This window comes from Eschrichtius robustus, chromosome 7 (genome assembly GCF_028021215.1).
Source record: "Eschrichtius robustus isolate mEscRob2 chromosome 7, mEscRob2.pri, whole genome shotgun sequence".
In the NCBI taxonomy this organism is placed as follows: domain Eukaryota; kingdom Metazoa; phylum Chordata; class Mammalia; order Artiodactyla; family Eschrichtiidae; genus Eschrichtius; species Eschrichtius robustus.
Window position 1 is genome coordinate 111,116,044 of NC_090830.1, and position 143,774 is coordinate 111,259,817.

The 143,774-nt window shown below is 43.7% G+C and overlaps 4 protein-coding genes across 14 annotated transcripts; 2 read left to right on the top strand and 2 right to left on the bottom strand.

Annotated features, from left to right (window-relative positions):
- The first annotated feature begins 14,112 nt into the window (after positions 1–14,112).
- Positions 14,113–59,932, top strand: WNT8B (Wnt family member 8B). Its single transcript, XM_068547905.1, has 6 exons — positions 14,113–14,174; positions 56,383–56,416; positions 57,176–57,314; positions 58,143–58,268; positions 59,033–59,175; positions 59,387–59,932. Exons 1-6 carry the CDS (start codon positions 14,113–14,115, stop codon positions 59,930–59,932), a joined length of 1,050 nt encoding a protein of 349 aa, XP_068404006.1.
- SEC31B (SEC31 homolog B, COPII coat complex component) lies at positions 58,773–95,874 on the bottom strand. 11 transcript variants are annotated; one of them, XR_011074521.1, is made up of 29 exons: positions 95,788–95,874; positions 92,567–92,653; positions 92,088–92,211; positions 85,980–86,175; positions 85,683–85,778; positions 84,580–84,723; positions 84,078–84,220; positions 83,121–83,220; positions 82,840–83,001; positions 82,161–82,295; positions 79,012–79,242; positions 76,998–77,072; positions 76,641–76,739; positions 74,655–74,754; positions 73,955–74,133; positions 73,558–73,684; positions 73,054–73,199; positions 72,196–72,369; positions 71,523–71,684; positions 67,620–67,797; positions 66,890–67,198; positions 66,603–66,661; positions 66,213–66,314; positions 65,753–65,869; positions 65,226–65,297; positions 64,224–64,380; positions 61,780–61,998; positions 58,973–59,497; positions 58,773–58,861 (listed from the first exon to the last, which is right to left on the bottom strand). XR_011074521.1 is itself a non-coding variant. In XM_068548371.1 (26 exons), exons 2-26 carry the CDS (start codon positions 92,643–92,645, stop codon positions 64,818–64,820), a joined length of 3,486 nt encoding a protein of 1,161 aa, XP_068404472.1. In that variant the 5' UTR covers positions 92,646–92,653; positions 95,788–95,874; the 3' UTR covers positions 63,873–64,817. The 11 variants fall into 11 exon arrangements, 8 of the variants coding, with proteins under 8 accessions (XP_068404472.1, XP_068404473.1, XP_068404474.1 ...); XR_011074522.1 differs by lacking the exon at positions 58,973–59,497 and having other exon boundaries at positions 58,804–58,861; XR_011074523.1 differs by lacking the exons at positions 58,773–58,861; positions 58,973–59,497; positions 61,780–61,998 and adding an exon at positions 62,006–62,950.
- A 3,437-nt stretch (positions 95,875–99,311) lies between these two features.
- Positions 99,312–104,486, bottom strand: NDUFB8 (NADH:ubiquinone oxidoreductase subunit B8). The gene is made up of 5 exons (XM_068548378.1): positions 104,344–104,486; positions 103,950–104,076; positions 102,381–102,480; positions 101,789–101,944; positions 99,312–99,495 (listed from the first exon to the last, which is right to left on the bottom strand). Exons 1-5 carry the CDS (start codon positions 104,426–104,428, stop codon positions 99,403–99,405), a joined length of 561 nt encoding a protein of 186 aa, XP_068404479.1. The 5' UTR covers positions 104,429–104,486; the 3' UTR covers positions 99,312–99,402.
- Positions 104,487–106,122: 1,636 nt separating this feature from the next.
- Positions 106,123–115,592, top strand: HIF1AN (hypoxia inducible factor 1 subunit alpha inhibitor). Its single transcript, XM_068548380.1, has 8 exons — positions 106,123–106,334; positions 106,625–106,875; positions 109,501–109,649; positions 112,382–112,527; positions 113,326–113,432; positions 113,856–113,919; positions 114,146–114,256; positions 115,108–115,592. The coding sequence occupies exons 1-8, from the start codon at positions 106,158–106,160 to the stop codon at positions 115,150–115,152; spliced, it is 1,050 nt and encodes a 349-aa protein (XP_068404481.1). The 5' UTR covers positions 106,123–106,157; the 3' UTR covers positions 115,153–115,592.
- Positions 115,593–143,774: the final 28,182 nt, after the last annotated feature.

The following is a 143,774-nucleotide window of genomic DNA, read 5'->3' on the forward strand; positions in this document are numbered from 1 at the left end:
TGGAACACGCACCTCACTGATGAGACTGAGTGTCAGAAAGGCTAGGCTGTCCTCCTCAATTCACTGTATCTAAGGAGCTAAAGCAAAACCAGAACTCTCTGAAATCTTAGTGGACACTTAAACTGACTCAATTCTACAGAAGAATAAAGCCAGATTTTAAAATGGTTTTGGGGACTTCCCTGGTGGTCCAGTGGTTATGACTTTGCCTTCCAGTGCAGGGGATGAGGGTTTGGTCGGGGAGCTAAGAGCCCACATGCCTCATGGCCAAAAAACCAAAACATGAAACAGAAGCAATATTGTAACAAATTCAATAAAGACTTTAAAAATGGTCCACATCAAATAAATAAATAAATAAATAAATAATAAATAATGGTTTTGTTCTTCAATATTTGATTGTAACATTCAGGAAGAATTTGAAGCCTGGCCTATTGTTTTAAATCTGTAGACTCATTCACCAATTGGGACTCATTCCAAAAATATACCTTTCTTTCACAGGATACCTTTTGTACCATTCATTTTGGTCTTCAGTCAGTGAAGAAATCTTATTTCTTCTTGTATGGACCATGAATATCTCCTCAGAAGTTATTATTGTCCACAATAGCATTTCCACTTTTTGAAAAAACTAGACTCTCTAATTTCCTCCCTTCATGTTGCCTTTGATTAGACCTTCTCTGCCGTGTTTTTCCTCTTCTTAACTGTACTTCCTTCCACTGGTCAGTTAAATCAGTCTTTTAGAAACATTATTTTTTATCTCTTTCTCTTTCCTGGCTCTCCTTTACACTTCACTCTTTTAAAACACCTTTCCTCATTATTCAGTCAGCCCAAACATTTGTATTGAGCAGGTAGTGCACAACCAACAGTGTGAGTGTCTGAGGGATAAAAGAGATCTAGGCTTGGAGCCTGCAGCCAAAGGGCTTACAGTCTAGTTAGGGAGACAGCAAACATATCAGAGCAAGTAAAACCACGAGGAAACCAGGACACTAAACCTTGTGATCCCGCTAACAGTGTAACTCTAAAGTTCAGAAAATCAAGCAGTTCGAAGTCTCAAAGCAGAGAAACAAAGCCCTGCCATCACCTGCCAGGAAATCTTACATAAATCTGCAGAAACGTGGGTCCTGCCCAGTTCTACCTCCCAACTTTGGAGCCTACATGCAGCTGTTAGAAAACAAGAAGAGAATGTAACCAGGTAGACTATGGATTTATGTAAACTTTCATACATCTTCTTTCCAGCTGTATTAAGTTAGCTGGATCACTAAAGATGATTAGGCCATTGAAAAAGGTGTCCAGGGACAAATATCAGAAAAATGGGAGTGCATGTGTGAGAGAGAGACAGAGAGAGACTTCACCAGGTAGGATTCGATCAAAAGATGCATAATTCGAACAACACTGTGGTACCCCAACCTGCTCCACCAAAATAAACCAATGTGTCCTTGGGGAGAAATATCACTGTATAAGGGGCCTGATCTATTAATTAATGCCTGACTTATGTGTACCATATAAAAAATAAATCTTTCCAAGACATATCTTACACCAGGTACTACCCGAGATAGACATTTTTAAAGTAAAGTCACATATTGACTGGGGAATGGGGACCACCCATAGTCTCACCCTGACCAAGACTGTCACAGAGACTGGCATTTAACTTAGCAGAAGGCTTGTGCATGCCTACGTACTTAGTCATCCCAGTTTATTCTAGTTTCACAGCGGGGAGGTTTTTGGTTTCTGATCTAGCGCGATGTTCCACCCCGTGCCTTGTTATAGGGGATGTTTACTGAGATCACCCACGTGGGTAAGGAAAAGAAATTTCCTCAGCTAAGAAAACGTAAGGAAGTTGTGCCCTCTGCAGGACAAAATGGCAACTGCAGCCCCAGTAATCCATGAGGACTGCGTCCTGTGCTTTTTGTAGCACTATACTGTTTCTCTCCACAATGCGGCACTGCTGTTCTAAACTCGTTTTTCAGCCAGCTTTGGGTGGGAAAGACAGGGTGACAGCGGGGAGAAGGTATAGGGTGGGAAGTACAAGGGAATTACGAGGAGTTAGAGGCTAAAGAAGAAAGCTGGCTCTTTCTGCCAGAGAGGGCTTGCCTGGCAACTCAAATCAGACCCATTTCAATTAGGAAACGTATCCCCTAGCCCAAGTAATTCATTTTGGATAATTTAATCCAATAGTTCCCAAACCTGCCTGACCAACAGAATCACCAGGGAAGCTTTTTTAAAGGTGCAGATCCCCAGATTCTAGTCCAAGAAACTCTGATTCATAACTTTGGGGAGGGGACCAGTCACCTGTCTTTTTTTTTTTTTTTTTAATAAATTTATTTATTTATTCATTTTTGGCTGTATTGGGTCTTGTGTGCAGGCTTCTCATTGCAGTGGCTTCTCTTGTTGCACAGCAGGGCTCTAGGCCACGTGGGCTTCAGCAGTTGTGCTTCATGGGCTCTAGAGCACAGGCTCAGCAGTTGTGGTGCACGGATTTAGTTGCTCCGCAGCATGTGGGATCTTCCCAGACCAGGGCTCGAACCTGTGTGCACTGCATTGGCAGGCGGATTCTTAACCACCTCGCCACCAGGGAAGTCCCCACCTGCCTTTTTAAAAAGCTCTCCCAAAGATCATTTATGCAAGATTTGGAAAGGAAAACAATATTTTTAGAGGAATCAGTCCTTGCAGCAAGCACAGCTTTCATTTCTCAGTTCAATAACAATGAACGTGGGGACTTCCCTGGTGGCGCAGTGGCTAAGAATCTGCCTGCCAATGCAGGGGACACAGGCTCAAGCCCTGGTCCAGGAAGATCCTACATGCCGCAGAGCAACTAAGCCTGTGCGCCACAACTACTGAGCCCACACGCCACAACTACTGAAGCCCGCGTGCCTAGAGCCCGTGCTCCACAAGAGAAGCCACCGCAATGAGAAGCCGGCGCACCACAACGAAGAGTAGCCCCCTTGGACGCAGACAGAGAAAGCTGGCATGGATCAATGAAGACCCAATGCAGCCAAAAACAAACAAACAAACAAAAAAAACAATGAATGTAGTGAGAATCTATTCTGTGGCAGTGAGTTCTCTAGGAAATAAGAACACAACTGACTGACTAAGCCCATCTATCTCCTTGAGGAGTTTACTAAACAGAGCTCTATTCGGTGTTTCCTCCCGCCCATTATGGGCAAAGACTTGATGACCCAACAGATTTATAATTCCGTAGTAAGAGACTGCATTGTCTCCCTTCCATGTACTTACTGATCACCCCAGTTAGGGAACAGGGGTGATCTGGCTAACTTTGATCATTCAGAACTGAGTTCGAATCTAAGCAACAACTCATCAACTATGGGACATTAAAAAAATTACCTAACCTTTCTGAACCTTTATTTATAACAGGAGATAGTCATACCTGCCTCTGAAGGCTATAGAAGACTCAAATGAGGTGATTTAATGTCCTTACACCCTGCCTGGCACATAATGATTAATAAATAGTATTTATTAATAGTAGTAGTAGTAGCCCACTACCTTGATCTCTAGAGCACCTGCGTAATCTAAGGACTCTTTACATGATTTTTTTCATGTCCTAATGCCCTGTTTTGAGGAAAACTGCTCATCCTTGCCTCCAATAACCAGTTAAAAAAGTAAATAAGGAAAGCGTCCTTCCTGCCTCTGAATCATAGCAGGTAGATAAATAAATATATTTAGCAGTCCTTAATCCCCCCCATCATTAATGTTAGAATGATACAGTTGGAACTTACCTTAGCAGGAGTTTTCAAGTTTGGTAAGCGAGTGAATCCTCTGGAGCACATATTAAAAGCACAGTTTCCTAGGCTACTTCTCACGATTCTGATTAAGTAAACCTGGTGTGGAGCCCAGGAATCTTCACTTTAACAAACCCTTAGATCACACTTTGAAAAACATGGCCTTAGAAATAACTTAGTCCCAGGTGATGAATATTAACTAAACTTACTGTGGTAATCCTTTTGTGATATATACGTGTATCAAATCATCATGTTGTACACCTTAAACTTATACAATGTTATATGTCAATTATAACTCAATAAAACTGGGGGAACAATTACCCAATCCCAGGGTATCAAACTCAAAAGCTTTCAGAAGCCAAGCAGATCATGCACATATAAGAAGGGACAGGGTGTCGGATAAAAATGGTGTGATGCTTACAAAATGGAACTGGAAAGTGCATGCCCTACCTATCTTCTTTTCTTTTTTATAATTAAGTTCCAAAGCATTTGGAACCAATTTGCTAGGCAAATGAAATTTGTCTGAGAATTCTCTGAGCACAGAAAGGTGAAATGACTTCCTCATTATCGCTCGAGTAGTGGTGGAGCTGGGCCCAGAGCCTCACTTTGTGAACATCCTTTTTACTGTGCCATGTTACAGCCTCATGAGTGGAACTCAGCAGTCTCCTTCTTCTTTGCCTGAGACTAAATCTCATACCCAGTTGGAGAAAAGGAAAGACAGTATTGAGAGAGCCCAGCTCAGAGGGTGACTCTAGCCTAGACTATTCCCCCGAAGAGAATTTTCTTAGAGCAAAACGGCCTAGAGTTAACGGAGGAGGTCTTCACCCAGTGGTCCTGAGTGCCAAGACCTCTCAAACTGCAGACAAATACCTGCCATCAGTTATTTTTTGATGGACTTTAACACTACTTAAATGTTTATTTTCAAAGCAAGCAGAAGCAGTTTGTCTCCTTCCTGAGAGAACTATCCACCTGGTAATGGTGATCAACAGAGCCAGGGAAAGAGAAGGTCAGATCAAGTGGGGGAAGGGAACAATGTCAGGAAGTTGCAGAAAGCAAGACACCATATTTTTAAACACTACACACCTATCCTGTAAAAATTCAGGAAAACCAACATCCCATAAAAATAAGTAACAGAAAAGTATCAAGATTAAATCCAGTAGGGCTTCCCTGGTGGTGCAGTGGTTAAGAATCCACCTGCCAATGCAGGGGATACAGGTTCAAGCCCTGGTGCGGGAAGATACCACATGCTGTGGAGCAACTAAGCCTGTGCGCCACAACTACTGAGCCTGCGCTCTAGAGCCCACGTGCCACAGCTACTGAGCCTGAGTGCCACAACTACTGAAGCCCCCACGCCTAGAGCCCGTGCTCCACAACGAGAGAAGCCACCGCAATGAGAAGCCCACGCACCGCAATGAAGAGTAGCTCCCACTCACTGCAACTAGAAAAAGCCCAGGCACTGCAACAAAGACCCAACACAGACAAAAATAAATAAATAAATTAATTAATTAAAAAAAAAGATAAAGCGTTTAGGGCAATGTCTGGCATATATTGAATAGAAAGCACTCAATAAAGGTGATTTATTATTATAAAAAAAGTTTTTTAAAAGATTAAATCCAATAAAAGTTATTATAAGGAAAAGGAGAATGAGATAACATTTTTACAGACAATGAAAATGAAAGCACACCAGAACACATTAAAGCTATTATATTCTGCTTCAAAACAAACCAAAAAAATTTTTAAATGATACAAGACATAAAAGAATAGTAGAAATCAGAAACAGAAATACTCAGAAATAAAGTGACAGAACTCATGAAAGAATTAGAAATAAAAGAAAAAAATTCAGAAACAAAGACTGAACAACCAGGAACACCAGAGTGAACAAACACAACAGATAACACCTTAAGAGAAATAGAAGGTGAAAAAGAGGGAAATTTTAAAAACCAAAAAGAAATTTAAAATATCAAAGAGAAAGTGACAAATATATATATTTTTGGCCGCCTGGCGCAGCTTGTGGGACTTTAGTTCCCCAACCAGGGATCGAACCCGGCCACTTGGCAGTGAGAATGCAGAGTCCTAACCACTAGACCACCAGGGAATTCCCAGAAAGTGACAAATATTAAAGACAAACTAAGAACCTCCAACATACAGATGATAGCTTTATATTGTCATAGTTGGGAGAGATCCCAACTATACTGGGAATATAAATGTTTAAAAATTTTAAACTTTTTTAGTTTATCTTAAACTAAAAAGGATTACAAGTTCATTCAATGATCTTGAAGTTTTTCACTGATTAGAACCTAAGTCCCCCTTTCCCAGGAAAGGTATGGTTTAGCTAGTTTCAAAAAAGAACACTCAGGATAAAGGATCCCATCCCCTATATCTTGGACTGATCTAGATTTTCTGTGTCCTATAGCTTATACAATTTGGGGAGCCATCTAAGAAAAAGAATACAAAAATGTCTTATTTTTATAAATTTTACAAAAACATTTGGCAGTTCAAGGGGCTCTAATTTAGTCTTATGGGAAATCCACCTCTGCCCATATCTACTTCTAATACAAGAATAGGCTGTCTTCTAACTTTTTGTAAATGATTTTTTAAAATATTTTTTTAAGAGCAGGTTTATGTTCACAACAAAATTACAAGGAAAGTACAGAGATTTCCCATACACCCCTGTCCCCACATATGCATAGCCTCTCCTATTATCAACATCTCCCATCAGATCGGAGATGAATCTACATAAATGAATCTACATTGACACATCGTAATCACCCAAAGTCCATAGTTTCCATTAGGGTTCACTCCAGGGTTTCTATGGGTTTGGATAAATGTATAATGATATGTATCCATCATTATAGTATCATACAGAGTAATTTCACTGCCCTAAAAATCCTCTGTGTTCCACCTATTCATCTCTCCCTTCCGATCCCTGGCAACCACTGAGTTTAGTCTCCATAGTTTTGCCTTTTCCAGAATGTCATATAGCTGGAAGCATACAGCATGTAACCTTTTCAGATTGGCTTCTTTTACTTAGTAATATGCATTTACGGTTCCTCCATGCCTTTTTATGGCTTGATTGTGCATTGCTTTTTAAAGCTGAATAATATTCCATTGTCTGGATGTAACACAGTTATTTACCCATTCACCTATTGAAGGACATCTTGGTTGCTTCCAAGTTTTGGCAGTTATGAATAAAGCTGCTATAAACATCTGTATGCAGGTTTTTGTGTGGACATAGTTTTCAGTTCCTTTGGGTTGCTGGATCATATGGTAAGAGTATGTTTAGTTTTGTAAGAAACTGCCAATTTGTCTTTCAATGTAACTGTACCATTTTGCATCCCTACTAGTAATGAATGAGAGTTCCTACTGCTCTACACCTTCACCAGCATTTGGTGTTGTCAGTGTCCCCAGGTAGCTGGAAGAAATGTAAAATGGTCACTGCTGGTAGAAATGTAAGATGATATAACCACTTTGGAAAAGTTTGTCAGTTTCTTAAAATGTTAAGCTGCACCTACCATGTGAACCAGTCATTCCATTTCTAAGTATTTACCCCAAATAAATGAAAGTACATGTGCACACAAAGACTTGTATTAAATGTTAATAGCAGCTTTCTTTGTAAAAACTAAGAACTGGAAAGAATCCTTATGACCATCTACAGGTAAATGGGTAAACAAAATGTGGTATATTCATACAATGGAATACTACTCAGCAAAAAAAAAAAGAAATGAACTGTTGACTAATGAACAACTTGGAAGAACCTCAAAAACATTATACTGAATAAAATAACACAGACAGAAAGAGTACGTCCTGTATATGATTCCATCTATATAAAATTCTAGAAAATGAAAACTAATCTATAGTGATGGAAAGATCAGTGGTTGCTTATAAAATGTGATAGGAAGCTGGGGAGGGGTAGAAGTCGATAACACTGCATTGTATAATTGAAATTTGCTAAGAGAGTAGAACTTAAGTGTACTCCCACACACAAAAAAGATGACTATGTGAGGTGATGGATGTGTTAATTAACTAATTCGAGGAAGCCTTTCATATGTATGTCAAATCAAGATGTACATTTTAAATATCTTACAATTTTATTTGTCAGTTATATCTCAATATGGCTGAATTACAAAAAAAAAGAGAGAGAGAGAGAGAGAGAGACTAGGGAATGACAGATAAGGAAGGGATAACCATGACTAGTGAGAAACACACCAAAAAAATACCCTCACAGGGAGCCATCCAGGCTGGTGCTCAAAAAACCTGGGTAGCTAAACAATACAGGCAATGGCTAGGCAAGAAGCCATTTAAAGCCATAGGTGAGGTGTCATTTCATCACTCTTCCTCTAGCACATTGGCAGAGGTATGATCACTTGGGTGAGGACAGCTTTGTGTATTGCTTGGTGCTTATTTTTTAAAAATATGAAACATATTTCTTCAGAAGTCCAGAGCAAAATAAAACCCCAGAGGGTTTCTTGGAGGGCTGGCTCTTGGACAGGCTGATATGGTCATTAGATACCATGTTTCACTCTTGCAGGACTTAAGCTGAATAATCACCATCGGTCGCCTTGACTTGCCCTATAATGCACCAAATTAAGGCATTCTTTTCTCTCTCTCCAGCCTGTCCTTTGGCAGATTGCTGTTGCTGATACAGAATAGCTTGCCTTTATTACTCTTTCCTTTATTCGGTTTCCTCTTTTTTCATAAAAATTGTGGTAAAAAATACATAACATAAAATTTATCATCTTAACCATTTTAAGTGTACAGTTCAGAAATGTTAAGTATAATTCTCATCATTGTGAATTATTATTTCTTCTTGCCCCAAACCATCTCTTTTTCTGTACTCCACTTTCTCTTAACAGCGTCCTAGTCATCCGATTCAAAATCTCAGAAACAACCTTTGCCTACTTCTCCTCCACTTACTAATTCCAATCAGTTCCATCTGTAAGTTGTGTTGAAGGCTGTAAGTCAGCCACCAAAATGTTTCTCATCTCATCAGTTCCTTCCTCTCCCACTTCTATCTCTACCTTAGTCTAAAGTAAAGCCTTATTACTTCTTTTTCTTTTTTTTGACTTATTTATTTATTTATTTATTTATTTATTTATTTATTTATTTATTTATTTATTTATGGCTGCGTTGGGTTTTGGTTGCTGCGTAGTTGCGGTGAGCGGGGGCTACTCTTCATTGCAGTGCGCGGGCTTCTCATTGCGGTGGCTTCTCTTGCTGCGGAGCATGGGCTCTAGGTGCGTGGGCTTCAGTAGTGTGGCACACGGGCTCAGTAGCTGTGGCACACGGGCTCAGTAGCTGTGGCTCGTGAGCTCAGTAGTTGTGGCTCACAGGCTCTAGAGCGCAGGCTCAGTAGCTGTGGCGCTCGGGCTTAGTTGCTCCGCAGCATGTGGGATCTTCCTGGACCAGGGCTCGAACCCGTGTCCCCTGCATTGGCAGGCAGATTCTTAAGCACCGTGCCACCAGGGAAGCCCAAGCCTTATTACTTCTTTCCTGGATAACTGCAAGAGTTTTATAAGTGATTCTCTTATCTCCAGGATCTCTCCCCTTTGATCCATTATTTACCAAATTAACATTTTTAATAAAAGTTTTTAATCATAAGTATTCCTCTGTTCAGAAAAATCTTCCATGACTCCCCCTACAAAATAAAATATGGTGTCCTTAGCCTACATACAAGGTTCTGCAGGATGTGCCATAAATTATCTTACTAGTCTTATCATTAATAAGCATGCTATGACTTCAGAGGACTGAGAAGAAGAAAAGAGTCTTTGTCAATGTACAAAGCAGAGAATGCATCTCCATCGAGACCATTCCATAACACCAGTATGACCCTGATTTCATCAGTGCTCTCGTTTTAAAGAATGCCTTTCCCATCCGCAAACAATGTTAAGTGTACAAGCCATTGTGAAATCATAGGCACTGAAAGTTAAATGTTCGTGTTTCTTGCATGCCTACATTATTTTTCATTTTGAAATAAAAAATTAATTTCCTCTGAAAATCATAGAACCAATGTATTGGAAAAAATCTTTGGATCTGTCTACTTTTCTTTACATCTGCTGCTACCATCATTGGCCAGGCCACCATCATCTTCCACCTGGTCTCCATTTAGGAGACCTCCACAGCAGTCTCCTAAATGGTTTTCCCTGCTTCTATTCTATCATTCTTCTAATGCATTCTTCACACAACAACCAGAATACATTTTTCAATAATATAAACCATATCACAATACTCCCCTGCTTAAAACCTTCCTACGGCTTCCCACTTCTCTTAGAATCAAATCCAAATATCTTGAAGGTTCTTCCTGATTTAGTTTATTCTACCTCTTTGACCTTATCTCCAACTATTCTCCCCATCTTTGCTTACTATGCTTCAGCCTTACAGGTCTTCTTTTCATTCCATAAACCTGCCCAACTTGTTCCTACCTCTGGACCTTTGCATCTACTATTCCATTCACTGGACTGCTCCTCCGTGGATCCATGCGAGATGCCTCTTTCCTGTCTTTCATGTCTCATTTCATACATCCCCTCTTCAGAAATGCCTTCCATCACCACCTGATCTAAAGTAGGTCTCTAGTCATTTCTTATTAATTATCTTGCTTTATAGCACGTATCATATGAAATTGCTTTGTCATTTATTCATTATCCATCTCCCCCACCATCACCACCTCTGTAATGTAAGTTCTATGACAAAGAGTTCATTCCTACTTTTTGAGAGCTGTATCCCTTGTGCATAGAATAGCATCTAGAACAACACAGCCACTCATTATATATGTGTTGAATGAATGAATGAACCACCTTCAAGCAGTTTGAAAGGAGAGCAGATTGTACTCTCTTTAAATATCTCCAGAGAAGATCTCACCATTTTTCTGAAAATGAATTCCAGCATCCAATAACTTTTAGTTGTCAGAAAGGTCTTCCTAATATCCAGACGAAATCCTTTCTAAAGCAATTGCTGTCTTTTCCCATTTGGTCCTCAATGGAATCATTAAATTGTCTTTTTATAGTCAGGAATAAATTTGTTATTAGGCTCTCTTAACACTAGTTTTACTCTTCACATTTTCTAACATTGTTGTTCTCTTTTGTCCTTGTCAAATTCTCTGTCTCAAGCTTCATCTGTGAGCCCAATATTGGACACAAACACTACTGCTTGAAATAATGCCTACATAAGAAAACCTCAACTTATAAGTACCTACCTTAAAAAGAGCAGTCCTCATGTCACCCCCACCTCTTTCTTAATCTCTTTTCTGATAGGTTCTACATGTGCTTTTATAAGAGACTTTTGTGAAAATCCTTGGACTTTTCAAGAATCTGTAAGTTCAAATGAGAAGTGAAATAGCTAAAGGACACAGATCCTAGAAAAGCTCCTAAACTTGACTGGTCCATCTGTGGTTTAGCTTAAACTCTACACAAAGCATGTTACAGGCACAAGGTCTAGGATTCCAACAACCCAGAAGAAGGTTGAATGGATTACAGTGAAAGCACACTTTAGTGAGAAGTTATTAAGACTAAAAGTGAGCTTTGGGGGTAAAGCTCTTCAAAGCTGAGTAGGGGAAAAAGTAAACAGAACTGAGGAACCTTTAAACTAGATGATATTCAAGAATGTGGCATAATTATTTACAGTAGCCAAGACATGGAAGCAAGCTAAATGTCCATCGACAGATAAATGGATAAAGAAGATGTAGTGTATATATATATATACACACACACACACACACACACACACACACACACAATAGAGCACTACTCAGCCATAAGAAAGAATGAAATAATGCCATTTGTGGAATCTAAAATATGACACAAATGAACTTATCTGCGAAACAGAAACAGACTCACAGACATAGAGAACAGATGTGTGGTTGCCAAGGGAGGGGGAGGAGAGTGATGGATTGAGAGTCTGGGATTAGCAGATGCAAACTATTATATAGAGAATGGATAAATGACAAGGTCCTACTCTATAGCACAGGGAACTATATTCAATATCCTGTGATAAACCATAATGTAAAAGCATATGAAAAATAATGCATAAATATGTATAACTAAATCACTTTGCTGTATATGTCAATAAAATAAATTTTTTACAAAAGAAACCCACCTTTGGGAATTCCCTGGTGGTCCAGTGGTCAGGACTCTGCACTTTCACTGTTGATCCCTGGTCATGGAACTAAGATTCTGCAAGTAGCGTGGCCAAAAAAAAAAAAAGAGAAAAGAAACCCACCTTTAGAAACAGCATAGTGTAGCTGCAGAACACCCAAGACAAAAAGACTGTCTTAAAAGCAGACAGAAAGTCACTACTTTCAAAAGAAAGATTATTAGATTTACAGCTGACATTTCAGAAGGAACAATGGAAGCCAGAAAACAATAATATATTTATATGCTCAAATAAAATAATTATAAACCTAGAATGTATATTTAGTAAAGCTATCTTTCAAAAACAAGAATGAAATTAAAATATTTCAAACAAAAACTGAGTTTTCGAACACACTACAGGAATTCTAAAGGTTGTAATGCAAGTAGAAGGAAAATGATCTGTTTTTTAAGACCACAGATAAAATAATTAGCAAAGAAAGTGGTAAATACGTGGGTGACTCTAAAAAAGCAATAACTAGATTAAATAATAATGACAATGTCTTATGGGGTTTAAATAAAACAAGATAGAATTAAAGTGCATGAAAATAATAGCATATAAATTGGAAGGAAGATAATTGGAGTCAAAGTTTTCTACAGTCTTTTAGTGTCAGGTGTGGTTTACACTGATTACCTTGGGACTTTGAAAAGTTGAATATGGATAATAAAATTTCAAGGGTAAACACTAAAAGAATAGAGAAAGTGTATGATTTCTAAGTTACTACAGGGAAATAAGGAATGAAAAAATATTCAATCCCTTTAAAAGAGGCAAGAAAAGATACAAAAAGATACATGTGGGGAAGGTGGAACAGATAAAAATCACATAGAAGGAAATTCAAATATATCGGTAATCACAGTAAACAGATTAAACAGTCCCATTTAAAGCAAAAATAGATTGATTAAAGGTAAATTTATCTTTATGAGGTTTTACACGAGAGACATAAATCATAAGGACACAAAGTTTTGAAGTAAAAAGATGGAAAAAAAAATACCAGGCCAACACTAACAACAACTATATTAATATCTGACAAATAAACTTTAAAGCAAGAAAGCATTACTTGAGATAAAGAAGATCAATTCATCAAGAAGTTTTAACAATTCTGAACAACATAATTCACAATTTAATCTAATGCACATACTTAGAAGATACCCAACATTACAAAGTATATATTCTCTAGAATTCAAAAATATGTAGAACTGAGTGACGTAAATACACCACACATGTGACACAGCTAAAGCAGTACCTGAAAGGAAATTTATAATATTAAATGATTTTGAAAAGAAGATGATCACAATAGGGCTGTTGAGTGTGCCCCCAGCAGGGCAGTTGGCTTCCCCCAGAGCAAGTGATCCAAGAATGAGAACAAAATGTCATACAACTTAAGAAGTTAGAGACCTTCATGATGGCAGAGGAGTAAGACGTGGAGATTACCTTCCTCCCCACAAATGCATCAGAAATACATCTACATGTGGAACAACTCCTACAGAACGCCTACTGAACACTGGCAGAAGACCTCAGACCTCCCAAAAGGCAAAAAACTCCCCACGTACCTGGGTAGGGCAAAAGAAAAAAGGAAAAACAGAGACAAAAGATTAGGGACAGGACCTGCACCTCTGGGAGGGAGCTGTGAAGGAGGAAAAGTTTCCACACACTAGGAAGCCCCTTCGCGGGCGGAGACTGCAGGTGGCGGAGGGGGGAAGCTTCGGAGCCACGGAGGAGAACGCAGCCACAGGGGTGCGGAGGGCAAAGCAGAGAGACTCCCGCACAGAGGATCGGTGCCGACCAGCACTCACCAGCCCGAGAGGCTTGTCTGCTCACCCGCCGGGGCGGGCGGGGGCTGGGAGCTGAGGCTCGGGCTTCGGTCGGATCCCAGGGAGAGGACTAGGGTTGGCGGCGTGAACACAGCCTGAAGGGGGCTAGTGCGCCACAGCTAGCCGGGAGGGAGTCCAGGAAAAAGTCTGGAGCTGCCGAAGAGACAAGAGACCACTGTTTCCGGGTGCGTGAGGAGAGGGGATTCAGAGCGCCACCTAAACGAGCTCCAGAGACGGGCACGAGCCGCGGCTATCACCGCGGACCCCAGAGACGGGCATGAGACGCTAAGGCTGCTGCTGCCGCCACCAAGAAGCCTGTGTGAAAGCACAGGTCACTCTCCACACCTCCCCTCCCGGGAGCCTGTGCAGCCCGCCACTGCCAGGGTCCCGTGATCCAGGGACAACTTCCCCGGGAGAACACACGGCGCGCCTCAGGCTGTTGCAACGTCATGGCGGCCTCAGCTGCCGGAGGCTCGCCCCGCATTCCGTACCCCTCCCTCCCCCGGCCCGAGTGAGCCAGAGCCCCCTAATCAGCTGCTCCTTTAACCCTGTCCTGTCTGAGCAAAGAACAGACGCCCTCAGGTGACCTACACGCAGAGGCAGGGCCAAATCCAAAGCTGAACCCCAGGAGCTGTGCGAACAAAGAAGAGAAAGGGAAATTTCTCCCATCAGCCTCAGGGGCAGTGGATTAAATCTCCGCAATCAACTTGATGTACCCTGCATCTCTGGAATACCTGAATAGACAGCGAATCATCCCAAAATTGAGATGGTGGACTTTGGGAGCAACTGTAGATTTGGGGTTTGCTTTCTGCATCTAATTTGTTCCTGGCTTTAGGTTTATCTTCGTTTAGTATTTAGAGTTTATTATCATTGGTAGATTTGTTTATTGATTTGGTTGCTCTCTTCCTCCTTGTTTTTAATATATGTATACATATATATTTTTTTCCTTTTTCTCTTTTTGTGAGTGTGTATGTGTATGCTTCTTTGTGTGATTTTGTCTGTATAGCTTTGCTTTTACCATTTGTCCTAGGGTTCTGTCTGTCGGTTTTTTTGGGGGTTTTTTTTTTTAGTATACTTTTTAGCACTTGTTATCATTGGTGGATTTGTTTTTTGGTTTTGTTGCTCTCTTCTTTCTTTCTTTCTTCTTTTGTCTTTTTTTATTACTTTTTAATTTTTCTATTTCTAATAATTATTTTTTATTTTAGTAACTTTATTTTCTTTCTTTCCTCCTTCCTTCCTTCCTTCCTTCCTTCCTTCCTTCCTTCCTTCCTTCCTTCCTTTCTTTCTCTCTCTCTCTCTCTCTCTCTCTTTCTCTCTTTCTTTCTTTCTCCCTTTTCTTCTGAGCCATGTGGCTGACAGGGTCTTAGTGCTCCAGCCAGGTGTCAGGCCTGTGCCTCTGAGGTGGGAGAGCCGAGTTCAGGACATTGGTCCACCAGAGAACTCCCAGCTCCACATAATACCAAATGGCGAAAGCTCTCCCAGAGATCTCCATCTCAACGCTAAGACCCAGCTTCACTCAAAGACCAGCAAGCTACAGTGCTGGACACCCTATGCCAAACAACTGGCAAGATAGGAACACAACCCCACCCACTAGCAGAGAGGCTGCCTAAAATCATAATAAGCTCACAGACACCCCAAAACACACCACTAGACGCGGTCCTGCCCACCAGAAAGACAAGATCCAGCCTCATCCACCAGAACACAGGCACCAGTCCCCTCCACCAGGAAGCCTACACAACCCACTGAACCAACCTTAGCCACTGGGGGCAGACACCATAAACAATGGGAACTCCAAACCTGCAGCCTGCAAAAAGGAGACCCCAAACACAGTAAGTGAAACAAAATGAGAAGACAGAAAAACACACAGCAGATGAAGGAGCAAGGTAAAAACCCACCAGACCAAACAAATGAAGAGGAAATAGGCAGTCTACCTGAAAAAGAATTTAGAATAATGATAGTAAAGATGATCCAAAATCTTGGAAATAGAATGGAGAAAATACATGAAACGTTTAACAAGGACCTAGAAGAACTAAAGAGCAAACAAACAATGATGAACAACACAATAAATGAAATTAAAAATTCTCTAGAAGGAATCAATAGCAGAATAACTGAGGCAGAAGAATGGATAAGTGACCAGGAAGATAAAATAGTGGAAATAACTACTGCAGAGCAGAATAAAGAAAAAAGAATGAAGAAAATTGGGGACAGTCTTAGAGACCTATGGGACAACATTAAACGCACCAACATTCGAATTATAGGGGTCCCAGAAGAAGAAGAGAAAAAGAAAGGGACTGAGAAAATATTTGAAGAGATTATAGTTGAAAACTTCCCTAATATGGGAAAGGAAGTAGTCAATCAAGTCCAGGAAGCACAGAGTCCCATATAGGATAAATTCAAGGAGAAACATGCCAAGACACATATTAATCAAACTATCAAAAATTAAATACAAAGAAGAAATATTAAAAGCAGCAAGGGAAACACAACAAATAACATACAAGGGAATCACCACAAGGTTAACAGCTGATCTTTCAGCAGAAACTCTGCAAGCCAGAAGGGAGTGGCAGGACATATTTAAAGTGATGAAAGGGAAAAACCTACAACCAAGATTACTCTACCCAGCAAGGATCTCATTCAGACTCGACAGAGAAATTAAAACCTTTGCAGACAAGCAAAAGCTAACAGAATTCAGCACCACCAAACCAGCTTTACAACAAATGCTAAAGGAACTTCTCTAGGCAGGAAACACAAGAGAAGGAAAAGACCTACAATAACAAACCCAAAACAATCAAGAAAACGGTAATAGGAACATACATATTGATAACTACTTTAAATGTAAATGGATTAAATGCTCCAACCAAAAGACATAGACTGGTTGAATGGATACAAAAACAAGACCCATATATATGCTTTCTACAAGAGACCCACTTCAGACCTAGGGACACATACAGACTGAAAGTGAGGGGATGGAAAAAGATATTCCATGCAAATGGAAATCAAAAGAAAGCTGGACTAGCAATTCTCATATCACACAAAGTAGACTTTAAAATAAAGACTATTACAAGAGACAAAGAAGGACACTACATAATGATCAAGGGATCAATCCAAGAAGAAGATATAACAATTGTAAATATTTATGCACCCAACATAGGAGCACCACAATACATAAGGCAAATGCTAACAGCCATAAAAGGAGAAATTGACAGTAACACATTCATAGTAGGGGACTTTAACACCCCACTTTCACCAATGGACAGATCATCCAAAATGAAAATAAATAAGGAAACGCAAGCTTTAAATGATACATTAAACAAGATGGACTTAATTGATATTTATAGGACATTCCATCCAAAAACAACAGAATACACTTTCTTCTCAAGTGCTCATGGAACATCCTCCAGGATAGATCATATCTTGGGTCACAAATCAACCCTTGGTAAATTTAAGAAAATTGAAATCATATCAAGTATCTTTTCCGACCACAACGGTATGAGACTAGATATCAATTACAGGGAAAAAATCTGTAAAAAATACAAACACATGGAGGCTAAACAATACACTACTTAATAACCAAGAGATCACTGAAGAAATCAAAGAGGAAATCAAAAAATCCCCAGAAACAAATGACAATGAAAACATGATGACCCAAAACCTGTGAGATGCAGCAAAAGCACTTCTAAGAGGGAAGTTTATAGCAATACAATCCTACCTCAAGAAACAAGAACCACCTCAAATAAACAACCTAACCTTACACCTAAAGCAATTAGAGAAAGAAGAACAAAAAACCCCCAAAGTTAGCAGAAGGAAAGAAATCATAAAGATCAGATCAGAAATAAATGAAAAAGAAATGAAGGAAACAATAGCAAAGATCAATAAAACTAAAAGCTGGTTCTTTGAGAAGATAAACAAAATTGATAAACTATTAGCAAGACTCATCAAGAAAAAAAGGGAGAAGACTCAAATCAATAGAATTAGAAATGAAAAAGGAGAAGTAACAATTGACAGTTCAGAAATACAAAGGATCAGGAGAGATTACTACAAGCAACTATATGCCAATAAAATGGACAACCTGGAAGAAATGGACAAATTCCTAAAAAGCACAATGTTCTGAGACTGAACCAGGAAGAAATAGAATATATAAACAGACTAATCACAAGCACTGAAATTGAGACTGGGATTAAAAATCTTCCAACAAACAAAAGCCCAGGACCAGATGGCTTCACAGGAGAATTCTATCAAACATTTAGAGAAGAGCTAACACCTATACTTCTCAAACTCTTCCAAAATATAGCAGAAGGAGGAACACTCCCAAACTCATTCTACGAGGGCACCATCACTCTGATACCAAAACCAGACAAAGATGTCACAAAGAAAGAAAACTACAGGCCAATAACACTGATGAACATAGATGCAAAAATCCTCAACAAAATACTAGCAAAGAGAATCCAACAAGGAAAGGATCATACAACATGATCCACACACATTAAAAGGATCATACAACATGATCAAGTGAGGTTTATCCCAGGAATGCAAGGATTCTTCAATATATGCAAAGAAATCAATGTGATAAACCATATTAACAAACTGAAGGAGAAAAACCATATGATCATCTCAATAGATGCAGAAAAAGCGTTCAACAAAATTCAACACCCATTTATGATAAAAACCCTCCAGAAAGTAGGCATAGAGGGAACCTACCTCAACATAATAAAGGCAATATATGACAAACCCACAGCCAACATCGTTCTCAGTGGTGAAAAACTGAAACCATTTCCTCTAAGATCAGGAACAAGACAAGGTTGTCCACTCTCACCACTATTATTCAACATAGTTTTGGAAGTTTTAGCCACAGCAATCAGAGAAGAAAAAGAAATAAAAGGAATCCAAATCGGAAAAGAAGAAGTAAAGCTGTCACTGTTTGCAGATGACATGATACTATACATAGAGAACCCTAAAGATGCTACCAGAAAACTACTAGAGCTAATCAACGAATTTGGTAAAGTAGCAGGATACAAAATTAATGCACAGAAATCTCTTGCATTCCTATACACTAATGATGAAAAATCTGAAAGTGAAATTAAGGAAACACTCCCATTTACCATTGCAACAAAAATAATAAAATACTAGGAATAAACCTACCTAAGGAGACAAAAGCCCTGTATGCAGAAAACTATAAGACACTGATGAAAGAAATTAAAGATGATACAAACAGACGGAGAGATATACCATGTCTTGGATTGGAAGAATCAACATTGTGAAAATGACTATACTACCCAAATTAAACCACAGATTCAATGCAATCCTTATCAAACTACCAATGGCATTTTTCACAGAACTAGAACAAAATATTTCACAATCTGTATGGAAACACAAAAGACCCCGAATAGCCAAAGCAATCTTTTTTTTTTTTTAATTTTTTATTTTTTTAATGCTATTTTTGTCTGCTTACATTCTTTTTATTTATGTATGTATGTATGTATGGCTGTGTTGGGTCTTCGTTTCTGTGCGAGGGCTTTCTCTAGTTGTGGCAAGTGGGGGCCACTCTCCATCGCGGTGCGTAGGCCTCTCACTATCGCGGCCTCTCGTTGCTGAGCACAGGCTCCAGATGCGCAGGCTCAGTAATTGTGGCTCACGGGCCAAGTTGCTCCGCGGCATGCGGGATCTTCCCAGACCAGGGCTCGAACCCGCGTCCCCTGCATTGGCAGGCCGATTCTCAACCACTGCGCCACCAGGGAAGCCCCAAAGCAATCTTGAGAAAGAAATACAGAGCTGGAGGAATCAGGCTCCTGGACTTCAGACTATACTACAAAGCTACAGTAATCAAGGTAGTATGGTACTGGCACAAAAACAGAAATACAGATCAATGGAACAGGATAGAAAGCCCAGAGATAAACCAATGCACATATGGTCACTTTATTTTTGATAAAGGAGGCAAGAATATACAATGGAGAAAAGACAGCCTCTTCAATAAATGGTGCTGGGAAAACTGGACAGCTACATGTAAAAGAATGAACTTCCAACACTCCCTAACACCATACACAAAAATAAACTCAAAATGGATTAAAGACCTAAATGTAAGGCCAGACACTATAAAACTCTTAAAGGAAAACATAGGCAGAACACTCTATGACATAAATCACAGCAAGATCCTTTTTGACTCACCTCCTAGAGAAATGGAAATAAAAACAAAAATAAACAAGTGGGACCTAATGAAACTTAAAAGCTTTTGCACAGCAAAGGAAACCATAAACAAGACCAAAAGACAACCCTCAGAATGGGAGAGAATATTTGCAAATGAAGCAACTGACAAAGGATTAATTTCCAAAATTTACAAGCAGCTCATGCAGTTCAATATCAAAAAACAAACAACCCAATCCAAAAGTGGACAGAAGATCTAAGTGGACATTTCTCCAAAGAAGATATACAGATTGCCAACAAACACATAAAAGAATGCTCAACATCACTAATCATTAGAGAAATGCAAATCAAAACTACAATGAGATATCACCTCACACCGGTCAGAATGGCCATCATCAAAAAATCTACAAACAATAAATGCTGGAGAGGGTGTGGAGAAAAGGGAACCCTCTTGCATTGTTGGTGGGAATGTAAATTGATACAGCCACTATGGAGAACAGTATGGAGGTTCCTTAAAAAACTAAAAATAGAACTACCATACGACCCAGCAATCCCACTACTCGACATATACCCTGAGAACACCGTAATTCAAAAAGAGTTATGTACCACAATGTTCATTGCAGCTCTATTTACAATAGCCAGGACATGGAAGCAACCTAAGTGTCCATCATCGGATGAATGGATAAAGAAGATGTGGCACATATATACAATGGAATATTACTCAGCCATAAAACGAAACGAAATTGAGTTATTTGTAGTGAGGTGGATGGACCTAGAGTCTGTCATACAGAGTGAAGTAAGTCAGAAAGAGAAAAACAAATACCATATGCTAACACATATATGTGGAATCTAAAAAAAAAAAAAAAATGGTTGTGAAGAACCTAGGGGCAGGACAGGAATAAAGACGCAGACATAGAGAATGGACTTGAGGACATGGGGAGGGGTAAGGGTAAGCTGGGACGAAGTGAGAGTGTGGCATGGACTTATAAATACTACCAAATGTAAAATAGATAGCTAGTGGGAAGCAGCCGCATAGCACAGGGAGATCAGCTCGGTGCTTTGTGACCACGTAGAGTGGTGGGATAGGGAGGGTGGGAGGGAGATGCAAGAGGGAGGAGATATGGGGATATATGTGTATGTATAGCTGATTCACTTTGTTATAAAGCAGAAACTAACACACCATTGTAAAGCAATTATACTCCAATAAAGATGTTAAAAAAACTTAAGAAGCAATGAAGACCCAACGCAGCCAAAAATAAATAATTTTTAAAAATCTTATTTTATGGTGAAGCATTCAAAGTATTCCCTCCAATTTTATGAACAAGACTAAGGTTGCCACGATCATCACTTCTATTCGATATGGAACTAGAGGTCTTAGCTGACACAGAAAAATAAGAAAAAGAAACGGAAGGAAGAAACAGTCACTATTTTCAGATCATATGATGTGTTAACATAGAAAAGGCAAAAGAATATACCACAAAATATTAGAATTAAGATGAATAATATTATATTTCTGGATACAAAGCCAATGTACAAAAATCAGTTGAATTTTTACACGTCAGCAACAATGTTAAAAAATGATCTCACAGTAGCATGAAAAATATGAAGTACTTAGGAATAAATTTAGCAAAATACATCTAAGACCTTGGAGGAGAATATTATTAAACTTCACTGAGTAACATTATAGAATAACTGAATAAATGGAGGGCTGTATCATAGTCATGGATGGAAGACTCAGTGCTGTGAAGATGCCAGTTCTCCCCAAATTAATCTGTAGATCTGATAAATTCCAATCAAAATCCTAAAAGTGTTTTGGAAGGAGGGGGAAATTGACAAGGTGATTCTGAAGAACTAGATGGGAGGACTTGCCATACAAAATATAAATAATTATTATAAATCCCTAATAATTAAAATGTATCTTACTAACATAGAGATAAAAAATGTAGCCAATGAAATAAAATAGCCCAGAAACAGACCCATGAATAAATGAAAACTTGACTTACGATAGAGCTGGTAAAAAGGAGCAGTGAAAAAAGGATAGATAGCTTTTTCTGATAAATGGTACTTTGTTATCCACATGAAAAGTAACTAAATTGGACCCCTACCTTACAAAAATCAGTTCTTAGTGAATTCAGAGTCTAAATATAAAGGGCAAACTATAATATTTTTAGAACACAATATCAGAGATTATCTTTTTTTAATGATTAAAAAAATTTTTTTTTTAATTTTTTTTTGGCTGTGTTGGGTCTTCGTTGCGGTGCGCAGGCTTTCTCTAGTTGTGGCGAACAGGGGCTAACCTTTGTTGCTGTGCGCGGGCTTCTCACTGTGGTGGCTTCTTTTGTTGCGGAGCATGGGCTCTAGAGCATGTGGGCTTCAGTAGATGCGGGACGTGGGCTCAGTAGTTGTGGCTCACAGGCTTAGTTGCTCCGCGGCATGTGGGATCTTCCCGGATCAGGGATTGAACCCGCATCCCCTGCATCGGCAGGCAGATTCTTAACCACTGTGCCACCAGGGAAGTCCCAGAGATTATCTTTATAACCTATGGGTAGGAAAGATTCCTTAAACAAGACATAAAAGGTACAAGTTATTAATAATAATAACAACAACAACACTAAATTTCAGAGAATCTCAGATGCCAACAATTCTATGATGCACCACTACCTTAAGACAGGAAAAACACGTCAATTAAACTATAGGACAATGTTTTCTTACTAATTAGGGTTTTTAATCTTATACTATTATAAACTTACTTAAACATAGATTTCATGTTCATGCATAAGAAAGAAAATTTGAGAGAAATAAGCTGATTAAAATATTCCTAAAATGTTTTCATATTGAGAGCCTGAATCTTACAAAGAGTTTTTGGCTTCATCCTTGACATCCATCCCTATTGTCCGCACAGTAGCACCCTCTGCCATCAGGAACATTGGTGATCAAAGCATTTCTTAAAGGGTACTCCATGTTATCAGCACATCTCCCAAGCCACTGGCATCCATTTTGCAAATTTTGATGTTAACATTTCCTTGATTTATAAGAAAGGGTCAACAGAATATTTCAGACAATAACCAGGATTTATAGCCATTTTCCATATAGTTCTTAAATAGTCTGTTGTTGGAAATGTCAAAGGATTGCAGCTGTCCAGTAATGAGATCAGGAATAACAACCAAGACCCTGTATTCAAAGGTAATAACTATATCATGACTTGTGGCCTGGCTGGCAGGGATTATAAAATCTGTCAATTACAAGGCTGTATTAATTTCCTATGGCTGCTGTAACAAATTACCACAAACATGGTGCTTAAAACAACACGCACTTACCCTCTTACATTTCTGGACGCTAGAAGTCTGAAATCAGTTTCAATGGGCCAAAACCAAAGCGTGGTCAGGTCCATGTTCCCTCCAGAGGTTCTAGGGGAGAACACATTTCCTTGCCTTTTCCATCTTCTAGAGCTGTATTCCTTAGCTCGTGGCCTTTTCCTTCATCTTCAAAGCCAGCAGCATAGCATTTTCAAATTTCTCTCTACTTCCATTGTCACATTGCCTTCTCCCTTCTGTCACTGCAGTCAAACCTCCCTCTGCCTCTCTCTTATAAAGACACTTGCTAATTTAGGGCCCACCCAAATAACCCAGGGTAATCTCACCATCTCAAAATCCTTAATTTAATCACATTTGCAAAGTAACCTTAGTTCCAGGTTAGGACCTGTGTATTTTTGCGGGGGTGTGGGGGGAGCACTATTCAGCCTACCACAGATGCGAAAATGTGAAAAATGTGCATCTAACAATTGACAAAATAAGATAAAATTGATAATATTAATATAGCTAATTTATGGAACACTTTAATATGACAGGTACTGTTGTATGAGCTTCACATATATTTACTTATTTGTTAAATTCAACACATATAAAAGACTATCTTTACCACCTAGGGTTAGGGAAGAAATTCTTAAATAAGATATAAAAGGCACAAAACATTAGTGATGATGATAATAGTAATATGAATAAATTACTATCAGTAATAATACTAAGTTATATTTTATTAATTGTATTATAATTAAGAATTTCTATTAATCAAAAGATACTATAAAGAAAGAGAAATAAACATACCACAAACTTGGAGAAGGTATTGCTATGCATATAACTGAAAAAAGTTTAAAGTCCAATATATATAAAGAATTTATATATTTCATTAAAAGAGGAAAGACAAATAATCCAACAGAAAAAATAGGTGAAGGCTTGAAAGTACACATCATAAAGTGCCCAGTAGAGTATAAAATGCTAGTTGGAGTGTAAATTATTATAATTGTTTTGGAAAACAATTTAACATCATCTTGGAAAGTGAAAGCTGCACTAACCCTATGATCATGGAATTCCACTTTAGGTATATATTCTAAAGAAACCGCTGTGCACGTGTACCAAAAGACATGTATAAGAACATTCACAGCACCACTGTTATGGGCTAGCAAAAGATCTGACACAATCCAAATACTATCAACAGTAACATGGATAAATTGTAAACTATTTATACAATTAAATACTCTATCACAGTGAAAATAAATTCATTGCAGCTATGCATAGCTGCATGGATAATCTCAGGAATGCAATGTTAAGTGAAAAGAAAGCAAACTGCAGAAGAATATATACAGTATGATTTCACTAGTATAAGTTCAAAAACACAAAACCAACATTGTTTAGGAATAAAACATGTGAACGGCAAAAGCATGCTAAAGAAAAAAATTCAAGATATTTATTTCTGAAGGGGGAGTAAAGGAGATGAGATTGGTATGAGGTATAAAGTGTATTTCAAACATAATAGAATTATTCTATTACTTGTATTAAGCTACATAGGTGTTCAGTGTATCTTGTTTCTTTATTTTTAATTTATATTTATAAAATTTATTTTCAAATTAATTAATATCTAAAAGCAATTTTAAAAAGCTAGATATAATAGTACATGTAAGACTTATACCTACTTTTCAAACACAAATGAAACAGTCATATATATTGAAAGAAAATCCCAAGGAGTTTCAAAAAGTAATGATTTTTCCTAATCACAATGCAATAAAATTAAAGACTAACAATTTTTTTTAAATAACTTTATTTATTTATTTTTGGCTGCGTTGGGTCTTCATTGTTGCGCGGGGGCTTTCTCTAGTTGCAGAGAGCGGAGGCTACTATTCGTTGTGGTGCGCCGGCTTCTCATTGCGGTGGCTTCTCTGTTGCAGAGCACGGACTCTAGAGCACAGGCTTCAGTAGTTGTGGCTCAGGGGCTCTAGAGCGCAGGATCAGTAGTTGTGGCGCACGGGCTTAGTTGCCCCACGGCATGTGTGATCTTCCCAGACCAGAGCTTGAACTTGTGTCCCCTGCATTGGCAGGCAGATTCTTAACCACTGCGCCACCAGGGAAGTCCAGAGACTAATAATTTTTAAAATATTTATCCGTTTACAAAATTTTAAATGCCTTGATAAATAACTCAGATTAGAGCTGAAATCAAAACGGAAAATTTAAAATGTGGGATGGGGCTAAAACAGTTTTCAGGAAAATATTTAAATGTATATATTGGAAATTAACAATGATTGAAAATAAATAAAGTGTATAATGCAAGAAACTCTAAAAAATAAAATAGGAGCTTCCCTGGTGGCACAGTGGTTAAGAATCCGCCTGACAATGCAGGGCACATGGGTTCGAGCCCTGGTCCAGGAAGATCCTACATGCCGTGGAGCAGCTAAGCCCGTGCGCCGCAACTACTGAGCCTGCACTCTAGAGCCCGCAAGCCACAACTACTGAGCCCGTGTGCCACAACTACTGAAGCCCGCGTGCCTAGAGTCTGTGCTCCACAACAAGAGAAGCCACTGCAACGAGAAGCCCGCGCACCGCACCGAAGAGCAGCCCCCGCTTGCCGCAACTAGAGAAAGCCTATGCACAGCAACAAAGACCCAACACTGCCAAAAATAATTAATTAATTAAAAAATTAATTAATTAATTAATTAATTAAATCCAATTAAAGTAGATGAAATCAGTAAAGATACAAGCCAAAATGAAATAGAAAATAAATGGTGGGAAGAAGCAACTCATAGAATAACAATCTGAATAACAATCTGAATAACTGGTGATCAATAAAATGCAAATTAAAATGAGATACCATTTCACATTCACTAGATTGAAAAAATTAAAAATATGAAAATAACCTTTATAGAATCTAAAGAATCTTCCATTCAATAAAAAGAAGAAAAAAATGTGAAAATACCAAATGTGGATAAAGATGTGAAGAAATAAGAAACTTCATATTGCTTAAGGGAATATAAATTTGTATAAATATTGTGGAAAAATTTTTGGCAGAATCTGGCGAAGCTGAAGAGCACTTTTTTTGGGGACCAACAATTACATTTATAGTTACATATTTTATAGAAACTCTGATACAGGAGTTCAGGAGACATGAATATCTGTGCCAGGAGTTCCAGGAGACATGAATATCTGTGTAAAAAATTCTTACATATTCACCAAGAAAGAATGGATAAAAAAAATTTAGTACATTCATGAAAGATATGTTACACGGTGGTTTAAATGAAGAAACTAGGTTAAAACTAAAGAAGAGGAAAACAAGGAAGATACAGAACAATACATAGCATATAATTGTATTTGTATAAATTTGAAAACTTTCAAAACAATGCTATATGTTATTTAAGAATACATATGTATGTAAAGTATAAAACATGCATGGGAATTATAAGCACCAAATCAGAATAACGATATGTGTGGGGAGAGAATGAAAGGAATAGAATTGGGAGGAAGAATGTTAGGGATTTCAAGTACATCTCTAATCCTTTATTTCTTTTTAAGAAATTAAGCAAGTAAAACAAAGGTTTGGATTTGATGGAGGTAGGATGGATACATATATTTGTTATGTTTTAGTTCTGAATGATATATTTTATAATATTTTAAATACTTTTAAATGACTCAAGAATATGTAGAAAACCTGAAGAGACTGATATTTACAATAGAAATGGAAAAGTTCTACTCCTCAAAACAACAGCATCTGATTCAGATAATTTTATCTGAGTCCTAACAAATCTTAAAGAAATGATCATTTTTATGCTATATAATTTGTATCAGGGCTTAGAAAAGGACGAAAGTCCTCCAGTTTTTTCCAAAAATCTAGCATAATCCTGCTACCAACACCAAACTAGGATGGCATTTGGTATCTAAAAAAAGTGGGAAGGGTAGGCCAAATTTACTTATGCTCACAGATGAAATATCTGAAATGACATGTTAGCAAATTAATCCAGCAATGCAGTAAAATAGTAATACATCTTGAGCAAGAAACGTTCATCCCAGGAACCCATGAATGATTTTGAATTAGGAACTACGTTAATACAATTCACTACATTAACATATTGAAGGAAGAAGCTCCATCAGCTCAACAGATACCACCAAGATAACTGAATAAGATCAAAACCCATCACAGATTTTTTAAAACTCAGCAGAAATATTAAGAAAATTTCTCAGTCTCATGAGACTTTCTCTAGTTGCGGCAAGCGGGGGCCACTCTTCATCGCGGTGCGCGGGCCTTTCACTATCGCGGCCTCTCTTGTTGCGGAGCACAGGCTCCAGACGCGCAGGCTCAGTAATTGTGGCTCACGGGCCCAGTTGCTCCGCGGCATGTAGGATCTTCCCAGATCAGGGCTCGAACCCGTGTCCCCTGCATTGGCAGGCAGATTCTCACCCACTGCGCCACCAGGGAAGCCCCAGAGTTCAAGGTTTGTTGGAGTCATGTGTTATAGGCTCAACTGTGATCCCTAAAAGATATTTTGAAGTCATAACCCCCAGTACCTCAGAATGTGACCTTATTTGGAAATAAGGTCATTGCTGATGTAGTTCGTTAAGATGAGGTCATACTGGGGTAGAGTGGGCTCTTAATCTAATGGCTGGTGTCCTTATAAGAAGAGGAAAAGAGACACAGACACACAGGGAGGGCACCATAGGAGGACAGAGGCAGAGATTGGAGTGATGCTTCTACAAGCTATTACTGTATAGATTCCCTAAGTCATCTACTTTAGAAAGCATTTTGCTATCCCATGCTTCTCCTTTCTGTTCTCAGCATTCTTCTCCTTTTGAAAAAAGAATACATGGACTATTCAGGAGACACTGAGAAGTTCAGCTTGACAGAGGTACTATTTCCTCTCTGTCATTCTCTCTGTCGTCTAAATTCCCAGGGAAGGAAACCTGACTGGCTCAGCTGGGGTGAGTACCAACTTAGTTATGACCACTGTGGTGGGGGTGGAGGAAGGCTGCCACATGGTACAAAATCACTGCTGGAGGCCCCTCCGTTGGAAGTAAGACAATCCATGAAATCAGTCACTATGAGCTAGGTAGACAGTCCAACAGTTTTCTACTAAAACTATTATTTATGATAATTCAATAAATATCCTTGTAGATATATCCTGATAAACATTATCTGATTACTCCCTTGTGATAAATTCCTAAAGGTGGAATTATTGGGTCAAGTGTATTAATATGATTAAAGTTTTAAATTCATGCTATCAAATTGCTTTCCAAAGCATTGGATTAATTCACACTCCTACCAGCAGTATATAAATGACCATTTGATAAAACACAATTCCTTTGTCAATACTAGGTCTCATTTTTTTTAACCTTTGACAATGTGATAAATGAAGTTGATGTCTCGTTTTTATCTGTCTTTTCTCTTATAATCAAGAAAGCTCAATATTTTAATCTGCTTTTTGGATATTTTTACTTCTGTGTTTTTGAAGAGTCTAATCATATGAATTAGCCAATTTTAAATAGGGCTATTTTTTTTCATCCTAATGGCTCATCATAGCTCTTTATATATGTAAGAAACTTACTTTTTAAGATCTATGTTGAAAATATTTCTATTTCTATTAGTATTTTTATTTTGCTTACAGAGTGGTTTTTTTTTTTTTTTTTGGATGCCTGGTTAAGTCTAAAAAGATGCTTTTACCTAAATATGAATTGTCTACAGATCAACTTTAATAATAGATTTTTTAAAAATACTATGGAGAACAATAGGTTAAATATTAACAAATGAATCTTGAATACTTAATGAGTATGAAGTGCCAAGCAAATATGCAATCATAGCAGCCTCTGTTATATTAATAGCGATATAATTCCATCTTCTTTTATTCACTACAATAGTTCAGCCCTTGTCTCTTCTCACCTGGATTTCTGTAACTGGCCCTAAATTGTCTCTGCCTCTAGTCTCATTAAAGCCATCTTTCATCACTGCCCCAAAATAATCCCTCTGATATACACATTTTATATCACACATCCGCTTAACCCCCTTTGATTCATTCCAATTGCCTTCATGATAAAATCCAAACTCTTAGTACAAGGTCCTTCTTCACCTGTGTCCTACCGAATTTCTCTGGCCTTCCTTCTGTCTTCATGTCACATTCAATCCAGCCACAATGGATTAATTACAGTTCTCCAAATGTACCCTCTTGCTTCACAGATCCGTAATACCTTCTGTTATTCCGTCTACATTGAACCCCCTTCCTCTCGGTCACTATTGATTAACTCTTATTCACTGTTTTAAGACTCAACCGAGTCTTTGTATACTCTAGGAAGCCTTCCTGCCTCTCTCCCGTTCCTTTAGGTAGACGGCCTCTATGCTTCCACAGCATTCCATGCCTATGTCTCCCTTAAGCACTTTTGAGCGTTTGCTAGTCTGTTTCTCCCGGAAGACTATAAATGTGGTGACAGCCTCCTCTCTCACCATAATGCAGGGTCTTACCCAAAGCAAACGTGCCACTGTTAAAGTCTTAAACAGGGATTAAACAATATAGCAGAATGTCAGGACATTAATAGCAATCATTTTTAAAGGTGGTATCATTTAGAATATTCAGTACATTGCTTTGCTGCCCTGTGCCTTAATTTCCACATTTGTAGGTCTAAAAGAATACTATCAAGCAAACATCTTCAGAAGATAAACTAGGATAGAAGAAGATTAAGAAATCTGGTTATAAAATGCTTTGATATATTAGATGCTGGTATAAAATTCCAGGAAACCTAAGAGCATCTTATTTTCAAATATCTATAATATTGAAAGTTATTGAATAATGTAATATAGTTCATTTTTAGAGGAATAATGTAAATGTAGTTCATTTTTACATGGGACCCTTGATTTGAGGACACTAAAAGGAAACTCCCGACCTAGGATTTGGAGAAGATGGGAGGAGATTAAGAAGGTTATATAAACTTCAAAGTTGCTAAAAGACCAAGATCTGTTCTCACAATAAAAAATAAATGATAATTATGTGACATGATAAAAGTGTTAACTAACACTACAATGGCAACCATATTGCAATGTATCAAATCAACACATTGTATACCTTATACTTACACAATGTTGTATGGCAATAATATTTCAATTAAAAAAAGATTATCAATAATTTAAGAACAAACACAAAAGTACTGTGGAACTCATAACTTTTATGTATAATCCTTTGTACCTCAGACATTGAGATAACTTTATTCTCCAGTAACAAAGTGATTAAAACAGCAATACTTAACTCTAAATTGAAATAAATTTAAAAGTTTCCAATTCCTTTGCTAGACTGAAAACAACCCAAATATTCAGCAAAGTGCTGACAATTTATACACCTGATAATTTATACTATCACGCTCTTAAAAGAAGAGAGAGATCTTTAGGCCCTAACATAGGAAGCAGTATAACATATTATTAAATGAGAAAAGCAACTTTCAAAATATAATCTATATAGTCTCATTTTTGTGAAAAATGTTAATATACATATTTGTATTCATATAGGTAGAGTTAAAAACCCAAAAGACCATCCAAAATTTAGTTGTTATCCTGGAGTGGGGAGAAGGAGGTGGGTCATCAAGGGGATGTGAGCTCTCTACTTCATATATTTCTGTCATGTTTAAGTTTTCACAATGAGAAGGCATTAACCTTATACAAAACAATGAGGGTATTAAATCTTTCCTTTGTGGGAAAAAATTCTGAGGGCATGGGAAAGTGCATCAAGAAACTTGTTTTAAATTAGCTCTCCCTTTTCACAGAAAGATCACCGAAGTCCGTTCTACCTCCTACAAGTTTTCCATCCCCTCAGAATTCCCTAGTCAAGTAAATGGAGAGAACCCTGTCCTCATCTCAGGGAAGAAGTCAAGATTGAAATTCATGAGTCATCATGCCTTGCTTTCCTAGGACTTGACTCTGGGTCTTAAATAGACTCTGCAGCTCTCTTTCTGAATGGCAAAAGAGAGAAGGACCTGCAAAGGGTACAAAGTTTCAGTTATAAGATGAACAAATTCTAATGTACAGCATGTTGACTGTAATTAACAATACTGTATTGGACACTTGAAATTTGCTAAGAGAGTAGATCTCAGGTGTTCTCACCATACACACACACACACACCCCGTTACCATGTGAGGTGATGAATGTATGAATTAACTTGATTGTGGTAATCATTTCACAATAGAGACATATCAAACCGTCACATTGGACACCTTAAATATATACAATTTTCATTTGTTAATTACACCTCAAAGCTGAGGAGAAACAAAGAGTGAGTAAAGGACCTAAAGTTGTTTGTATGGGGGTCAAAACTGACTGAGCTCATCTCACACTAAGGAATCTCAAATAAAGATCTGGAAGATTCAAAATGGACATAAGGTTAACGGTCAAAATTCAAGTCAAGAGCCCTAAATCTTCTGGCCTGAATAATCCAGTAATGAATTAATCTAATAATTCTTTGTTTTCCAGTTCCCTTTGCCAGTGTAGATCTGGCCAGAGAGGGTTCTGAAGCAAGAGAAATAAAGGGAAGGAAACGAAGACAGACCATTGTCTCTGGGGAGCCCTGAGGAAAGGTGATGCAGATGCTAAAGCAGATGTGACCATGTGGAAATATGTTGGGGGCCCTTTGGGTTCCTGCATTGTGACTCCGGTGACCCTTCCTTCTTAGTAGAACAGAAGGGACAGCAGCTCCGAGATGTGAGAGCAAGAAACTTGGGCACCCTCCTGGCTTCACTGTAGGGAGGTGGCTGCCTATTGAAATTTCATCCCTTCTTCAAAGCTCAAATTCTACCTTCTTCAGAAAACCTTCCTCAAATAAGCCTATATGATTTATAGTCAGTTTGTAGCGACTTAATACCTTACTAAATTACATTCTTGTATTATCACCTTACTAGGTTGTAAATGTCTCTAGGGCAGAAATCCTGTTTTGGTTTTAAAAAACGTCCACAATGTCTAGTGTAGGGTTGAGAATGTAATAGGTGTTCAACAAGTAAGCGTTCAATGGAAAAGCTGAAAGGAAGAAACCATCAGGCTCCCTAAAGTTTCCTAAGCTTCTTTCTAACTTAAAGAATACCGGAGACGGTTGGGTCATATCCCTGCATTCTCAAATTAGAGGGCTGAGGTTCACCCAGTACATGGTATATTTTTCTCTGAAGAAAGCTACCCTGAATGCAAATTAAGCCTCAAAGCCCTACAAAGGACAACCGGGAAAGCACAGTCCCTTCTAAATCCCCTTGGGGACCAGGCTTCCCTCTCGGTGTGTCTGTGTCTGTGGTGAGTGTGCATGGGTGAGGGAGGCTGGGGGGTGGGGGTGGGAGGGCAGAGGCGGGAGGGAGGAGAGAGACTCCATGCAGTGATTATGTGGAGGGGATTTGCTATGTCCCTTTCTTCCTCCCCCCACCTTCTTTCTTTGTCCTCTTTCTCCGTGTTCCTCTCTTTGTCCCCTTTTCCTCGTCCCCTTCTTCTGCATTTGTCTGGGAGGATCCTGGAGTGTTCTTTTGATCGACTCAATCTTTCTCTGGCACTTGAGTTCTGATTGGCTGAAGGACTTAGAGGGGGGAAAAAAACTTTAATTAAGTAGATAATCTCTTCTTTGGAAGTTTGGCAGCTCCATTTCACCTCCCCTTAACTCTGTTTGGGATCGCTTACACACCAAGGAAGTTGGGGTTTGAGGAGAATTCCACCCCACTACCACTGAGGAGAATACTTCCCCATCTTACCTCTCTGTCTCCCAAGTTTTTAGAATTTTCTATCCTTGTCACTCCAGAGGATTATGTTGCTTATGAAGCCTTCTGTGTGCATCTTTGTTTTCACCTGTGTCCTCCAACTCAGCCACACCTGGTAAGTAACCTGGACTCTTACCTGGAACTGGGAATAGGTAAATGTATGTAATCTATTGGAGAGAGCTTATTTTCATTTCCAGAACTGTTGGAAGCCTTGGGATCTCTCCTAGGAAAAAAATTGTTCCGTGGAGTAGGGCTCTTCCTAAATTTATGGCTGGTTTTAGTAAATCTTTAGGACCCCAGGTAATAAAGGAATGGATGATCAGATGGGGGGAGGGGTTCTTACTTTTATAAGTTGCTGGACCACAAATATTCTAAGTCTTTTTGGGGGAAATGGACAGTACCCCTTTTTACCAAATCCTGATGTCCGCATTGTGGAGAAGAAGAAGGTGGTTCAAAGCAGGTTCTACCGTCGGCTGAATCTGATCTTTGAGGTGAAGGCTGGAGACAAAATTCAATGGGATCTTATTTTGCGTTTTCTGACTTAATTTTTTTCAGAATATTCTAAGTAACTGCCCATATTGACACTTCCTAGAGGCTAAAAATTAGCTCGAGCTACCGAGTTGCTAGTGGGTTAATAAACGTGTTTGAAATAAACTGCTTTAGAAATCTAAACTTCTCTACAAACGTATTTAATTTATTCCATTTACACAAATTTCTAAATTGCTGAGAAAATGTGTGTGAAAGTGCTTTGTAAGCTATAAACCATTGCACAAATGATAGATGATATTGTCATCATTTTCATTTAGCTCTTGGAAACCATATAAGGATCTATATATGGAAATGTTAATAAGCAAGTATGCAATAACATACAGAAGTAAGACCTGGGAGATGCATGTTGCTAAGGTGTTTCGAATTTCTCTCCAATTAAGATATAAACTCAGTTTCTCTATCAGTTCTAATTTTGCCCATCTGTGTAACCAAGATATAAATCCAATTGCTACATTACCTATTGAGAAAACAAGAATAGGAATTTCTTTGCTGAAATCAGCTTCCTATGCTAGTTGAGAGTGTATTCTTATCTTTAGTGAGTATAGCCATCTTTATTAGAGAGTCGATCAGAAGTATGCCAAATTAATACAGTTTGCAAGTTAACGCAATAATTTGCAACATCGCCGATTATAAACTGAACCACCGAATAACTGGTCGATTTTTAATTGGCATTTTAATTAAATATTTCATGTTAAAAAAAAAATCTGTCTTCTCTCTCCTTCATGAGAACAAAAAGACAAAAGGGAGAGCAGACTATTTCAGAGCATTTCTACTGACGTTCATGGTATTCTTCAGCTGATTCAGTATCAGCAAAAGAGAAACACGAGATTCCTTTCCCCAGTCACCAGGGCAGTGTGAAGAATTGTTCTATAAAAAATACCTTTACTGTGTGTTCCTTCCCTGCTGGAGGGGGTCATGTTCATTTCATTCCGATACTGACACAGCCACACTGAAAGGTGGCTGGGTTGCTTGTCTGTCCAAATTCAAGTGTCTGGATTCAAAAGGAGACAAGAAAAAAAGAGATGTGAAAGAAAGTTCTAATTTAAAAACAGGGTTTAAGAACCCCTTCTCTCCTTGCCTGACTTTGAGGAGAAAATGTACAAATCTCCTGTATAATGCAATTAGATTTTAATTGCTTTTCCCCTATAAGCCCCAATTTGAATGAAACATTTCTACTTTGCCAAGAGTCTGGTTTGGGTAGCATTTGAAAGTGATTTTTAAACTTCACATTAAATCTTGGTTATTCTTATAATGGAACTATCAGGGTTTTGCATAAGGTCATCCTCCCCTTTGTGCCATGCAGAGAAATTTGACCAACCGCAGCCTTTCAGAGTTTCTCTTAATACTTCATTATCAACCTTTTATGTGAGGACCTCAAAAGCATTTAACAAATATAGAACCACAATTTCTGCTTGGCTGTTCAATTGTAGGCTTTCCTGAAATTACTGTCTAAAAGAGTCCATCAGCAGAAATTCCTGGGCTTTAAAAGGAGAGAATAAAGATGACATTCACCTACAACATGCAGTTTTACTAGGTATCTCAGTGCAAGATAATTGGGTGGGAGTTGGTGGGGGGGAAGCATTCTCCACAGTTTCTTCTTGTTGGGACACTTCTGAGGATAATTTCCTTTAGTAACTTGAGAAAAATCTTTACTTTGAATTTGTTTTTCTTAATCCTAATGGCTCCAACAAACAAACAAAACAAAAAACAACAACAACAAAAAAAACAGAGAGAGAGAATGGGAACGCATGAATGCATGATACAGCCAAGCAGATGGAGACAGTTGTAATGGTGGCCAGAGATAAACCAATTTGACTTTTCACTTCCAATATACTTACTTATCTGGCATGAACAGGCCTAGAACATGTTTTTCCTTAACTCTTACCTTCATTTTACTCCCAATGATGTCTCATAATGATACTGGGTCTTGCTCAGTTCTATCCATTTCTCTCTCTCTCTCTCTCTCTCTCTCTGCTCCACTCAATCACCAAATCAGAAAGATGCACTGGGACATAGAGGTTAACGCTGGCTCTGCCCTCATTCTTTAACAGAGATCACTGCCTCTCCTTCTTTCCAAAGGAGTTAAATAGGGTCATTCTCTTTTCTGCAGTAGAGCAAGAATTTATCTGAAATCTCTGGGTTTTAAGGCAGCTTTTGACATACATAATTCCTTGGTTCTCTCCAGGTAGATTTTTAGGGTAACCTTTCTATGGCTCTTGAAATTTCATCTGATAATGACATGCAGAACCCCTGATTAGCAAGCGCTTCAATTACCGTGTGTGTGTGGCGGGGGTGGGGGTTGAGTCCATGTTCTCACCAAGCATCATCTATAGTTTATTATTGTCCGCATATATGTGAAACTATTTTTCATATATATTATGAACAATAAAATACACACTCATTTAAAAATAATTGAATTCATGGTACTTTGTTGTTATATTTTTTGTTGAGTTCTTCCCACTGACAGATAAAAAAAGAACAGGTGAGAATCCACTAAACTTTGTCAGATTAAAAAGGGATTCTCATCCTCACAGAGGCTGGGAATCTGCAAAGTTGGGGAAATAAAAAGTAAGGTGTGTGAAATTGTTTTGAAATTAGGAAAATAATATGCCAATATAAAAGATTCACATACCTAATAGCTTCCCTTCTCAATAAAAAAAAGTTTATAGTCCATAAAAAAAGGCTTGGTATTCGTGGAGTAACTCGGAGGTGGATCAGGTTGGCAGCTGCACTGTAGGAAGTCCTTCTAAGGGCTTGAGACATGATCACTGAAATTTAATTCCCATTTTGTCATTGATTTCTCAATAGTGAAGCCCTGCGTTTTTTCCTTTCAGTGTCTCTATATCTCCTGCCATAGATAATAATATTAATATAATAATAATTATTATCATTTACAAAGGCTGTGAGGTCTGGGAGGAGACACTTCATTACAGCTTTTCTTACAAAGCCAGTTTGTATAAACGATGAGGAGGATGCTCCGTGGTGCATCTTCAGTTTTGTGTGTGTAGATGATAATATGACACAAAGAAAGATCTCCTTGCTGTGATATTATATAGAGAAAAATGGGGGTATTTTTAAAAAGGCTAGAAGAAAAGGAGTTTCATTCCAAACCCTCTCTCTTCCATGGAAAGAATTTACTTTTTTTTTTTTTTCTTTTTCCCAGCTGGGACAATTGGTTTAATGCTGCTCTATATTGGGTAATGCTAATTCTCTCTGGGACTATTAATAAAATCCCTTTTTCCTGGGCTCCATTTATTCTTTTCTTTTTTTATCCAACTGATATGATCAAATTCTCTTAATCTGCTGGCTGATTTTATTATTATTATTATTATTATAAATCAGGACATTTGCAAAGGATTTTATTTGCTCACATTTGGGTGAAATGGTTTTTTGGCTAAGAGAGTCCAAAGATTCCACCAGAACTTTGCCATCTACTCATCCTTAAAGACTTGGTTCAGGTAGTCCCTCCTCCAGGAAGTCTTCCCAGGTTAAATTAGCTACCTCTGTTCTCTGCTCCCCTTTTTCACATTTTGTAGTTTAAAAGTAGAAAGTTGCCTGGTTTGCTGAAGTTCTTACTGCTATATAGCTATAGACTCCTGAGAAAGGGTAACTTATGATTAGCTTTGGCTCCGCCCCATATCCTGGGACACAATCTATACTCAGGAATAATAATATTGTGAACCAACATTTAGTGAGCGTTCACTATGTAACTTGGCCAAAGACACACAGCTTGTCAGTAGTGAGACAGGAATTTGACTCTACACCACTTGCTCTTCTGAGCCACTAAACTATCCTGTGTCAGACAAGACTCTGGTTTGTTTCCTCTGCCCATGATTTGTAGCTCAGTAGCCAGAATACTGGACCATGCTCCTTCATTCTGTGGCCGGACTTCTTTCTCTGTCTGGCACTCCAATTCTTCTGGGAATTTTTAATGATATTAACAGTTTAGTCTGACAAAGATGCAGAAGTCTGGCATTGAGAAACAAAAGCTTGTACCTGGTTAGTATTTTTATTTTTTAATGTATTTCTTCTGTTAGCTTATTTAAATTGTCTCTTACATTTATTTACCCATAGAATTTATTTTTATTTCACTCCTTTCATCCCACCAAAAACTATCTGCAGTCTCTTTGATTTGGATTAGATGTGTGAAGTACTGGATTTTGCCCTAAACCTCAAATTACTTGTTCTTTTCAACACAGTGGGTTTGTGTTTGTTTGGAGATCAGTTCAAAAACTTCTGTACTATCTGTACTGCCTCTGAAGTTAAAAGTTTATGTATAGCATAAGGAAGCTAGCTCTGACTATATTTTCCTAAGAATAAAGACCTATATTTGCAGCATCTGTTAGGATTTCCAGGAGTTCAAGAATTATTGCGGGTGTCCTTCATTTCATCATTTTTCATTTCATTTCATTTCATAACAGCTTTTAAATAAACACTTGGAATCTTTAGAGCTCTTTCGTCTTTTGATTATTAAAGTAACTAGCCAATGGTAAAAACAAATTTCCCAATATCCCTAATTCAAGCACATGATGGGGAGATGTGTAGAATAAATGTATAGTGTTGATCTTCAAAAATAAGAACCCCAGCCAAAACTAAAATCAATAAAATTTAAAAAAAATAAAAATAAAAAAACCCCAAACAGAAAAAAAACCTCTTTCCTATTTCCATCTGAAAGGCAGAGGAGAATTCATAGGGCTTAGAGAGAGAGGTCAGTACAATTTTTCTTAGGATAAACCCTCATTTTTCAGAAAGCAGATTTTTCTTCCTAGGTAAAAGATCATGCTGGGTTAACAGTTGGGGGAACTCTGAGCTTGGTTCACATAAATAACATTTCCCACTGCCTCCCATTTGAAATATACCTACACTCAGAGGGCCTCTTGAAAGAAACTACCATCCACTTTGGACAGACTCTCTAGCCTCATTATAAGCCAAACTTTTATGGTTTGTTTTTCTCAATCTTTATTGTCGGCTCTTGTTATTGATCATATCATTTCACTGTATGCTTCTAAGATCAGAGTTTTCTCCAGGCCAAGAGAAATCAGAACATAGGGGTATCATTTAAACTTACCATTATCTGACCAGTTCAAACTCACTCTTCTTAATAGGATGTTTTCCCAAATTCAGCCTCCTGCAGTACCAGCACAGTACGAGGCTATGTGCCAGTAGTCTCAATAAGACCCTGTAAGTGAGCCAATAGTTCAATCTTTCTATGCAACTCCATAGATGAAATTCTTATGTTTACTAGGTCAAGCTTAAACCATCCTGCATGAGGAAAAATTCCCCTTCATTCAAAACTGTAATTCTCTTTTGCTACCATAAATCACAGTCCTTTTGCTTTACTCAGGCTCTCCATATCAGACTTTGAAGGTTTCTTTCCATACTACCCAAGATAATAAATAGTGATAGTGAACCATTTTATCGTGTCTGGCATTTCTTCATGTTAATCCAAGGCATCTGGTAGAGCCTAGACTGCATAGATGATTGGTTCTGTTTGGATTATTCACTCTGTTGTTTAATTTTATATTGTGAACATTTTCATTTTCTTACAAAGATAGCAAGAACAGCATATATAATGAACCCCCATAGCTCAGTTTCAACAGTTATCAACTGCAAGCTCCTCTTGCTTCATCTATACTTTCTTGTAACATTGTCAACTGCATATATTTCTCTTTGTTTAAATCTTGCAAATACTACCATGGTTCAAAATAGGAAAAAGAATGATAGGAAAAGGAATCTTGTGTCTGAGAGATCTTGAGCCAGTAATTAGAGTGAATCTTGGGGAACATCATACAGATATGACTGCCCTTGGGGGAAAAATCAAGAATACAAATGAGTAAAAAGAGAAAATTTGTTCAAAAAAATATTTGAATTTATTTCTATTTGAGCTGTGGCTGGTTAGCAAAAGCAACAGAAATTGATAACTGGGTCAGATTGAGGAAAGAAAATTTTACCATCCATTTGGATTTTGTTCCATTAAGTAATGAAAATGGTACCAAAGTGCCAACGCCTGTCAATTTTCCTGCCTTGAACTGGTCACCTAGTTGTGTTGTAGGATAATTTTTATGGTTACCATGCATACCTCCCTTCTTGATCCTGATATAAACTGACTGATCCATCAATGCAACTGAGAACATGAATATTTTCTAAAGTCTGCGCTACAGGGACCAACGTTACAAGATCATAAAACAAAACAAAATTCTTTGCCTTCATAACAATCCTGGAAGAGGTTCCTGCAATCCCAGGCTTTCTGGGAACAGTGGTTTGAGCTGTACCTTAGCAGTTTTCGCTTAGAGACCACAGAATGGAGAATGAGTACAGCTTATTCCCAGCTACAGTCCTCATTTACATGCTGAATGCTGAAGTGCTTTTCTGTAGCTCAGTGTTTCTCAGCAGAGTTTGCTACAATACATAAAGAAGGAAGGAAATGAGGACAAGGAAAGAGAACCTATCACTCTATAAAATATCCTGAAATACAAATGACTTTTCAGTTTCAAGGGAAAAGATTATCCCTTGAAAATCTGTGATTTGCTTGGGAAGGAACCTGAGATTGTTTTGCAGAGATCCATGATACACAGTTGTCTGTAGGCTATTATCTTTGTCAGTACTTACTTGGCAAGGGCTAGATCTGAGATAATGTGGGATTTTAATATAAATATTAAGGACAACTGCTAAAACTGAGGCATCTGTTTAACTTTTCTTTCTTCCTTTCTTCCTTCCTTTTCCTCCCTCCCTTCCTTCCTTCCTTTCTTTTTCTTTCTTTCTTCCTTCCTTCCTTCTTTCCTTCCTTCCTTCCTTCCTTTCCTTCCTTCCTTCCTTCCTTCTTTCCTTCCTTCCTTCCTTTCCTTCCTTCCTTCTTTCCTTTCTTCCTTTCTTCCTTTCTTCCTTTCTTCCTTTCTTCCTTTCTTTCTTTCTTTCTTTCTTTCTTTCCTCCTTGCCAAGTGGCTTACAAGATTTTTTCCCCTAATATTTTAGGGCACTGCATTATAATATAGAAAATTCACATTTATATAAAACAGTTTGAGAATTATTTATAGGGCTGAATTCCCTTTGAAGAAAGAGAGGGAGTTTAAATCCATGAAATAGATATGGGGATATCACCAAAACTACACATTTGTTAATTTTTCCTTTTATACATATCTTGAAAAAAACCTTCACTTGGCCCCAATCTTCACTGCAATCATTTCTTTCTCTCTTTCCTTTCATATCTGTACTCCTTCAATGAATCTATACTAGCTACTTTCATTTCATAACTGTTTACTCACTGTAATCTGGCCTCTGTTCTATTTAATCTACTGAAACACAAATGTTCAAGTAGGAGGAAACTTGCCTTTGAAATTCTGAATCCTCCTCTTCCCTTCAAGACTTCAGCTATCTTGTGCCTTCTACTTCCTAATCCCTCCCCATAACTAAATAGGAAAGAGCCTGATTTCAATTATTTCTACTTTACAGTGGATAAGAATTAGTCATGCTGGTCACTCTTAGAAAAAGCTGCGTTTTAAACTTAACTCTAATTGTACAGTGAATTATTTCTAGCTTAAATATCCTCAGGTATTGTCAGCAAAGGTAGTGAAAGTGTTTGGACCAATGAGATATTATGTCGCAGTCACTAGTAAGGCTCACCTTCTATGTACGTAATTGTGTGTGTATGTACGGTTCTGTGTGTGTGCTGGTGCGTGTGTGCTCTGTGGGACTGATGTTGTAGAGGCTAGAGTCACGATGAAGTTTGCTCAGAAAGAGCTGTCCCTGGGCTTTCCCTGGCCCAGTGCATCTCATGAGCTCTATGAGATGAAAAACCTGGCCTTCAGACATTCATTCTAAGAGAAAGTTGTTTCACTGGGGCATCTTCTAGCAGCTCCCCTACACTGGACCCTCCCCTTAACCTTTCCCCTGTACTCTCTCTGTGCCAAATCACCAGATGGAGATCTGTATCTACATTCATTTACAACCACTTCTTCTTTTCCCTGGGCCATCACCCAAAGTTATTATAAACCGATGGCTTCTCCTGAAGTAGGCCAACTAGAGCTTCATGACCCAAAGACTTTCTATGGACCTCAAAGGGCAGGGAGAAACCAAACGTGTTATTCAAGGACTTGTGGGGAAAGTGAAAGGAGACAGAAGAAAGGAGGGGATGAGAGGGCATTGAGTTGAAAGTCCTTGGCATTGAGAGGAAAGCACCAAATTCTGGAGAATTATATTTAGAACCTTTGCTTTTTAAAAACATGTGTGCAGAAGGGAAAAAGGGACTCCTAACTTAAATCAAAGCCATATCAACCACTGGGATTCAAATGTATCTGGGCACACTTGGGAAGCTAGTGAGGCTGGCCTGCAAGGCTTTCTGCATGAGACTGAGTTCTTTCCTGGGAGGGAACTCTCATACTGAGGGGAGAGGGAATCATGCGCACAAACTTAGCCCAGTAACAAGGTCCTGGTCAGGCAAAGGGAGAAGCAAGTCTGCAGATAGCATAGTGCTGGGTGCTCCTGGTCCTGTGCCATGGAGCTATACAGAAGCAGGCATGTGTCCTCACCAGGGCGGCTGCACCACTCACGGTACAAGGTGATGTGCTACAGACTGCCTCATGGGCTACCCTAGTTTGGAGAAAGCCCGCAAATAGGGAGAAATGGGTACAGCTAATTGGATAATGGCTGCAACCGCTTGTCCATAATGAGACATAGCTAACAGAGAATGGGAACTTGTAATTTTCTAGAACTTCCCAAGGGGGTAAAATAAAGTAAAATTTCTTCAAATGGTATCAGGTGAAGAGAGCTTTAAAAATTTGAGTGTACGGATCTATGGATGACAAATGTTAGGTAAGAAAAGACAAACAAAAGAAACTTGGAGACTTGCCAAGAGCTAAAAGAGAAGCTGTGGCATTTGTATTTGGGTTCATCTAAAGTCCCTCCCCTCCTGTCCCAGATCCCTGGGAAAATTTTTTGCTGGTGATCAGGTTGATTATGGAATAGGCAATTCAGGAGGCCATATAGGCCACAAGAAAAGATATGTAATGTTGAAAGGTGTGGGTGTTTGTGCCCTAGATCAAAGAATTTTGAATTGTGGTTAGATTATGGCCAGATTACAGCCACTGAGGTGCTGCAAGTTTAGAAGGTCCCTAGAGCAGAGAAGCAATGGGGAAATGATAGAAAATCCACAGGGCTCTGCTTTAGCAGTTACCCACAACCTCAAAACTACTAATGCATCTGCATCTGTGGATGGCTGCTTAACAAATGTTGAAAAGATACTTAGTAATGAAGAGAATAGCAAGGACTTAAACTCACGTTAAAAGGAAGGGGAAGGAACTTGTTAATGTTGATGTTAGAGAAGTCGTGGCAAAAGGTAGTAAAGACAGGCAAAAGGACACAATTTGGCCAACCAGCCCAGATGGGAGTGAGTATCAGCAGAGGTTACTTTGAGTGAAACATTACTGTGAGAGCTCAGGATGACTGATGGAAAAAGAGAAAGAGAGAGAGAGATCTGATTGCTCTCTCAAATTCTTACTGTTGGTAAATCAACTTGGGAGAAGAATGAAATAGCATTAGAAGCTTGTAGGAAAAAGCATAGGCCAAAAAATGAGTTAAAGACTCACTTCAAGGTTGATGACAAGAGTGCGGAGGTCGTCTAAGAATATAAAATCATAGTCATGGCATTAAAGACTTCCGTGAGTAAAAGTAGTTAGCTTGTTTCCTAGAGGACAGAGGGCCCCTAGATAAAGATTCAGAATCCTTGTGGGCATATTCCATTCCCCCCAGATATTTTAGCCTTGGAATGCGGAAGGTGGGCATAAACAGGGCAGCTGTAATCACCAGGAAAACACCGATACCAAGAAAAAACTGCAGGGAAGGAATGAGATCCACGGTTTTAACACTCAGTGCAATCAGAGACTCAGCGCCTCAAGGCAGTGACCAGTGAGAGCTTTGGGAACTACCGAAACCAGAAGGTGCTCCATCCAGACACAACAGAAGAGAATGTCCACCTATCTGTTACTGTTGCAGTTGGAGCAGCCATTTTCCAGAAGATTGAGGCAAAAATTTGGGTCTCCCAGGCCCTCAAATTATACCTAGGTATCAGATGCTTGTAGGCACCTCCCTGTTCTCCCACCGACCAGTGCTTCTCAAAGCAGACTCTCAGGATCATCTGCAATACAACCGTCTTGGGAACGTGTACATGCAGATTCCGACCCACTCTCCCATCACCACTGCCCAACAAGAGTCTCTGGAGCTGGGGGCCTTCATGTTTAATAAACCCCAGAAGATTCTCATGCACTCTACAAATAATACATCTGGATTGTTTTTCACATGACTGTAATGAAGTCCATTCTCCAAATCTCTGGCACTCCAGATTATGTATACACATATGTACGTTACATTCTTATTTTTACATAATTGTAGATTTGCAGAAGGTTGAGAAGAAACATACAGGGAAGTCCTATGCACCCTTTCCCCAGCCTCCCCGTGTAAACATCTTACAACTGTAGTACAATATCCATAAAGCTCATTCAGACTTCACCAGTTTTACATACTCCAAGTCTGCACTTCACTGTCCTAGACTAATGGAACACCTCTAAAAGAATGCCAAAGCAAGACAGATGGTAGGAGACAGGAGGCAGAGAAAGAATCCAGCCCTGTCCAGGCCAGGCACTATGGCCACCTGACAGTTAAAGGGGATTGGTGGAGTGTGGTTGTTGCTTACACCCTCCTCCACTGGGGAGATGCTGACACCAAAGTAACCCTCTTCAGGCATCTGGGGACAGGGGCAGGGCTAGAGCTTCAGTCAGAGTCTTACTGAGAAATTATCCTGCTTATCTGGCCAGACCCTAGTCTCCACGTGTTTGCTTTTGAGCCATTGGAAACTGTCAGCTTCCAAGGTAATAAAGAGTCTTCCGTAAAATCAGAAAGTTCACTGGTGCTTATTCTTCAGAGTCATTATAGGAGTGGAAGAGGTCCAGGGTGGGTGAATCAATAATGTCCAGGGTGTCAAGACTAAGCACACTGCTCTTGGGTGGGCAAAGGCACTTTTTGCATGAGGTCCCTGAAAGCCGATCCCAAGAAAGGTATGAACAGAACACTACAGAGTCTCTAGTTAATACTTTTTAAAATTGCTCATTTCCTTGCAAGGATGGCACCCTTTGAAAGGGCCACCTTTTGAAGGGGCTCCAGGCTGGGTCCACCACTTGGATTCAGCATATATAGGCAGATCAGGAAAACTGGTAAGGCTCAGGCCCCAGAAGTTTATCTAAATGAGTGACTATGGAGTCTTCCCAGGAGAGGATTCTCTCTAAAGGAAGGGAATTGAGAAGATCCAGCTATAAAGCTTGTCACTGGAATTTGTTAGCAAGCCCCTCAGTTTCAGTTCAGTGAAGGAGGTTGGAGGGTGACTAGGAGTCTCTTTCCCAGGGGTTGTTATAAGCAAAAATAAAAGAACTATTTTGCTAAAACCCTGTAAGAACTTGTACACAAATGGCAGTTTTGATACCCAAGTGGAAAAGTTAAACTAAAAGGGGTTAAAAGACATTTGCCCCTACATTAAAAAAAAATAGACTTTTTAAAGGAGAAGTTTTAGGTTTATAGAAAACTAGAACAGAAAGTACAGAGTTCCCATATATCTCCTCCACTTCTCCCCTGCACAGATTCCCCCCATTATTAACATCTTGCATTAGTGTGGTACATTTGTTTTTCCCTACTTTTTTATGCATTGAACCCAATGTAAGCAGCAATAGTACCCCCAAAATGTGCCCAGGGGATGTGGTGGTAGATAAAGCAGAGCCTGGCAGATATGGGTGCCTGGTAGGCATGAAGCAGAAGGAAGAGCTGGAGCAATGGAATAATAGAAAAGCAGCAGAGACAATGTGATAGTTAACTGAGCTTTTTATGACTGTGTGCAAAACATCCCTGAGACCTCCAGGAAATACGTATCAAGAACTTTTTGGGATCAGGAGTCCTGGCTTAGTATGTGAGAATAAGAGCAAGAGAAATATGGGTTACAGATAAGCACAGCAGTAAGGGAGTACATGCTCCAGAACCAGACTGACTAGGTTCCAACCCTGTCTTTACCATTTAACTAGCTGTGTGACGCTGGTTAACCACTCTATGTTTCAGTTTCTGTGTCTGTAAAATGGAAGACATACTAGTTTCTACCTTGTATAATTGTTGTAATAATTATGTGAGCTTAAAACATGTAAAGCAATAAAAATAGTATCTTGTGTTCACAGAATAAACACTCAGTAAGTAGTCCAGTACCTACCTCATGGGGTTGTTATAAAAATTGAAAATGATGTTATAGGTAAAGCACTCAGAGAGTTACTTACATACTCGATAAACATTAACTATTATTTGTGTGATAGAAATTAAATTTTATATGTTATCAGTATATACACTGGAAAACTAACCAAAGGAGAGGAAACAATTATAAAATTTTTATTTGGCAGTGTAAAAGCAAAACTAACTACAGTTATTTATGTAAATTGCTTACTACTTATGCCTAATTACTATGAAGCACAATAACAATTATATATAGCATTAAGTGTGTCAGATTGACTTTGCTAAAAGTTTTGATTATAACATCAACCTCTGTATACATCTGCTCAGTGTTCATTGTCTGTTGCTCTTGTGGAATAATCTTCTGCTAATGTAGTACGCTCATCTACTCACAATGCTAGAGAATTAGTGGGAACACAGGCTTGCCACAAACTTCCTTCTCATAGTCCCCCAAATCCTTTTTCAGTCCCTTTAATCCTAGAATTTTCTGTTGATTCTGATGACCCTCCGATTATTTTTTCAAAACCCTTTAATTTGCTTTTATAGAGTACTTGCTATGTTCAAGGAACTATATTAGGAGCTGGAAGGGATACAATGATAATTAAGGCAGGCTCCACTTATAGTTGATTATAAGGGAATAAAGGAAAACCTTTACATGAGGCAGAAAAAAGATGCTGTGGGTCTTCAAAAATTCTGGCTGTGGCTTTGGAGCTAGTTACTAATTTAAGAATAAGTAAGATGTTTAAATAACATATTTATTGAGATATAATTCATATATTATAAAATTTACCCTCTTAAAGTGTACAAATCAATGGGTTTTAGTATATTCACAAATTTGTGCAACCCTCACCACAATCAATTTTAGAACATTTTCATCACCCTAAAAAGAAACCCCTTATCCATTAGCAGTCACGTCCCATTCTTCCATCCCTCAGTCCCTGGCAACTGCTAATCTACTTGCAGTTTCTATGGAATTGCTTGTTCTGGACACTTTGTATAAATGGAATCATATAATTTATGGCATTTTGTGTCTGGCTTCTTTCACTTAGAATGATATTTTCAAGGTTCATCCATGTTGTAGCATTTGTCAGTACTTCATTACTTTTTACAGCTGAATAATATTCCATTGTATGAATAGACCACAATTTATTCATCCATTCATCACTTGATAGACATTTGGGTTGTTTTTACTTTTTGGCTATCATGAATAATGCTGCTATGAACACTCATGTACAAGTTTTTGTTGGACACATGTTTTTAATTCTCTTGAGTAAATACCTAGGAGTGGAATTGCTGGGTCATATGGTAACTCCTTGTTTAACCGTTTGAGGAATTGCCAGACTATTCTCCAAGTAGCTGCACCATTTTTTAATCCCACCAGCAATGTATGAAGGTTCTGATTTCTCCACATCCTTGACAACACTTGTTATAGTCTTTTTAATTTTAGTTTAGTGGGTGAGAATTCTTGTTGTGTTTTTTATTTGTATTTCCATGATGACTAACAATGTTGAGCATCTTATCATGTACTTAGTGGCCATTTGTATATCTTCTTTGGAGAAATGTCTATCCAGATCCTTTGTCTGTTTTCAAATTGGGTTATTTGCCTTTTTACTCTTTAGTTGTAAGTGCTCTTTATATGTTCTGGATACAAGTGTCTAACCAGATATATGACTTGTAAACATTTTCTCCCGTTCTGTGGGTTGACATTTTACTTTCTTGACTGTGTCTTTTGAAGCATAAAAGTTTTTAATTTTGATTCAGTCCAATTTATCTGTTTTCTTTGGTTATGTGTGCTTTTGGTATATCTAAAAAACCATTGCCTGACTCCAGGTCATGAAAAATTACACCTGTATTTTCTTCTAAGAGTTTTATAGTTTTAGCTCTTACATTTAGGTCTATGATCCATTTTTAGTTAATTTTTATATGGTGTGAGGTAGAGATCCAATCTCATTCTTTTGTATGTGGATATCCAGTTGTCTCAGCACTATTGGTTGAATACTAAGAATAGGTAAGATTTAACAGAACAGCATGAGCAAAGGTATAGAGGCATGAATGCATGGACTTCCACGAATAGCAACTGGTTCAGCTTGACTAGAGGATTGGACAAGTAGGAATATTTAATGGGAAATGAGGTTGGAAAGGTATGTAGGGTCAGATTATGGAGGGCCTTGAGTGCCCAGAGTTGGAGAACTACAAAAGATTCTTGAGTAGGATGACATCGGAATCAGGCTTTCAGAAGACTGATCTAGCTGCAGACTCTACACTGAATTGAATGGGATAAAAAATGTTATGTAGAGAAGTCTATTAGTGGAGCTTCTACAGTGGTCTAGGTCAGAGGCCACAACTAAGGCTGTGACAATGAGAGTCACCGAGGTAGCAAGAAAGAAAAGAGGGAACTGGTATGTAAAAAATATTATAAAGGTAAAATACGCACAGGTCGTAATAACTGATTGTATGCTGAGAATGGATTGAGAGACACTGGGGGAAAAAAAAACTAGTAAAGTCAGGAGAAGTGGCTAATTTGGCAGGGAAGATGAGTTAACTTTTAAACATACTCTCCTCCATTGTTTACTGGCCATTTTTATTTCTTTTGGGATTTGTTGTTTGTGTCCTTTATTTTTTTTTAAAGTTCTGTGTTTGTTTTGTTCTTATTAATATGTAAGAGCTCTTCATGTGTCATATATTGTAAGAATTTCCCCCAGTTTGTCATTTGTCCTATACAAGTATTATCTCATCTGATTCTCTCAACAACCCCCTGAGATTGCCACACCATCCCCACATTAGTTATGGTTGAGGTAACTGAGCACAGACTAGTCTCTTCCCAGTGTCAAATAGCTAGTAGTGGCAGAACTGGGACACCGACTCGCTGGCTCTAGAACTTCCTCTCTCAGGTTTTCTGCCTCATAATAAGGCAAATTTAGTAATAGTTTCCTAGAAAAGCATCTGTAGTTTTAAAAATTTTTAAAGAAAATAGAAGGATATATTGAAATCTTTTTTTTTTTTAATAAATTTATTTATTTATTTTTGGCTGCATTGGGTCTTCATTGCTGCATGCGGGCTTTCTCTAGTTGCGGCGAGCGGGAGCTACTCTTCGTTACAGTGCACGGGCTTCTCATTGCGGTGGCTTCTCTTGCTGTGGAGTATGGGCTCTAGGCATGCAGGCTTCAGTAGTTGTGGCTTGCAGGGTCTAGAGCACAGGCTCAGTAGCTGTGGCGCACGGGCTTAGCTGCTCTGTGGCATGTGGGATCTTCCCAGACCAGGGCTCGAACCTGTGTCCCCTGCACCGGCAGGCAGATTCTTAACCACTGCACCACCAGGGAAGTCCCTTGAAACCTTTTATAGTATTTTCTTTACATGAATCAACTTAATTGTATGTATTTGTGTTTCTCTTTTTCTTGGTGACTCTAGCTAGAGATTTGCTGTTTCATTATCTTTCAAAGACAGCTCTATAAAACTACTGTTTTTCTGTCTTCTAATTCTTTAACTTTTGCTTTTATCTTTTTGATTACATTACCTATTTTTCTTAGGTTCACTTTGCTGATTTCAAAAGAACACATAGTAAATTTTTTTTTAATTCTTAAAGGGAGAGTTTTTCTCTCAATATAACAGTGATTTTCAACCAGCATGAGAGTGGGGATGGAGGCTAATTATAATCTCCAGGAAGACTTTTTCACAGATAATCTACTATTTTCTTGTCTCTTGCACCAACTGACCACCCCACCCCAACCTTTGAGGATTATACTGTTATTGAGAGTGCTTTCTAATAGCTGTGTGCTTCCCTTGTAAGAAAAAACTCAAGTTTTAACCATCTCCCATAAGAGTTCGTATGACATTCTCATTGTTAATATTTTGGAATAGGCATTGGAGTTATTTGAAAAGTGTGTGTTTTAATATTAAATAGTTAAAATTAAAAAAAAATAAACATACTGTCCTCACAATTTGATACATTCCCAGGAGAGAAGTCTAGCATTCATTTGGAAATGCAGCTCTGGATCTCAAGATGGAAGTCAGGGTTGGAGGTAAAGATTTGGGAGATATTGCATAATCATGGTGGTAAGACCTTGGGCATGAATGAAGGATTCTCTCCTTTCCCCCATCTCTCTAGATTGCTGTTCCTTCTGAGTTTCCTCAGATGATACTTCTTCCTGCTCCCACCCCTAAATGTGAGTTCCTTTGTTCTTTCATTCAACAAATACTTATTAAATGCTTACTATCCTCAGGCACTGTTCAAGGCACTGATAATACTTGGTGAACAAAACAGACCAAAAAAAAAAAAACTGCCTAATGAAGCTTACAGTCTAGTGGAAGGAGAATATACAAATAAAGATGTAAAACCTAGTGTTCAGATGATGAAAAGTGCTGTGGAGAAAAATGGAGCAGAGAAGGGTGGGGGAAGTTTCAATTTTTAAATAGATGATCCAGGAAAACCTCAGGGAGAATGACACATTTGATTAAAAGGCCAGTGCAGGTGAAGCAACAAGCTGTGTGGCTATCTGAGTAAAAAGCATTCCAGGCAGAAAAGACAGCAAGTGCAATGGCCCAGAGGCTGGAGAGTGCCCGGTGTGTTGGAGGAACAACAAGGGGACCAGTGTGGCTGGAGCAGAGTAAGTGAGGGGAGAGTAGTAGGAGATTAGGCCAGAGGCCTAACTGGGTGTCAGATTGTATAGGCTTTTATAAACCACAATAAGAATTTGGCTATCATTCTATGTGAGATAAAAAACCACTAGAGGATTTTGAGCAGAGAGTGGCAAAATTTGATTTATATTTTAAATGGATCAGTTTTTAAAGGGGTCAATCATTTTGAGCATAGATTATGGGAGAAAAAGGGTGGAAGCAAGGGGATCAGTTTGCAGGCCTTAATGATAATCTAGGCATGAGATAATGACAGCTTGGACCAGGGTGACAGCAGTGAAGGTATTGGGAACCGGTTAGAGTCTGGATATAATTTGAGCTGGAGCTGGCCGGAGTTGATGACAGACTGAATACAGGATGTGAGAGAAAGAAAGGTCAAAGACGACTCCAAGATTTTTGTCCGGCCAATGGAAGAAAGAACTGTCCATTCCTTAGATAGGGAAGACAATGGGAGGAGCAGGTTTTAAATGGTGGCAGCGAAGATAAAGAGTTCAGTTTTGGACGTGTTAAGTTTGACCTGCCTATTAAAGGTTGAAGTGGAGATGTCAAGAATATAGTTGGGGGAATTCCCTGGTGGTCCAGTGGTTAGGACTCCATGCTTCCACTGCAGGGGGCCCTGGTTCAGTCCCTGCTCAGGGAACTGAGATCCTGCAAGCTGTGTGGTGCAGCATGGCCAAAAAAAAAAAAAAAAAAAAAAAAAATTAGGACTCAAACCCTAGTTCTTTAAAAAAAAAGAATATAGTTGGATATGCAAGTCTGGAGTTTAACAAAAGGTCTGAGAAGAGTTGGGAGGGTCCAGAAAGACACAAACCCTTTGACTGACACCCAACCTGGGTAGTGTCATCAGCAATTGTACGTATAGGGAATGGGAAGCTTGCACATTCGTCTAGTAGTATGCTGCTTGGACCACGTTCTGTAGAGCTGTCTCCATCTTCCTGTTTGTTAGCATCTTTCCTTTAATCATATTACTGTCCCTAGGTGGCACCCATACAAACACTTAAATTCTTTCCTCTTTTGCTCTCCTCACATTACACACTCACTATGCTTTCTGTAATCCATATTCTATTTTACTCCTCAAAAGGACACCTTGACATCATCTCATTAATCAAGAACAAGAACAAGCACCCTCCTCCTTTGGTGCTCAGCGCAAGGACATACTGGAGTCTTTTCTTCATACTGGATACAAGTAACCCCTGCCATGTGGTTCAAATATATCTGCAAATACCTCGGGGGTTAACAACCCAAGTCAACTTATGGGAATATTGTCCAAATAAGGCCTACAGTTGTGTCATATGGCAAGTCCTCAATTACATCTCATTGATTAATCAACTAGGCTATACCAGCATATCATACAAATCTTTACATACTGTAGGATCTTCGTGGAAAGAAGAATCTTCTAGCATCTCTGCTCATCACTCTCTGTGACTTCAACTCAGTGTCCTCTCAAAGGAAGTCTCTTGACCCAGGCTCACCGCTAAGCTTTCTCCTTTGGCTGCCACCCAGTTTTCATTTTGTTGCTTTGTTTTCTTTCCTGATACTGTCTGTCTGTCTTGTGGAATGGGAACTAGCCTCTGTCTGGCCTGGTAATGTACAAAAGTCTTCAAAAGTTATCCCTCACATAAAGATTGCCCTTCTGAGACACAGCAAGCTCAGGCTTCTTTATCTGAGGCACAGGAACTGGCTGACTTGTCTGACACTAGTCTTTAAGGATCAGAAATTTATCTCCAAACCCATAATGGCTTTGGCAATTATGAGTTCATTCACATCATTTTGAATTTATTTTTATGCTTTGCTGGTACTACTGCCCCCAGGAGAGTACTGCTTCTTTTTATTTACTGCTTCTTTAATTTTGCTTGCCAAGCATTAAAAAGTAGGCCTTGGTTTTGCTAGACTCTGTAGTCTTTTATGATTTTCTAAAATTCTGCTACATTTCTTTCTGAACCTTTTCCATCTTCTCTCATATGGCAGCATCTCAGTTTATTGATACTGTTTGTCAAAAACTACCCGTATTTTAGGTGTTGTGTGTGTTCTGTATGATGCCAGTCAAGCTATTTTGGCCTCTGATGAGAAACTGAACTTTCTTAGCCTTTTTCATTTCCAACCCACTTTCTATGATGGCCTGCATCTTACTGGCCTTTGGAAATGCAGGTTACACCAACTTTCATGGAATAATACATGACGATTCCCATGTTACTTTCTCCCATTATAATGGAAAAAGAAAGATAATAGGTAATATGTTTGGATTAATTTTCAAATGCCTATACTGAAGTCCATTTGCCAAATCTCTGGCACTCTAGATTATGTATGTATATTTTTAATTTTTGTATAATTATAGATTTGCAGAAGGTTGCAAAGAAACATGCAGGGAAGTCCCAGACACCCTTTCCCCAGCCTCCCCCAGTGTTAACATCTTACAGCTATAGTACAATATCCATGAAGCTTATTCAGACTTCAACCAGTTTTACATACATTTCTTTGTGTGTGTGTATGTATATATGTATGTATGTGTATAGCTCGATGCAATTTTGCCACATGTATAGCTTTGCAAAACCATACCACAATCAAGATACTTTACCATAACCGCAAGACTGTCTGGTGTTATCACTTTATAGTGGTATCCATCCCCTATCCCTAACCCCTGGTAACCATTAATCTAGTCTTTAGCTCCATAATTATATATTTAACCATTGCTACATAAATGAAATCATGCAGTATGTATCCTTTTGAGATTGGCTTTGATCACTCAGTATAATTTCCTTGAGGTTCATCCAGGTTTTTGTGTGTATCAACAGTTCATACCTTTTTGTTGCTGAGTAGCACTCCATGGTATGGATGTACCACAATTTTTTTAAACAGTCACCCTTTGAAGGACATCTGGGTAGTTTCCAATTTTTGGTTATTCTGAATAAAGTTGCTATGAGCATCTGAATCCAAGTTCCTGAGTAAAAATAAGTCTTCATTTCTCTGGGATAAATGCCCAACAGTGGAACTGCTAAGTAGTGTGGCAAGTCCATTTTTAGTTTTGAAAGGAACAGCCAAACTATTTTCCAGAGTCAGATTATTTATTTTTGGAATTTAACTATGACTCAATCCCTAGAAAGTTATTCCACTGTTTACCTCTTTCTGATTAGAGAACTATCCTTCTCAGAGTCCTGTGGAGTCAGATGGACCTGGATTCAGATCTTGCTTCAATCACTAATTAACTGGGTGAGCTTGAACAATATATTTAACTTTTTTGAGTCTCAGATTCCCTATTTGAAAACTAGGGATAACAATGCCCAAGATAGTAAGGATTTAACAACATCAACATGTAAAATACTGAGAGTAGAGTGTTTGGTAGACAGTAGCAAGTTAATGCTAGCTCTCTTCCCACTCCACGGCAAAATAACGATCAAACATTACTCCCAACATTTTTGGTATTTGAAATTTTAAAAATCCAAGCAAAGCATAATACTAGCTCCTTTTGTACATGTTCTTTTTTTTTTTTAACTAAATTAAGTAGATTCCTTATGCAAAATTTTTCCTTGGAAAAACCATTTTCCCTTTCTTCCTCTCAATTATAGACTTGCTTTATTGTGCTTCACAGATCTTGTATTTTTTACAAATTGAAGGTTTATGACAATCCTGGATTGAGCAAATCTATTTGTCCCATTTTTCCAACTGCAGTTGCTCACTTAGTGTTTCTGTGTCACATTTTGGTAATTCTTGCAATATTTCAAACTTTTTCATTACTTTTATATTTGTCATGGTGATCTTTGATGTGGGAATTCCCTAGCAGTCCAGTGATTAGGACTCATCGCTTTCAATGCCATGGGCCTGGGTTCAATCCCTGGTTGGGGACCTAAGATCTTGCAAGCTGCGCAGCGTGGCCAAAAAAAAAAAAAAAAAATTGATGTTACTATTGTAATTATTTGGGGGCACCACAAACAATGCCCATATAAGATGGCAAACTTAATAAATGTGTGGGTTCTGACTGCTCCACCTACCAGCCATTCCCATCTCTCTCCCTCTCCTTGGGCCTCTCTATTCTCTGAGACACAACAATATTGGAATTAGGCCAATTAATAACCCCACCATGATCTCTAAGTGTTCAAATGAAAACAAGAGTCACCTACGTTCAATCAAAAGCAAGAAATTATTAAGCTTAGTGAGGAAAGCATGTCGAAAACCAAGATAGGCCGGAAGCTAGGCTTCTTCCCCAAACAGTTAGCTGCATTGTGAATGCAAAGGAAAAGTTCTTGGAGGAAATTTAAAGTGCTACTCCAGCGAACACAAGAATGATAAGTGAAACAGCCTTATTGCTGATACGGAGAAAGTTTTAGTGGTCTGGATAGAAGATCAAACCAACCACAACGTTCCCTTAAGCCAAAGCCTAACCCAGAGCAAGGCCCTAACTCTCTTTAATTCTATGAAGCCTGAGAGAGGTGAGAAAGCTGCAGAAGGAAAGTTTGAAGCTAGCAGAGGTTGGTTCATGAGGCTTAAGGAAAGAAGCCATCTCCATAACATAAAAATGCAAGGGGAAACAGCAAATGCTGATATGAAAGCTGCAGCAAGTTATCCAGATTCCAGATCTAGCCAAGATAATTAATGAAGGAGGCGAAACTAAACAACAGATTTTCAATGTAGATGAAACAGCCTTCTACTGGAAGAAGATGACATCTAGGACTTTCATACCTAGAGAGGAGAAGTCAATGCCTGGCTTCAAAGCTTCAAAGGACAGGCTGACTCTCTTTTAGGGACAAAGTCAGCTAGTGACTTTAGATTGGAGCAAATGTTCATTTACCATTTTGAAAATCCTAGGGCCCTTAAGAATTATGCTAAATCTCCTCTGCCTGTGCTCTATAAATGGAATAACAAAGCCCGGATGACAGCACATCTGTTTACAACATGGTTTACTGAATATTTTAAGCCCACTGTTGAGACCTACTGCTCAGAAAAAAAAAAGATTCCTTTCAAAATATGACTGCTCATTGACAATGCACCTGGTTACCTGAGAGCTCCGATGGAGATGTACAGTGAGATTAATGTTGTTTTCATGTCTGCTAACACATCCATTCTGCAGCCCATAAATCAAGGAGTAATTTTCACTTTCAAGTCTTATTTAAGAAATACATCTTATAAGGCTATAGTTGCCATAGATAGATTCCTCTGATGGATCTGTGCAAAGTTAATTGAGAACCTTCGGAAAAGGACTCACCATTCTAGATAATTAAGAACATTCATGATTCATGGGAAGAGGTCAAAATATCAACATTAACAGTGGTTTGGAAGAAGTTGATTCCAATCTTCATGGATGACTTTGTAGAGTTCAAGACTTCAGTGGAGGAAGTAACTGCAGATGTGGTGGAAAGAGCAAGAGAACTAGCATTAGAAGTGGAGCCTGAAGATGTGACTGAATTGCTGCAATCTCATGATAAAACTTGAACGGATGAGAAGTTGCTTCTTATGGATGAGCAAAGAAAGTGGTTTCTTGAGATGAAATCTACCCATAGTAAAGAGGCTGTAAATATTGTTGATATGACAACAAAGGACTTAAGACTATTACATAAATTAGTTGATAAAGCAATGGCACTGTTTGAGAGGATCGGCTCCAGTTTTGAAGGAAGTTCTACTGTGGGCAAAATGCTATCAAACAGCATTGCATACTACAGAGGAATCATTCATGAAAGGAAGAGCCAATCAATTCGGCAAAATTTACTCTTAGTTTAAGAAATCGCCACAGCCACCCCAACCTTCAGCAACCACCTCCCTGATCAGTCAGCAGCATAACATCGATGCAAAACCCTCTGCCAGCAAAAAGATTACGACTCGCTGAAGGCTCAGGTGATGGTTAGCACTTTTAATAATAAAGTATTTTTTAATTAAGGCACTCACATTGTATTTTTTTAGACATGATGCTATTGCATACTTAACAGACTACAGTATAGTGTAAACATAACTTTTATATGCACTGGGAAACCAAAAAATTCGCGTGACTGGCTTTATTGTGATATTCACTTTACTGCAGTGGTCTGAAACCAAACCAGTAATATCTCTGAGGTGTGCCTGCACATTTGCTGAAGTAATTCTCACAACTCTTGGCAGCAGAAATGAATTGGTGTATCTCTATTATGTTCTGTGGTTTTTCTCTCTTCCAGGTCAGTGAACAATTTCCTGATGACTGGTCCAAAGGTAAGAAAAAAAATTCCTTTGATTTATTTGGATTTCACTCAGCTTCTTGACTGAAGACTACACATGTCAATATCTTTTATTATATCTTTTATTATGCTGTATATATTATAGGCAGAAAAACTGTGGCATAGAAAGGGTTAGGGACACACCCGAAACCCCACAGCAAACTAGTGTCAGAGCCAGGACAAGAACTCAGGAATATTGACTCTGAATTTATGGCCAGAATTTCCAGAGCCAGAAAAGTTTTCTTTCACAGTGTCAGGCTACAGTCACCCATCCTTCTCAGTGCAGGGTGGGAGGCTGTCTTCCATCTTTAAAGTGCTGGCATTGTACTACATGATCTCTAAGGACATTTTCAGCTTACAAAATGTTCTCTTCTAAGCTAGTAGTAGGATGAAAACAGCTGAAAAATCATGAATTACGTAATTGAGGCTCATTTTGGAGTGACAGAATAGTATAATGAATAGAGGCAGTGAGGTCTAGAGTCTAATGAAACTGATTTTCATTCCTACTTCAAACATTTGCTAGTGGTGGGACTTTGGGCCAACTGTTTTACATCACCTCTCTGAGCCTTAGGTTGCTACCTAAGTTTATTTGTGATGTTATTTGTGATGTTAAAAGCATATTTAAAGTGCTTACTCTGTCATTATTTTGGAGGGACGGGAGTGCACAGGAAAAGAGGTGCTTGGCCACTTTAGGGCAAATGCCTCCCAAGTTCAGTTGCTGTGAGTCTGAAGTTTGACCCCTGTGTCCCTGCAGGCTTACTTGATCTACTCCAGCAGCGTGGCAGCTGGTGCCCAGAGTGGTATTGAAGAATGCAAATACCAGTTTGCCTGGGACCGCTGGAACTGCCCTGAGAGAGCCCTGCAGCTGTCCAGCCATGGTGGCCTTCGCAGTGGTAAGGAAAGCCTCGGCCACAGCTCCCTGGACCCCCTGGCCACAGGTTAGAGCCCCACTCTCCAGGGATGGCCCCCTGCCTCCTCTACACCCTTGTTCCTCAGCTGGTCTCTGCTCTCAGGTCATCTCCCTCTCCAGGATCTTCTCTGTTCCTTCTCCAGCTCCTCTTTCCTACCTATAGAGCTTTTTTCTTTCTTCCCCAACACCCTCACTGCTCAACAAATGGACCTTGCCTCACCCCCAATCCTATACCACCCTCAGTCTCCCGGCTGGCTAAAGGGTTCCTCAAAATATAAATAAGGTAGCTAGGGGTCGTAAATCTTCATGCCTCTTAGCGCCTTCCTTCAGCAGGCTTAGCAGAGAGGTACAGGGCAAGTGGGAACTGACTTGGAGCCCGGATTCCCATGGAGAAGATAAAAAGCGGCCATGGAAGGAAATGAAAGAGCTGCCAATCAGTGGTTCTTTTCAAGACTAGCTAGCACCTGCCTCTCAGACTTCAATGTTCCAGGAGGAAGTGGGGATGGTTTCTTTACAACCTGACCTTCAGATTCTCCCCCATTTCTTTCTTGGGCTCTTTCCCACCTAAATCTCACCCATATCAACAATAATCTAGCCACTCAGTCATAAAATGTGTGACCCGAAAAGATGGGAAGGAAGAAGAGCAGGGCTGAGACCAGGGCTGGAGCAGACCCTGGAAGAGAGTAAGGTACATTATAAAGGTGGGGAAATAGAATGGAGCAGGGAGAGGAGGGTATAATGATGGTATTAAAGGTATGTCTTTGGGCTGTAACTCCTCCCTCTAACTCACTCAATTTTTGGTTCCTGTCAGCTAATCGGGAGACAGCATTTGTACATGCCATCAGTTCTGCCGGGGTTATGTACACTCTGACTAGAAACTGCAGCCTTGGGGATTTTGACAACTGTGGCTGTGATGACTCCCGCAATGGGCAACTGGGTGAGTAGTGATCTTGGGGGTGGGTAGGACAGCCCAATAAAGTTCACGTAAGTAATGAAAAGCTTGGTGGGTACTTGGTGGGGTGAAGAAGAGTTGTATTCTTCTAAATCTGAGGAAAATCAGGGCGAACCAGTTTGAGCCCAAACCCTACAGTGACAAACCAGGCTAAATGTAGGTGGGGACCCTTCTCTGACTGGGTGGTTTCCTTAATTTAAACACAATAACGATAAAGGAAGAACCCTCCCTGCAGAATCACTCCTATTACTGTCTCAAACATAGGGGGAACGCCCTTCCATGCTGCCTATCCCTGTCTCCTTTCCACTGTTTACCTCCACTATCCTTTCCAACCCTCTGCCCTGCAGCTCAACTGCCAACTGCTGTTCCATATTATCTCAATTGCCCTTCTCTCTCCCCCTCAATGCTGTGCTTTCCTCACCTTTTTTGCACCATCATGTCCCTTCCAGAGGTCAGTCGCTAGCGGAGGTCTGCACACTCTGACCAAAGGCCAGAAACATAGTAACGGGTTGAGCAGGCACCTGCCTCACTTGGCAGCTACTTAAGTCCTGGAGTCCTGGGCACGGGATTGGCTGAAGCTGGAAGTAGGAGCACAAAGGTGGCAAAAACAAATCTAGGGTGAAACTAATTTGGAGACAGGGCACTCGCCCCACCTGAACCCTTCCCCACCTCAGATCCCCCAAACCCACTTAGAACCAGCAGCCCAGGAGGCTCCGGGCCGTCCTTTCTTCCCACTGCATTTTTTCTAGGGGGCCAAGGCTGGCTGTGGGGAGGCTGCAGCGACAACGTGGGCTTCGGAGAGGCAATATCCAAGCAGTTTGTCGATGCCCTGGAGACAGGACAGGATGCTCGGGCAGCCATGAACCTGCACAACAACGAGGCTGGCCGCAAGGTGAGTCCTGCAGCCCCTGGGGTCAGGCAGCTGGCTCCATCCACTGCCAGCCCTAGGTGCGGACGGCTCTTCAATTCATTCATCAGATTGGGGAAATGCGGCATCGAGGCGGCTGGCCACGTAGACTAGCTAGAATCCTCGCAACCCGCCAGAAGGTGACACTCCCCAGGCGCTTAATCCCTGGCCCGCTCACTCCTAGCTCTCTTCCCAGGCGGTGAAGGGCACCATGAAACGCACGTGTAAGTGCCACGGCGTGTCTGGCAGCTGCACCACGCAGACCTGCTGGCTGCAGCTGCCTGAGTTCCGAGAGGTGGGCGCGCACCTGAAAGAGAAGTACCACGCAGCTCTCAAGGTGGACCTGCTGCAGGGTGCTGGCAACAGCGCGGCGGGCCGCGGCGCCATCGCAGACACCTTTCGCTCCATCTCCACGAGGGAGCTGGTGCACCTGGAGGACTCCCCAGACTACTGCCTGGAGAACAAAACGCTAGGACTGCTGGGCACCGAAGGCAGAGAGTGCCTGCGGCGCGGCCGGGCCCTGGGCCGCTGGGAGCGCCGTAGCTGCCGTCGGCTCTGCGGGGACTGTGGGCTGGCGGTGGAGGAGCGCCGCGCCGAGACCGTATCCAGCTGCAACTGCAAGTTCCACTGGTGCTGCGCGGTCCGCTGCGAGCAGTGCCGCCGCCGGGTCACCAAGTACTTCTGCAGTCGCGCGGACCGGCCGCGGGGGGGCGCGGCGCACAAACCCGGGACAAAACCCTAAGTGTCCCCTTCCCCACTCTCCTTTCCCAATTTGTCCTTGGCTTCTTTTAGAGACCCCAGTAGTAGAGGAATCTAGGGAATAGGGACCCCACACTACCAAGGCCAGGGATCCCGAGAGGGAGAGAGACGCTGCAATCTCTCCTGTGCTTGCCACTTTCCAACCTGTTTCCACAATTCCTCTGCTCTCTCCTCGCGCTGTCTGCATCATCTGCTCACCACACTTAGGTCTGAGAACCCTCTGTTCTGAGATTCTGAGCTATTGATCTTCCTTGGAGTAGGAAGAGAATAGGCGTTCCTCCTCCCGGTCCCAGCTGCCCTAACGCCTGGCCTAGCCCGTGGAGAGCTTAGGAACTGGAAGAACCCTTCCGAGAGATGTGCAGGGCCCAGGGAAAACATGGCTTTTTTCTTTTACCCGTCTTCCCCGCTCCCCCCATCCCCTCCCCCTCATTTTTCTGCTGCCAGCTCTCTGCCATAGCCACACCTTCCTTCTGCAGAGGCCCTCCTGTGCTTCTGATTCCCTAACTGCTGGCATAGACTCCCAGGAATCTCTGCTTTCTCTCCCCCGTTTCCTTCCTTCCTTCCCTGAAGGGATACTGAGGAAACTGACCCAGGAAAAAGCATGTCTTTGGAGGTTGGTTCCTAGAGGTAGGGGTTGAAGATGGAGGAAATGGGAACCCTAGAATGCTGACTTGCTGAAAACCAAGGGTGCCACTCATCCTTGTGATACCATGTCTCTAATGGACTTTGCCAGTGGGGCAATGACCTTCCTAGACAATCACCCAAGGTGCTCCAGACACATACCCACAACATCTAAGAATGATGTAAGGGCAGACTGCCAGTCATTTCCTACTCTTTAACCTCCTCCCTGCTCCTAACCTATAGCCTCCTAGCAACCAACTTTATTTCTTCTCTTTCCCCAAAGGATCTTATTCCCCTGAGCCAAGACTGAGATAAATAAAGCTAATTTCCCATTCAGACCCTGGTTTGCACCTCTGAAGACAGGTCATGAGGAAGGAGAAGCTGGGACCCTTCCTTTTCACTAACCTGGTTCTCAAACAGGCAGGATTCAGGCATTGGATACTTTCCTTCAATACATAAACTTCCCGCAATGAAACTGTTAATAATAGGAAGTTCAGCACCTTGAACCTTAATTTATTGCAGTCACTGTGACATGTGCCTTTTTTTCAGGTATTGAACTTATTCTTGGGGATATGGGGAAGAGCGTGTGTAAGATATAACCTCTAGGTCCTCTCCTCCCTCCCACCTTGCCAGGATACTATCCTCCTGTGAGCCTCACTTCCCTGATGGCCTAAGTAGTTATCCTGGCCTGACAGAGGTTAATCTGCCAAGGATTAGTAAATCATCCCCATAAATCTTCCACCAATACATTCACTCAGTAGCTAAGACCTTGCTGCTGGTTGTGCTTGAGTCTTCTGGTTCTCTTCTCAGAAAGCAGCAGTACAGCAGGGACTTGGTGAAATAGGGCTCTGGGGAGGGAAGAACTAATCCCTGACAGACCCTCTGCAGCCCAAGGAGCTTGCCGGTCATCTCCCTTCCCCTAGGCTGGTCCTGGGTCATAGGCACCAAGTAGCCCCGCAGCCCTTCCGGAGCAGAACTGGTCAAATGCTAGACAACTTCATCCCATCTCTTGTAGAGGAGGAGAAAGCACAGAGGAGTGGCTCCAAGTGGGTAAAATGGGTGGAGGCTCTAAAGGCTGACCAGTGACAGTGGAAAGGCTCTCATATTCCAAATTGACACAATGCCCAGGTCAGACCTCAAATCCCTGGCCTCATCCCTACACATCTTCTGGTCCCACTAACACTTACTGAGGAGAGAGGTTCCCCTTACCTCCTTACAGGGGACATGCTTCCTTTCAGGGTCTCCTAGTGCTTCATTTCCAGTTCCATCAGCAAAAGGCCTTTTGCTCCTTCCCTCAGCTTTGATCTGGGCCTCTTGAATCTCCCAACTTGCCCTTTGTCCCTAATCAAGCAGCAGCATGTACTAACTTGGCTGTCTCACTTGGCAGAATTACTTGATAGTGTACAGTAAGAAAATCTGGCAAGGCAGCTAGAAAATATAAAAGTACAATGTTATAAAGGAAAGCTACATTCTCCAGGAGGTCTCTCAGCATACAAGTAGGAGAACTATTGTGCTCCACATTTGATAACTCCAGGTCAGTACTTGAAACATGTCATGCTGCCAGAAAGTTCTTTCATACGTTATTGTTTTGTATTCCCAAATGGATATGATTGATACCACATTCATTTGCATCTATAAAGAAAACAATACTGAGCTACCTTAGATCTGGATTGCTTTTTTCCCCCCTCTTGCGTTATCTATTCATTCATTTATTCATTCAATGAACACCAGAGTGGAAATACAGTGGTGAACAACACACTGACCTCCTGCATTCATGGAGTGTAGGTTCTCTCTTATAATCAATCACCAGTGCTGTGTCCCCCTTTATAAATGTGGACAACCAGACCGGTTGCATGGGAAGACACCTTCGAGGTCAGCTAGTGAAACCTTCTGTTTTACAGATTTAAACTGATGCTGAGAAAGACGTCTGGCTTGCTCCACCAACTAGTAAGGTACCGTGGGGTTAGTCCTGGAACCCAGGCCCCTTCCCTCCTCTTGTGTGCTCTTTAGGAGTCCATCTGTCTCAGCCAGGGGACAGAAGCAGAGGGAGGTCCTGAGACGTGACAAGGACGCTGGGTGGAGGGGACAAAACACTGTCTCCTTCCTGTCCCTAGCCTGTGAGCCTACACACAGGCAGGGCTTTCTTTTCTTGAAAAGAATCGCAGCCTCAACTGGCCTTAGCAGCAGGTTAGGGCAAAGACAGAGACAGGGTCGTGCTCAGCTCTGGCGTTGCTGGTGGTGGTGGGAGGGAAGGGCAGGCCAGGGCACTCGCCTATTGTGGGTCTGGATTGGATGCTTCCACTCATTCATTTCCTTTTAATTAACCCGCATTCCTGGAGGAGAAATATTTATGTTGGCTCCCATAGAGGCAATCCGCAGACTGGAAAGAAGGGGGAAGAAAGCCTGCCTTAGCAAAACAATATCTCTAAAGAGCTCAAGAAGAGAAAATAAGAGAACAAAATGCCATTAAAATAGCCTTCTACCCCCACCGGAGTCAATGAAAACTTCATTTCACATGCTAATCCCCCACTCCGCCCCCTTCTCTTCTCATAACACCTTTCCCGAAAAGTGTTTGGGAAAAGTCTTCGCAGTCAGTACACAGCTCCCCGCAGCTCAGACTTCTCCTTGTGTTAGTTCAGGGCCCCAAGTGAGGCTCTCGCTCCAGCAGCGGCTTTTTTCTCCCCACCTTTAATTTAAACAAAGACTTCGGAGTTCATCAACCTCCCACTGAAATTCACAGCTGCTGAACAAACTAATCCCCTCTCCCGGCCTTTCTTCCCTTCAATGGGCTCTTGGCTTCAAAGACACTTTGGGAAAGGACTTTGCTGGGGCTCACACTGCTTCATCAATAGAAGTTAGTGCAAGTATTATCTGAAGAGCAAGTGGCTTTACAAACAAATACTGCCTAACAATCCCTTCCTCCCAAACACACACATCTAGCCTGCAGACATGATGCGATCTACAACAGGATTAGAGATCGTACCCCTGGCTTCACACCCAGCCCCTTTTGTGTAGCTGAGCTCAGCCCTGAAGTGGTGTGGGGAAAACCCTGGAGCTGAATGTCAGGCACGGATAGAGACACACACACACACACACACACACACACAGCAGAGTGACCATAAACGCTGCAAGGAGAGCCTAATTCAGTGCCACCTCCTTTCTTCAACTCTCCTGACTTCCTATCTGTCCCCAAGCCTCTCCCCTGCCTTATTAGGGTATAGGGAACAAGAACAAAGAGGACTGGGAAGACAGATAAGAGCAAACTAGGACCTAGAGGAGATAATAATTGGGAGATGACAGAGGAAACCAAACTAAAGCAGCTTTATTGTACATAAAGTACATCAGTGCTTCAAATGCAGAGTCCAACCATGAAAGCGCAGCCAGAGAAGACAGCCCTGAGATGTGTGGGGCTGGGGGAAGAGGGCCTCCAAGCCTTGAAGAACAGTGCTAGAAGACTCTTTCATTAATATGGCTCCTATTCCAGAACCTGGCTTCTAATCACAGAATGAGTGGTCGAGGCCTTGGGCCAGGGATCAGGCAGGCTGAGTCCGGGGCCACTCCCCACAGGTAGTGGTCCCTCTGCTCCTATCCCATAGCCTAAGACAGCTCTCAGCAAGAGGCATCCCATCCACCCTCCACTTCACCTGGCTCACCCTTAACAATGCTGGCAGTTGAGAGGTCCCTTCTTAAAAGGGTCTGAGTTCCTTCTCTTCGTTGTGCTCAGCACCCATCCCTCATGTGTATGACTTGTTCAAAGGGTGAACAGCAGTCAACTCTACCCCAGCCTCTGCGGCTCAGAGAAGTATGAACCTGGAAATATGAAGTCAGAGGCAAGGAAAAGGTAAAGTCAGGCTCATAACCCACAGAAGGGGAAAGACAAAAGACCCACAAGATGGGTACAGTCGAGGTAGACTTGGAAGTAACAATCCTGCTCACCCTCTCAGAAGCCACTTAGAATATCCCTGGGGGAGGAGACACACTGCGCCAGGCCCTGGTGGAGTACAGTTTTAGGGAAAGTGAAGAAGAACAGGCTGAGAGAGCCCTGAGCAGATCCCAGAGAGCCACGCATAAAGGGGTGGAGAGCAGGCACTCTGCTGGTTTGGAGCCAAGCCTACAGCATCATATACCTGGCAGCAAGGGAAGAGGGCTAGGAAAAACAAACGGAATCTGTTCCGAAATTCCCCTTTCCTGCAGGAAGGAGTTAAGTAACAGTAGAAGTGGCCTCCTGGCAAGAGCAGCTGCCTGGTCTAGATGTGTAGCTTATGAGCGATGGTGAGGACGGACTTCAGGACAGGCATGAAGCTGGAGACCTCGCTGAAGCTGCTGCAGCTCACCACCTGAGCATGCACGGCGAGGCCCCGCTCAAAGCTTCCTGCGTCCACGCATCGGGCAACCTCGTGGAGCCCAGCCAGAACAGGAGGCGAGAGCTGTGGAAGGATTAGCCCGCGGTTAGTAAGCCCAACCCCGCCCCTACCCTGGAGGCATGGAGGGGAGAAGAGAGGACTTAAGTTCTAGAGCCCAGTCCAGGCAAGATGTCTATATTCTGTAAGGAACCCAGGGTCGGTGAGTCCTATAGGAAGGGACACTGGGCACCCTTTGGCCATGGGTGAAGGTGGAAGAGCAGGAGGCAGAGGAGCACCACTGACTGTACTTACTGTCCCTTCGCAGAGCTTCTCATATAGACACTCTAGACGTTGGGCTGCTTCATCCAGCTTCCGTTTTGTCTTCTGCAGGGAGGGAAATGGATTCTGATTCCAGCTACCATGCCTAACACTACACAGAACCATAAAGAATCACGGTACCTTAGAGCTAGAATGGCTTAATGCTCTTTCATTTCACGGAGGACAAAAAGGAGACCTGAAGAGGCTAAGTGACTCACTCAAGCTGACGCAGCCAGGAATGAATGGCAGGTCTCCTCACTCCTGGTCTCACCCTCCTTGCAGTCCTCCCTGCTGCCTTTCCAAGAGCTAAGTCTCAGTACTGTTTGGTCTTGCTACCAAGGAGATAACCTCCAGACCAGACAAGTCCTCCCCAACTCCACATGGACATCAAATAAGTATAAGATACAGGAAGCATGTCCAGGGACAGTAAGAAGAGTCACACAAGGAACTGGTCTACAGCTAAGGGATCCTGGGACCAGCTAGGGTAGGAGGGGAGCATCATGGGGAAGGTTCAGACTCACTACGTCAGTGGCAGACAGGGAGCAGCGCTGCAGAAGCGCCTCAAGGCTGATCTTCAAGGACTGATGTTCAGGGGGCAGCTCCTTCCTGTCCATCTTCTCAGGTGGCCGCTGCAGTTGCTGAGGAGGGAGCAGGGACACAGGAGAGAGAGGCAAGCTGTCCTGCTCACGGCTCCCCTCAGGACTAGGCCTCAGTGACTTGGGGGTCACACTGCTCCCACTAGAGCAGAGCAGAGCTGAGGAGGGGCATCCTCCCTTGTCTGCAGTAGGGACAATTGGTATCTGCCCCCCACCCCATCTCCTTCAGCCCAGAGTCTGCCTCCAACTTGAGGAATGAAGCCATCTACCGTGCTCCCTGCTTTTCTATACCCAAGAAAAGAAGGTTTCCAAGAGGAGGGAAACACATCATTCCTGTCACCTACAGGCTAAGTTCTCCTGGGGCTCCAGGGGGAGAATGACTCACACTGGGGACAGCAGGCTGTGAGGAAAGGACCCCTCGTGGCTCAGGGGTGAGGCACATAACTGGAGCAGTAATTGGTGCTGGGGGCATAAATGTCTCTGGCAACTAAAGAGAGAGAAAAGAAAGGCACGTGAGTCTAAGCTGAAAGACTCCTTCGGCCCTGCTTTGAGGGAGTGGCAGAAATTATGAATGAACGAGGGCACAGAATAGTTTGTGGGGAACCTGTAAGTGAGAAGATGGTGAATGTGTATAAGAAGGAAAGAGGAGGGAGCTGAGGGGAGAAGAGTGAGTGGGGAAAGCAGAATGGGAAGGACCAGGCTGCTTTCTGTACGGAACTAGAGTGTGGGTCGTCGGTGAATGTATAAAGGGTTGAGTTGCGGGAGATGTGTTGACCTCTTTCCTCTGGAGGTTTCCCCTGGGCACTGGAGCATTTTCCAAAGAATCTTGAGGTCCTGAATAGTATAAATATAGAGGTATTTTAGGGGCATGATCAAAAACACTGGAATTTTTGGTCTGAAGACCAGGAAAATTATTTTAGTTGGAGTCTGCCACACCTCCCTCCACAGATCAGCCACACTCTGAGTTGACATTCTCCAACCCCAGTTCATTGGCTTGAGGAAAGAGACTCCCAACGTGGTAGTGGGGAGGGGAGGAGAGGGAGGCCATGGGAGAAGAGTGACCTGGTTGAGGAGTCAAGATGCCAGTGGTCGGGAAGGCATCGGCGCATGGAGCACCTGGCCCTCCTGGAGGGTGTGCTGCAGAGAAGGTGACAGGAGGGGCTGGCGGCTGGGAGCTCATAGGGTTGAAGCCTGGTGCTCTCACAGGAAGCAGAGGGAGCCGTCGAGGAGTCTCAGGCAGGGAGGCAGAACCAGCCTGCATAATGTCTGGGGGTGCCGTGGGTGGACCAGGAAGAGGCCATGTTCCAGGGAATCCCACGGGGTTAGGAGCTTGCACCCTTTGCCCTCCTGATAGCTGCGGCTGAGATAAAGCTGAAATGGGATAGAAACAGGTCATTTGCCACCAAATTTCAATTTGGGAGAGACTCAGAGCACATCAGGGAGGAATAAGGCAGCAATAAAAAAAAACTATAATAATAATAAATAACTAATACATGTGTATGGAGATCTACCATTTACAAAGTACTTTTAACTATATTCTTTATTTGACCCTCAGAACAATCCTGTGGGGTTGAAATGACCAATAACAACCACTCTCAATTTTCAAAAGAAACAAAGTGGCTAGGTATATTGCCCACAGGTACAAAGCCAGTAACTGACAGTACTGAGAATTCAGACTTCAAACTCTAAGCTCCTCTCACTAGATAGACATACTGCCTCCCAAATCCATTCTGGCCATGCCGGATGTTTTCCTGTGTGCTCCGCCTAGACAGGTCTCCACTCAGTCACTCACCAGGCCTTAGCCCAGGGACCACAGGCAAAGACTGGGCTTCCTGGAACCCAGATGGCCTGTAGTCACTTGTATTCTGCATTCTGGAGCCCTGATAAGGACTAGGACGGGAAGGTGTCAAGGGCATCACAAGTGATGACGGAGGTGTAAAAATCCTTGGCCTTGGAGATGGAGCTGGAACCTGATGGAAGAGAAAAAAGGGTCAGCACTTGGAAAGGAAAAGAAAGGTAAGTAACCGAAAACAGAAAAACAACAAAGAAAATGAAACAAAATACTAATTCTTAAGAAAAACCAACAAAACTGATAAACCTTTATAAAGACTGACAAAGACAAAGAGAGAAGTCACAATTCATCAAGATCAAGGATGAAGCAGGGAACATTACAACAGACCCTGCAGCCATTAAAGAGATAACAAGGAATACTACAAATAACTTTACATTCATAAACTTGACAACTTAGAAAAAACGGACCAATTCCTCAAGAACCACTAACTACCAAAACACAGCCAAAATTAAATAGAAAACCTGAATATTTCTTGGAATATTAAATTAAATTAATTAAATTTGTAATTAAAGGAACTAAATTTGTAATTAAAAAGCTCCCCCCCCCAAAAAAAATCTCTAGGCCTAGGTAGTTTCACTGGAGAATTTCACCAAACATTCAGAGAATTAACACAAAGTTTACATAATCTCTTTCAGAATATAGAAGAAGGAACATTTCCTAACTCACTTCATGAGGTCAGTACTACCCTGATACCAACACTACAAAATAAAACTACAGACCAAAATTTCTCATAAACTTAGACACAAAAACACTCAGCAAAATTTTAGCAAATCAAATCCAACAATGTATATAAAAATAATATACCACAACCAAATGAGATTTACTCCAGGTCATGCAATGTATATCATGATATATTTAAAAATCAATCAACGTAATCCACCATATCAACAGGTTAAAGAAGGAAAATCATTTGATCATATAAAATGATGCAGAAAAAAACATCTGACAAAGTTCAACACTGATTCATGATTCAGTACCCCAGGAATAGATGGAAAAACTTCCTTAGCCTCATAAAGAGCATCTACAAAAAACCTAGAGCTACCATCATACTCAGTGGTGAAAGACTGAATGTTTTCCCTCTAAGACTGGAAACAAGGTTAGGGTGTTCACACTCACCATTCTTATTTTAGTACTACAATAAGGCAAGAGAAATTAAAGGCATACAATTTGGAAAAAAAGAAATAAAACTGTCTCTATTCGCAGATGACATAACTATCTACATAGAAATTCCCAAGGAATCCACAAAACACTCCTAAAGCAAATAAATGAGTTCAGGAATCTCATTTATGAGCATTGAAAAGTCACGTGATACAAGATTAACACATAAAAACCAATTACATTTCTATACACTGACAATAAACAAGTGGAAACCAAAATTAAAAATGCAATACCATTTGATTTCAAATTGCTCAAGAGAAAATTAAATACTTATGTTTGAAATGAATAAAACATGTCAGGAGCTGTATGATGAAAATTATAAAGTGCTGATGGAGACAGTACTGGAAAGACATACCATGTTCATGTATGGGAAGACTCAATATAGTAAAGATGTCAACTATCCCTACATTAATCTATAGTTTTAATGCAATTCCTGTCCATTTCTGCAAGTTTCTTTTTAGATATAGGCAAACTTACTCTAAAATTTATGTGAAAAGAACACGGTCCTAGAATATCCAAAGCAATTTTGAAACAGAAAAATAAAGTAGGAGGAATTACTATTCCCCATGTCAAGACTTACTGATATAGAGGTAGTAATCAAGACAGAGTGGTGCTGGCAGAAGGACAGACACATAGATCAGTGGAACAGAACAGGGGACTGAGAAATAAGCCCATATGAATATGTCTAATTTTTGACAAAGGAGCAAAATCAATTCAATGCAAGAGGAACAGCCTTTTCAATAAATGATTCTGGATATCCATTGGCAAAAAAAAATGAAACCTGACCCAAACTTCACACTTGCACAAAAATTAACTCAAAGTGGAACATGGACTTAAATGTAAAACATAAAACTATGAAACTTCTAGAAAAAACACAGTAGTAAATTTGGGGGACCTTGGACTAGGCTAAGAGCTCTTAGACTTGACATGAAAAGCATGATCCATAGAAGGAAAACTTCATAAACTGGCACTTATAAAATTAAATTTTTTTGCTCTGTGAAGGACTCTGTTAAAAAGATGAAAAGTAAAATTCTTACATGGTTACACACACCACACATACACACACACAAATGAGTACATGTAAAACCAGTGAAATCTGAATCTGTGGATTATACTAATGTCAATATCTCAGCCTTGATATTGTATTGTGGTTGTGTGGGACACTGGCATGGGATGTGGTGGGCTTGGGATGCATGAGACTTCCCAATACATTTCATTGTATCTTCCTGTGAATCTGTAATTATTTCAAGATAGAAAAGAGAGAGTGAGAGGAAAGGGGGAGGGGAGGGAGGGAGAGAGAGCCAGCAAGTAGGGAAGGAGAAGGAGGAGGAGGGAGGGAAGAAAATTAGGGTGGGAATTAAAGGTGGGACAGGATGAATCATCAGAACTTTTCTACCTGATACCTTTATCTACAATCTCCCTGGATTTTATTCCCCTCTAGTAGGCTCCTGGTCTCATAAATTAACAGCATCCTATCCATCTGGGCACTGTGGTCAGTCCCCCCATTTAGCACACTCCTCTTAACCATCACCAGTTAATTTCTGTCAATTCTACCTACTAAATATCTCAAATCCAACCTCACTCTCTTGTTTAAGGTCTTTCATTCCCTCATCATCTCTTGCTATAGCTTCCTAACCACCTCTAGCCTTGCCCTTCCTAGACACATAGCTAGTCCTTCCCCTGCATAAGACCATTCAATAGCTCCTGCCTGCCTTCAGGGTCAAGTCTAAACTCTTTTTAAAATTAATTAATTAATTTATGGCTGTGTCAGGTCTTCGTTGCTGCATGCCGGCTTTCTCTAGTTGCGGAGAGCAGGGGGTTACTCTTCATTGCAGTGCATGGGCTTCTCACTGCAGTGGCTTCTCTTGTTGTGGAGCACGCGCTCTAGGTGCGTGGGCTTCAGCAGTTGTGGCACGTGGGCTCAGTAGTTGTGGCACACAGGCTTAGTTGCTCTGTGGCACGTAGGATCTTCCCGGACCAGGGCTCGAACCCGTGTCGCCTGCATTGGCAGGAGGATTCTTAACCACTGCGCCACCAGGGAAGTCCCTCAAGTCTAAACTCTTGAACACAGAATGCCAGGTCTCTACTGATCTAACTACCACTTGTTACCCCAGCTTCATCTAACTCACTCCACTGCCACAAACACCTGTTTTGGAGCCCCATTAAAATGTTAGTCATTCCTCAAATGGGCTCTGCTTACTTTCCCTTCACTGCCTTTGTAGATGCCATTCCCTCTGCCTGAAATAGCCTTCCTTACCTCTTCCTTTGCCTGAATAACTTTCAACCTTCAAGACTCAGATCAAACATCATACTTGTTCTGAAACATTCCCTGAACTTCCCCCGTCCCCCAGTAAATTGCTTTCTTCTGTGTGATCTCATGGCTCTTTAATCATATCCCAATCATGGCATTTATGAATTTTACTGCAGTTAATTTTTACCTATCTTTCCTAGACTAGACTATGAGATAATTGAGGGCAAGGATCATGGTTTGTGTACCTTTCTGTTCTAAGTGCCCAGTAGTTGTTCAATAAACAGTTATTAGAAAAATAACTGAATCTATACTTTATGAAGACAGGAATTTTCATCATTTTTTTCACTAATACATTCCAAGTGCCTAGAATCATGCCTGGCACTTGGTAGACACCTAACAGGTATTTTTGAATGAATGAACAAGCAAGATCTTACCTGGTGAGAAGACTGGAATCCCAGTCTGGGAGATGATGTCTCTTGAGAGTGGGGAGCAGCTCCCACAATAACCCGGGGAAAGGGGAAAGGGGGAGACTGCTGGCCCAAGACACCAGAACCCTGGGCATGAAAAAGCCGATCTCTCAGCTGCTGAATTGGTGGCTATAAAAGTTATAATCATGAAGAACTGTGTTAAGTAAAGTTAAAACAAGCAAACATCCTCTCTTACAAGCCTGGCCCACATAGCATTCAAACTTCAGCCGACCCTCTACATTTCAGCCACCTTAGAGGACTCAAAAGGTCTCTGATTCCTGCCAAACCTTCCTTCTTGCTGTTCTTTCTGCCTAGAATGCCTGACATCTTCTGGTAAGCTCTTTCTCTTTGAAGGTCCAGCTCAAATGTTTTAACCACTGGGAAGCCTTCTTTGACTTCTCCAGACAAAGCCAGCCCCTTGCCTGTGAAGTCCCACAGTGCTTAGTATAATCTTCTGTTATGGCAGGATAAATTATTGACATCTGATTTTCCCCCAAGAGATTGTGAACCTCCTGAGGGACTAGATCATATTTATCCTGGGAGCTTCAGCATTTAGCATAGTGCCTGGAACATGGAAGTGCTCAGCCAGTGTTAGATGACTGAATGAAATGGTTTGCTCTCTCCACATGCTCCCACTCACCTGAGTACAGTCACTGGGTAGGTAGCTCATGGCAGTGAACAGGCTGCCCTGGGCTGCCAGGAGGTTGGCATACTGAGCGATTCTGTAGGTTGTGGCAGGGCCTGGGCTCACCCCATCAGGACCCCGCAGTAGCTTCAAGCTCTTGTTAAGGACCATCGCCTTCTCCATCAGGTCCTACAGGGACAAGGATAAGGGCAGTCAGCCCTCTTCACAGCACATCCTGCTCTCCAAGCCCAGGCAGCTCAACCAAGGACTTCTCTGCTATGGGTATGAGGGCACCTGGCCATAGCCAGGTGCAGGTAGCAGGTGATGATATATGATATATAAGAGACATGACAGTCAGAGAAGGGCCACTTGGCTTCACTTGCCAAGCCGTTTGGGTCTTACACTCTTGTATCTTTTATGCTAATACATCATCAACTTCAGATTCTGTTATACTCTTATTTCATGTGTGACTTTGTCTCCGCATGAGTCTGTGACCCCCCACCTTCTCTGGGTACCCACAGAGTATCTGGTACAATTCAGATACAGGACTTTTCACAGAAGCTAATAGAAGGCCCAAGCTCACAATTACTCAAATATAGAGTAAACTTATATACCCAAACCTGAAGTGGGAAAAAATTACGAAGGTTAATATCTAAGCAGCTGCTGCTCAGTCTCCCTTGACTGAGAAAGAAGGAAGATGATAGCTTATCCATGGAAAAGGTCCCAGACTTTAGGGGCCCTAATCTCTTCCCTAATACCCTGATTCCAGCCTGGTTACCCAGAAGACTCACCTCTGATGTCCCTGCAATCTCCACTGCTAGCCCCTCCTAAAGGCCTGGGGTGGGGGACCAGGGCCCTGCAGAGACGGGGTACCTGTAGAGCCATGGGGGATGAAGCCCGGGGGCATCTTTCCCAGCACTCCACCAGCCGCTCCACACTTCCTGAGCACACGTAACAGAGTCTGGCTTCAGAGGTTAGTGCCCTGCCACCCTCCTGCTCCATGCGAGTTCCCAGCATGTCTGCAGAGAGACAGAAACTTCCTAAATGGCACAGCTTCCCTGTGCTCCTCCTCCTCCTGTTTGAAAACAGGTGGGGGACCATTAGTTATGGGACAAGTAGCCTCAGTGGCTTTAAGACAACAGTGAGGCTAATCCTGCTCTGCAGTGAAGGGCAAAGCTCTTGCACTGAGATGTGACATGAAAAAGTAAAAGAGGACCGTAAATGCCCTCTACTAAACGTAGAGGGATGCACTCTAGTCCCTGACAACATGGCTTGACCTCCCAGAGTTCAGGCCGCTCCTCTGTCTCCTCCCTCAGTGTGTCCACTGACTCCATGCTAGAGTCATACCACTCCATCCTGGAGCTGAGGGCGACCTACCACAGAGCTCGGGGAATTTCTCTGGCCCTGAGTATGTCAGTAGCAAGGCCAGAGCCTCTCTCCAGTTCTTCAGGCTACAGGCACACACCATATCTTTCCAATTCTTCTGTATAACACAGGCTAGCAGCTGTAATGGGCAGAGAGGGAAGGAGGCCATCAGCCGTCCATCCAGCATAGGCAGCAGGAGTCACACACACAGATGTGCTGAGAAAAGCCCCTCATAAGCAGCCTTCCTGTTAGACCACTGACTAGGGGCTAGTGGTAAGGTAGGGGTGGTTAAGAGTAGGGAGAGAGAGAGATAGGCAGATCGTCTAAACACCAGTCCCAAAGTGTGGACATCCACTTGACAAGGCCCAAGTAATCCCCTCCCCTCCTCTCCTGCATGGTGGGCAGTTACCGGGGCAATTCTGGTCTTCTTCTTGGCCAAGTAGTGCTTCTGTGTTTGCTTCAGCAGATCTGCGCCCCCAGCCTGGGCCAGGATGATGGCATCAGCAAAGCACTCTTCCTTCAGACACAGCTCCACAGCGGGGCCCAGTTCTCCAAGCAGGAGAGCCTGGCTCAGGAGTCCGTCTGTGTCTGTAGGTACAGGCATCCCCTCTGCATCAGCCTGCCCTCAGACCCTAGCTTCCTGTCCCCAGCAGGGCCCACAGCCCACCTCCTATACTCTGCATCCCTCAGTCTCGCTTGCCCCAAACTCCCAAAATTCATTCTCTCACAACAAAGTGTAGTGGGGTGTACTGGGGTGCCCAGGTCCAATGGTAACTCTCTAAGGACAGGACCCAAGACAAGGCAGGGACTCAGGTGGCAGCATCATAGGTGTGATGTGTGCTTGCTCAACAAGAAGAGGGTCACAGTTCTTTGAGCAAAAAGACAGAAGGATAGAAAAAATACCTTAGTAGAAGGCCTTCCATACAAAGGACCCATCCATGAAAATCTTCAGCCAAAGAGAGCTCTAACTGGTACAGAACCACCCAGCATTTGTGATCACGGGGGGGAAGCAGGAGGCCGGGGACAAGAAGGGAATGTCCTCAAGTCCCGAGAACTCTAAGCTCACCCACTCCCACACAGAGGGTTCCTCTCCCTCAGGGTCAGGGTACCTTCTGTGATGGGGATCTCCCACGGAGTCATGTCCTGAGGGACCAGCTCATCAAAGAAGGTTGAGCAGGCAGAGGCTTCCTTGGTGGTATGTTTGGAGGTCTGTACAAAGAAGGACAGAGGTGGCTTCTTGGGAAATGAGCCCAGGAACAGAGAGCTGGCTTAGTAGCTCTCTCTGGGAGTGCTATTAAGAGTTGGCCCTTCAATAGAAATAAAAGCAAAAATAAACAAGTGGGACCTAATTAAACTTGCAAGCTTTTGCATAGCAAAGGAAAAAACATAAACAAAACAAAACGACAATGCATGGAATGGGAGAAAATATTTGCAAACGATGCGACCGGAAAGGGCTTAATTTCCAAAATATACAAACAGCTCATACAACTCAACAACAAAAAAACAACCCAATCGAAAAATGGGCAGAAGACCTAAACAGACATTTCTCCAAAGATGACATACAAATGGCCAACACGCACATGAAAAGATGCTCAACGTTGCTAATTATTAGAGAAATGCAAATCAAAATTACAATGAGATACCACCTCACACCGGTCAGAATGGCCATCATTAAAAAGTCTACAGGGACTTCTCTGGTGACACACGGTTAAGAATCTGCCTGCCAATGCAGAGGACACAGGTTCAAGCCCTGGTCCGGGAAGATCCCACATGCTGAGCAGCAACTAATCCCGTGCGCCACAACTACTGAGCTTGCGCTCTAGAGCCTACAAGCCACAACTACTGAGCCCACGTGCCACAACTACTGAAGCCCGCGCGCCTAGAGCCCGTGCTCCACAACGAGAAGCCACCGCAATGAGAAGCCCGCGCACCACAACGAAGAGTAGCCCCCACTCACTGCAACTAGAGAAAGCCCGCGTGCCACAACAAAGACCCAATGCAGCCACAGATAAATAAATAAAATAAATAAATTTATTTTAAAAAAAAAAAGTCTACAAATAACAAATGCTGGAGAGGGTGTGGAGAAAAGGGAACCCTCCTACACTGTTGGTGGGAATGTAAGCTGGTGCAGCCACTGTGGAAAACAGTATGGAGGTTCCTCAAAAAACTAAAAATAGAGTTGCCATATGATCCAGCAATCCCACTCCTGGGCATATATCCAGACAAAACTATAATTCAAAAAGATACATGCACCCCTATGTTCACAGCAGCACTACTCACAATAGCCAAGACATGGAAACAACCTAAATGTCCACCCACAGATGAATGGATAAAGAAGCTGTGGTACATAAATACAATGGAATACTACTCAGCCATAAAAAAAAATGAAATAATGCCATTTGCAGCAACATGGATGGACCTAGAGATGATCATACTAAGTGAAGTAAGTCAGAAAGAGAAAGACAAATACCATATGATATCATTTATATGTGGAATCTAAACTATGACTCAAATGAACTTATCTATCAATACAAAACAGAAACAGACTCACAGACATAGAGAACAGACTTGTGGTTGCCAAGGAGGAGGGGTTGGGGGAGGGATGGAGTGGGAGTTTGGGATTAGCTGATGCAAACTAGTACATATAGAATGGATAAACAACAAGGTCCTACTGTATAGCACAGGGAACTATATTCAGTATCCTGTAATAAACCATAATGGGAAAGAATATAAAAAAGAATGTATGTATATCTGAATCACTTTGCTATACAGCAGAAATTAACACAACACTGTAAATCAACTATATTTCAATTAAAAAAAAAAAGAAGAGTTGGCTCTTAATGGGTAAAGCTAAAAGAATAACCAGGTATGGTTTGGGAAGTGCTCTACTTCATGGTTAAAACACAACTCTACTCCTAGCCTAAAAGCTTAGGTCTCTGTGTCTCAATCTGGTTTTAAATGAGTGAGGAGTTTGAAGACTTCCATAGAAGCTGAGCACTTACTGAGAGCAAAGCTTAGGGCTAGGAAGGGGAAGATACCCTAAAGGCATATCTTCTATGCTACCCTAGGTTAGGCTGGCTGGGCTCCTACCGCACCTGGATGCAAAAGGCCTGTTGTCTGTTACTGTTGAGGTCAACTCCCTTGGGCTGAGGGCTCTCACCCAGCCCCAAATCACTCTTCAACCATGTGGCCACCTGCAGGGAGAGACTTATGAGCACCACTCTTCCCAGCACGAGGTCAAGTAAGCATTATGCTTTCTTCCCACCTCCATACCCCACCAACTGGACTCGCTAGGATCCTTGACGTATTTTCCTGGGAAAGAGACTACCTTCAGGAGGTAAAATGCTCGTATATGTATTAATGGAGCCCAGGAAGAGGTATTCTGACATGGTTTCCACTGGCAGGATTCTCTTTTCTGCATCAAGCATGTTTCTGATGTGAAAGCAGCTTACCTTCTTCTGAAGTTCATCTTTATTGTATCCTAATAGTTTTAGGAATTTCATTCTGGAGTCCTTCTCTAAGGTCACCTAAGGAACAACAGAACATAGAAGTCTCCATTAAATGAATGTGAAAGACGCTCTCCTGCACCAGCCGGACATCTGTGCCAGTGTACCCTCAAATGTAGTTCTTTGTACTACCAGAAGTGCCCACTGAGGCCAACACCATCTCTCCCTATTTCTCCCCAGACTTGATTCCTGTTGGGGTGTGGGCAGATGTGTTAACAAACCCTTTCCCCCTTCTGCAATGAGAACCGGACCTTCAGCTGACTTCCTAGATCTATTGCCCTGGTAACCTGATAAAAGTAAAATGTCAGCTATGTTTCTAGGCAACACAGCTTGTGACTGGTAAATTGCATCTGGACTGGAACTATGTAAACTATAAATAATTGATGTGGACACCATGCCATGGGCTTTCCTGATAGCAAGGACTCTTGTACTAAACAGATCCCTTGCAGGGACCCTAGAAGCTATGCTTTTGTAGTTTGTACAAGAGATATTGGCTCTTGTGGGCCTGGGGCTTCCAAGCCAGGGCAGCTAGCACACCAGCCTGATGTATATCTCATCTTCTTGCACCTGGGGAGCTGAAGAAGAGAACTCTAAGCTGCCTCATGGACTGTAACAAGGACTCCCACAGAAGAGAACCACCTGATGCTCCCTGATGCTGCCCTGCTGACAAGCTGTGGTTCCCGTCCCCTGTCCTTCTGAGGAGACTGATGCCAAGTTAGCCTTCAGTAGTCTTATGAGTCTAAACGGCTAGGTGAGAAGACTCCTAAGTGGAAGTTGCATGGATATAGTAAACGAAGTCAGCTTACCCACTCAGTGTTCCAGATACTAAGGGCCAAGGCTTCCTGAAGCCCTACCCTAATGGGTTAGCTGGCCTGGGCCCTTCATTTATCCCACACTGAACCATGAATTCTTACTATGATCTTTCTCATAGTCTCTCAGGGCCCCCTTCTTCTTCTATCCTCTTCTCCTGGAAATGTTCATCCATACTCAGCTTCAGGACCATCATGGACAGCTCTTGCGTAGCTTTTACATCAGACTCCCCTCTGTCCTGTGGGCACCAATGTCTCCTTTGTTCAGCAGAGTAAAGGCTGAACTCCCGATTATTCCCTCTACTCTTTCTCACCCCACCATTCCTGGAGCTACTACCTGTATCCTGCTTATAACAATAGCATTATTTCTTACTATTTTCTTCCCACATCTTTTTCTAGCTTCATTCTACGGTTGATGATCTTCCTCAGATCCTTTTCTCCTTCTCAGATTCCTGGTATCGACCTTCATAAAGTTCTAGTATATCTGAAGCACAGACTCCAAGTCCTTCTCAGACCCTCCAGGACAGGCCCTGTCCTTCTTTTTGCATTCTACTCTATAATCCCAAAGATATGACTAATCCTCTCACTGCCTGTCCAGTTATTTCTTTCTTCAGCTCTCTCCTCTCACATGCTCACTTCCTTTGACACGTAAAGCACTCAGCGTGGTGCCATAAGCAACCTGAAATTAAACTGACGCTGCAACTGAAGCCATGCCTCCAGAGTAGAGTGGGACTTGAGCCCTGAGTCCCACCACAATGACTTGCCTTGGGTTACCTGAAACAACTCAAAGCCTTCCAGCTGATCTTCTTCCCTTCCTTTCCCTTTCTTTCTTCTCCATTCCCATCACCTTAACTGCCCTGTGGCATGGCACTGTGAAAGCCTTCACCTTGGCTCTGGTAAAGTATGCAGGACAACAGCAACAGCAGAAAAAAGGCAAATGCTACTTGTACTCCTCAGTTTCCCTAGCCATAAATGGTCTCTGAGCCTCGGGTAAAGGGTGAAGATTTTGTGCCCGGGGTGGGTGCCATGTAGGAAAAATCCTAGCGGGGTTAGGGCCTCTGTAATCTGGGCCACGTGGTGGTTGTTGACAGAGGCTGGGGTGCCCAGCTTTGGAGAAACACTTCTGAGCAGCCAGCCTTCAGGCTTCCTACCTTCAGGAACTGCCAGAGCATCTTTTCGCTTTGCGGTGATGCTTGCTGGATCTTGTTCTGACAGTAATCCAGGAGATTTCCTGATCCCAGGCCCTCCTGCAGCTCAGCTGACCGCATGAGGAATTCAGGTTCTGTGGTGACCTGACTGATGAAGACTAGGCGGAGGCAAGGCTGTGGCACCTGATGGGCAGGGGTGCTGGGGAGGCCAAAGGTAACCAGCTTCCCCCCAAACTGGTGAGGAAAAACAAGAAAGGTTAAGGCAAAAATTAACACCAAGTCAGGATCACAGGGAAGGCTATCTATTGGTCAACCCTAGGATAGGAAAGCAATAATAAGAGAAGTCCTGGGGGTAGAATAGGATCAGGAATTCAGCAGTGAATGTGCCCCCATCCCAAAACCACTCCTGCACTTTCAGCACCATCAACTTAAAACTTCAGTACGTGGTACTCATCTTTTCCTCACTTGTCCTGGTACCACCTTTCTCCCAGTCACCTGGACTAACCTCCTTGGCATTATCACAGTCTTTTTACCCACAATAGCTGAGCAACAACAAAGTCTTCCCTCTTCTTGTTCAATGTCTCCCATGCCCAGTGCTAGCACAGGTCTTTTCCTCCTCCATTCCAAGCCTTAGACTACAACCCTATCCCTGCTGCCATTCAGGAGCCTGTACTGGTTTCACAAGGCCCTGGAGAGAGCTTAAGCTCCTCTGCCTAGAGTGCACAAAATCTTTCAAAATCAGGGCCAGACCTGCTTCTCCAGCACCTCTCTCTCTGTTCATTCATGTGATCACTCCGCATCTCCAAAGTGCCCAGTTCATTCCTGCTTCTGTGCCTTCACCCACCACAACCCCACCTGAGCATCCTTCTCACCAAATGAGGCACTTTATATAAAGCACCTGGCACAAAAGCAGAGCCCAGGAAAGTTCCTTTACTCCAGCAGTTCTTCACCTGGGCTGCACATTAAAACCACCTGGGGAGCTGTCCAAAGTCACCAGGCTGTACCCCAGACAAAAAAATCAGAAGCTCTGGGGGTAGTACTGGGCATCAGTATTTTTTTAAGATCTTCAGGTTATTCCAACTGCAGCCATGCTTGACAACTACTGCTCTAGTCCCCAACCATTCACTACTACCCCCTCCTTAATGAATGTTCCCAGCCAGAATTCTTCTCCACTCTTACAGCACAAAATCTACATTACAGATTGTGCTAAACAGAACAATCTTAACTTTTGATTTGTATAATACTCGATAGTTTTACAAAGTGCTTACATATATTCTTATTTGAGTTTCATGTCAATTCACAAATACAAGCTCAGGAGGTACTACTATCCCTGTTTTACAGATAAGAACACTGAAGTCCTGAGTTAAGTGACTTGCCCAAGGTTACCCAGCTGGTAAGAGACAGAGCTATGATAAGAATTCAGGCCCCTTGACCTCAGAGTTCTTCACCTCTCATGGGGTTAAAGACGGGCATCATGGAGGCGGGTGGTATTTAAGCAAGCGACCTTGAAAGGCTGCAGTAGGATTCAATGTTCAGGAGAGAAGCTGAAGGGTAAGGTACAGGTGGAGGCAGCAGAGTTGAGTTATTCATAGAACAGAAAGTAGACACATGTAACTGGCGCAGAGCGAACACATGAGAATAAGGTGGGAATAAAAACTGGAGTAGGACTTGGCCATTTCGGGGGAAGTGGAAGTTGGACAACATCGCCTGTTTTAGTGCCTTTTTTTTTTTTTTTAGTTCAGCAGAGAATTTTCCAGGGCAGGCAACTTTGTGCTGGATCGAGATGAGCTGGTGCAGGCCCAAACACTCACATAAGATGTGGTGCTCTGCCTCAGCCTCAACAGGTGGGTGCGTCTCAGCTGGAGAGACGAGGGGCTGAAGTGCGTGTTTTGCCAGATCTACTGGCACCTACATCCTAGGGGCATCCTGCTCCTGGAGCCCCAGCCTTGGTCATCCTACAGCAAGAGAAAGACTCTCATGGAAGCAATCTACAAGTACTATCATCGAATTCAGCTGAAGCCAGAGCAGTTCACTTCCTACCTGACATCCCCAGAGGTGGGCTCCTCCAGCTAGAAGCTTGTGGCCACACCCCACAACACCTTCAAAGACTTCCGTGTCCCGTGTAACTGTTCCACAAGGCCCATCCTCCCAGCCACTAAGTGGCTTCCTGAACAGACAGTGTGAAGAAGCTGCCCGCTGCTCCAAAGGACCTGGGGGAAGAGGAAAGTATCCCAAGGTCTTTTCTTTCTGGCTCCAAAGATAGTCTCCTCCCTTGGATCTGCAGAAAAAGCCTTTCCTGTGTTGCTGCCCCAGCCTCTTCCCTACACCGCTGGCACCTAAGCAGCAAGCCCGGCTGTGCTGGAGTCACCATTGTCTTCCTCTCCCCCACTCCACTGGGCTGGATGGCATGGACGGTTTGCTAACCTCTGTTCTCCTAGGGCATGGGAGGTGGTAGGTATCAAGTTCTCTAGCCTCTTCCTCCTGTTGTCCCAAGGAGAGATTCCCATTTCTCCTCGTCCCTTGTCCTAGCTGTGTCTCAGTGGACCACGGATAGATGGACTGAGGGTTAAGAGGGGAACGTTGATGGGGAGGCCTGCAGGTACTGTGAAAATCCTTCCCTCTGCTGTCCCCCACTGGGGGGGGAGTTGGGTTTGGAATGTGAGAATGGCACAATAAACTTGATGTTTAGGGCAGTGCTCCCACCCCCCCAAAAAACTGGAGGTAAATGGGGCTCTGTGTACATTTGGCCTTGAGTCTATAAGGCAATGGCGGGGGGGTCAAAGTTTCGAGCAGAGGAGTGAGAGGATGAAATCTACATTTTTTCTTCTTTCCTGCTTTGTATTCATCCTGTTCTTTTTGTGTTCTAACCATGCCTGGACTCACTACCAGTCCAGGTATGTAGATGTGGAGAAAAATCAGATGGAATCTCAGGCAGTTCTCCATAAATGAGAGTTCTAAAGCAATCAATTCCATTTAGACAGGACTGGCACAGCAAGCAGGGTGAAGGGGTAGAGAGGGAAGCTACAGCAACTCTCTGCTTGAGCAGTAAAGTGGGACCTGATCTGAGACACAGGCAGTGAGAATAAACCTCTTACAGAACACAGCTCCATGCTGGGCACACAGTAGGCTTCACACACACACACTACACTTACAGCAAATGAAACACCTGCTGGCTTTCTCATCCATTTGGGGGGTTTTTTCAGGGGAGGTACCAATGATGCTTGGGCCACTTGCTCTGACACCTGCAACGGTGGGAGACGCTGGACTTTGCTAAAGGAAGAAGAGATCTGAGGGCAAAAGGACACCTGCATCACCAGTATGGAGTGGTGGCTTAGCCAGGAACTCTACCTACAAACTCCATTTTGGGAGGGATCCTTGAGATACCCAATTTGGCCCACAAAGGCAGGACTCTCATATTCCAGGGGACTGGTAGTGAGGATGGGACTCCCATGCAATAAGGCTCTTGGAAACCCTACTGCATTCAATGTCTACAGTGGAGTGTGGCACAAAATGGATCTATAGAAGGCAGGGAGGAAAGACGGTTCATACTTCCAAAATAGTGAAGGGTCCTAGCATGGAGGTCCAATTTCCCCAAAATACCGCTGGGAACATCCAAGAGCAAGAGTCAAGGTAAAGGCCTCCTTTGTATTGGGCAGGAACTGACATCCTTCCGGGAAGATGGGCACTGGAGCAAAGGTTCAGCCTTCCCAAACCCAGGGCTCTGGTCTCCCAAGTCTCCAACAGTCCCCACTTCTTTCCAGGCTTATGTCCTTCCCTCTCCCGCCAAACAGAGTCCCTTCCCGCTAGCATTCCCCACCAAGCCCTTCAAACCTTGTCAGCCTGTCTCATCTGCTGGACTTCCCAGCTCCTACCCATCACAGAGTATAAACTGATCCAGCCGTCGAAGGAGGCAGCAGAGAACACTGGAGGGTCCCGAGGGCACCACTGCACGTCAAAGCACCAGCTGCTCAGTGTGGGTAGCTTATACACCACCTAATATGAGGGAACACAACCATTAAGGAAACCTTGACTTAGGTAAGGAAACCCAGAACACATAGGTGCAGCCGGGACTCCCCTACCATCCCAGCATGCCCACAGAAGGGCCAGCCTACCTCACTGCTCCCCAGGTTCCAGCACAAGATCTGGTTGTCCTTGGCACTACTGAGCAGTAGCTCAGCATCAGCCTGACTCCATGACACTGACAGGATCCCCCTAAAAAGGAAAGGAAAGAGGAACTAACATTTGCTGAATGCCTACTGTGAGTAGGGTGCCTTATGTATCTTGGATAATCTCATCCCCCCAAAATGAGCAGTCTGACTTCATTTTACAAATGAGGAAAATGAGGCTTTGGAGGAAATCAAGGAACTTTCAGCAGTCAAGCAGCCAGAACCCAAGTCAAATCCCAGAGCCTGTGCACTGTGCACTATACCACTCTGCCTCCTACAGGTCACTGAAGGATGGCCTGCTTCTCTTCCCTGATTGTAGGGTAGGAATTATGAATCAACATGAATCAGGCAAGCACCCATCCCTATGGGTGCCTTTAGCCCAGGAGGGTAGTGAGGACCTAACGCTCAGAAGTCCCCAAGGGGCATGGCCCTTGAGTTAGAAAGAACAGACTATGGGGCTGCTTTCTCTGCTGTAGGCCCAAGAGCTACAGCTTCAGAGGCAGGCCTGTTCACAGAAAAGACAGGAGCCAAGGTTCTCTTATTAAGAACTCTTGAAGAAGGCAACCTAATCACCTAAAGAAATGAGTACTGTCCTCAGATCAGAGCTTGGGGACTCTCCCAGGGGGACTAAACATTGGCTCCAGTATATTTCTCATGACCCTATCCCCACTCCCATCTCTGGAAGTTAGATGGAAACTCAGGCTCTTTTCCATAACCTCTGGGTCTAAAGGAACTCCTCTTGATTGGAGCTGGAACTAGACCTGGGTAACTATGTGTTCACTGGGATAGCTTTGAAGCCAGGGAGAATGTCTGGTAGCCAAAGTGAGGCATGCATTGCCTTCTACCCAGGTCATTTACGCCCCCGCCCTCCAACAAGGATGTGGATGGGGTTTGAGATGCTACCTGCTGTGACTCTCCAGCACCTTCAGGGGTGAGGAGGCAAAGCGCAAGTCCCACAGATGAATTACTGGAAGACGATCATCTTCTGAACATAGCACCAACTGGGTGGCTATGTCTGGGTGCCAGGCCAGGCCTGAGCAGTGCATCTGTGAACAAAGCAGACCCCAATGGGCAATGTAACCTGACTCTTCTGGTTATGAACCTTTTTTGTCCAGCTGAAATGGGACCTCTCTGAGGGCAGGTTTTATGTCTCTCCTATGTGACTGGGAACACCACAGCCATTGGGGAATAAGTGATGACCATAACCAAGGAGCACCAGAAGCCTCCAGATCAGCTCAGTTTAGCTTCCCTAAGCTTTCACTCTCAAATGGAAATCTGCTATGAAGCTGAATCCACAGGTGTAACAGGTGAAAGCAGAACCCTGGCCTGGGGGAGAGCAGCTCCAACACGAGGCCTGAGAGAGACAGCAGAGCCCGAGCCTATATTCTGCCTGTATTCAACTCACCCTGTTGCTGTGATCACTGACTTTGATGATAGGTTCATTCTTCCTGAGATCCCACACGACTGCCTTGCCGCTGGGGTGAGCAGAAGACAGAATGTGTTGAACTTGACGGTTCCAAGAGAGTGCCTTGATGTCTTCTGGGGGCTGCTGAGGCAGGATGTGTGGGGGGCAGGTTGAGGACAACCTGTCACCCCTGGACCAAGAGACAGCTGCTCTTCCACTGCTCCCAACCACCCACAGAAAGGCCAAGAGTAGACATGGGGCTATCCAAACCAAGCCAGTCTCGGGAAGCTGGGACGGGAGTTTTCCAGAGAGGATGCTTTAGGAAACTGGTGTAGAAGCTGAGAGAAGGACAGATGCACTTGGGTTTTACTCCTATCCCAAAGTGCTCCTGAGAGGATAGAGTCAAGATTTTAAAACAGCCCTCTCGTCTCTGACAAGAGAGAGAAGGAGAGGGAAGAGGTGAGGGAGGGAGGGAAATATAGACACCCAAGACCCCCCGAGAGAATGAGGCAGAGAGAAAAGCCATTGATACTTTTAGGGCACAAGGTGTTATCAAATTCATACTGAACTTACCTCACGATACTGTAAGCATAAGAAACAAAAGCGAGGAAGAAAAAGATGGGCCCAGTTACAGACTGACAAGATAGGTACACTCAGAGACAGAGACACACGAGTCCCCCAACCGCATGGGGGAACCAGATACAAAGACAACACTGATCCTCCCACAAAAAGGACAAGGGTGGATCTGGGTGTCCTACTCTTGCCCCTGGTCAGCTAAGCTCAGGGCCCAAGCTTGCCTAAGCTATACTACGACAAACAGTACGCTCACGCCTTCTCTCAATGTCTTTTACTCCCCTCACCCTTCTTCATTTGCCTTCCAGAAACCCCTAGGTCAGTTAATGACCACAAGCCATCCCCAACCCGTCCCCACCCGACTCCAGCTCTATTATCTGGCTGGTAGGCAGCACGTTAGTCTGTGGAGCTTTAGTGCCCTCCAGTGGTGAAGACGGAAATCTCCTGTGCTCTGGCTGCCTCCAGAATTCAACGCTCCCCGGGAAAATCAGCTGCACACTCTTAAGCAGCAGCACCAGAAGGCTCCTCACCTGTGACTTGGATCCTGGGGTCATTGGCACACTCAGGTTATTCAAATCCCAAATGAAGATTTCAGAATCATTGGCCCCTGAGGCCAGGAGATTGCCCTGTATGAAGGAACAGGCCTTTGGAGACACGCCTCCCAGGAAGAGATGAGAGCAGAAAAGGGGGAAGGAGACCCACATGTGGGGCTTCCACAGCCACCCCCACAACAACCCGGGAAGGGCTCAGAGTTAGAGACCACAGGTCACAAGCAAACGCTTCCCTTCAGATCTGTCGGCCGTGTCTGATTAACTGAAATGCAGTACCTGGAAAGGATTAAAGTCAAGGGCTCTGACAGCCCCCGTGTGCTTCTGTATCTGGGTAATCACAGGCTCCTTTCCCGAAGACAGGATGTGGGTCACATTGTATAGAGTAAGCATGCCATCGTCCCCGCCGCCTGCAATAACCCCGGAGCCTTCCAGAACCCCGTTGCCAAAGCTCCCCCAGATCAGCTTGTGAAACCTACAAAGAGGAGGAACTGGCATCAGCACCAACTCAGGTCCACGTCAGTAAGCAGGGAATGGGCATCTCTGTCAGCCTCCGCCATTACGCAGGCATCCCCACCCTTAGTCAGGGCCCGCCTGTCTCCCTCATTTCCCAGACGCAGAACAGAGGTCTCCTCTGCCTGGTCCTGCCCTCTGGCTGAAAAAATGTTCCATCTATGTTACACTAGAAGCCAGGAGGCCACTGCCATGGAGCTGGGGGAGGGGTGCTTTTCTTGTTTTTGTTAATATTACTGGATTTAATATAAACCCAGTGATAAACACTTCAAATAAATTACTTCTTAATCCTCCCAACTCAAATAACAACTAACACTTATTTTGATAACTTCCTACGTACTAGGCACTGTTTTAAGTGCTTTACATGTATTAGCTGATCAACAACCCCATGAGGTATTAACTCCATTTTCAATTGAGGAAACGAGGCACAGAGAAGTTGCGAAACTTCTGTATATACAGTTAGTAATTTTACTCCCATTTGACATCTAGGAAGTGACAGAGTCAAGGTTCAAAGTTAGGCCCATCTTATGCCAAAGCCTGAGCTCTTAACCATCATAAAATACTGTCTTCTATTTAGAGCAAGGTCCAAACTCTTCTACACCTGAATAGAAGCAGGTTCCTTAGGCCAACAGTTGCTGTCCCCTCTTCCCTCTTAAACTGGAAGTGAGAAAAGATCTAAGGACTTTCCCATCCCATGCCTCTCCCATGTGTCTAGTCCACTGGAACTACCATGTGGATTCAGTGGGCCAGCCCTAGAGACACAGAGGCACAAAGAATAAATGCACCGTTTGGGAAACACTTTTCTGGCTTTCTGAGCATCTTTCACACAAGAAAGAGATGGACCCTGGGCTCCCTGCACACAAGTATGGGTCCCCTGCAAAGCCCCTAGGGAAGGCATGTGAAATCCCCAAAGCCTCACAGGTGGTCTGTCCTCTGTTTCACTTGGCTATCCTACTAGACAAGGATATTTCCACAGCCTTCCGAGAAGCCAGATTTCACACTGAATGATGTCATAAGATCTCTAACTGAAATTACATGTTCCCACACCCTGGGAACAATCAGCAAAGAAATTGAATGGGGCGACCAGGCAGGAACCTGTTTGGCTAGTCATTAGAGCAGAGCCAACGTGTCAAAAGTGAAGAGCTGAGCACTAGTTCAGACCAGGTCAGCATCTGAACAAAAACAGCAGAGCTGAACAAACAGTGGGTCTCAAGCTACTGTCAGAAAGGCTATATTTTCTAAGGTTGCGCTGACCTTAACAGGGCAGAAGAATGTGTTCCATGCTGGCTCCAGAGGCTGCCATGTCATCCAGGGGCTAGAGCTCAGCATGGACAGAGGCAAGTCAATAGGATAGCCAGAGAAGCCTCTAATAGGTCACACAGGAAGCAGAGGTAGGTATGGCCATGGAAACTCACATGGGAATGCAGTGACCTCGGTATGGTCCGAGCACATGACATACAAAATCAAAGTAAAAAGTACCTGAGACCACATGGGAGTCACCAAAGGGTCGGAGAAGAGAGCCCAGTTACTTTAGAGTGGCTGAAATGCAGAATACGGGGTGTGACAAAATGATTTTTCTTTGTGTAAGCATGCAGAAAGTACATTCCTATTGTTAACACTTCACTAGTAAGGGTGAAACTGGAGCCCGAATAGCTGTGATAGACAACACCTGGGAGAGGGGGAACACCTGGGACGAGTCAGGCAAGGAAGGAGACTTGATCAATCATCTCTGCCCTGCAAATGGACACCCGTGCGTGTGTGTGCGTGCGTGTGTGTGTGTGTGTGTGTGTGTAGACAAAGAGAGAGCACACAAGCATGTGAGCAAATGTGACAAAACATTAACAACTGATGAGTCTAAATGAAGGTATATGATTGTTCATTGTACTATTGTGCAACTTTTCTGTGTTTGAATATTTTAAAAATAAAAAGTTATAAAACAAAAAAGATGGCCTTTGGCCTGCAAATAGGAACTAAGAGATTTAAGTAGAAGGTATAGGGAGACGAGTTTGTATAGGAAGATGGGAACTTTGCAAACATGAGAATACAGGTGGAATTCTCTGCTAAAGAGCTTCTCAGGATAATGATGGCAATGATGGAGACCATGTGGCATCACAGAATGAGGGGTGGCACCTAAAGAAAATACAGGTTCCTTGATTCCCACCCAGACCTTGTGAAGCAGAATTTCCAGAGACAGGCCCTCAGAATTTACATTTCTAATAAGAGCCCCCCAGGTGATTCTAATAAGCTGCCACGGTTGAGAACCTCTGTACTAGATACATCAGACTGCACACCAGCTTAGAACAATGGGAAGAAGTTGAATGCATAAAGATAGAACCAGCCCCAACAATCAACTCATGGCTATGCTCCTGGCAAAAAGAGAAAGACAAGGCTGGAGAGAATAAACTGAGACCTGTGAGATCAGAACATCACACCAGCTAAGCTCATCTGAGGCCAAGCTTCAGCTACTTTAGGATTAGGAATATGTGCTGTATAAATTCTTGCTCCCATGATTTCTGTACTTCTTTGTTTTGGATTTTGATTTTATTTGCTTAGTGAAGTTCCTTATGAAAAATCCCAACCTCATGTTAGTGGATTAAAGTGAAAATGAGTTTGTCCACATCCTGGCCAAAATAACTGAGGAAATCCAAGTTTCCTTAAAAGTCAGAGAGATGAGGGCAGTGCTCCAAGCTGGAAAATAAAGACACTGGGGTGGAGCGATGGCTGTCTGAGAGGAGAACTACTTTTCTGAATGCCTAGTATGCACCAGGCTACTATGTGCCAACTATGTTACTCAAATTTACAGTAGAGAAAACAGGGTCAGAGAAGTTAAATAATGTGTCTGATAGGACAGTAGATGGCAAAGCTGGGATTTGAACCCAAGTCTGTCCAACAACAAAGCCCATGCTCTCTCTTCTCTGTGATCTTGATGTCTCTAGAGAGGAGGCAAATCTTAGAAACAAGAAAACTAGGAGTAGTACCAAAACGATCTTTTACTACTTAGTGTTGTCCCTTACAAAGGCACCAAAAGAGGGGTCACAATGCTCCCCAAGTAGCTAGAACTGAGATAAAGGTATTGGAAGATAGATCACCTACTTTCTCCATGTTACTAGAGGATGGGTCAGACATAGGTTACAGAGGCCACTCAGAGATCTAGAACCTCAGTGGAGACAGAGGTAGAGTGCAGCAAATCACCCACTGACCCCTGAACTCATTCAGCCATAGCAGCTATGTCCTCAACTCAAAAGTCAATACATAAACAATGTATTATTCTCCCAGAAAGCTTTCTTCTTGAGTGAGATTCATCTAACAAACCAAACATCACTTGCTTCAGTGCACATGCTAATCCATATTGATTCTGATTGCATCCAGTGGCATTTATCCACACACTCTCTTCACTCTATTTATAGCTTAAGGCTGTCCCTTATCTACACCCATACCAGTGTTTCAGAACATTTCTCTTTCAGTCAGGTATTTCTAAATAGATAATATTTCTCTGATACATCACGGGTTGAGGATAAGAGGATCTTCAGGATTCAAATGTGGTTGAGGCATGGGTCTGGTAAAAAGGGCAGGCAATGGAAGGGGGAAGACTTTGAAGAGTATGTTTAGTTAATAATAAAGAGATACAGAGAGGCGTTTGTTAAAAAAAAGGAAAAAAGGAAGGAGACTAAGCTAGAAAAAGGGAAGGAGAGATTGAAGATAAGACTTAAATTTGGAGTTCAGTAGGTTCTTAGAAGTCATCTTGTACAACCTCTTCTTTACATATAAGTGAGGAAACCTAAGATCACTGATGGAATTCAATGTGCCCAAAGTCACATAGTTTTAGCCAAGGTAGCAACCCAACACAACTGTGCTTTCCATTAAACTAAGCAGAAGATGATACAGAAAAGAGGAAAGCATAAAGCAAAGGATGGGTTGCCCTTTGTCTACCCTGATCATCTTGGTCAACTGTCTGTGATGCTGACTTTTGAGTAAGTGACCTAACCCAGGCTGGAACGGAAAGAAGTGGGTGTCTTAAACCCTGGAGGGTCTAAGATGATTTCTTCAGAAAGGCCCCAACCGAACTGTGTCAAAGGTAATCCCTTAGGTCTTTGAGAATGAGAATCAATCTTTAGACACAATTATAGAGGTGGAAAAAGGAAGCTAACTGTACTATTTGTTTTGGTTGTAGTCCCCAAATTCCTGCAGGGTAGAGCAGGGTGTGAGGTGATGCTTCATGATTCCTGAATAAAGTACCAACATTTCAAAAAGGGTCCCTTCAACCTAGCTGGCTGCCAAACAAACAGATTGTTACGCTTGAAAAGCTCTTAAGGCACTAAGACTAACTGAAGACTAACTATAACTAACTGAACTGGTGGACATGAATGCTCCGTTTGGTAATCCAGAAGTTTCTAATATCACTCATTTATTCCACAGATATTTTTTAACCACCTAATGACAGGCACTGTTCTAGATGCTAAAGATATAGCAGTGAATAAAACAGACAAAAATCTCTGCCTACATGGATCTCAGGATTCAGTTTCAAGGTTTCTTAAGCAATTACATTGCCTCTTTCTTAGGAACTCCTAGCCCTAAGGAGCCACTACTGTGCTGAAGCTGCTGCTTGGCTGGTCAAAGAAAAGAGTTCTTGCGCTCACTGCCCCTTTTCTTATCTTCAGGAGTATAAACATTATTAAATTAGCTCACCCCTTTCAGCAGCCCTTTCCGAAATGCTTGCTTAGAGGTTAAGAATATCTCATCATTACTGGTAAACCCGCCAAGGCCTGCTCTTCAAAAGGTAAAGGTACTGGAAATACAAAGAAATGTTAAAAACTGCAAAATAAGGGATACTGTAACAAAGTGATATAGGAGCTCAAGAAAAGGAGAACAAAAACTAACTTTCATTATTAGGTTAAACCATGAAAAGAAAGAAGAGGGTACTTCTGTCTAAATATCTTAATCTAATCACTCAGATGGACCAAAAAATGCACAAGAAGATGGAGAGTTGCATTCTAGACCAGCAATCTCTAAAGTGGGATGGGCAAGATAATCCTCTGGGCTGTAAGAAAAAGATTTATATTTTTAATATTAAAAAGTAGTACAGTAATACATGTATATTATCTATACTGAATATATACTTGAGTACAGTGAATATTCACATTTTTCCTGATTGTACAAAAATTTAGAGATCATTGATTCAGACTGTAAGCCTTATCTTTACACAACCTGTAAAAGAACAGTTGAATAATAGAAAGAAGGTAGGTTTTGGAGTAAGACAGGCCTAGACTTAAATCCTAGCTTCTCAGAGTTTTGGTTCTCTCCTATGTAAAATGGGAATAATGGTATTTATTGGTTAGGCTCATTTTGAGGAATGAATAAGATATTATACAGAGCCCCTAGCATAATGCCTGGCATGTATACATGTGCTTGGTGAGTGCTAGTACCCAGCCCTGTAAGCCTGCCAGAGCCATGAAATCCATGAGTGCCCAATTGGTGCCTGACAGCAATGAGGACAGGATCATTCTTTCGCCTCCCACTGGCAGACAAGGAAATATTGTGTAAGGCTGTTATCTTCACAAGAGCCAAGGGAGGAAGGAGCCAATTCCTCTGCGTTCAGAGACAGATCAGGTACTCGTGGGTCCAGGCTTCTGTGAGGCGTCTCTATCACATGATTCTGCATGACGCTGCTGCTGCTGACCACAAAGGTTGGAGTGGGTGTTTTCAAAATCCTCTTGCAAAATAAACCCAGAGTTAACTTCTCTCCTACTTAAAGATCATTCTCCCCTCACTTGTCTCCTCAAGAGCCCTGAGAAGCACATACTACTCCCGGGATTCCCCATCAGGGTCTACATCAGGATCTGCCCTGCATACCCATCAAAAGTTCAGACATAGTACCTGCTGGAGGCAGACAGGACTCCCTTGCGTTTCAAGTCCAGAGAGGGGTCCCTGAAATCAACCTCAAAGATTTCCAATGTGCCATCTGTACTAAAGGAGGCATCTAGCTGCTGGGCAGATGTTCCTAGGCACAAGAAAAGTCAGGAAGAGGCAGCATATGAGCAACAATATATGCATGGATTTGGGGTATAAATGGTTAAGCAGTAGAGAAGAGGAGAACAGGAGAGGACTGGATATACCCTTTTTCAAATGGTAGCTCCAAAGAAAGCAAGAAAGCATGAGGTGCTTAGCCTTAAGCCAGAGTCCAAGGTTGCCCCCAGGTACCCAAAACTCCTAACATCCCTTTGCATATGCTGCTAGCCAACCCCAGATTTCCATGACTCTAAAACTTTCTCTGAAGCACAATAAAGAACCCTGGATACTAAGTTTCCCTTCAACCTATGTACGCCAGTGGATCCTCATCCACAGTATCACCATACCTGTGGCCAGATACACAGGGTACTGGCTAGCTGGGCTCCACACTTGTACGGCTGGCCGCTCAAGTTCCTTCAGCTTCATGGTCTGTCCTGTAGGTGGCAGAAAAGTGACATGGCCCTCAGCCTACTGAAAATAGAAACCAGCAAGCTTAAGGGCCAGATCAAGGGAACACCTGTGGACATGAGAGCTTGTTTCTCTCTCTCCACCATAGAATGGGGCATTTGGGGGCAACACAGGGTAACAAATACATGACCGTCTCAGATCTGTAATGACAGTTCATTTTCCCAGTTACTGAAATCTAATGCTTTAAACCCTAAAAGATATTCAAACACACTGGTTGCCACAGGCCCAAGGGTGATGATAACCATCAAACCAAATAATCTCTCAGTGACCCTATCCAATCCCTTGGTTTTAAACATCATCCATATGTCGATGACTCCCAAATTTATATCGGCAACACAAATCTCTCCTCTGAGCTACAAGTTCTTATATACAACTGCTAATCAAATATTTCCATTTGGATATAATAAAGATACCTAAAAGTTAGTCTGTCTAAAATAGAATTCTCTATTCCACCGTCTCGCCCACCCATCTGTTCTTCCTTCAGTTTTCTTCATTTCAGCAAATGGTACCACCACCCAGCCAACTGATTAACCCCTAAACCTGAAAATCACCCTAGATCCCTCCTTCTCCCTTATTCCCTTCTAATCCATCATTAAGTCTTCCAAGTTTTGCCTCCAAAATATATCTTAATCGGTCTATTTTTCTCCATCTTCACCACTGCTCTATTTGAAGATACTATCATCTATCACCTAGATTACTGGTCTTCTCCCTGCTACTCATCCCTGTCACCCAATTCATTCTCTGCATAGCAGCAGGAGTAAACTTTTAAAATCAAAAATTGGATTTTGGGGCTTCCCTGGTGGCGCAGTGGTTGAGAATCTGCCTGCTAATGCAGGGAACACGGGTTCGAGCCCTGGTCTGGGAAGATCCCACATGCCGCGGAGCGGCTAGGCCCGTGGGCCACAACTACTGAGCCTGCGCATCTGGAGCCTGTGCTCCGCAACAAGAGAGACCACGATAGTGAGAGGCCCGCGCACCGCGATGAAGAGTGGCCCCCGCTTGCCGCAACTAGAGAAAGCCCTCGCACAGAAACGAAGACCCAGTGCAGCCAAAAATAAATAAATTAATTAATTTAAAAAAAAATTGGATTTTGGCATTCCACACAAAATTTTTCAGTGGCTTCTATCACACTCAGAATAAAATGTGAACCCCTTTGATCCCTGCTCAAAGGCTCTAGCCTAACCACTTCAACTTCATCTCTTCCTACTCTCCCCCTTACTTATCGTGCTACAGCTGCATTAGCCTTTTCTCATTTCCTGGCTTTTCCCCACTTTAGAGCTTTGTAAATTCTGTTTGCTATACTTTGACGGCTTTTTGTTTCATTCTCTGCATGACTGGTTCCTTATCACATCTTTCAGGGCTCAGCTTCTCACCTCCTCAATGAGGTGAGCCACCCAATCCAAAACAGACTCCTTTTTTTCTTCTTAGCAATCTATAATTATATATTTATTTACATCCACATTGTTGGTGTTGTCCACTAATAAGTAAACTCCATGAGAGCTAGCACTGTGTCTGCTTTGTTCACCGTGTTATAACTAGCGTCAGAACAATGTCTGGCACATAGTAAGTGCTCGATAATATTTTATGAATGAATGCAGACATCTATTTTAACTCAGTAGCTTCCAAACCAATTCTAACACATACTCAAGGTGCCATCCCAACAGGCTAGCAAAGCGGCAGGGAAGTTTAAAAAAAAAAAAAAGTTGGGGTTTCCCTGGTGGCGCAGTGGTTGAGAATCTGCCTGCCAATGCAGGGAACACGGGTTCGAGCCCTGGTCTGGGAAGATCCCACATGCCGCGGAGCAACTAGGCCCGTGAGCCACAACTACTGAGCCTGCGCGTCTGGAGCCTGTGCTCCGCAACAAGAGAGGCCGCGATAATGAGAGGCCCACGCACCGCGATGAAGAGTGGCCCCCACTTGCCGCAACTAGAGAAAGCCCTCGCACAGAAACGAAGACCCAACACAGCCATAAATAAATAAATAAATAAATAAAACCCAAAGTTAAAAAAAAAAGTTAACACTGAACTTGATGGAGTAAACTTGGGACCCACTGTGACCTCCTTGAGCAAGCCACAGCCAGGTTAGTCTTGACCTACCAAAACAAAAGTTTTATTACTTAATAATCTCAAATGTACTCTCCAGCTTGAAGAAAGTTTAAGGCTGCCAACTCAGCCAAGATTTCCCGGGGACCTCTAAACACTTGAGGAATATTCGGACAAGATCGTACATCATACTACATGGTCACCAGTGCCACCTGCTGGTCAACACCATTTTCACGTTTCTGGAGAAAGGTCTCTTAAGCGGGAGCTGCAATTAGCCGTGTGCACTTGACGTCCATATCTCATTTAATTCTCACAATGGTTCTGGGCGGCCAGTACTGATACTATCCGCATTTTACAGAGAAGAAAACTGGCTAGGCCAAGCTGTGCACCCCAACAGCCTCCAGAGCCCAGTGCTTTTAACTATTATACCAGTCTAAACTAAACTCCATGAAGTGTTTAAACCCCAGCCTACAAATTGGGAAGATGGGCTTTTAATCCACTTTGTTCAAAGACATCTGTTCACAAAAAAGGTCCCCGCTGCGGTCAGAATGCCGGGGGCCGGAGGCGTTAAAAGTGGGAGAGCTATGACCACTCAACCAAGAGCTGGACACGCTCGTGCAGTGAAAGAGGACGCCAGCTACCCTTGGCTGTCCACTCGCTCCGGAGGATGGTCGGCCTCCCCCGCGGCGCGCCGGCGTCAGCACTGACAGGCCTTCCCGCCCAGGCCAGACGCAGAGACCCGTTGCCGACATTGGGCCCAAGCCAGGTCAGGGCCCAGGGCTGATGGGGGAGGCGCCAGGGCAGCGCTGGAGAGAGGCCGTCTTCGGGCTGAGGCACCCGGGCGCGGCAGGGAGAGCGAGCCGAGTGCAGGCCGAGAGCAGGGCAGGCGTCGTGGGGTCCCCTGAGAGGCACACCGGCAGGAGCCCCGGGAGTGGGGCGGGCCGGAGTCCCAGGGGAGGGCGAGCGCGCCCCGGCACCCTCCCGAGAGAGGGGCGGCGCTCGGGGCCCCCGGCACGGCCTCCCCTCTCAGCGGCCCCGTACAGGCAGGAAAAACCAACCTGCGCGGAGAGCCCAGGCCAGGGGTCTGGCGCGGCGTAACTGGAGCCGGAGCCGGTCTTCTCTCAGGGCTTTGGAGCTCAGGGGGGCGCTGTGGACGGCGGCTGCGGAGGGCCAAAAGTAGTCCCGGCCCGCAGGTCCCACCTCCCACACGCGCCGCCAGGCGCCGGGCCCAGCACCCGGCTGACCCACGGAGAACGTTCCCTAATAGGATTATAGCTTTTAATCGGGCCTCCCTCACCTGTCCTGTGATTGCGCAGTGGGTCAGATCCCGCGACCAGTAAGTTCTGGTCTATTCAATTTGAGTCAGGCTCCGCGGGCAGCCTCTGAAAAGGGAAAATAACTCATTATTTACTTATTGAAGCGGAGAAGACCCGGCCCTAGCTCCAGGAGCTCTCAGTGGAATCCACTTAGTTGAAAAGGTAAAAAGCAATCTAGGCCACAAATGGTGGTGAGTGACTTTTTGCAGCCCAGCAACAACTGGTGCCCCCACCCGTTGGTTGAACTAATTAAAAGCTATAGATGGACGGGGGGCGAGGCACCAGGGGCTTCCTGGAAGGTTTCAGGGACGAGACAGGTGTCATACGTTGGGGCTTCAAGAAGATAGGTGAACTCCCAGCTAGGAGGAAGGGGCCCAACCGGCTAATAGCGCCCTGGTGTTTCCCATACCAAGAATGAAAGGGACTACAGTTGGGGGAGTGGGCTGGATTCAGATTGTGGAATACCAATTCAACAATGCAGGTAATTGGGAGTTACTGAAAATTATGGGCAGATATGCAATAAGATTATATCAGACTAGCAATATGGATCACCATGCAGAGAACAGAGCTGGAGGCAGGGAATCAAATTAGGAGACTAATAGAACAATCCAGGTACCAGGTGATGAAAGCCTGGATTAACATAGTGGCAATGATTGTAAAAGAAAGCTGGACAGGCTCTTGTGACTGATAAAAAGTTGGAGGGGGGCGGTTATCATATATATATTTTTATATTGATTGAGGGAATTATGGCATTTGCAAATAAAATGTTCTGTAGGCAGCTGAAGATCTTAGACCTAAGTTATTTGATTTAAATTTTTAATTTAATGCATGAATTCTACCACCATATTCCAGCCTGATATACCCCCAAAGATGGTGAGCTGGTTAATCTTATGACTTATGACGTGGTCCCAAGTCATTGTGACACAGCTCTAGATTTCCTTTTCACGTGGACATGGGAGTTTTGAACTCAGGACAGAAAAGAATTTAGGGCATTGGTGGTGCCTGCCCACTCTATGTACTAAGTATTTCTTGAACTTCTTAGCACAACAGTGGATGAGAAACCGGGTTGAAAACTGAACCTCAGGCAACACCTCGAAGTAGGGAATGAGGCCAAGGTGTCACTGGAGTGCTCTGAAAGAAATCTGAACCAAAGGCATAAGATCACAGTTTCAAGTAGGACATGATTTAAAAAAAAAAAAGTTAAATAAGTGCACCCTTCTCTCAACCCAGACACCTTAGAAATTCTTTTCACCTCGTTTTACAAATGCCAGTCTCCTCTTCTAGGTAACTTCTTGAAGGCAATTATTTTCTTGTTCAACTTTATATCCCCAGGACCTATCAGTGTCTGATATATATTAGGCAGACAGGCGTTTGTTAAATGATTATCAAATGCTCTAAAGGACAGAGAATGAAAACATATAAAAAGCAGTGGAGACCTTCAAAGAGAGGCATTTCAGAAGAAGTACCCACTCCCTGATCTCATAAAGGTCTTTCACTGCCTGAATACCACTAAAGGACCCCTTATTTAGCATGAATGGACTTGCTTCTACAGATCATGTTGAATGTATGCTTTCTTATGAGACAGGTTTTCAGGCAATATCATTGTAATTTAAGAAAATGTCCCTAAAGGGAAGAAAAGAACATAAATTGGTTCTCTTTAAAACAGATGCATTGAAATAGACCCTCAGGGCTTCCCTGGTGGTCCAGTGGTTAAGAATCAGCCTGCCAATGCAGGGGACACGGGTTTCAGCCCTGGTCTGGGAAGATCCCACATGCTGCAGAGCAACTAAGCCCGTGCGCCACAACTACTGAGCCTGCGCTCTAGAGCCCGCGAGCCACAACTACTGCGCCCACGTGCCACAACTACTGAAGCCTGCCCGCCTAGAGCCCGTGCTCCGCAACAGAAGCCACCACAATGAGAAGCCCACGCACCACAACAAAGAGTAGCCCCCGCTCACCAGAACCAGAGAAAGCCCGCACACAGCAACGAAGACCCGACACAGCCAAAAATAAATAAATAAATAAATAAATAAATAAATAAATAAATAAATAAAAAAGAAACAGACCCTCAGAAACATGGTTTTTCTCTTTCTAAGGCTATTATAGGAGCTTGGATGAATCATTAAGGTAGTGAAAGCCATGTATAGGTTCAGTAATAAGTCAATGACTATCCTCTAATTAATAAACATAGGTAATGTCAATTTATCAATTTATGAGTCTAGGATTCAGAAGTTGCTTTGGAATAAATACATATTTTCTTTTTTTAAATTGAAGTTATAATTGATTTACAATGTGTTTTTAATAAATACATACTTTTAAAAAAATTAATTATTTTTGGCTGTGCTGGGTCTTTGTTGCTGCGCACGGGCTTTCTCTAGTTGCAGCGAGCGGGGGCTACTCTTCGTCGCAGTGTGCGGGCTTCTCATCACGGTGGCTTCTCTTGTTGCAGAGCATGGGCTCTAGGTGCATGGGCTTCCGTAGTTGTGGCACACGGTCTCAGTAGTTGTGGCACACAGGCTTAGTTGCTCCGTGGTATGTGGGATCTTCTCGGACCAGGGCTCAAACCCGTGTCCCATGCATTGGCAGGCGGATTCTTAATTTATTTTATTTATTTTTGGGCTGTGTTGGGTCTTCGTTTCTGTGCGAGGGCTTTCTCTAGTTGCGGCGAGCAGGGACCACTCTTCATTGCGGTGCGCGGGCCTCTCACTATCGCGGCCTCTCTTGTTGCGGAGCACAGGCTCCAGACGCGCAGGCTCAGTAATTGTGGCTCACGGGCCTAGCTGCTCCGCAGCATGTGGGATCTTCCCAGACCAGGGCTCGAACCCGTGTCCCCTGCATTGGCAGGCAGATTCTCAACCACTGCGCCACCAGGGAAGCCCTGCAGGCGGATTCTTAACCACTGCGCCACCAAGGAAGTCCCAAATACATATTCTTATAAGAGATACAAGATTAGAGGCAATCACAGCCCTAGGCCAGTCCCAAAACACCTATTTATCCTATAATATACTTGAAACATGTTAGAATATTGTTTTTTAGCTAACCACTTATTATTAAAAAGTTTTTTTATGGGAAATAAATCTTGCTCCAACTTGAGAAGTCAGGAACGTATCTTCCTTCTTCTGCAACCCTGTAGATGGGGAAAGGAGCTACCCTTACCACCTGCTGTACAACTGGAACCCTCAACTACTTTTCCCAGTGAAATTAGCAAATCAACATCTTCTTGTGCTTAAGCAGTGGCTATTCCTGGGGAAATGAGGCACAGATACCACAGTACTAAGTTTTATTAGCGATTTCATTAAGGTAAAATCTCTAGGATTGAGGGAGTCAGTTAGGGGGCACAAAGCCCACGAAGCCTCCTCAGATCTCATAGTGAACCACCGGCTCAGGTTCTTTGTTGGGATCGCCACCTCGTTCCAGGTACAGATTATTGTAAGGATACTGCTTTGGTCCCTAAGAAAAAAACACAGGTCAGCAAGAACAACATATATCTATGTAGCCAATACCTGGCTACACCCCGCTCTGAGTGAAGAATCACACACAGTAAATGGGTACACGGTAGGCTTTGGTCAGACCCAGCTGGGCTAGAACAGCAGGGACAGCACTCCTCTTCCCCGCTCAGCCCAAGGCAGAGAGAAAGCCTAGATTGTAAGAGAAGTGGTGCCTACACTGTGTGTGTGTGAGTGAGAGTGAGAGAGAGAGGGAGGGAGGGAGAGGGAGAAAGGAGAAAGAGAGAGGGAGAAAGGGAGAGTGTGAGGGAGAGCTTTCTAAATGAGACGATGCATCCATCCATCCCACTCTCTCTCAGGGTCGAGACAGACTCAATCTCCTTTTAAGTCACTCAGCCTCTAATGGTTCCACCACTAAAGTGGCCTAGCAAATGAGGCGTGCAGGAGCAGCAGTGGGGGAAAGCACAGAGGAGACGTGGCTCGGACGTGCTTTAGGGGCTGCTGGCTTTACCAACAAACAGCTGTCAGAGAACACAGCTCAAGGGGAGGAGAAAAGGGTGATGTGCTTACAGAACTGAAAAATGGAAGAGCCACACTGTGTTTCTTGCTCTCCTGAAGTGAAGTTTAGCGCTCACACCAGCCCTATGTGCACTCTCCAGCCTGGGGCCCCTGGGGCTCGGTAGGAAGGCTTGTGTCAGTGCACACAGACACACACGCTACTGTTAGGACATTGATTATCTCAGCACAGGTAGCACTGTGCAGCCAACTGCACACAGCAGCCTCCTGCTTTCAGTTCCTTTCCTCACAATCTACCCTGTAGACTACTCCCAAATTAATCTTCCTAAAAACCTAGGCTTCATTATGGCATTCTTCTGTTCAGAAACCCAACATGGCTCCCTGCTGCCTAGAGGCAGACCAAGTCATCCCTGTATCCCCAACCCTTAGCACCTTCGGTACCTGGTGCGTGATAGGGGCTTCATAAATATTTACTGAATTAGTGCATCACTATACCATCAAGTCCAGATCCCTTAGCCATGCAGTAAAAGGTGCCCAACCTAACTGATCAAACTCACTTCACAGTATTTTTTTTAACACAGCAGTTTTGACACCTGATTTCCCAGGACATCAGAATTACCTGGGAACTTGTTAAATATTGATTCTAGAACCCCATTCTGAAATTACTGAATTAGGCTCTCCAGGAAGTGGGGCTCAGGAATCTGAATTTTTAGTAGCTCTCCAGGTAACCAATGCAGCTGGTTATCTAGGAACTATTTATAAGCCTATTCCACTCCAGCTAACTCACTGTCCTCTTCCTTCATTCTATTTTCTCTCGCCCCAAATGTTCTCTTCAACTTCTCCCCACCATCTAAAATATATGTATTTTAGCATCTAGCATAATCCTTCTCCTTAACAGCACCTGATACCCCCAGCATACACATTCACTACACACATATATACACAAAAACTGTGCCAAATTCCTATATATATGTTCCAATGTTGCTCATGTCATGTATCTAAATTTTCTTCTTATCCAAATTAAACGTCCTTAAAGCTAGACAGTATATTTTCTTTCTTTTTTTAAATTTATTTACGTATAGTTGATTTACATTGTTTGTTAATTTCTGCTGTACAGCAAAGTGATTCAGTTATACATATATATACATTCTTTTTCATATTCTTTTCAATTATAGTTTATCACAGGATATTGAATATAGTGCCCTGTGCTATACAGTAGGACCTTGTTGTTTATCCATTCTATTTATACTAGTTTGCATCTGCTAATCCCAAACTCCCAATCCATCCCTCCCCTACACCCCTTAGCAACCGCAAGTCTGTTCTCTACAGACAGTATATTTTCTATGTCCTTTACATTCTCTAAAATCTAACTGTCCATGCTTGCAGTAAACATTTAATTGCTTCCAGTACCCTATAGGAAGTGCCCTTCACACCAACAAAGGATAAGCTTTCAACTTGAGATTCCTTGACTCTACCTTAAAAGATCACTTGCTGAAATATTATTGGTAAGTACAGTTCCCCAAATGGCAACTCTAAAGACTAGCTGGCTTCTCCATTCTCATTCCTCACCTAGTCCTACAGTTTCTTCTCACTCAGACTGATCCAAGATGCAGGCAGGAGCAATGCTCTGGTACTTGTACCAGGCCAGTGGGTAAGACCCTCTATAGGCCTTACCAGGAAGTCAAGCTTGGTATTGGCTGGATCCCTACTCCAGAGACTTCATTCCCTCAGGAAACAAGGCTAAGTAAGTGTGGCTGAGGGAGCACTTCTCAGATACTCACCACAGGCTGGTAGGTGGGGTAAGTCTCTCCCACCCAAAACATGAACAGCATGAAGGCCACGAAACCGAAGAGGTGCTTACACATGAGATTCCAAGACACAGGAGTGGGGGACGTGTCCACACGGTTCCTGATATACATGTCTAGGTCCCAATGCATCTGAGACAAAAAGGCAGATCACTGTCACATACTGCTCTTCCTGCAAAAGGCATGCAGTCCAGAGTGATTAGAGCCTCACAGAAGGCTTGAAAGGCATTCTACTGCCCTGGGCAATATTCTGAGAGCCACATCTGAGATATTGTAGCCCACAGGACTGGATGCTGGCTTATGTCTAGGTTCTGCTGACCAGAGACAGCTCAGTCATAGAAGTTCACAACTCTTACAATACAGAGCTTTGACTCTTACAATACAGAGCTTTGATTACTCCCAGACATCCCGTTCCACACAACACACAGGGAACATCAGATCTCAGATTGCTGGACCTCGCTTCCTTGGGCAGAAAAACTTTAGTGTTACTTGGGCAGAAAAGTGCCATTTGAGCTACAGAAGACATAGGGAAAAGGAAGGAAGGTCAAATGGGATATGGTTCTCTCACCGGTTCACCCCAGTTCAGCCGCAGGTCTGGGTGGTCCCAGTCATACCATGGATCCCTCTCCTGCTGTGAGCGGTCAGGGAGCTTCGGGTAGTCACCATACCTGAGAGACAGCAAGAACTTCTGGACAGGGCTCTGAGCAGCCTCACTCAGACAATTCACAGTCTCCTCATCTCAGAGATGAGAAACCAAGTGACAGAGATAACTGCCTCCCCTAAGGACAGAGGAACTGACCTTCAAATCAAGATCTCAATTTTTTCCCTGAGGTGTACATATTGAGAAATGCTGAGTTAAAGGGCCACTGGTAAATATCCCAAATTTCCCCCCAAAAAGACTGTGCCAGTTTACATTCCTGCAAACGGTATAAAAGAGATCCATTTCCCTGAATGCCTTCCAATACCAAATTTAAAAATGTTATTTGATAAGTGAAAAAAAATCTCAATTTTTACTCACTAAGCACAGAATAACCAAAGAAGTCCAAATTGTCATTAAAAATTTATGTCAAACTCTGAAACATTTTAACATATGTAAGCTTTTCTTATCTTCTTTCAACAGAAAGAAGAAAAGTCATGCAATGTTATAATGTTAGTGCTGGAAGGGAATTTAACAATCACTCTGTTTCCCCCATTAGACAGAAAAAGAAACTGAAGTTCAGAGTCTGAACCTAAGATCGCCCAGTTAATTGGAATAAAAACAAAAGGGTACATATTAGAAAAGCACTTTTCACAGCAACTGTGTTTCTCAACCACAGAGTTGACATACATCTCCAAGTCTCAAACACCTCATGGGTCTTCTTGATAAGCTGGATTTTTCCCCAACAAAACCAGGTTCAACTTATACAGACTGCTACCGAGGCTGCTCTTGTCCACAACACAATAAAAGACATAGGAAATGATGACAACTAGACATGTGTCACAGAAAGTGATTGGAAAACAACAAGACGAATAGGAGCTGCTGAAACCACGGCTGAAAGAGTGATGCTAGGACAGAAAATGAGGGTGATGGTAATCAACTCAGACAATTAACCACAGGGATGTTACGGGGGTGCGGGGGCAAAACCATCAACTGGGGTAAGGGAGTTGGCTATTCAATCTGCTTTAAAGTTGCTACGACTTCCACAGCGCTAACTGCAAAATATTTCTTAAAAGAGAGATATACATGTAAATATAGAGTACTCCATCTACAAATAAGGTTCTCATGACAGGAATCCAGCTCTAGCCTGGTCACGTGCCTGGATGACAGCACCTGAGCCCAGCAGATGCTCAATCTAAATGAAACCTTGCGCTCTGGATGGAGCCAAAGAAGGTTCCTGCTATTCAGGGGTCCTCAAGGGAGCTATTAAAACCTCAGCTTCCTCATTTGAGGAAACAGCCTGAGCCAAGGAGAAAATTGAAGTCCCCTCGGCTGCAGCTGCTCACCCATCCCCTCTCACCTCCCTCCACGGAGAAAAGCGCCCACACCGTTGACTCTGAGGGGTCACTAAAAGATTCGGGGAAAAGGGTCAGAGTAGAGCTACCCAACCCAGCCGAACTTCTCCCATCACTACCCAGGTGCGAGCAGACCCTATCTCACCCCATGCCATCATCTGGGTACGGCTCGTAGTCTTCCACCCGCATATTATACTTCTTGGCGGCGGCAGCCCGTTCTTCTGGGGTCCTGGGATAGGGTCCCGGGAGCATGTCCTTGGTAATGTGGGAGGCTGGAAAGCAGATGAGGGCACGTCAGAAGCGACCCCATTCCTCCTGCCACTCTGAAGGCTTCAAGCTGCGGTGGCTGCAGAGACCGGAGCCCGAGGCTTCGAGGGACCAGCAGACCCTCCACCTGTTTTTCTGAATACACCAACTCCACCTCCGCCCTTGCCCGGACTCGGCCGCCGCGGTATCCACAATACCCACCCTCCGTCCGACGCACCAAACCTCAGGCACCCCCCCCCTCCCACACTGAGGCCTCGCCCGTTCTCGCGGACCTGTCCGTGCACCCATGGGCACCACGTTTCGGGATGCCCTTTGCAGCCATCGGACTCCCAGGACCCCCGCCCTGGCCGCCGCCATCTTCACCTTCTTCTTATTTCACCCCGCACATGCGCAAAGACCTTGTCACGGCGGCTGAGCCGGGCCAAACGCGACAAGGGAGAAAAGTCTTAAAGGTTCAATAAGGGCGGGGCTTAAACGGTGCTAGGAAGCCAGAGGGAAGATGAGCGGTTGGATAGAGGCAGAGAGGGAAAGCGGGAAGGAGAGAAAAACAAGCAGGTCACTGCTTTGACATTTCAGATTGTTATGTCCCTTTTCTACCTCAGCTGACTTAGACGCATCCAGGGATAACGGGCACTCAGAACCTGAGCATCTCAGGTGGACAGCTGACCCACCTACCCCAGGACCGGTACAAGTAAAAGGAGCCTGTCAATCTCTTTTCTGACTGCTTGCCTTTTTCCTCTCCTTCACTGGCAGTTCCTCCTTCCATCCCCAAACGTGATCATTCTTCAAATTCAGCCCTTGGTCTTGTTTGTTCTTGCTTTGTTTTCCAAATTAGTTATCTCCTTCAGTTAGATGCACGGTGCAACACACAAATTGGCCCCGAACTGGTTCTTTTTTGTTGTTTTATTTTGGCTGCGCGGCTTGCGGGATCCCAGTTCCTCGACCAGGGACTGAATCCGCGCCCTTGGCGGTGAAAGCGCTGAGTCCCAACCACTGGACCACCAGGGAATTCCCCCAAACTGGTTCTTCAGTTTCAGTCTCGTGTTTACATCCGAATGTCCCAGTCACCTCAACCCAACAAATGTAAAACCAATCCTATCATCTGAACCCACCTCAGATTTGCTAGAATTCGCTCAGATTTACTAGGACTTGGATAAATACATTTCAAGCCGAACCACAATTAGAGAACACTAGCCTAACAAAAGAATTGGGGGGGGGGCATTATCGTTCGCATATGAATATGTGTTCATTTTATCTACACAAGTATGATTTGCATAATTTACAGTACAAATATGCACATATTTACAGGAAGTTTTAGGGTGATCACTGTTTTGGAGTAGAATCCATTATTATAGACATTCCCAAATATATATAAGAGCAATAAAAACTGATATATACTATTCAGTATATGAATTTGGGGGAGAACTACTTTACAGCAACTTGCCCTCTTGTAAATGAGAATCGAATGGATGTTCAGAATGGTTGGACGACATCTGCATTCAATCAATAGCAAACACTGATCTAATTCGGTCAAGATAGACAAAAATGCCTTTAAGTAGGTGAGATGGTGACACAGGCAGAAAAATCAAATGGTGCCAAGCAAAAGAAAACCATCTTTGATTTCGAAAGAATTCAAGTTGCCATATATCTTTTGCCGAGGCTTTCGGAGCAACCTTTACCCAACATCTATCTATCGGACAGTTGCTTTTCCTTCTGACTTCCTTAGGTGGGTCAAGTTTGCGTCTCACCCCATCCGTCAGTGTAAAATTTAATGCCCCACTAAACTTGCCTCCTTCTTTGCCTGTTGTGTAGGCCTGGGCACACTGAGGCAGCAATAATTTGTGAATTGGTTAACCCGATGATCACCCCTATTCAGTGGGACTAACGTCTAGTCCCGGGTCTTCGGGGGCGGAGCGTAGGGTGTAGAGCTATAGGTTACCATTAGGAGGCGCTCGCCCAGGGCTCGGCCCCGCGTTCTTAGTGTCTGGAACGCTCTCTCTCGCAGCCTAGCTCTATGGTTTCCGTTGTGTTTTCCCCGGAATAGGCGGAGCTTCCGCTTCCGGTGGGGCCGTCCCTGGCGGCGGAGATGGCGGCGACTGCGGCGGAGGCTGCGGCCTCGGGCTCTGGAGAACCCCGGGAAGAGGCTGAAGCCCCCGGCCCCGCCTGGGATGAGTCCCAACTGCGCAGTTATACCTTCCCGACCCGGCCCATCCCGCGTCTGAGTCAGAGCGACCCCCGGGCGGAGGAGCTTATCGAGAATGAGGTAGGGGGCGGGGCCGCGTCGAAGAGGGGGTGGGGGGTGGGGGATGGGGGAAGGGACTAGGTTGGGAGGAGAGGTCAAAGGCGAGTGGTGATGGAAGGGAGGGGTTGTGGACTAGGCCGGGTTGTGGACTAGGGCCTAAGGGGAGATGGAGAGGGAAGCGAGGAAAAATGGGACTTGCGGGGTTCGTGCTGGTTAACAGGAGAAGTAATTTTGAAGTTGGGAAGTATTGGAATTTGGGGACAAGAACCCACTAGCTCCTTGGGACTACTTCATTTGTTTTTTCCACTTAGGAGCCTGTGGTGCTGACCGACACAAATCTTGTGTATCCTGCCCTAAAATGGGACCTTGAATACCTGCAAGAAAATATTGGCAACGGAGATTTCTCTGTGTACAGTGCCAGCACCCACAAGTTCTTGTACTATGATGAGAAAAAGATGGCTAATTTCCAGAACTTTAAGCCGAGGTCCAATAGGGAAGAAATGAAATTTCATGAGTTTGTTGAGAAACTGCAGGATATACAGGAGCGAGGAGATGAAGAGAGGTAAATTCCCAGGTCGTGGTTTTCCATTGGATCTAGGGCATCTATTTTCTTTTCCTTTACTTATCTGAGGATGAGTTTTCTAGCGTGAGGGATGATGGAATGACTAGACTTGAACTGTGATTCTCAAGTTTGTTGTCTTCATAAAGTGAGAGTCACACTTGCCTAGCAGAGTCAGGTAGGTGAATGAAGTGAGTGAAGTTGTTTGGGTGAAAGCTATGATGAAGCTGAAGGCATATGCCTTATTCAAAGTGCGAAGTCATTACTTGACTCTTGTTTCCGTTTTGGAGTGCAGTCCCAGGGTTGCCAGATAGTCTGATTTTTTTCAAGAGAAACCATAAATCAGTATTTTTATTTAAAATCTTTTTGACTTTTAAATGTGGGCAGCTAATTCATATTTTTTAAAATGCTGCAAGAGGCCAATTTAAAATATCTGTCAGTAGATTTCCTGAGATTACGGGTTTGCAATCTTTGTCCTAAAATATTTGAATGGGGGCAATGCAGGCTGAAAAGTTTTATAGGTGAGGGTGGGGAGAATATGGATGTGTTGCGTTGTATTGATGATAGCAAGCACAAGACATATACACACACAGGAGTGACTCTTTCTCTCTACCTTTATCTCTCTTTATGAGGGCAGCCTCTTATGTAGGTCCCAGACAACATTCAGTCCCACAAAATAACGTTGCCTCTGGGGAATTGCTGTCACTGAGTACTTGATGGTGAATGACTATCTCCGTCTCACATTTGGTGCCCAACCCTGGGTTTTTCTTCACTCTCCAGCCTCAGTTCTCTTCCTGACTCTGTTAGCAGTATGTGGCAGAGTGAAAGGATTTGAAACATTTTTATTTTTTTTTGGCTTCCTGACTCTTAGCTGTTGTCATAATGATGGAACTTTGACCGGAAGAGTTTTCACAATCTGAACTATGGTTGATTTGTTCTTTATGTCTTATAGAGACTGGTTCAGTTGAATCATCTCATGCATTAATGTCCTCAAATTTACCACAGTGCATGCGCACACACACACATACACCCAATGTTGAGAAGAGAGATTGATTTAAATGATGCTGGTGGAGTGTAAAGCTATTGATTGACCATATGCACTGGAATGAACATGAGATAAGACACATGAGTCCTCTGGTTCCTCAGTCACTTTAAGTTTCTTGCTTCCTGTAGCGAGAGCATTTTGCCTAAATCTGAACCATGAGTGTAGTCTGTACTTTATGGGTGATTTAAGGAAAATTTTTTACTATTTGCAAGATTTGCCCTATCAGCTGACTTTAGCACCAACCACCTCTATTGTATAATTGTACAGCTTGTTATGATTCTGGGGTGAAGGGTGTTAGGATCCTCTTTGAGCTATTTTGAGGATTTACTGTTAAGGTTTCACAGGAATTGCTTAGATTCCTGTTTGGGGAGTGTTCCTGACTCTTTCAGAGTTACTTGAGAAATATTTGTATGAATATATGTACATCATAATCTCTGGGGAACGTTCCAAGGTTGCATTCGAGTCTTGAGGGTTCCATGTCCCCAAACAGGTAGCTGTTTCCAACTTATCAAGATTTTTAATTAATGTTGCCTCAAACATTGTGATTCCAGGCACTGGGATACCTTTGAGCTTTTGAAGTAATGCTCTCAGGACCATTACTTCTTTTTCTTCACATTTGCCCCCTAAATAATGTTTCTTTTGGGGCTTGATCAAGTGTGTTTGGCTTTTCATATCTATTAAGTAACTTCTTACCTTCCTCAGGCATGTTAGGGGCCCTGGGTCTGCGGAAACCTTAGTGAGGTATTTTTCTTCAGCTATAGATGGCTGCTACAGATAGGTGGCTGAATCAGTTAAGATAAACTAGGCTTCAGTCCAGGGCTCAGCGACTTGAAGCAACAAAGGTTTATTTTTCACTCATGCTACATGTCCATCTCAGGTCACCTGGAGACTCTACTTATATCATCTTTTGCTCTTTGGGACACAGATTGCTCTAGCAGTTGCCATTGGATACTTTGCAGTTGCTGTGGCAGAGGGAGAGTGATGTGGTAGTGTGTACTGGTTCTTAAAATTACAGTTTGGAAGCAGCACCAGTCATTTTTGTGGACATCTCATTGGCCAAAGCAAGTTATATAAGCAAGCCTTGCTTCAAGGAGGTGAGGAAGAATAACTCTCACAGGGAGGGAACTAGTTCTTGGTGAACAATAATACAAGCTGCCAAAATGGCCATCAAGGGCCAAAGGGGATTTCTCGCGCCCCGAGAGTTTCTGGAACAAGGCTGAGTCATCATTCTAGGGTCTGTGGGTAGGCTTCGAGGAAATCTATGAAATTATATTAAAGTTCAATGTGTACATTTTTATGGGGAACCTTGCTTGGATTCTTTTTTTTTCTTCCTTGGATTCTTAAAGGATTCATACTGTGGCCCAGAAAAAGTTAAGAATCACTTCTCTAAAATATAAAATTTGGTGTTGAACAGAGCTCAGAGAAGGATAGGTAAGGATTCAGTTCTGTGAGAGTCCCATGACTGCAGCTGTTCTTTGTGGGAGATGTTGGTATGGGCTTGGGTTTGGATTTCCAGGTATGAGAGGCCATGCCAGGGACAGTGTGTACATGCACTAATGGGATTTTCTTCTTGGGGAACATAGGTTGTATCTGCAGCAAACACTCAATGACACTGTGGGCAGGAAGATTGTCATGGACTTCTTGGGTTTTAACTGGAACTGGATTAATAAGCAACAGGGAAAGCGTGGCTGGGGGCAGCTGACCTCTAACCTGCTGCTTATTGGCATGGAAGGTAAGAAATCTTTCAGAAAGCAGCATGGCTTGGGGTCATATGAAGTGATTTCTGAACCTTTCCCCACCACTTATTTGCTCCATGACTGTCAACAAGTCACGTAACTTTCTTGTCTCAGTCTCCTAATTTGTAAAATGAACACAGTAATATCTTATAATTAACTATGAAGATTAAACGAGGTAACGTATGTTATGTCAGGTACTCTAAAAAGAAAGTTCCCTGTTCCCTTCCTCAGCTGCTGTGTGAGTATATATATTCAGATATTAGGGATCTCTAAATTCTGTTGTTCTCTATTGGATCTGTCTATATTCAGAAGATTTTTATCCCAGTAGAAGAGGGAAACATTTTTCCAATGTAAATTGAACCTTATCGTTTGAACAGATAATACATTAATGGGGTTAAGTTCAAAAGGTGTAAATAGGTATGTAGTGATAAATCTCTCTTCCATTTCTATTTCCCAGCCTCTCAGTTTCCTTCCCTCCCTGGGGGCACCATATGTTATTAGTTGCTTGTGTATCCTGCTAGTGGATTTTACACGTACATAAGCAAATACATGAATACTTTTTTTTTTTTTTTTTTAAATAAAAAGAGGAACCTTGGGCTTCCCTGGTGGTGCAGTGGTTGAGAGTCTGCCTGCCAATGCAGGGGGACACGGGTTCGAGCCCTGGTCTGGGAAGATCCCACATGCCACGGAGCAACTAGGCCCGTGAACCACAATTGCTGAGCCTGCGCGTCTGGAGCCTGTGCTCCGCAACAAGAGAGGCCGCGATAGAGGCCCGCGCACCGCGATGAAGAGTGGCCCCCACTCGCCGCAACTAGAGAAAGTCCTCGCACAGAAACGAAGACCCAACACAGCCATAAATAAATAAATGAATGAATGAATGAATGAATGAATAAATAAATAAATAAATAAAAATAAATAAATAAATTAATTAATTAAAAAAAAGAGGAACCTTTAAACTCCAATCAGGAGAAAGAGAGGTACTTACCAGCCAGGTTCATTGTCTTATTCTTATTTTTATTTTCTGTCACTTGCTCAGTGCCAGGCCCATAGTAGGTACTTAGTAAATGGTGAGTAAATTGGGTTGAACAAGGAAGCAGAGTAATTACCTATTGTCATTCACCACTAGGCTCTGAAGTCTCTTCTTCCCCTTTGATTGTCCTTTCTTCAGATTTGGGTCCTTTGCTGCCAGTGTTAATAAAAGTTTCCAGCAGTGCAACTTATGAATTGACCCTTAACCTGACCCTTTGAAACCAACTCTTGGTTGACCTGCCAGGAGCCAGTTCTTGTTTACTTGACTCTGAATTTTTATGTTGCCTTCCTATCCTGTGGTGTAGAGAGCAGGGAAACAGATCCCTCAGGTAGAGATGAAAGAGCAGGTCTCCTTTGAGGATGCATATGGATCTCTGCACTTAGGAAAGCAGCTGTCTTGGCCCACCCAGGCAGACCTGGGGAATGTTTTCTAAACTCCATTCCCTGCAGAGGTCCCTTGATCTCTCAAAGATTGTGCAAAGGATAAACATCAGATGCAGCCCCACTTACAAAGAGTAGATGGAGCATACATACGCTAGGGCAGAACTAATTCAGGATGGCATTTTAAATAATTTGCCTTATTCAAAGTATACAACTCTCTTCAGGAATCTGATATGCTTCCCTCGATGAGAATCAGCAGCTCCAGTGTTGATCTAAAGAAGTGTTGCAATCCCACAGGTGTGATGAAGTGGGAGCAGAGGTTGAGAATCTTTGAGCTCCAAAAGAGCTACCCAAAGCAAGTACATATTCGTACAACTTAAAATGACTGATTAACTCCATCAAAGAAGATCATGCATGCATTGCTGATACCAGTCATTTCAGTTGTTTCTAACTCTCGTTTTTTTGCTGCCCTTGAATTCGTGCCATAGTCAAGAAGAGTACAAGTACAGGTTCCCCTCAGCTGTCTAAAAGAGCATTCCTGTGAAACCTTCTATAAGCCGAGATGATGTAAAACAAAGAAGCAATTACTTTAGGACACATCTTGCTAATGGATGCACAAAGTAAATCGAGATAAAGCACAGATGCTCACAGACACAGTTCAGAGCTATGGTGGCTTGATACTGAGATGCTGGCTTGATGCTGAGATGCTGAGTGTAGTTTCCAGGGGAGGAGATTGGCAGTGCCACTATCACTGCTTGCGCTTGCTGCCTCTATGATGGCTCGCTGCCAAACAAACACTGAATGATATTTCTGCTTTTTTTTTTTTTTTTTTTCATAAAAATGAAAAGGATTCTTTGGTTTCCAAATTTCCAATTTCCAATCCAAATTCTTTGGATTTCTTTTGGTTAGCAAAAACAGGTACAAATGTAGGTCTTTTGTAAATGCAAAGTGACGTAAAGCGAACTTTTGAAAAGCGGGGCGTACCTGTACAGAGTATATTATTTTGCCATACTTGTATCACTTTGATGTGCAGTTGCTTCCAGTAAGGGCAGCAGTCATCATTTAAGAAAGTCTACTTTGCTAATTGATGGTGAACTCTTAGCCAGTGATGTTTGCTACTAGACTTATCACCCATTAAAAGTGTAGCACCTAATTGGCTGAGAGTTGTAATTACAGTCTCCCTGATTTTGCCTGAAATTTTGATTTGGAACCCTTTGCTGAGAGGGCAAGCTGGGTTTCTCTCCAGCACTGGGGCCTATGTTCCATCCTGTGCAATAGAGTTACTGCTCTGAATAAGAAAATGTCTGTCTTCCTACAGGAAATGTGACACCTGCTCACTATGATGAGCAACAGAACTTCTTTGCTCAGATAAAAGGCTACAAGCGATGCATTTTGTTCCCTCCGGATCAGTTTGAGTGCCTCTACCCATATCCTGTTCATCATCCATGTGACAGACAGAGCCAGGTGAGCTCGTGTGGTCTGAGGAGGGTGTAGAACTCCTTTGAGATCCAAGGCTGGCATGTCTTTCCCCTTCTCTGTGGAGGTATGCCAGGTTTGGACAAACTCAGAGGACAATTTCACAATGTAGTTTGTATATTCCAGGTCCCTGTGGTGGTCCCCAGATGTTTAGGGCAGACCCCATCACTGATGCTGGTGGACTGTGGTTATTCTGTTTGATTGAATTATAAGTTCTTGGAACAAAATGTGTACGTCTCCATTGGATTTAATAATTGTTTACTTTTGTCATGGATGCTACTTCTTTTTGATAAAGAGAAGGGTGAATAGAATTGAGATATGTCACTTAATGTCTTTTCTGGATCTCAGTGAGGTGTGTGGTTGACTTTGTGGCCAACCAGAGAGCGCCTCTCCTTTCTTGAGGAGAAAACCGCTTAGCTACCTCGTGTAGAAATCTTTGCTGGTTAGAATATGTATTGGGGGAAAAGTTTCTGAAGGTTTGGGTGAAGAATGAGTCCTAATTCCTCAGATCTGCAGGCCATGAGTATGTTTTCTGACCTTTAAACTGTGATGATTGGCTTCTGACCTCAGGAGCACTGAGGCTTAGTATTCTTTATCATTTAACATTCAGCAATGCCCATCTTCTTAGGTCGTTCTCTGAGAGAGTTTGTGTATGTTTAATGTGTGTTGTGTCTTCTGCTGGATATAAATTCTAAAGACTTTTTTAAGGCATCTTTCTTGACTACCAAAGTCACTGATAAAAATTTGGTGATTGACTGATTTTTTTTTTTCTCTTGAACCTCTCAGGTGGACTTTGACAATCCTGACTACGAGAGGTTCCCCAATTTCCAGAACGTGGTTGGTTACGAAACAGTGGTTGGCCCTGGTGATGTTCTTTACATCCCAATGTACTGGTGAGGATGGGGCTAGGACTGGGGGCTTTTAGGGAGCGTTCTTTCCCATTCCCTGGAAAGCCTTATCCATGTCTCTTCTTTTGAGTTGTGGCAGGATTGGACTTATGTGATATACAGGAAGGTTGGCATATCCAGATGATGAGCATACTGAACATGGGGGAAATGACAGTACTGTTTCTAGACAAGATGACAGTTCCTCAAGTCCAAAGAGATCCCAGAGGCTTGAGGCTAGAGAAACTGTTCTTGACTCTTTGGTATTTGAAGGCTGAACACCACTGCCTCTAGCCCCAGAGTGTGTTTGATAGGATGAGTGTGAAGGTACTGTCTTCATTATATCCCTTAGCAAGATTCTACCTAGTTTCAGAGGATCCCTCCCTCTGAAAAGTATTGGTGGCAAACAGGAGCCTGTTTATTTTCTTACAGGTGGCATCACATAGAGTCATTACTAAATGGGGGGATTACCATCACTGTGAACTTCTGGTATAAGGTGAATATGGTTTTTTTCGTAGATGGGAGTGGGGTGAGGTAGGTGTAATAAATTATTTAGGGGCAGGGTGGGGAGGTTGGCTATTTCTGGAAGTGATTCCCAGGTCTTTGGGGGAGCTGGAGAGGGTGGGGTTGAACTGGGTTTCTTAAGGGAGGATGGTGCTAGGAACAATGGGTGACACTGAAGCCTGCTAAAGACATTTCCTGAGCTGCTGCTTCCTTTGCAGGGGGCCCCCACCCCTAAGAGAATTGAATATCCTCTCAAAGCCCATCAGAAAGTGGCCATAATGAGAAACATTGAGAAGATGCTTGGAGAGGCCTTGGGGAACCCACAAGAGGTATGTGGCTGCCCCAAGGTGGCACTCCTGTGACTCAGTGGGCAGAGTGACCAGGGAAAGTCAGGATTGGTGTCACAGTCTGTGTAGCTCTTCTGTTTCAGTATCTGTTGTCCTGTTTCTTCATAGAGGTTATGGGTATGTTCAGAAAATCCTTGTTTTCTGATGAGAGCTGGGCTTGACTGGCGGATCAATTATAATCTGTTCCATGCTAGTAGTAATGTTCCGCATGGGGCTTGTGTGCCAGCTGGGGACCCCCGAGGGGATTCTTTTGGAATGGGAAGCGAGCAGTAAAGCATCTACTCACACGCTCCCAGCTGTGCCAAGACTGCTCTAGGTAGTGTTGAGACCTGCTTCCCACGCAGGTGTGCCAGTGGCCCATTGAGTAAATGGGGGAGGTTTGTATCTGTAATGCTCTTACCTCTGTCCTGTGGATAGCCTCAGCATTCAGAGCACCTGTGGGCTTGGGAGATCGCACCAGCCTGATTACAAATGATCTTTTCAGGATATAGAGTCACTTAAGATTCTTAAGTCACATTTACAAAACTTGCACGTAAACACTCGGGGTGTCTGGGATTATTAGCTCCTCTGACCTTCTGTCTGTCAGTTTGGTTCTGCTTACAAATGTAGGGTATTGTGAGAGGGAAGGTAATACAAGATGGACCCAGAGGAGAGGGCCATGCTCCAGAATACTGGGTTGACCGCTAGGAAGAGAGTTGGTTAGAGGGTTTACAAGATTGAATGGAAGCCTTGTCCTTGCCCTTGGCTGGACACGGATGTCTCCAGACACACCTCATCTGGCTCCGGGGCTAGGGGACAGGCAGTTCTGACTGGCTCCTCATGTCTTTTCACAGGTGGGGCCCTTGTTGAACACAATGATCAAGGGCCGATACAACTAGCTTGCCAGGAGTCGAGGCCTCCTGCCAGGTGACTGCTAGCCCGTCCACACCGCTTCATTGATGAGGACAGGAGACTCCAAACGCTAGTATTGCACGCTGCACTTAATGGACTGGACTCTTGCCATGGCCCTGGAGGCAGGTGTTCGGGGCAAGGCAGGGTGGTTGGCACTCCACTCCCATTCGGAGGGACTTCTTACCCTTGCCTCTGTGCCCCAGCACCTTCCCTCTCTGCCCCCTAAAGTCCTGCATTCAGTGTGTGGAGTCCCCAGCTTCTGGTTGTCATCATGTCTGTGTGTTAGTCTGTCAACCTTGGGATGTGTGTGCGTGTGTATGCTTGCACACGCGTGTATGTATTTGTTCCTTGCTCCCTCCTTCTGGGTCAGGATGCCACCTCTGGCTCTCAGCTCTGTCTCCTGCAACCTCAGTGCCTCAGCCTGAGAGAGGGGAGATGTTCTTGGACGCCCACTGCATCTGGGATACAGGGCCACAGCTAGCCTAACCATGAGGTCAGTCTGCCCCCTCCCAATTTTCACAGAGTGAGGCTCTAGGCTGTTGGGAATGGCTACTGAGACTCTAGTGGGGAGAGGGAGAGTGGGGAGGGTTGCCTTTGATAGCCTAAATAGCTTCCTAGGTGAGCAAATTAGACAGGGTTCCAACTTGAACCTTCAAGCAAGCTCAAGCCATACACAGAAAAGAGCCTTGGGACACAGGAACCAAGGATTGTGCATAACTTCCAAATTACAGACACATACAGCTTCTTTCTTTCAGCACCAGCTCTTGTTCTCTGTCCTGGGTGCCAGGGGAGTCATCCTAGCAATGGCTTCTCTAGGTTCTAGGGGTGCAAGCCTCTGTGTGGATGTGTGTGTGGATGTTTGTGCCTGTGTGTGTGCATGTGTGTCCACACTGGCCTGCCTCTCTGCTTACCAAGTTTCTACTGCTTAACCTTGTCCAGTGGGACATACAGTGGGAGCCCCAAGGCAGTGCTGCCTGACCTGGTCTAAAGCTTTTAAACTCATTTTTAGCCATTGGATGTTGGTCAGGCCTCGCTGCAACCTGCCTGAGGCTGACTGGCTAGAGCCTCCAGGTCCGATGACCCTCCCTGCCCAGGCCACGTCCTCTGTGTCTGCGGAGCTTCTTGGCTCAGGAGACAAAATGGGGTCAAGCCTAGGCAGCTAACTCACCACATGTCATCCACCTCATGGCAAGGGCAAAAATGTAGCCTTGCCTCTTAAAGCCAGCACCTCTGCCAGACCCCACTGTAATGTTCCACAAACACCCTCAGAAGTCAGGGCAATTGGTGGAGCATGGAGAGGAATTTTCTTTTCTGTTCATAGCTTTTCATTGGAACCCCTCTCAGGGCTGCAGCTTAACAGCTGGGCAGCTGTGCACTGCACAACTCGAAGGGCCGTCATTCACACCTGTATAATGGAAGTGGGGCCCCTGGGATTGGGCGTGTGGTGGCTCTGCGTCTGCTCACCTCCACTCCCATCTCCACGCCCCTTCTCTCTGGAAGGGAAAAGGAGTTGGAAGTCTCTGGGTTCATTTTTTCCTTTTTTTTTTTTTTGCCAAAGGTTTACTTCCAGTGTCTGAGCTATGGCTCTCACCCCCAGAGCTCAGTTCACAGTTACAGTGCACTGATGGACTGAGAGGATGCATATGTGTGTGTGTGCATGAGCGCACTTGTGTGTATTTTGGGGAGGGGTGTTTATTTTTAGTACCCCATTCTGGGGTTCTCTGATGCAGTGTGGGTGTTCAAACATGGTACCTTCTCAAGTGTAGTTCTTTCAAATATAGCCAATGCTGGAAAATGTGATTGCAGTGATCTCCATCCCTCCATCTCTTTTGGGAAAGAGGAACACAGCAAAGAAAACAAGGCAGACAGAAGATAAATTGACCACAAAGACACTTTGAGATATAGCACATTATTTTCCTTCTCAGCAGCTCTGCTGCATCCCTTGCTCATTCCTCAAAGGTGTGGGTGATGTGCAGCAGGGAGGCGTGGTCTCTCAGCTGCTCCTCTCTGGGTGCTGTGCCGACCCAGGTCTGCATGAGGGGGAGGGACCTTCACAGGTTGGGTCCTGATCCTTGGGTAATGTCTCTGGGTTCATGTCCAATAGTGATCCCTGATTATTAGACACCTAATGTGTGCCTAGTGCTTTTAGTGCAAGGTAGGTGTTCTCATTTTACAGTTCAAGAATAAGCAGTTAGTGGCAATCAGGATTCAAACCTAGTACTGTTTGGCTGCAAACCCCCTGCTGTTCTTTTCCACCAAACTACATTGATTCTCCTACTGTACCTCCTTTGGACTACCGGCAGCAGGCAGTGTCTAGTACAGACAGGCTTAGCCCAAAAGGATACAGAAGATACAGCTCAGGGTGAAAGCTCTTCTGGGCTCCAGCTAAAGACTTCTTGGGAAAACTGCCAGGAAGCCATATTATGAGTTAAGAGTTCTGGAAGAAGTTACAGGGAAACTGAGTTCTAGATCCCACTGGTTACTTGTGTGTCCTTGAATAGGTCCCATAACTTTTCCCAGCATGCTTCTGCATCTGTAGAATTGAAGATCTAGATCTAGATATTCACTAAGAACTTTGATTCACGTTCTGCTGCCTCCGTTTCCCCCAATGAAGAGATTGAGGCTCTTCCCTTCACATACCTAGGTTAGGGCTGTTCAGGCTCAAATTCTACTCGTAGCAGAGTAGAACGTTTCTGCTCTGTTGCTTACTCTCTCCTAGCTGGCAGTGTGAGGGCAGACACATGAGGGGAAGATGGGTGTTTGGGCCTGTATGAGGGTCAGCCATGTTGCAAGATCCTATTTTTACACCAGCAGGTGCAGAGGAAACTACTCTTTTGTGAAGTCAAATATTTGTTGGGGGGTTGAAGTTTGGGGGGTGGAGGAGGGGCTGTTCTGGGCATCAGTTGAGCAGATGCCCAGGATGCCTGGGGGAGACCAGCTTCCCCTACAAATCAGAGCTCTAAATTACAAGGTTTTTACCAACGCGAACAGTTGGGGGAAGTCGTCTGCTCTCATTTGCGTAATGGTTTCTGTCACTGGTGATTAGACACAGGATGAAGGAAAAGAAATTTGACAATTAGGAATGAGCGATCATTAATCTGAATCTGTTAGGAGACAGGGGAAGGATCCTTGTCAGTGGGCCAACCCAACAGGAGGAGACCCTCCTTCTGCCCCCGCGGAGACTCTTGGGCCATATACACTTTCACTGTTCCCACCATAAGCTGAGCTGGTATTTTCTTAGCAAAGTCTAGGTGGGCCCAGTCCCCAGGCTGAGGTGGATACAGGAACAGACATCTAGAGGCATGAGCCAACAAAGGGTGTCAAATGCAAGTGATAGGGCAAAGAATAGCAAATAGAATGGTTTTGACATGTGTATGCTGTTTGTGGAAAATGTTTTTGTAATCAACACTCCAGATACCCCACCTGTGACATGTATTTGTTACATTCCTGCACTGCAGGGTGTGGAGAAAACCTCTTTTATCCTCCAGGAGCCTCTGCTTAGTTGGAGAGGAAACCACATGAAACACCCAGAGGTTATGAAGCCATGTGTGGTGCCCCCATGAGGACAAGGTTAGAGACTGTTGAGAGAGGAGGAAGATCAGTAGATAGCAAACCTCAGCCTCCAGGCTCCTCCCAGGCCCTGGGCTCCCCAGGGAGGACTCTTCATCCTAGGCTCCCAGCAAGGATGATTCTGTCCCTCCCCCCTCACACGTCATTGCAGCTGTAGTTATGTGGAAGGCACGGAGACCCCTGCCCAGATGTGTGAGCAGGTGATGAGATGAACTAACAGGCTGAGTGTTAACGTGTGGAGAGTCCCAACTTGGATCTTCTCAGGTCTCCATGTCCCCTCGTCTCTCATCTCTCTGTCTCTTCAAACATCGTGGACAGGATTTGCACCAGTTGTTATTTGTTTCTCAGTTTTGTGGCTTATATGTTGGTGGGTTCCTTAGATCAGTGGCTCCCTCAAGGATTGGAGGCAGGGGTGATGGTGGTGGTTGTTTGTCTCGTCAGAATGTGAACTTCCCATGGATAGGGCTGTGTCTCTCCCCTTGGTAACTTTCCTACCTCTGGTTTGTCTACCCTTCAAAGTCCATTGCAGGGTTTAGTAGGGCTGCAGAGAGTGGCCCTCAGGGACCAGTTTTACCCAAACAGGGTGGATACTGGGATGCTCCTAAGAAGTGCTCATGGGCTTCCAGAGGCCCTGGCCTTTCTGCCCATGTCATCTTCCCTTTTTCCGGAACCTCCAGTTCTTGCCCCCCAGTCCCTGCCTACTTCTCTGGTATCCTCTCAAACTGCCTGCTCTAAAGAGATGTTCCAGCTTCCTTTTCCAGAGTGCCCCCAGTTTCTCTTACTTATACTCTCCCTGCCTAGGCTCTTCAGCAGCCTCTTCACCAAGGTCCTTTTTCTTAAACAGTTGCTTTCTCAGAAGCTCTCTGGCTGCAGGTGTTTGGATTGACTTTCTCTAGGATCCCTTCATGTTCCTTTTCGATCTGCAATAATTCGTTTACCCACGGTTAGTCCATTTGTTCTGTGTCTGCTCTGTTCTCTTGCCATTCCTTTGTCACTTCTGTACGTCCTGGTTTAGCTTTTCTCAACTCTGGGAGCCCTTTCTGCTAGGCTTCAGCCAGTTCTGTTTAATCTTCATAGGACTTAGAATCTTCAGCGGAGCCCTGCTGAGCACTTTTGGTGCATTTCTGGGGGACAAAGCCTCAGACACTGGCAACCTTGAGGACCAGGGGTCTGTGGTTTGTGAGGCCTCCGGAGATGGGTGAGAGAAGGGAACCTAGAGAATCATGGGCAGTGGAGAACCAGTGAGGGGAGATTGAACAGGAGACTCCCCAGGAGTGGAGCTGGGCCTGGCAAGCCTGGAGGGAAGAACTGAAGTTTGTGTTTCCACATACATGCATCTGTGTGCCTTAGGGTCCAGCAGTTCAGGGATGGTGGGTGTTTTGGGAATGTCTGCTAATTTCTCTCAGGTGTCTTTGGTGATGCTCTGAGTCACCAAATTTGGCTGACTTCTTTGTTTCAGTGTTTGCTGGAAGGGAAATAGCATATTGAGTAGTCATGTGTCAGGAGTGGAGGTCTTCGATGAGAAAGGCCCTGGAAGCTGGGGTAGCAGGAGACAGGGGCCCAGTGGTCAGCTTATATACCCAGACTGTCACTTCACTCCTCCAGATGTTTAGTACGGTAGCTGATTAAAGACATTTAAAAAAAAATTGGGCCTTGCCTTCTTCCCCACCTGAAATCTAGTCTTCAGGTGATATTTTGGGAAGGAGCATGTGTCCTTTAACTTCCAATGAGAAACAACCTAACAATCTAGTATAGTGTATAAAAACATGGATTTGGGAGTCAGATGTATTTGGTTCAGATTTCTAGCTTTGCTACTTATCAGCTGGGCTTGACCTTGTTGATTGACTTGACCTTTCTGAGCCTCAAGTTTCCTCAACTATAATGATACGTGTGTAGGGGAAGGTGGGTGTTGAAAATATCTACCTCAGGGCTGATGGACTGATCGAAACAATGTTTGTAAAGCTTTACCACAGTGCCTGGCAAACACTTAATAAATGGCTGTGGTAGTGGTTATATTTATTTTGTGACTTATTCAGAAACTTGATTTCAGTGATTCCTTTCCTCTCAAGAGCATAAGGAAGAATAAGGAAATTATGCTGGAGAAACTCATATTGAGATGGGGACAGACAGAAGAGCCTTGGTATCTAAATCCACCCTAGAGGGAGGGAAACAGGGAAGAGTCTGATGCCTTCTACTTGGTCAGCCAGACTTTACCGCTCATCGGCCCAGGGCCGGCGTGAGAAGCTGTCAGGTGTGAGGTCTCCTTACGCTGTGTGAGGGGTGAGGGCAGCTGGGTGAGTTCCCGTTACACCTGGAGAAGCTGTTGCCAACCTCATACCATGAAACACCACAGCAGTCAAATCAGGCCCGCTTGTTTCCGTTTTATTGCATGCTCTTCCATGTATTTAAGTTACATATGTGTTAAGATTATTTTAGGACAGAGGGGCATTCCGAAGAGAATTCAGAAAAATATAAGACTGGAGTCTCAATAGCTACCATCTGTGGAGCCCCTGGAGCATTTGTTTCAGGCCCAGTGCTAGTCTCTACCCATGTGCTCTCAGTTCATCGGGGGCGTCAAGCAGGCAGTGTTACAGGTCTGCAGAGGAGAAGCACCTGACAAGCTCCGGTGTTCACAGTAGGCTTCTTGCAAGAAGTCACATAGTCTAAGGTGATATCTGCAAGATAACCAGGGGTTGGGGAGGAGTAAAAGGCATGTTTCTTCTCTGGCTTCTCTCTTCCAGTCCCAAAGCAAACACTCTGTTCATCCATGTTTAAGGGTTTTAAGAATCACTCGTAGGAAAGAGCCAGACAGTGGACCCCCAAAAGAAGAAAACCCTTTGGTTAGCTACAGAAACATTTGAAAATCTTTTTTTTTTTAATTAATTAATTAATTTATTTATTTATTTAGGCTGTGGTGGGTCTTCGTTTCTGTGCAAGGGCTTTCTCCAGTTGCGGCGAGCGGGGGCCACTCTTCATCGTGGTGCGCGGGCCTCTCACTATCGCGGCCTCTCTTGTTGCGGAGCACAGGCTCCAGACGCGCAGGCTCAGCAGTTGTGGCTCACGGGCCTAGCCGCTCCGTGGCATGTGGGATCTTCCCGGACCGGGGCACGAACCCGTGTCCCCTGCATTGGCAGGCGGACTCTTAACCACTGCGCCACCAGGGAAGCCCTGAAAATCATTTTGATTGTCAGCCCAGGTTTGTCCTGGAGTGCAGATGGATTGGACTTGCTCAGTTGTAACCCTTTTCCTGACTGCTTCCGCAAAAGACTTCATTCTGGCCTCTGGAATTTCACCCTGCCACCCTACTTGGAAGAGATGCTGGATCCAGTTACTTAGACATCAGCCCGAGATGTACTCTGGCTGCCTGGAATTCTCAGCCTCTTCCACACTGATATCCCGCTGATCTCTTAGGTTCTTCCCCCACTCCCAGCCACTCCCCTCCTCCCCACTATGAGCCACGCCTCTCTGCAGCGCCCCTCTAGCCACTCATATCCTCTTGGGTCTGACCCTGGTCTCCAGCCCCATGGATGAAGAAGACTTCTCTCTAGCTGGTGCCAAGCCGTCTCTGGGCTTCAGGCCATTCTGTAGTCACTTTGCAGTCACCTCTCCACTTCTGGTTTCTTTCGCTCTGTGCCTTGGAAGCCTTCTGGCCCCAGAAAATGTTGCTGTGTTTTATTCAGTTTGCTTAAAACTTACTTGGTCATTGAGGTCAATCCTGCCCTTCAGGGAAGCTCTGCTTCTTATCTCTGTATCCAAGCTCTTGAATGTATAGTGTATGGTGCAATATAGGGTAGTGGTTGAAAATGAGGACTTTGCATATTTGGCTTTGAATCCTAGATCTGTCATCCTATGTGACCTTGGGCAAATGACAAACTACCTGAAATTCAACTTCATATGTATGAGGATAACATTATCTACCTTGTCAGGGTTACGTGAAATAAGGTATATAAATAAAGGCTCAGCAGGGTGACTGTTCCATAGCAGAGGCTCGATTGTCATTGGCTTCTAATGGCCCCAGCCTTGTCTCTTTTAAAGCCTTTACTTCTCTTCCATGTAGCTTTCTGACAAAGGTCCTGCGTCTACTCCCAGAGCAAGTCTAGTTGTCAGGTCGTGAGCAGAGCAGAGATAGGAGCATAAATTTCTTGCTCCTGTTACCATTCCCTACCCCTTCTCGGTGACCTCCAACTCACAAGGACTCTAATCTACTATGCTGCCATCGCTGAGGAATGATCTAAAATTTATTTTTTATAATATTAAAATTACCTGAAACACTGTCAGTGAAAATAGAAGACCTCAGACCTGCTGTCACCAAGGGAATAAGAAGCACTGGAAGTGTGAGTTGGTGGCACAACAGGTGTGAAGGAGGCACAGCAGGCAGGGACACAGGAGACAAGGAAATGGGCACAGAGGCCACCACGCTAGTCTAGAGGCAGCAGGGCCACAGGCCTGTGAAGTTTCCCTCCAAGTTTTTGAATAGTGAGCTTTTGACTGTGAGCAAAACCCCACCCATTTTACAGTCAGTATAGTCATTGTTCTTACAAGGGTTTATGTGATGATTTGACAAGAATGGAGAATCGGATGTGACTCCTGGGTTTGAATCCCTATTGGCCGCTTCCTAACTATAACCTGTTAACCTAGGTTAAGTCTGTGCCTCCGCCACTTCAGCTATGAGGGGTGGAAAATAGCGCATGGCTTGCAATATTGTTATGAGCGTTTGTGATGATGTTTTTAAAACACTCAATTCAGTATGGGCACTCAGGAAACGGTTTATTATGAAGACCCAGTGTCTAGTTAGTGCTTGGAGAGCTGGGCTTTTTTGATCCTACTCTGACTCTCAAGATAATGACACTTGAAGTGGAATCACAGAAGAGATGACTTGGGGTGGGGAAGCAAAATGGAAGAGATCACCAGGTTGTGGAAGAGACTGAAAGTCTGTGAAAGGCAGATATGGGGAAAAAGGTGGTCTTGCTAGGATGGGGTCTTAAGGAGCAGAAACAGAGACCTAGGCTCTGGGTTACCATCTGATCCCCAGAATGAAGGAAATAGGGCAGGAGGGTGTCTGGGGGGGACATGGTGTGTCTAAGTGGAAAGGACACAAGGTTCAGGGGCCATGAACCCCTATGTGAATCTTAGATGTCCATTTTTCAGGCTGGGTGACTTTGGGCACATTTGTCTCCATGCTTCAGTCCCCTCATCTTTAAAAGTGGTCAGTACTATCACCGCCTCCCTTACAGGGCTGATGGGACAACATACGTGAAAATGCTGTCTAAATTGAGCGCTATATGATACTTGTTGGGTGGTGGTTTAGGAGAGCTTTCCCAGAGTGGATGGGTCATAGAATTGCAGGAGTTCACAGATAAGAGCCTCCCACATTTCCAGCAGGAAACAGTAAAGCAGCATTTCCCACCAAAACACTGTCTTTCACTGTGCCAATATTTGGTCAGGATTTTGTTTTGGTTTAAGAAGGAAAAGCAGTGTGCTGAGAAAGGGCATAAGTTTTGGAGTCCCATGGATTAGGTTTGAATCTTGTTTTCACCATTCCCAATGCTGAGATGGTCAGATTACTTACAGTCTCTGAACTTTGCTTTCTTAACAGGCCCCCTCGAGTGGCTATTGGGAATGAATGAGACAGCTCAAGTGAAACATCTCAGTGCCTAGTGCCTCCCTAGTAAGTGCCCAATAAATATTAGTTCCCTTTCTTTCATTTCTTTTCCCTTTAGGAAGCAGCTAGTTTACCCAGCTTAAAAGGGACTCAGTTGTCCACGCCTTGGTGTGAACAAGTAATATTGGAATTCCCTTCTTGTCTAGGGTGAGATCAGTTGTCCTAAGGAGTGTGAGTGTGAGTGAGGAAGAATCATGGGAGAAGGTGACAGGACTCTACTATGTTGGAGCTGGAGTAGGGGTCCTTTGGTCATCTAGTTGGTGTGGGGGTGAGTGAAGAACGCGCGATGTCGAGAGGTGAGTTTGAAGAAAGAAGGTGGGTGCCGAGTGCTAGAGGGAAAAGCCAGTCGAGGGGTTGTGTGGAGTGGAGGACAGGACAGGACATTGAGCTATGGATGAGATCAGAGTCCTGCCAGGGGAACCTTAGGAATTGTGACTACAAATCAAAGTTGTGAGAGAAGTCCTGCATTCAGCCAGCTGTCATCTTAATACCTCAGAGTTGTGGTCCTCCCAGAAAGGAAGAATATAAAAAGAAAGCAGAAATCTTCAAGATGGAAAGACTTTTTAAGTGTTTTCAGAGTCAAGGAAATGCACAACCTAATCAAGGTATCTGACAGCCTAGGTGGGGTTCAAGATGTCTGAGAAAATGCAGTTGGGTATTGAAGCGCATCAAACTCAGGGATGTGAGCTGGGTGACCACCTTCTTAGGTAATGGAGACTCCATGATAGAGATTTCAGAGACAACAAATAGGAATTTATGAGTCCCTTCTTAGAATCCAGTCAGTAGCCCAATCAGTGTTTCTGGTTGGTTTACCATCTCAACCATCTGAGAAGGCAACCTCCAAAATGTATGTGCAGCATCAATTGTTTCCTTGATAGGTAAGCATCTTTTAACTCTGGAGAACTTAGAATGAAGGATAGGCATGTTTAAGAACATGGAACCTGCAGCACTACTATATTTGCTCGAAGGAATCTATGCAGTTTGTTTTTAAATCCTTAACATATGGAGGAGAATTTGCCTTTTAGTTTGATAGGTTTACCTTGTAATACCAACTAAAGAGTGTTGAATAATTTATTTAGACTTGAATTTTAAGTCGAAATCTCACCAAGTCTCTATATTGTTTTGGAACATTTAAAATGATTTGAGATTTGCTGTATTTATGAACGTAATCTATTGGCGATATAATAATTAAGTACTTGGGAAAGTTTGTTTTAGTCAGATAAATGAAGTACTTAAGAAATAAAATATATTAACCTCACATTACTCCTTTGTTTTATAAACAAAATAATAAGGTTTGTAAGCTGAACTTAACAGCTTAGACAAGAACTAGGATTTTGAATATGTAACTTCGAAAACTGAATATAATTCTTAAAACCAAAGTAATTTCTGGATAGTTATTTCTACACACAAAAGTATCCCTCATGGATATCAAACACGTCCCAGGGAAACTCTGCACATAGTATTACCACAGACCCAGTCACTCAGCCTCTCTAGGCACCAGTCGCTCTGCCGGCACTGGCAGCAGTTAAGATGGCCACCGTGGGTCAAATCATAGCTACAGACATGGTTTTTAAAACTTTTTTAAATTGGTTGGCAACATTTATGATAAACTTTAATTTAAAAACAAAAGCTTGGGGCTTCCCTGGTGGTGCAGTGGTTAAGAATCGGCCTGCCAGTGCAGGGGACACGGGTTCAAGCCCTGGCCCGGGAAGATCCCACATGTCGCGGAGCAACTAAGCCCGTGTGCCACAACTACTGAGCCTGCGCTCTAGAGCCCGCGGGCCACAACTCCTGAGCCCACGAGCCACAACTCCTGAGCCCGTGTGCCACAACTACTGAAGCCCGCGCGCCTAGAGCCCGTGCTCCGTAACAAGAGAAGTCACCGCAATGAGAAGCCCGCGCACCGAAACGAAGAGTAGCCCCCGCTCGCCGCAACTAGAGAAAGCCCTCACGCAGCAACGAAGACCCAACGCAGCCAAAAAAAATCAAATAAAAACAAAAGCTTTTGGCTTCTCTGGAAAATTAGAAGATCTGGCAACAGTAAGATCCCATTTCCCATAGGGCAGCAGTTGGCCAGAGCTGAGTAGCTGCCACCACTTTGGGCATGTCCTTCCCATTTGCCACAGTCACCACTCTTCATTTTGGTACCTAATACCTGGTTTATCTCACCTCTGTGACCTGTCTGGCCCACGTTTTTGCACGTGACCCCTGAACTAGAGGTTTTCTGAGGTTCCTAACAGCAGATTGATAGCTGGGGGAAGGGCTCAGGAAAAGTGCAGTCCCTGCCCTCCTCTCTATTCTCATCATCCCCTCTGTCCAGGCTGTCTTTTCCCAGCCACCTGGCCCCAGGGCCGGTTTCAGCCCTTAGAGGAAATATGCAAGATGTTCCCAGGCTCAGACTTCTCTGTGTTTGCTGCTGTTGTGTATAACCACACTGGTTCCAGAGATTCTCTTGCCCAGACACTTTGCCTGGGGTCTGACCTCATGTCTCAGTTCCTGTGAACTTCCTGCTTCCCTTCGTAATTTGACCACAGCCTCACTCTGGTGTGTGAGGGCCCCCAGGCTCTGCTTTATGAAGCTCCCGTACCTGATTATACCTGGTCTGTCAGGCTTGGTTTTGAATCTTCTGACTCAGACTCCCAAATCCCAGCCGCATCTCCACCATCACTGCTCACTCTCTGGGCAGTGTGGTAACTCAGCTGAGGGACGGAAGATTGTTGAAGGTTCAGGAGACATGGGAGGTGAGGTTGGAAGTGTTTGCATTTTCAAGAGAAGCATGGAGGCAGAAGCCAATCACAGTTTAAGGAGGCAACCAGTAGAAGGCTTTTTAGGTGAGGGAGGCAACTGAGCATAGTTGTAGGCAGAGGAGAAGGCAGCAGGAGAGAGAATTCAAGTGTGAGAATAAGGTCTCAGAGGAGGCACAGGGTGATAGGATAGGAAATAGCAATAGTTGGTGACTCCCAGGGAGATTCTGAAGCTCAGAAACATCTTAACACCTCAAGAGATGTAGGAGTGGGCACTGTTGGAAGTCTGTAATCCCCTAGAGTGGGGGTTAAGTAAATGATTCTGGAGGTTTGGAGAGTAGAAAGAGGGTACGGCCATGATGTTGGGGCCACAGCCTGGGGCAGGAGAAATTTCCAGCAGTGCAGCCAACAGCCTCTCACAGTATCTGTAGACGCAGTAGAAACATCTGAACCAAATGGTCACGAAGCTTGGTGAAAACCAGACCCAGTGAGAGTTGATTAATGGATCCACGTCAGCCTATACTAGAGGAAAGTCTCCAGTAGTATGTTTTAGGGTTCAGTCTGGGCCTGTGTCTTGTCTGACATTTTTATTGACAACTGACTGAGGCAGCAGGCTCATCAAGTTTGCAGGTGATAGAGGTGGGAGGGGCAGCTAATACTTTGCATGAAAGAGTCAGGATTCAGAACGATTTCAACAGGCTGGAACACTGGGCTGGAACCAACAAGATTAAATTTAACAGGGATAAATGTAGAGTCCTGCACTTAGGTTAAAACAAAATCAATGACATAAATACTGGGTGGGGGGGCGGGCCAAGCTTGACAGCGGTTCATGAAGAAAAGACCTGGGGGTTTAGTTGACTGCAAGCTCAATATGAGTCAACTGTGTGATGCGACTGCTAAAACCTCTAATACAATCACAAATTGCATTAACCGAAAAGGAGCAGCCAGATCAAGGGAGGTACTTACCCCACTCCCACTGCTTTCTGAGATTGTCAGGCCACCTCTGGAATACTGGGTCCATTCTGAGGTCCATTTTTTTTAAGGAGGTCAGTGACAAATGAGAAAATATTTTGGACAAGCAGCCAGCATGGCATTAGGCCGGAATACTGCCAGAAACTTTCCAGAAATTCTATGGTGTTGAGGTTCTGGGATGAAGGGCAGGAGTGACCCCAGGCAAAGACCTGTTGTTGTATCTGGAGCACTCTTCTGGTACTTGGGAGAAAATAGGGGGACCTACTTCTCCTCACTTCCTGTGGGTACCCAGAGGCATTGGCCTGTGAATTTCATCCCAGGATTTCCTGAAGTTGGGCGATTAGGGGTTACTGAGAAGGGGTCTAGGATGGGGATCAGTGTGGGAGTGGGTAGAAAAATGGGGCAGTGTGGTAGGAAGGAATCTGCAAATTTGGACCTCAAGCACCACCTCCCCAGCACCCTCCCCCAGGACACGTAGTCCCCACTTCGGTCACAGCGTGGCGCTCTCACTCCATGTGGGGATCCTGAGTCAACAGCAGGAGCCCAGTGGACGGCCAGGCCGCGGCTGCACTTCTCACACTCCCCACTGCAGGGAGCCCACGGGGCCACTCGGCTTAGGTGCGGCTGGCCTGGGACTCCTGGGTGGCAAGAAGACTCGCAGCACACACACACGGAATTCAGGTGTGTCTCCTATTACAGCCAAGCATTCCTGCCTGAGCTGCTGTGCACGTGGCCTCGTCTGCCCTGGCACGGAGCCCAGGGTGCAGAGGGCTGCTCCTATGGCAGGAGGGTTCCCTGGCACCGAGAGCTCCATTTCTGTGGGGTCATGGACCAACCTGAATACCAGAGGAGCTTGTAGAAAGTGCAGATTTGTGGCTCCACCACCAGTCATTTAGTAGTTCTGGATGGAGCTCAGGAATCTTTTTTAACCAGCTCCCCAGGTGATTCTGATGTCCACGGCCTTCTGACCACATTTTGAGAAACTGACCTAGGACATACAAGACTACCTAGTATGCGTCAGTTCTGTTTCTCAGAGCACACAAGAAGGACAGTGTGGCGATCAAGAGTACACAGGCTTGCTCTCCAGGTAACTGTAGCCAGGATGTTCGGAGGAGGAGGGTGGGTCTGGAGATGGGGACACAATATTTAAGCCCAAGATGGATGTTTTGAGACTTGAGGAGGTTGGATGTACTGAGGGCCATAAAGGAATCGGGGTGCTGGCACCAGGGATGGGGATACTGGTGGGGTGATGGGGGTATGTTGGTGTATTGGAGTGCTGAGTGTAATGTGTTGTTGAAGGGAATAGGGGCAGAGTGTACTGGAAGGGGAAGGAGCTGAGAGGATGGGTTGGAGTACACTGGCGTTTTCTTGAGGGGCTGGAGGTGAAGGTTTGTTATATCATGATGGGGCCGTGAAGATGAAGTGGTGGAGACTGCGATGCTCAGTGAAGCCCCACGGGGGCAGCCATGCTTTGTGTTTTGTGGCGAGACATTGAGCCCATGCTTCTGACTGTTCTCTTTTTTGGTGTAAGAGGGGAGGGGGGATGCTCCTTAAGCTTCTGGGGGAACTTTCCTGGTCCCAGAGGGTATAGGTGAAGAGTGTGTGTGTGTGTGTGTGTGTGTGTGTGTGTGTGTGTGTGTGTGTGTGTGTGTGTGTGTGTGTGAGAGAGAGAGAGTGTGTGTGAATGAGGAGCTCTTGTCATCAGCTCATGAGCATGAGCATGTGGATGTCTGCTAACTGAAAATACCTTCCAGAAACTCTGAAGATCTTCCCGGAGGAACATTCTAGAAAGAATCCTCAAATTTCAAATCCTTGAACGCTGGAATTGGAAGAGAACTTAGGTGCCATCTGATGCAGTCTCCCTCAGTTTGGTTCTGGGGAGGACCTTGTGAGGACACCCTGCTTTCTAAGCCTTTGGGGATCCCAGAGCCTGGTGTGGGAGACAAGACTCATACATTACCTAGGGAAAAGGGAGACTCAGTAGAGTCAGGTAGAGGTTTATGGGTTCTGCCAGTAAACACCTAGGAGGTCAGAGGTAGGTGAGCACCTACAGAAGGCTCCCTAGAGCAGGGCAGCTGGAGCTGCACCCTAAAATGGGTAGAATTTATTTTTAGTTACTTTTGTTCTGACTATGATTTTATGAAAATGAAGGAAACAAAAAACACTGGAATGAGAGGGTGAGGCGTCTTCGTCTGTCTGCAGGGGAGCAAAGCTATAGAGGCCTGAATCCATCTGAGGTTTGGAGGACAGTAGAGAGACCAGCTTGGTTAGAGGGCTGGGACCACTGTTGGGGTAGAGTAAGTGAGAAGGACAGAGGGGTGTGGCTGTGGCGGGAGGGGCGAGGTGGAAGACAGAGGAAAGAAGCTCAGGGTTGGGCTCACAGTAGGGACGGTGAGGGTTGAGGCTTGAGCAGATGAGAGCACCCAGGAGACAGGAGAGAAGAGGGTTCCAGGGACAGGTGTGAACATACGTCCAGAGAAGCACTTCCCAAGTAAGCAGGAGTGGAACCCAGAGAGTGGAGGTCATTGAGATGCAGAGAACACAGGAGGGGCAGTCACAAGCTCGAACTCTGAAGAGTTGTTTGGTATAGGAGGCGGGGGTGAGGACCCAGTGAAGGTCATTAGAGTTGGTGATTAAGAGGTCAGCAGAATGGTAGGGGTTAAAGAGTGAGTTGGTGGAGAAGAAATGAGGCAGCAAGTGTAGACCATTGTAGGTTATCCTTTGAGAAACACAGAGGGCTGGAGATGGGTTGTAGTTTGAAAAAGAAGCCGCAGGAAAGCTTTGTTAGCCTGGGGGAGAGGAGCAAATCTGTGGACAGAGGACAGGGGAGAAGGAGCTGCTGGAGAGGAAGAGATTGAGCAGACACTGGGAAGAGCCAAGTTATAGACGGGAAAGGAAGGGAAGGGAGCCAGGGCCTAGAAGAGGTCAAAGCCGCAGATGAGAAGAAAGGGGTGAAGTCGTAGAGCTCTGGTTGGACCCAGACTTTGACCTCCTAAAGTAGGCTCCTTCAAGTAAGGGTGGCCAGGGTGGGGCTGGGCTGGAGGGGTACAGAGGAAGGGGTGGAATCAAAGGAGTGGTCTGGACATCTGACATATTGCCCAGCAGGCCTGGGAGGCAGAAGATCCGGGCTTGGTTTTCTCTTGGGTCAGGTCTGACGCTCTGCTTCTGGGAGAAGGATGGAGCAAGCAAGCCATGGTGCGACCAGATTACAACAGTCTCAGGAGCCTAGAGGCCAGAACACTACAAAGGCAGGGAGGGGCCTTGCTGGGGAAGAGAGGAACAGCTGCCAGAGCAGGCCTGGGAAGGCTTGATTGAACAGTGCAGGGCCATGCAGTGTAGGGGGGCCAAGAGCCTGAGTTCAACTGTGAGGGATTATCACTGTTACTCTTTTTAAGTATCTGAGGTAAGATTTGAGTGGAGAGAAGAACATAAGGAGATGCAGAAAGGGAGCATTGCTTTGTGCCAAACACTGTTCTAGATTAACTGGTTTGATCCTCACAGGACCGTCCATGAATTAGGTAGGTGCTATTATTATTATTTTACATATGAGATCAAGGTTCAGAGAGGGGAAGTAACTTAGCTGAGGTCACACAGCCAGTTGGTGTCAGAGTTTAGTATTTGAATGTTTTTTCTGTTTCCAAAGCATATGCTTTCTGCTATGCCTTTTTCTCAATACTTACTAGGTAAGTGACCTTGAAAAAATTACTTAATTTCTTCCTCACTTTCCTCATCTGAAAAGTGGGGATAATAGTAATGCTAGCTCATAGATTTTTGTGAGGATTAAATAAATATATGTAAAGGACTTAAAACAGTGTCTAGTACATAGAAAGTTCTACTTAGGGGATGCTGCCATTATTATTATTATTATTATTATTATTATTATTATTATTATTATTATTATTATTATTATTTCTCATTGATCCTCATAGCCTCCAGCCAGAAGCTAAGGACTTTGAGGAAGTTGAAAGAAGGTCTTGGAACATACTGGTAATTTAGAGACGATCAAGTAGTTGAGAGGAAGGTGAGAGAACAGTATACAACCAGTGGTTCTCAACCAGGGACATTTTTGTTGATGTGGCCGGCAGGAGCTACTGGTTTTTTGTGGGCAGGAGCCAGGAGTGGTTAACAGCGGTCAGTCATGTCCCAGTTGAGAATATGCAGGAGAAACTCAGCTAGAAAGGATGCTTGGGATTTAACTCCTCAGAAGAGTAGCGATCCCAGAGATTGGAGCAGCTTGAGCAAGTGTCGGGAGGAGCTTGAACACCTGTCTGGCTGGGAAGAATTATACTCTGTTGGAAGCAAGTGTTCCTGGAGGATACTAAGGGCAGGCTTAGGGCTGCAGAGGAGGCTGGGAGCCCATCCCAGAAGATCAGACTGAGGGCTCTGGACACTGAGCAGAGAAATGGAGACCTGTGGGGTTCTGGATGAGGGCATGGCATATTTAGGAAGACCATTCGTGCAGTCAGGGAAGACATTGGGTTGGGGGGGGGGAGAATCTGGACCAAACCCTGGAGGAAAGGCACATGAGTTGGACTGGGTTTGGGGTTAAAATTGCAGATAAGTGGCAATACTAAGGGACATTTGAAGGGAAACTCCCAGTGTGAAGATTCATGAATGGAGAGTGGGCTGGGCCTGATCTAGCAGGCACATGACCTGAGAGGAAATTCTGGGAGACATGGGCTGGTTTGGGACTCAAGGTGATCACAGTGAATTTGATGTAGTGATGGGGAATCTGGGAGGAGATAATCTGGTGAGGAATTGGGGATGCCAGTTGGAAGTTGGACTGAAGTACTGATTTGGGAGTCATTAATCCACATCTACTGAGTACACTCAATACACTTATAAAAGAGGGCCCCTTTGAGGGTCATTCCTATGGGGTTGCTAGTTGAATTTGAAGTCCTGCTTGTAGATAAGTTGGTCATGGGAGAGAGTGTGGAGGGGAAAGCACTGAAAACCTTCAGACTGAGCCTGGGCTCCTTCTGCAGATAAGAAGAGTTGCTGGGAGAGAATCAGAGAGGTTGGAGAACTAGGAGAGGGCAGAGGGCTTCCGGAAGGGCATCACCAGCGCCAGGTACCCCAGAGAATAGGCCTAGGGGTTGGCTGCTTCCAGAACAAGTGACTTCAGGACAGCAGCAGGGTGGAGGCCAGAGACAGGCAGGGGAGCCACTGCAGGAAGGAGGCAGTGGGTGAAGATGGCTTGTGGGTTGGAGAAACTTGGGAGTTCAAGGAACGAGGGAGACAACTGAGGTTCCCAAGGCAGGTTGAAAAGGGTATATATGAGAGAGAGGAAACATTGAGGCTGATGGAGGGGATGGAGTAGGAGAAGAAGTTCTTCTCTTAGCTAAGGGGTTCCCAAGGAACCATCCCCACCTTAGGTACAAAGTAGTGGATTTCTCCAGGCTCCATTCTCTGGCCTTTCTCTGCCCCACCCCGCTTCTTAACCCCCAGTTTAGGCTATTATTTCCTCTGCCCCCCTCAAGGAACACAGAGAAAAACAGATAGCCCGTGTCCTGTAACTATCCTGATTTATCTGGCTTTCCTACCCTGCCCTCCGTACTCAGAGATTCTCAACTCCTGTGCCCTCAGCCTTCCCTTTCCCAGGATAAAGTTCAGTTCCTGTAAGGTGACTTGACTGTAGAGATTTTTCCTGTTTGCCATCCTCAGTGCATGTGGGCTTTTCAGAAAGTGTGTGGACCACCCTGTGCCCTTCTCCCCCCTCACCCCACCCACCCAGTGTCTTCTCCTGCTCCTATTCAGGCAGGACTTACCTTTCTTAGTCTGTTGCTTTGATCACAGTCCCTTCTGGGAAGTGGTTCCCTGATCCCTCCCCCACCAGCTCCCTGGTCTCTTTGAGTCTGTCACCAGAGTTAGGAATCAGCAGAGGATGTTGAAAACTCCTCTCCTCGAGGAATCCTCCTCCAATTGGGCTCATTCAAGTCTTATTGCTCCTTTCCTCTGTCGATTTTGAGGGTCCACTTAGATAACTTTGCAGATAAAAAGTAACACGTGCTCTTGCATCTTACTGTTTTGGAACTATTCTGCTTCTGTTGCATTGTACTATTCCAGAAGACAACTAGAGCTCACCTAGTTCAGGGATTTCAAAGAATATTTTAAACTTTAGAACCTTCAATTCTGAACACACACACACACACACACACACACACACACACACACAGATAAAAGCAGAAGTGCTGTGGCTGAAGCTTGCTCTCCTTTGCTCCCATCCTTGCCCACAGCAACTTGGATGCTCCTGAACCCCTAGAGCTCCACAGAGCACATTCTGATGCCTTCATTTACAGGTGAGGAAAATGAGGCCCAGAGAGATGAAGAGACTTGCCCAGAGTCACACAGCAAGGGCAAAAACTCAGGGTTTCCCCATATCCCTCCCAGTTCTAGCATTCTAGGACTTGTTAACTTCTAGCCAAGCTGTCCCTCTAGTGTTCTTTTATGTACCTCGTGTTTGTCATTCATTCATTTAGATGTTTATTGAGCACCTACTATGTGATGTATACAGAGTAAGCCCTCAGGACTATTAGGTAGCAGTCCTGTGAGTTGGTGGAAGCAAAAGCAGACACTGTCTGCCCTCATAGGGCCTTCAGTCTAGTGGTGGGGACAGAAAAACTGCATCTGTGAAAAGTGCCGTAAAGGAGAGATCAACGGTTTGATAAGGTGGGCTTATAAGTGAGATGTCAGTCCTTTTGGGCTGTTAGAACAAAACACATAGACTGAGTAGCTTATAAACAACAGAAATTTATTTCTCATAGTTTCAGAGGCTGGGGAGTCCAAGATCAAGGCACCAGCAGATTTAGTATCTGGTGAGGGCCTGCTTCCTTGTTTATAGATCACCGTCTTCTCACTGGGTCCTCACATGGCAGAAGAGACAAGGGAGCTCACTGGAGTCCCTCTCATAAGGGCACTAATCGCCTCCCAAAGGCCCCATCTCCAAATACCATCACGTTGGGGATTAGGTTTCAGCATATGAATGGGGGGGGGCACAAACATTCAGTCTATAGCATGAGGGATTTAACCTAGTTAGGAAGTGACCTGGAGCCCAGAGCTAAAGGTAAACTGGGAGAACAGAGGAGCGAAAAGTCTTGCAGGCAGAGGGAGTGGCATATGCAAAGCCCTGCGGCAGGAGGGAGCAGAGTGGGTTAAGGAATGAGAGGAGGCCAGTATGGCTGGAGCACAGGAAGTAAGACCGTGGCCGGGCAGGCATGTAGGGGTTGTGTACAAGACGGGGCTGTGCAGGCTGTTGAGGAGTGCTGCAGCTTTATTCTGGAATTAGATTTGTGTTTCAGAAAGATGTCTCCAGTTGCAAAAGGTAACTGAATGCCTTGTCCCCAACCCTTTCCCAGCTGGGTTGCTTTCATTCCATCACCTTCTTCTGACTGCTTTTCTGACATCAGTCACGTGCTGCTTGGGGTGTTCTTAGCAGGGCTGGTTTCCATTCTTTATGGCATATGCATTTTGGCTCTAAGGTATATGTGTGCAGTGTAGTGTGTGAATGTATTGCGACTGTATCATTTATTCATTCAATAAATGTTAAGTTATTGAGTGCCACTATGAGCCAGGTACCATTTGATTATCATTATGGGCAACAACGAGCTGGGTGATAGCGTGTCCTAGTGTGTGATGTTGTGTCATGTGTGGGTGCTTGTGTGTGATTTTGTTAACCGTGTGCTCTAAATGATGGTTACTACGGGTGGCTGTGTTATCGTATGGCTCTTGGTGTATGTCTCCCCTTGGGGTCCTTCTGTGTGACTGTCATTGTGGGTGTTATGTGTAACTCAGTGTAACAACAATGGGTGTGGCTGAGGTTGTGGGTGTGGGTGTGTTGCTGTGCAGTGTGAATGTAGGACTGTCAGTGTGTGGCATGCATGTCCTGTGCAGGTGAGACTCGGTGTGTGATGTGTCTGTGTGTCAGTGGGGGGCACGGGAGACCCCCATCTCCTGCTGTAAATCTGGAGGAGAAGGAGCTTCCCCGGACTGTTGGAGGCACTCTCCGTGGCCCCTGGGATGATCGATGCAGGGAATGGAGCCTCCACCTGGCGCGGCCCTGGGATGTTGGGGAGCTGGAGCCCCCCCCCGCTGGTGCTGGAGGGGAAAGGGGTGATGGGGGCAACTAGGCGGGTCTGGGCTGGCCAGACGGGACCAGATTAATAAAGAGGGACCCGGGGGAGGGAAGGCCAGGCCCGCAGCGGCTGCAGCAGGAGGCAGCTGAGATGAAAGTGGCCCGACTGGCGAGCAGGCAGGTGGCCTCTCCCCTGCCCTGTCAGCACTTTTTAATGTCCTCTTGGTTAGAGTGTGTGGGAGGAGTAGGGCGAGGGAAGCTGGAGCTCACCTTTCCCAGGCCCTGGGGGAGGGGGCTGGGGCAGCCACGAGGTGGGGTTTCTTTTGGTGGGGTGGGAGGAATGCGGTCATAGGTGTAGCTGAGAGGAAGAGCCTGGCTCATGTCCCATCCCTGTCCCCTGACAACTTACCTTAGCTCAGGCTATCCAGGGGTGGCAGGATTAGGAAGCAGCTGGGGAAACAGAAAACGAGAAAGGGAGGTAGAAGGGGGTGACTGTGTGTGGGAATGTGGGCACAGCACATGCAGGTTACTGTTGGGCCAGGCAAAGGTCGGGTGTGTGTGTGAAATTGAACCTGCCTACGTAAATGAGCGTGAGGCTGAGTTCATGAGAACGTGTGAGCAAGACCAAGACCCTGTGTGTTCGTGTTTGTTCAGCTCTCTGCAGTTGGCAATTTAAATTTTTAAACAGGGGGCTCTCGTCCTGGCTTGGCCTGTTGCTGGTGTGTGGTGTTGGGCGGGTCATTTAACCTCCCTGAGCTCTGTTGCTTCATCTCTAAAATAAGGATAAGGGTATCTGTTTCACAGGATGATTATGGGGCTTAAATAGACCAAAATGCACGTTCAACTGTAAATCTCCCTATAAACGTTTGGTATCGTTAATAACTACACATGGGGTGTGTTGGGTGACTGTGTGTGAAGGTGTGGGTGTGTTCGGAGGCCTGAGTGTCTTTGTGTATCAGCCATAGTGGGTGCATGGGTGAGAGAACAAGCGTGATAGTAAGTGTGAACTTTATTTGTGATGAGTTTGTTGTGGGAGTGAGTATATAGGTGTTGGAAGTGAATTTGGTAGTTGTCGTAAAATATACGAAAATATCTGTGTGGATCCAAGTGTGGGGAGTGTGAGTGTCTGTGTGTGACTGTGAATGTGTGTTCTTGTCTTTGGGCGTCTGCATCATTGCGTGTATCTGTTTGTGGTAGATGATTTTGTGTCTCAGGGTGTATCTGAGTTAGTTGCCCTGGCACCTGAGATGGACGCGTGCATCTTGGAGCGTATACTGGCCGTGTGGGGATGTGTGGGGATGGGTTTGTGTGTCTGTGTTTCTCTGGGTTTGTGTCCCAATGCCAGTGTGGTTGAATGTGCCTTTGTCTCGGTCGTGTGAGTGTGATGGCGGTATGTGGTGCCTTGGTGTGGCTGTGTGTGACAGTGTGTGTGTGTACGTGCGTGCGTGTGAGTGTGTGTTTGGTGAGCGGCTCTGCTGCCTTAAGCACCTTTCGAATACATTGGCCACAGCTCATTGAATCCTTTAACAATCTGACTCTGCTCTTCCTTCCCCGTTTTTTCTAATTCAGTTCCTCTTATTACAAAAATAAAAAGTAAAGCGCTGCCCCTTTCCAGTGGCTGGCCCCGCGGAGCCCCTGCCTTGGGACCAGCCTCGTTTCACTCCATTTCGGAGAAAACGGGAAGTCGGTGATTTTAAAAAATATTTTCTACTTTATTTGGGATTTAATGTTTTTACAGAATCCTGCTGCCTCCCTCTGTTCCCCCTCCCCATCCACCCCCAGCCCCACATACAAGAGGCGTAATGGCCCATTCAGCATATTAGGGGAGTCAAGCGCGTGCTCGCGCGCGCGCGCCTGTGTGTGTGTATGCATACACACACTCTTGGATAAAAACACACAGAGACCCATGGCAGACACACATAGGAATACACAGCAGCTCAAACACATACTCAGACATGAATTCAAACACTCTATCCTAATACTCAAACACCACACAAAGACAGAGACCCAGACACAGTCACACTCTGAAGGGAAACACAAAAGCAGGAGCACTGTTGGGGGAGACCCTGTGGAGACATGACGAGAACCAGACAGGCAGAGAGGGGAGGAAAGAAAGAGACATGTTCCCAGTGACAGGTCAGAAGCAACTTTTATCCCATAAAGGAACATGAGTAGAGTAGTTCAAGGGAATGAGAGGGGGTTGATCATCCCTGGGCCAGGCATTGCCCCTTTTGTACAAGGGAATACTGTATGGTCAAGAAGTGATTACTCAAGGTCATAAAGGGAGTCAAGCCTAGATGTGGGGACAGAAATAAGCATCCTGTGCCACTTCCCTGTGCCCTACTATCAGGGTCCCAGGGCAGTAAAATGTATAACTGTGTGTACGTGTGTGTGTGTGTGTGTGTGTGTGTAAGATGAGCTTTTGTACAGGACTAACTTAAGTGCCACATACATATTAGGCTCAACAAATGTTTGCAGAGGCTGGCAGGGCCCGGGTGTGGCTGTGTGGGTCTTTAAATGTATATTTGAGAACCTGTGTGTGCACACACATGAGAGCATCCATTGTGGTGTATAAGCCTGTGTAAGTGTGGCTATGTGTGGCCGTGTCTATGCATAGACTGTAAATCCCATAGGGGCAGGAACCATGTATCCTCTCTGTATCTCCATCACCTAAGAAAGGGCCTGGCACATAGTAGGTACTCAGTAAATATTCGTTCAAGAACGAATGAATGAACGAAGTCACTCTGGGAGCTCAGATAGCTTAGGAAGGGCCTGATTGTCACAGGTAAGAGACCATGAGCAACCCAGCCTCTGGGCAGGACCTGGGAAGAGGGGAGATGGTGCACCGTGAGATGGTGGGGTGGGAACTCTGGCAGTCTCTCCCTGCTGCTGTCTCTCTTGTTAGGAGATGTGGGCCCTGTGGTCAGTGCTTTGTCCACAGTGATGAGTTTCAAGAGTTATTTCAGACTATTCTGTGGTAAAAAAAAGAAATGAGCTATCCATTTAAAAAATATGGGACAGGTGAGGAAGAGACGGGCAGAAGTAGACAGAAATTCAACATGGATGATGGACAGAGACAGACATATTGAGTAAACACACAAACTCATTAATAGATTTATTTATAGACAGACCAAAAGACAAATAGAGACACAGATAAATAGGTGTACAGATAGACACACAGACTGACATGGGTAGTCAGGTAGGCAGACAGTCTCCAGGAGTGACTGACAGACCAACAGACAGGCAGACCAATCGATAGACAGCTAGATGGACAGCTGATTGCACAGAGAAGATGGATGTATAGCTCAGCATGTACAATAGGCCTACCCAGTAGCCATGCCCCACATTCTGTCCTCCCTTCCTGCTAGCGGAACCCATTCTTTTGTTGGGTGTTTGGAGACCAGGTGCTTTGGGGAAGGTTGAACCTCTCCCTTGCCCCAGAGGTGAATCTTAGTTGGTCCAGGAAAATCATGGTAATTCCATTCCCCTTGCTGGAGGTTGATTTACAAATGGATATATGGTACAATTCTGACCACTGAAATGTGGGAGGAAGTCTCTTAAGGAGACTTTGGGGAAATTTTACCTCAAACTTATAAAAGGACCGATGGAAGAGATGTGCCCTCTTCTCTCCTTCTGGATTTCGGACTTTCCTATGTGAAGATGTAATGTGCTGAGTTGCTGCAGCCTTTTTGAAACCCTGAGGTTCCTCCTGAGTCAAAAGCTGACGTGCCAGGGATGGTAGAGGATAGCTGTGAAAATCTGGGTGCCAAATGATGCCCCTGGGCCACATTGACCAATTTAGGAATCTCTCTGTCCCCAAACTTCTTGTTATGTGAGATAATATTTTTCTTATCACCTAAGCCACTTTTTTTTTCCAGCTTAAATACTTCAATGTGTATTTCCTAAAAAAAATAAGGATGCTGTCTTACATAGTCATATGCAATCATCTAGATCAGGAAATTAACATAGATATAATTCTACCACGTAATCCACAGAGCCATTCAAACCTCGCCCATTGGTCCTATAATATCCTTGATACCTTTTTTCCCCTTCTGGTTCAGGATCCCCTCCAGAGTCACAATTGCATTTAATTGTCATGTTTCTGTAGTTGCCTTCCATCTGGAGCAGGTCTTCAGTCTTTCTTTGTCTTTCATGTCCTGGATAATCTTCAAGAATACAGAATAGGTTTTTTTTTAGGAGTATCTCTCAATTGGGGTTTATCTGATGTTTCCTCATGTTATGCATTTTTTGGCAGGAATGATGCTGTGTTCTTCTCAGTGCATTATATCAAGAGGCACATGACCTTGATTTGTCCCAGTATTCTTTTTTTTTTTTTAACATCTTTATTGGAGTATAATTGCTTTACAATGGTGTGTTAGTTTCTGCTATATAACAAAGTGAATCAGCTATACGTATACATATATCCCCATATCTCCTCCCTCTTGCGTCTCCCTCCCACCTTCCCTATCCCACCCCTCTAGGTAGACACAAAGCACCAAGCGAGCTGATCTCCCTGTGTTATGCGGCTGCCTCCCACTAGCTATCTGTTTTACATTTGGTAGTGTATATATGTCCATGCCACTCTCTCAGTTCATCCCAGCTTACCCTTCCCCCTCCCTGTGTCCTCAAGTCCATTCTCTACGTCTGCGTCTTTATTCCTGTCCCGCCCCTAGGTTCTTCAGAACCTTTTTTTTTTCTTAGATTCCATATATATGTGTTAGCATACAGTATTTGTTTTTCTCTTTCTGACTTCACTCTGTATGACAGTCTCTAGGTCCATCCACCTCACTACAAATAACTCAATTTCGTTTCTTTTTATGGCTGAGTAATATTCCATTGTATATATGTGCCATATCTTCTTTATCCATTCATCTGTTGATGGACACTTAGGTTTCTTCCATGTCCTGGCTATTGTAAATAGAGCTGCAGTGAACATTGTGGTACATGACTCTTTTTGAATTATGGTTTTCTCAGGGTATATGCCCAGTAGTGGGATTGCTGGGTTGTATGGTAGTTCTATTTTTAGTTTTTTAAGGAACCTCCATATTGTTCTCCATAGTGGCTGTATCAATTTACATTCCCACCAACAGTGCAAGAGGGTTCCCTTTTCTCTACACCCTCTCCAGCATTTATTGTCTGTAGATTTTTTGATGATGGCCATTCTGACTGGTGTGAGGTGATACCTCATTGTAGTTTTGATTTGCATTTCTCTAATGATTAATGATGCTGAGCATCCTTTCATGCGTTTGTTGGCCATCTGTATATCTTCTTTGGAGAAATGTCTGCTTAGGTCTTCTGCCCATTTTTGGATTGGGTTTTTTGCTTTTTTGATATTGAGCTGCATGAGCTGCTTGTAAATTTTGGAGATTAAACCTTTGTCAGTTGCTTCATCTGCAAATATTTTCTCCCATTCTGAAGGTTGTCTTTTCGTCTTGTTTATAGTTTCCTTTGCTGTGCAAAAGCTTTTAAGTTTCATTACGTCCCATTTGTTTATTTTTGTTTTTATTTCCATTTCTCTAGGAGGTGGGTCCAAAAGGATCTTGCTGTGATGTATGTCATAGAGTATTCTGCCTATGTTTTCCTCTAAGAGTTTTATAGTGTCTGGCCTTACATTTAGGTCTTTAATCCATTTTGAGTTTATTTTTGTGTATGGTGTTAGGGAGTGTTCTAATTTCATTCTTTTACATGTAGCTGTCCAGTTTTCCCAGCACCATTTATTGAAGACGCTGTCTTTTCTCCATTGTATATTCTTGCCTCCTTTATCAAAGATAAGGTGACCATATGTGCGTGGGTTTATCGCTGGGCTTTCTATCCTGTTCCATTGATCTATATTTCTGTTCTTGTGCCAGTACTGTCTTGATTACTGTAGCTTTGTAGTATAGTCTGAAGTCCCAGAGCCTGATTCCTCCAGCTCCGTTTTTCTTTCTCAAGGTTGCTTTGACTATTCGGGGTCTTTTGTGTTTCCATACAAATTGTGAAATTTTTTGTTCCAGTTCTGTACCTAAGCCACTTTTGGTAGGATCATCTGTCACTTGCAGCCAAAAGCATCCTAATGCTACCCAAATCAACTGACAAATTGGCAGACAGACAGGTCAAAAACAGGTAGAAAAACAAATAGACAGATGGACAAAGACAGACAGGTAGTCAAACCTAGGACATGTAGATATCTGGCTAGTTAGACAAATTTAAAAGCAAAAAGAAATGGGTACATGAATGGATGGATTGATAGAGATGGACAGAGAGATAAACAGACAAACTGGGCAGCAGACAGTTGTAAAGACAATCAGACTCTGACCCCAGTGTTTATGTTTATCACCTGTTAGACGCCTACTTGCTTCTATTAACTATGTAATATTCATTTTTGGGAAAAATTCTCTCTGTCTCTCCGTCCCCTCTCTCCCTCCCTCTCCCCCGACCTTCTCTCCCATCTCTTCCCTCTCCCCTCTGTCTCTCTTTTTCTCCCTCTCTCCCTCTTTTCCTCTCTTCTCCTTCCCTTTTTCCCATGTCCTCCCCCTCTGCTTTCTTCCTGTGCCTTACCTGCTTCTGTCTTTAAGTGTCCCCATACTCACAGCTAACTCTCTGCCTCTCATGAGAAAGCATGTTACCTGTGTGACAGAGGCTGCCTCTGAGCAAGGCTTGGATTGGGGACGGTGAAGGAGCATGGGAACCATGGAAGGCAGAGAACCTCCTTTTACTTCCACCCTACCCTTGGCAGCCCCAGGCAGCAACTAAGTCCTGGCCTAGGGTTCTTTTCCTGACCGCCACTCCCCTCTTCCTCCCTGCTCCCTGCCAGAGATTCCAAGAACCTGGGGTTAGGCCTTGGAAGTCTTCCTCTGAGATCTGTTCACTTTGCAGGCTCGAGGGAAGGGAGCAGACTCAGGACTTGCTTTTTTGTTAAGGGGCAAGGAAACGGTGGCAAATATAGACACAACAAGAGAAGGTAGGTCCACCAAGCTCCTCAATCCAAACCTCAGGTCTCTCCACCTTTTGTGTCCATCTCAGTCATTGGCCACTTTCTGAATATCCTTTGAGTCTCACATTTCAACAAATAATTCTTGAGCTCCTGTGGTGTACAAGGTGCTGCCTGGTGCTGTGGGAGACAAATGGGAAAGAAGGTAAGTCCTTCTCCTGGAGGCATGTTCTGTTTTTCTTCTTCCCTTTATATGTATCTCTCTTTGGGTGTCTCTGTCTTTCTCTTAGTCAGTGGATCAAGAAATAATCATAAAGGAGCCACTATCTGCCATGCATTCCATCTCTCTGTCCTCTAGCTCTGCCCTCTTTCCACACCACACCCACCTGCACTCTCGGGGTCCAGTGCCCACTTTGGCTGCAGCAAGTGGAGCAGGCACTTTCCAAGAACAAAAGACACAGGGGATTGATGATTCTGTGGCGACCCGCTTCTCCTTTCTCCCAGGATAACCAGTCTGTCAGAGGACCAGGGGAGGGGGGAGATGACTTCACAGGGATGCAGGGGGTGGGTGGCCCCCAGGGCAGGAGAAGGAATTCTCCTCATCTTTGCCCTTCATCTCCTGCTGACTAATTATTTTTTCTGAAGCATTACTCTGAGCAAGTGCTCCATTGACCAAGACG

Bases quoted from the DNA above. Each gene is read 5' to 3' on its own strand.
- NDUFB8 (XM_068548378.1), bottom strand. From the start codon at position 104,428: ATGGCGGCGGCCAGGGCGGGGGTCCTGGGAGTCCGATGGCTGCAAAGG. The intron at 102,481-103,949 runs GTGAGATAGGGT...GCTGTCTCTCAG, and splicing joins TACCCAGATGATGGCATGGG to GTATGGTGACTACCCGAAGC. The intron at 101,945-102,380 runs GTGAGAGAACCA...TTTTTGTCTCAG, and splicing joins GGCTGAACTGGGGTGAACCG to ATGCATTGGGACCTAGACAT.
- HIF1AN (XM_068548380.1), top strand. From the start codon at position 106,158: ATGGCGGCGACTGCGGCGGAGGCTGCGGCCTCGGGCTCTGGAGAACCC. The intron at 106,335-106,624 runs GTAGGGGGCGGG...TTTTCCACTTAG, and splicing joins AGGAGCTTATCGAGAATGAG to GAGCCTGTGGTGCTGACCGA. The intron at 113,920-114,145 runs GTGAATATGGTT...CTTCCTTTGCAG, and splicing joins CTGTGAACTTCTGGTATAAG to GGGGCCCCCACCCCTAAGAG.
- WNT8B (XM_068547905.1), top strand. From the start codon at position 14,113: ATGGCGGCCTCAGCTGCCGGAGGCTCGCCCCGCATTCCGTACCCCTCC. The intron at 56,417-57,175 runs GTAAGAAAAAAA...GTGTCCCTGCAG, and splicing joins TCCTGATGACTGGTCCAAAG to GCTTACTTGATCTACTCCAG. The intron at 59,176-59,386 runs GTGAGTCCTGCA...CTCTCTTCCCAG, and splicing joins ACAACGAGGCTGGCCGCAAG to GCGGTGAAGGGCACCATGAA.
- SEC31B (XM_068548370.1), bottom strand. From the start codon at position 92,645: ATGAAGCTGAAGGAACTTGAGCGGCCAGCCGTACAAGTGTGGAGCCCA. The intron at 85,779-85,979 runs GTACTGCATTTC...TCCTTCATACAG, and splicing joins TTGACTTTAATCCTTTCCAG to GGCAATCTCCTGGCCTCAGG. The intron at 71,685-72,195 runs GTGAGTGGGAGC...TAACTTTTATAG, and splicing joins TACCCAGTGACTGTACTCAG to CCACCAATTCAGCAGCTGAG.